General features: G+C 27.7%; 2 protein-coding genes, 3 long non-coding RNA genes and 3 other non-coding genes across 18 annotated transcripts; 3 read left to right on the top strand and 5 right to left on the bottom strand.

The window, feature by feature from the left end:
• Positions 1–25597: 25597 nt before the first annotated feature.
• Positions 25598–31553, bottom strand: LOC107438434 (uncharacterized). The gene is made up of 3 exons (XR_001583366.3): positions 31230–31553; positions 28781–28978; positions 25598–25847 (listed from the first exon to the last, which is right to left on the bottom strand). It is a non-coding gene; the product is annotated as an uncharacterized lncRNA (long non-coding RNA).
• Positions 31554–34193: 2640 nt separating this feature from the next.
• Positions 34194–36423, top strand: LOC139426749 (speckle-type POZ protein-like). The gene has a single exon (XM_071186630.1). It carries the CDS (start codon positions 34328–34330, stop codon positions 35783–35785), a length of 1458 nt encoding a protein of 485 aa, XP_071042731.1. The 5' UTR covers positions 34194–34327; the 3' UTR covers positions 35786–36423.
• A 9055-nt stretch (positions 36424–45478) lies between these two features.
• On the bottom strand, positions 45479–52710 carry LOC107438433 (uncharacterized). Its single transcript, XR_001583365.3, has 3 exons — positions 52577–52710; positions 48574–48762; positions 45479–45640 (listed from the first exon to the last, which is right to left on the bottom strand). It is a non-coding gene; the product is annotated as an uncharacterized lncRNA (long non-coding RNA).
• Positions 52711–63379: 10669 nt separating this feature from the next.
• TRNAY-GUA (transfer RNA tyrosine (anticodon GUA)) lies at positions 63380–63467 on the top strand. The gene is given in 2 exon segments: positions 63380–63416; positions 63432–63467. It is a non-coding gene; the product is annotated as a tRNA-Tyr (tRNA).
• Positions 63468–68797: 5330 nt separating this feature from the next.
• On the bottom strand, positions 68798–79193 carry LOC122269559 (uncharacterized). Its single transcript, XR_006225264.2, has 2 exons — positions 78791–79193; positions 68798–75091 (listed from the first exon to the last, which is right to left on the bottom strand). It is a non-coding gene; the product is annotated as an uncharacterized lncRNA (long non-coding RNA).
• Positions 79194–79679: 486 nt separating this feature from the next.
• Positions 79680–98850, bottom strand: LOC110282934 (uncharacterized). 2 transcript variants are annotated; one of them, XR_011637999.1, is made up of 3 exons: positions 98728–98850; positions 88646–88826; positions 79680–82649 (listed from the first exon to the last, which is right to left on the bottom strand). It is a non-coding gene; the product is annotated as an uncharacterized protein (transcript). The 2 variants fall into 2 exon arrangements; XR_011638000.1 differs by having other exon boundaries at positions 88703–88826.
• A 1223-nt stretch (positions 98851–100073) lies between these two features.
• Positions 100074–121310, bottom strand: LOC107438436 (uncharacterized). Of its 6 annotated transcripts, none has more exons than XR_011637995.1 (6): positions 121127–121310; positions 116673–117004; positions 113843–114185; positions 112438–112674; positions 109005–109357; positions 100074–104459 (listed from the first exon to the last, which is right to left on the bottom strand). It is a non-coding gene; the product is annotated as an uncharacterized protein (transcript). The 6 variants fall into 6 exon arrangements; XR_011637994.1 differs by having other exon boundaries at positions 121154–121310; XR_011637996.1 differs by having other exon boundaries at positions 121187–121310.
• Positions 121311–121544: 234 nt separating this feature from the next.
• LOC107438435 (uncharacterized) lies at positions 121545–141598 on the top strand. 5 transcript variants are annotated; one of them, XM_071186728.1, is made up of 12 exons: positions 121545–121712; positions 124514–124583; positions 128245–128398; positions 130407–130469; positions 130554–130617; positions 132382–132519; positions 132600–132635; positions 136097–136422; positions 137772–137816; positions 138127–138171; positions 139035–139322; positions 140658–141598. In XM_071186728.1, exons 1-11 carry the CDS (start codon positions 121613–121615, stop codon positions 139302–139304), a joined length of 1311 nt encoding a protein of 436 aa, XP_071042829.1. In that variant the 5' UTR covers positions 121545–121612; the 3' UTR covers positions 139305–139322; positions 140658–141598. The 5 variants fall into 5 exon arrangements, with proteins under 5 accessions (XP_071042829.1, XP_042899224.1, XP_042899225.1 ...); XM_043043290.2 differs by lacking the exon at positions 124514–124583 and adding an exon at positions 125531–125600 and having other exon boundaries at positions 139035–141598; XM_043043291.2 differs by having other exon boundaries at positions 139035–141598.
• The last annotated feature ends 2581 nt before the right edge of the window (positions 141599–144179 follow it).

Raw genomic sequence — 144179 nt, 5'->3', positions numbered from 1 at the left:
TTCTGAACATGAAAAATATATTTCCTTTCAATTTATAATGCAAATGACTGTCCGCATTTATAACACAAAGGATCTCAACCATCGATACAAAGCTGCATTTGAACTATAATAGATCTTGTGCTTTGTGAGTTTCACTTCCATAAAGCAAGTTAAAATATAAAACGTTTTAGTTCCAATTTAATCTATGTTCTCAATTGTTACAGCTTTTAACCTTCTTTCGATTTCTAATCACTAATTTTAATTGAATAATTTCGAAATTTATTCGATGTAAATAAATCACTTCAAGATCTTTTATGTAACACCTGATCAATCGTTTTAAAATTTCTACTGAACCAGTATAATCAGTTTTATGCGTTAAGGCAAAACAGAAATAAAAGCTTACAAGTTACTTTTCTTCCATCAAAAACAAATTAGACCTCATTATTTCAACAAGCAAAGAATACACTTTTACTGGAAATACACTGTATGTGGATTTCTTAAACGTAGAAGATTCAAAATTTATGTGCACGAAAAACCAAAACAATGAATGGAGTTAAATATGTGCATAAATTTGTTTTCACTTTACTTAATTTGAGCTTAATCTATCCACTCCTATTTTCCAAATATGGTACATTTAAGAAAATAATAGTTTCAATTACATATGTAATAAATTGTGTTATTTTAATCTCTGTAATTATCTCAGTAATTTCACTGTTTCTTAATACAATTAATGCCTTTGTAGTAAGCAGTTCCTTATCAGCCCTTATATTCCTTTTATTTCGTTGCTCTCTTCTAGTAAAATGTAATAGTCTTCTACGATTGGCGAACAACTTGCAAAGGAGTTGTGAACGGTGTGGAATATGTGTAAGTGTGCAATATATATTATTGATGTTAGTCTGGATTGTAGTTAGTATTATCATTCTTATCATAATTTTTATATGTACCTTAGAATTTACAAAAGAGATCACATATTACGAGGTATTGCATGTGCACGGTACCAATCTAACTTTGTTAGCAATTTTTGGAGCTATTTTTACTGTTATATGTTTGATAATGCCATTTAGCATATTTGCCTTTTACTATGTTACAATCTGTTATCAGCTTAAGAAACTTTTGCAATGTTTTAAGAATCGTATCCTCACACAAAGCCACATCGAGTTTGAAGTAACTTTACAAACATTTGCTACAGAAGTTACACGAATTAAGAGCGTTGATAACGAATTATCTTTTTTAATGTTTTTGAGCATTTCACTGAATGCGGCGTTAATATTTTGTGCTGTGTCTCCTGCATTGCATACAAATGTAGTGGCAGGCCCATACCATTCACTTTCGTTAGGTTGTCTTTTCACCGTTCAAACTACATCCTTCTTTGCCATGATGATATCTGCTTCTATGGTATCCGAAACAGCTGAAGACGTGGCTTATACTCTCTGCTGTTTGTCGAGTAAAAGTAAACAACGTTCTGTAATGAATCAACAGTCATTCTTACTTTTACTGAAGGAAAAGGCTTATTTGTCAGCCTGGAAAATAATGCCCATCAAGAGAGGTTCAATTTTCGGAATTATCGGGGCAATTTTGACCTACGTCATTTTAATTGATAACTTGAAGTTGTATTAATAAAGAATAAAAAATAAAATCATTTTCACTAATCTTAACTTCTAAGTGAAAATTAGTCTAAGAATAAAGTGTACAAACACTTTACTCATTTAGACTCAAGATCATGTTTCAAGACTATCAAAAACAGTATAAATCTATAACAGTTGAAATCATTACATTACTACATTATGTTAATTCTCATCTAACTTAGAGTAAGTAGTCAATACTCGGTGACCAGATTATATCTGGTCAATTTAGAACTCAAATTATTTTTCTGAAACATTATAATCTAAGTTGTTTAACTTATTTCTTTCAAAATAGTCATTTATTTATGGCTATTCAGAATAATCGGCATTTCAGAAGCTTCCGAAGGTACAATTAGAATGAGGCTAGCATTTTTGGCATATGTTGTATGATATGGATGTGAACTTGATCATAAATCTAGAAAATCAAGCTCTCTGCTTAAGACATTCAAATATTGGAGTGTTTTTTGGTACTGTTTAATGTAATTAACGGTTTTTACTTAACTTATGTCTTACATTTGGGGGCAAAATATCTTGATTGTATAGTGAAAATTAGATATGTCTTAGGATACGTTAGATAACGCAATTAGAAACTAGCGCAGCATTTTTTTTTAAATGCATCACTTTAAGTTATAATATTATTTCAAAATATTCTAAAAAGGAATTTAAAAATATTTGAAGCATATATAGGTGTGTGGTGTACGTCACACTTACAAGGTATGTGGTGTACGATACTGGCCTGGACCTCTATCAATGTTACTATTTCCATTTAAGTACAATGAAGCTTAAGAATGACCTCTGAGTAAAAAGTACTGTACTATCACTGGTGAACTTTTTATTTTGAACATTGCTTGAACTGCGTATTTAAAAAAATGGGAATAGCTTAAAATCTTATTTAAGGAAATGGACACTAAGGAATCTTATTAAGGACTTACTCAAAATACAGATTTAATAAAATAGACTGCGCAAAACGCGCTTTTTTAATATTAAACCCAAATTTAACCATTACGGCCAACGAGTACTCGTACACTAGCAATTTAACTTACTTTTTTAAACGATAAGCATAATTATTACGAAACCAAGTCTCAGATTTCGGGGTCGGGGTTTGGTAAGAGTATATCATTTATGTAACTTTTCAAGCAATCTCATAGTATTTAGATCTCTAAGCGATGAGGTAGTAATTAAAAAACAAAATTTCTACAACATAGACTGAACATCACTATTATAAATTTGCAAGACCCGTAATAAGTATGAAAAAGGAATTGTTACTTTTTAAAGTCCTTTTAAAAACGTTTAGGTCAAAAGAATGTACTAAATGATGTATGCAAAGGATCATCATCGAAATACAAATTTATTTCGATTCTTTAGTCAATTCATTAAGAAAGAATAATACTAATAAAATAACATTCATAAGAATAGTTTAAAAAAAGGAATCTGCCGCAATAGCCTGATTGGCAGGGTCATGAGGTCGAATCCAGCCGGCAGGAAACTCCCCGCGTTGTAAATGGTGACTGGTGCACGTTAAATCTGTCGGGTTTCAAAATCCTCTAGGTTCCCATAAAAATCACTACCTCTGGGTACCTATCTTTACGATACTTAATTGGAAAGTGATTGTTCTCTGGTTCAGGTCAAAATTACGATCTGTGGATGAATGAATGGATGTATGAATGGGTCCGACCTATAAACGGGTGTGACGTATGGGTATGGCAGAAGTCAAATTCTTCGCCTTAGATGGTGTCACTGGAAAACAAGAACAATCGCACGTTCTCTGCCTTAATGGCCAATGACAACAGCAGCAACAATAACAAAAAAACGGAATAAAAGTCTATGTCCATTTTCTTGAACAACCGTTTTGAATTATGTGCAAAATAAAAGCTCGCCGAAATTTAACCAAATATTTTTGTTATGAAAATTTTGTCTAATAATCCTCTGTTCAGAAGAAAGTGCGTAAGGAACCTGATAAAATTTCTGGATGAATTAAGTTTAATGTGACATGATATCGGGCTAAATGCTCAACCCAAACAAAGGCTCATGGGTTTTCAAAAAGTCATATAGCTTACCTGCAGCTGTAATATAGTTGGATGTTTTTTGGTGTCAAAGACAATTTTAGTACCAAACTAAGGTGCACATACTGATTGACATTACGACTATTGGTGGTACACATGTTAAAAGCACATTTAAGTGCTTTAGTTTTGTGTAGTTAAGCGTTTGTTTACGAATACCGTACACTCTCGATTATCCGTGCGCGGATTATCCGGTGTGCGGATTATCCGTGCTCATTCAGGAGTCACACAAAAAATATAAAGAGAAATATTTTCAAGTTTTATAACACTACCAAATTTTTCGAAGCAATATTCGTTATTGAATTGCAGTATATGGAATATCAGCAGCATGGTGAAAGGTAAAATGTTTATCACGATAGTGGAGAAAGATCATACCGCTTGATAAATAATCTTCTTCAAATATTCAAGAAAAATATGATATCAGTATTCTTGAACAAGCAAAATAAATCTAAGGTTTCGAAATTCTTGACGAAGAAAATTTAAAAGTTTGGTTTCAAAGTGATGCATGCGAGCCTGGGTTCTAGTATTTGACAGATGAAGGCATCATTTTGTTGTTAAATCAAATAGTGATAATAGTAACTGATGTAGAAGATGTAGTAAATGAGAGAAATACACTTTATCATTCTGCTGCTCTGTGGAAACTTTATTAGATTACATGGGAGGATTTGATTACGGGGACACTACTGAGATTCGTAAAATATGTATATCGATATATGGCGAAGACTCATTACACATTTTTTTAAAAGGAAAATTGCTTGTTTTATGTTAAACAGCATGCAAATGTCAGTAATTTTTATATTTTTTGTACTGATATTGATTTTTTCTTTAATAAAAGGGAGTTTTCGGATTATCCGTGATTTTCGATTGTCCGTGCTACCTGTCCCGGTGATTAACCCGGATAATCGGGAGTGTACTGTATTTCTCACCCTTACCTATGCATCCTGAATCTTCTCTCTAGTTTGGAATGTGAAAGCACCTCATTCTATTTATGTATTAAGCATTAATGTAACAGCTGAAAATTCTTTCAAAACTTACAGTAAAATTCCAAAAAAAGAAAGTGCGTACTTAATTTTAAAAATGATGTAAAATAAATATACTCCTACTTTTTTTTCACTTGCCAATATTCTCTTACTAGCCCTCGATTTCAAGGCTTCATGGCTCTTAAAACTTATAACCTTTAACACTTAAAACTACATCAAAGGCAAACATATTTTTTCCGCATTTCCACTAGTTTCAAAGGTCTTTTTAAAATTAATTTTCTTTACCATCTCGTTCTAAACAATGCCTTGGGCAAGACGGTATACTTGATAATGTAATTTTCTTTTTTCTTCCTTTTACTATTCTTTCTTTTTGATATTGAATAAAAAAAATATGTTAATCATTTGTTTTCTTAAAATATTTTTGTATTTATAAGAATATGAAAGTATAATTCTAAATAGCAAGCAACTTTACTCCTAATCTTGTATTTGCGGTTTCTTATGATAGACAGAATAAGGTTGATTTGTTTAATCATTATTCCAAGAAAGCAGAAACGTTACAATGCCAATCTTTTTATTTTAAAGATCGAAGAAAGGCAGGAATAAACCTTTACGAAAAAATTATTTCCTAATCTTTAGTGCGAACCTTGTTTTTGAACTTTTTTTTTTCTTTATGTGTTAAGGTTCTCAAAAGTAAAATTTTCCAATGATGATGTGTATCGTTTTTAGATTCAATCTCGGTACAAAAAAGGCTGTTTATACAAGCTTATTGCGAACCTTACTGCGCATAAACGAACATAGTTACATTTAACATTGTTTCAAGCTTGCGTATTTTATTTGCTAATCATTTATGAACCTTGTTGGGGTTTTGCGATTAAGGTTGCAGCTGCATTGAAATCACACTTACAATGCTATGTGGGAATGTGTTGATAAAAACATTTGCAAGTTTACTAATCAAGTAATTAGTATTTTATTTTATAACCGTCGTTGAACAGCCGAACCAATTTTATGGGTTTATGACTACTAATGTTCAACTCCGCAGCCTTGAAAGTTTGAACCCTATCCAGAAGACAAGGGAACTCCTGGATATAGTTTTGGGAGAATTTTGCCTTCGCTGAGAACTTTTTGATGGACCTAACCCGCGTTTGCCTTATGCGAAAAAAAGGGAAAAACAGAAAAAGAATAACAGACTACCAAGAATTACTTTTGATCTAATGATCGTATTTTCCCATTTTCCAAAAGTTACCTCACATATGCTAATTAATTAGTGCAAACGATATTTTAAATTACAAAATCAGTCACAAAACGTGCTGATTAATCATACTTTTTTTTCAACGATTTCTGACTTCTGACCCCCAAAATACAGTGGGCAGCCGAAATATTGGAAATATGATTCTCATAGTTTGATCAGGAGAGCGGTCCAAAGTTAGGTCCCCTTAATGTTAATTTTACTTTATGCGTATTTTGCGATATCTCGAAAACTTTTTAAGCGAAATGAAAAATTTTTGGCAAACAATTATAAAATTCGTTTATCCAAAAATAATTCTACACAAAATATAAAATTTTGTAAATATTTACTATTTCTTATTGTTTTATTTAATAATAGTTCAAAAAATTTTGATTTGTAAGGTTTATTATTTTTTACATCATTTTAAAGTATGTAATTTTAGATGGCAAACAGGGACGTGCTTAGGGTCTTAACGGCCCAGGGCGGAACATTAAGGAAATTTTATTAAGATTGATAAAATTAATTAATTAACCAATATATATTAAACATTGGATTTTTCTAATGAATAAGGTTTTTAAAAACGTATTTTCACGTTTAACTATCAAGACTCTGATAAAATGCTTAAATAATACAAAATATTGATTAACTGAAATTCTTAATCCACTAATAATGAAAAAATAGTGCGTGGAGTCCCTCCTCGCGGAAGAAGTTAAACTTCGCAACCTGCAACGTTAATTATAGAAGAATCAGCAGTCGTAGAAGGATCACTAGTTCTACTCAACGACTCTTTTTCCTGCTTCGCTGGCTTCCGTGCTCTGAATCACGGTAATATTGTGCATTTTTCTCTCGTGGACCTCTTGAACCAGTGAAAGTGCTTGTGGTTATCTCATCGTCTCGCCCTGGAAAATGTATTTGTCTTAATAATGTATGTGAATGCGTCATAATGTAATTTCAAAAGAGAAAACCTAACAATCAATTGATNCAAACTAATTACTGAATAAATGAAGTCAGTTATTTTTTTTTATCAGACTCAAAACCTAAATGAAAGACAAAGAATCAATTTGTTAAACGTGAAGTAAATTAATTTAGATCAGAAAACAATTTTAAAAATATTGTTCTCGGCAGAAGAAGTCTTTAAACAGATCCAAATCCGTCGGGGAAAAATATGTTTATTCAGAGAAAAAAACCATTTTTGTGTCTGATTTTATAACTTAAAACATTGCCTGCACTAATTAATTAGCATGGTTAAGGTCACCCTCTTGGACCATTCAGATTGAACCCTAGAACGTGAAGATTTGCTCATTAAATTGAAAATTTATTTTGGGTAATCCATTTTTTTGGCGCTCTATACACTGCCGCGCAATTGAAATAACAACGTAAGTGCATCACAGTAGATTTCGAGAAAAGAAGTTTGACAAATATTCTCTTTTAATTGCCATCATGCTATAAACATTGAAATAGAATATCAAAAAACAGCTAAAATAAAATTTATTTTTGAAAAAAAATAGTTTATTTTACAACAGGTAGCTTAATAAAAATTTCAAATGTATAAATATCTAAATTTTGAATTTTTTGTCGCTTACGTTGATTTTTCTACCGCAAGGCAGTACAAAGGAAGCCTGTGCTGATGAACATTTAGTGTAAATTAGAATAGATTCATATAGTGTTTTTCTCCTCAAGTTTTTTGAAAGTTTTAGTTTTTAGTGTCGTCTGATCACGCAGAGACTTATTGATAGGGAAATTACGTTGCAGATCAGTAATTTTGATTACGAAATGTCATTTTTGATATTTCTATGCACGTTATTAAAAAGAAAAACGTATGTTCTTTGTGCAGTGTTTTCATTTCCTCCATCATATGAGATACGCATCGCATCTTGCAAAATTAGCTTTTTTCTGCATAAGACAACAGCAACAACTGTTGACTTACGCTATATACACTACTGGCCATTAAAATTTCTACACCAAGAAGGAATGAAAATAACAGAATCTGATTATTGGACACCATCATTACAGTTGGAGGAACAAGTGCATAAATTTTCAGGATATTTATATGCATAGATCCCGAGGAATCAATACTCAGAGCAGCCTCCCCTAGCAGCAATAAGAGCAGTTATTCTCCTGGGTATCGAGTCGAATAGAGATTGGATAGCATGGACAGGTACAGAAAAAGTTCCATGCAGCTTCAACGTTATGCCACAATTCATCGACCGTAGTGACTGATGAGTGGTGGCGTGCCAGTCGTTCGGGAGCCATTGAACAGACTTTTAAAATTGGTGAGAGATCAGGAGAACTTGCTGGCCCGGGCAACAGGCAGACATGTTCTGAGTCAAGGAATTTCGGGACAGTGCGGCAACAAGAGGTCGTGCATTGTCCCGCTGAAAAGGTCCTGCTGAGGCCTCGAAGAAAAGGCAAAGTAACTGGCCCTATCACATCAGAAATGTTACGGCTGCTGTTCAAAGTGCCGGCAATGTGAACAAGAGGTGATCGAGACGTGTATCCATCTAGCCCATCACCTGGAGAAATTGTACCCTATACAATTTATCCAGGTCATGGGCTAGTATGACGATGTCGAATGCAAGCTGCCAATGGGCGTTCCCCATGATGTCGCCAAACACGGATGCGGCCATCATGATGTTGTATTCAGAACCTGGATTCGTCTGAAAAGACGACGTCATGCCATTCCCGTGTACAGGTTCGTCGTTGATCACGCCTTTGGAGGAGCTCCTGTCTGTGATACAGCGTCAAGGGTAGACGAAGCCATGGTCACCGTACTGACAGTTCATGCTTTTGCAAACGTCATCGAATTGTTCGTGCAGACACTTGCTGTCTTGCAAATAACCTCATTTGTTGACTCAGGGCTCGTGACGTAGCTGTATGATCCCTTAAGGCAGTGTGTTCCAAACTGTGGGGCGCGCTCCCCTAGGGGGGCGCGAGACTGTTGCAGGGGGGGCACGCAGCTGATTCCAAAATATCATTTTCGAATACAAACCAAAAAAGTCGAATAGGTGTCAAAAAAATTAATCAGAAAAACGGTTATACGTAATCCACAATCCTCGCCGCGAATGTCTCGGGTATAAATGCTAAAAAATCCATCCATACTCTTGCTGGAACGAAAACATCTTGCTTTCCCGTTTGGAGCCGAGTGCGAGGAAACACTAGACAAGCACTCGGATCATCCCGGGTATTCTCCCGCCAAACTTCAGTAAACAGAAGCAGGCCCCGACAAGGCTTAAGAGCCAAGGCCGTCGTTAATTCGACGACGTTAGCGCTCATTACATCTGGTGTGGAACTATCATCAATTGCGCGTTCAGACTCGGACGACGCGACTACACCTGGATGCGTGCGCCCAGACGAGAGCAGACACGCGGCATTTCGTTAAGAAACGTTGGTTAAACTCGACCGTTTCCACGCAGATTGTCTACAAATTCGCTTTGGTACACTTCTAAATTAATATTGAGGTAAATTTCAAAACTGTTATAAAGTATTGACTGTTGATTTAAAATAATAACCCTTTTAGATGGATAAATACGTAACTGGGTTGAAAAGAAAATTGAATGAAGCAGAAGGCAAAAGAAGAGGTAACGAAAATAGCGGAACATCTTCGCAAAATAGTAAACCTAAATGTAGAAAATATGATCCGATGTACTTATCATTTGGATTTACATGTAAAGTCATTAATGGCCAAGAACGACCAATGTGTTTGCTGTGTCTGAATACTTTGGCCTCAGACAGCATGAAACCAAATAAATTAAAACGGCATCTCGAAAACGTACATGCAGATCACGTTGGCAAGACAATAGAATTTTTCCAAAGAAAATTGGAGAATTTAAATAAACAAAAAGAAATGTTTTCAAAGACCATGTCTGTTACACAAAAAGCATTGCTTGCGTCTTATAAGGTTTCTTATAGAATTGCTAAATGCAAAAAACCCCATGTAATAGGAGAAACTTTAGTGCTACCTGCAGCTATTGACATGGTAGCTACGATGCTAGGTGAATCATATGCTGATCANTGGTGCAGCAATTTTAATGGCCAGTTGTGTAATATGCAGTTTTTGATCAGCATTCGATATCAAGTCAACAATATTTTTACTTTTGGTGGAAAAAAATTTATTTGATAATGAGAAAAAATACCCATTAAGTAAAGTTTTATATTTTAGGTTGAATAATAACGTTTTAATTGATAATCTAAAGTTGTAATAATAAACTCTCTTTGCTTCGATAAAAATAAGAAAATATTAATTCGGTCACGATCTGCGACTTTAATAATCATCAAATGTCGTATTCTTTTGTCAAAATGAGACACAATTTCTCTTAACTAGTGTATTTTCTTTTCTATTTATAATAGCAAATGGTATGGATAATAATGGGAAAGGAAGAATGGAAATGTTTTCATTTTATCTAAAATAAATAAATCAATAAATGATTTTTCTTAATTTCGTAATTTTCTTAAGATTATTCGTTTTGGCCTTTCTAAATAATAAAAAAGTATTGACTTAACATAGAAAAGAAATATATAAGCTTCACAATAGATCTTAACATTGATATAACCATACTGTAATAAGTTTTGATATTTTCTGGCAATTAAAAAGCTATTAAACTAATGCATCAATTGCAATTTAGTGTAAATTTCTAACTGCAACGATTATTGATCACGCGTATACTCATTATCGATAGCTTCAATTAAGTAATTTCTTTTTTTTTTTATCACTTCGGTCAAATGATTTCAAGGGACTGAAGCTTTAACAAAACAAAAATTATCGAAATCAATAATTTTTTTTTATTGAAATCTGTATGATCAATCTATTGTACACGGTATTGAAGAAATAAGAGGTTAACAGTGTGCATTTTTTAGTATTTAGTCATTGATACTTCTGCGAGAAAAAATTGCAGTTTTGATAGTAACATATACTATGTTGATATGTATAATGCTACAAACTGAAAATTTGTGTGCTCTGAAATGAAAACAATGAATCAATTTAAATATGTGAATAAATGTATTTTTACATTACTCAATATGAGCTGTATCTATCCACTCCTATTTTCCGAGTATAGAAAATTTAAAAAACTGATAGTCCCTATTGGAATCTCACTAAATTGTCTTATTTCAATATTCGTGATTACTTCAATGGTTTCATTGTCTCTAAAGACTTCTATAAATGCTTTTGTAATGGAGGGCACTTTGACATCTCTTACATTGCTTTTATTTCGTTGCTCCCTTTTAGTAAAATGTCATCGCCTCATTCGATTGGCTAACAAGTTACAAATAAGTTGTAAACGGCAAAATATATCTGCAAGTATACAATATATATTATTGATGCTTGTCTGGATTGTTGCTAATAATACCATGAATATTATTGTTTTTATATGTACCTCAATAACAGGAGAGTTCGCGTATTACGATGAACCGACATTGCATGTGCACGGTTCCAATCTTTATGGTTGGAGCATTTTTTTCTGTAGTATGTTTGATAATGCCATTTAGCATATTTGCCTTTTATTATGTTACAATCTGTTATCAACTTAAGAAACTGTTGCAATGTTTTAAGAATCGCATCCTTAGACAAAGTCACCTGGAGTTTGAAGTAACTTTAGAAGCATTCACTGCAGAAGTTGCACGAATTAAAAGCGTTGATAACGAATTATCATTTTTATTGTTTTTGAGCATTTCATTGAATGCCGTTTTAATATTTTGTGTTTTGTCGGCTGTATTGCATATAGATGTAGTTAGAGGTGCGTATCATGCGTTATCTTTAGGTTGTATTTTCGTTAGTCAAACTACATCCTTCTTTGCCATGATGATATCTGCTTCCATGTTATCCGAAACAGCTGAAGACGTGGCCTACATTCTTTATAGCTTGTCAAGTAGATGCAAACAAAATTCTGTAATGAATCAACAGCTATTCTTACTTTTAGCAAAAGAAAAGGCTTATTTGTCGGCCATGAAAGTAATACCCATCAAGCGAGGTTCCAGTTTCGGAATTATAGGCGCAATTTTGACCTACGTTATTTTAATTGATAACTTGAAGTTGTATTAATTAAGATTGAAAAATAAAACTTTTTCTATTAGACGAAAAAGTTGTATAAAAAATATTCTAAGAATGCATAACAGAAACACCTTTAAAAAAACTTACAATTGAGATTTTGTGAGATTCTGTTCAAGAATTGAAATCATATCTTGTAAATGTATGAAATAATTCCTATTTGCACTCTTATTTCTTAATTCGGGAACCTAACCAATTTTCTGGCCATAGAAATGTGAAAAAATAATTTTACGCTATGTTACATTGAGAACTAAAATAAATAGCTTTTAATTTCTCTCAAATTAAATAGTTTTTTTTCATCTTATAAAAATCTTCATAGTTTTTTTATGAAAAAATTATGACTTAAGTAATTATTCCCAGTAGCACAGAAACGTATTTTTTGTTTTTATCTCACGCAATTTATGATTTTATATGCGTCGTACTTTAGTAATTATTAGTATTAGTACTTAAAGTTTCATTTTTAAAAGTTCCTTCACTACTTACAGTCGTCGAATTCACAGGGGTTGGAAATTAACGGAAAAATTAAAATTAAAATTTTAATTATCTTGAAGAAACATCACAGCCTAAGTTGTCTGTTTTATTATTTTGACACTCTCTTTTATTATTTTTGTCTCTTTTATTATTTCATTCATGTTATTTTATTTAATTTCCTTGAAGATACAAATAGAATGTAGTGAATATTTTGTGCATATCATGTATAATATGATTGGAAGCTTAGTCATTAAATCTAGGTTATAAAACTTTTATATAAAATTTTTTTGCTTTTAGGAATAGCATCTTAATTATATGAGTGCCTTTACGAATTGAATATTAAAAGATTTTTGCCTTACACTTACAGAGACAACAGAGACAAATAAATCTCGATTAAATATCGAAAATTAAAAATACATCACTTCTTCTGAAAAGTCTCAGTAATGTTGGATAATATAATAAAGTAATTAAAAACTATCATGATATCTTTTTTAACTAACGTCATGTCACTTAAAATTTATATAAATAAAGATTTGTACAATGTTCATTTGCCTGTAAGTTATTCTTCATCTCCGCAGCTCAGCTGATTGAAAGTTGGACATACAAATAAACATACGCATACGAACGTATAAACAATATATACACAAAGTAACTTACGTATACAGAAAACAAATTACGATTATTGGAAAAAAATTCACATCGAGTTTTCATATGTACGTTTTCAACATGACGTATCGACAATTGTACAATTTACGAAGAATGCTTCACAATTGGATTTCTGCAAGTGACGTCATCGTAGGTAGATCGTGGCATTTTCCGATTCGGTAGCCAATCGGGATCGACTCATACGCGTGACATCGTGTGCAGATATCCAATTAAATCTGATTTAAATCATATGGTTAGGCATCATTTTCACCTCTTTTTGAGTTGCAAGTGCCCAATTTGCGATTATTACATACAAATGCACATTGCGTTTTTGAAATGCAAAATGTTGCTGGAGTCTTTTCAATTAATTTTGTAACAAACCAAATCGAAGTGATTTTGGAACTTTTAAAGTTGAAACGTTAAAAGATTTTTCTTTAAAACAGCACCAACATACACTGGTGTGCAAAATTTAAGCAACAAGTGGTTTTTCGGCCACTGCTCCCCAACAAAGTATAAGATAGCCATGAAATTGCAGTATAATATGCTTGTAATTCAGTAGAAAGATTATTTGTATGCAAATTTTAGAAATAAAACGTCGTAGGTGATGTAAGTGTACGTAAATCTTGTGGGTTGGCGCACGCAGGTCAAAGCTGTGATAAAAGGATAAAGAGCACCGTAGTTGAAGACATTCGGTGCAAGTGCAAGTGATTTGTTTTGTGAAACATGTCTTGAAGAAATCATTTAGACGACTTTACTCGAGGAAGAATGATTGGGAAGCTTGAGGAGGGGCGTAGTGTGACCAGTGTCGCCGAAGAGTTCGGGATCAACAAAAGTGTTGTTTCTCGTGCTTGGAATGCCTTTAAAACTACTGGTACAGCTGTTCGGAAGGTTGGTGGTGGCCGTCCAAGGAAAACAACACCAAGAGATGACCGTTACATTGTCCTCCAGGCGAAAAGAAACCGTTTTCAGTCAGCGAGCGCCATATCTCAGCAACTGTGCACAGCCACAGGACGACAAGTATCAAGATTTACAGTGGCCAGACGCCTCCACAAAGGTGGCTTATTTGCTAGATGTCCTGAACGCTGCATACCTTTAAAAGTTAGCCATCGGCGGCACCGTTTAGAGTGGTGCAGAAAACACGAAACCTGGACACCTCATCAATGGAGTCGCGTCCTCTTCACAGATGAGAGTCGTTTTAGTGCTACAAGCGATTCTCAACGTCAGTTGATCTGGAGAAAGGTTAGAGCTCGATTTCATCCCAATAACATCGCGGAAAGAGATCGTTACGGTGGTCCTGGAGTTGTCGTCTGGGTTGGCATTATGTTGAACGGGCGGACTGAGCTTCAGATCTTCGACCGAGGTTCTGTAACTGGAGACCGCTGCTGCAATGAGGTAATCCTACCCCATGTGCGTCTGTTCCGAGGGGCCATTAGACCAGACTTCATTTTTATAGATGACAATGCCCGGCCACAACTTACTGCTAATGTTCAAGAGCTTCTGGAAAGTGAAGATATCACACCAATGGATTGGCCAGCTTTCTCTCCAGATCTAAATCCCATGGAGCATGTGTGAGATGCATTAGGGAGATGTCTTGCGACACGACAGTAACCTTCTGGTAACACCTATCAGCTGAAAGATGCGCTAAAGGAGGAATGGAGACGTTTACCCCAAGAACTCCTGGATAATCTGGTGTTTAGCATGGAGAGACGATGCCAAGCAACAATTACAGTAAGGGGAGGGCATATCCCATACTAGGGAACATCTGCCAGTTGTACTTACGCTTCTACAGGCAATCATGTGTAACTCCATTATATGTCAAATAAAGCCTTTTTTTGTTCCATACGCTACTTTAAGCTTTATATTAATTTCTGAGCCATTATTCTTTTACCATCGTTTAAGTGCAAAATAATGTGCATCATATTCAAATTTCATGTCAATCGGATGATTTCTTGTAGAGTTATGACAAAAAACGCACTTGTTGCTTAAGTTTTGCACACCAGTGTATTTCATTTATCTATTTATTTTTAAATTTCTTTTCAATCTATAAGCAAAATTTAACCGTAGGATTATATTATTTTAAACAAAAAATTACTTAAAATATATATATATAAATGTTGTATAAAAAAAAACATTTTATCGTCATCTATGATCTTCTTATTTTGGACATAGCTAAAAATAAATGGACATTCGTATTTAAGAATAGCGCAGAATAGATAAGACTTATATCAAAAAGTAGGTTTAAGAAAATGGACGCAGCGCAAAAGACGCCTTTTTAATATTAAACCAAAGACTAAATCAACCAGGAATTTTGCCTACTTTTTTTTGTTTACTACAGATAATCAATAGTTTACAACATATATTCAATAAATCGAGGAGACATATATATTATGTCTGGGTATATAATTGTTGTAACTTTTAGAGCGATCTCTTAAGACTTAGTTAAACTAATGTATTAAATAAGTTGTGCAAATGAACGTCATTAAACTACGAATTTATTTTGATACATTAATTAATTCTTTAAAAGAAGAACAAAAGTTATAAGAGTTGTTTCCAAGAACGAAAATGCTGACACATTCCCTTAAGTGCGTATTTTGAGCTATATCCATGAAAAAACCTATTTTAGAGAAAAATAGGTTTTTAAAACTACGTCCATTTTCTTAAAGACTCATTCTGAGCTTTTTCTATTTCCTAAAATAAGCATTTTAAGCTATAATCATTTTCTTAAACACCTATTTTAAGGTATATCCAGGATAAAAAGCTATGATTTAGGAACGTTTTTTTTTCTTCAAATTACCCTCTCAAAGTTCGAAGATTTTGATAAAATTCCAGCCTCAAAATAAGTGGTTCTCTGTGTTACACTAGGTCAGGCTGAAGGCTCAAACAAAACCAAAGGTCGTTGATTTTCAAAAGGTAGGAATTTGGTACACAGCGGGGACTTGGGGCGGATTTTAAGAACGGATGTATTTCAAGCGAAAATTAGTAGGATTAACCCACAGGCTACTGCTCAATCACGGAAGTCATATTAGTCATCATTTCTTGCATAGTTTACTGGCGTCTTGCTGTTGCATAGTTTTGTTTGTGTACTGTACGTAGTTTTCGTTGCGTAATTTTTTATTCCTGTATTGTAACTTCTGTTGGTTTTGTTACCTTGGTATAGTGCACAATACTCGTTGACATTACAACTATAGCTGGTTACATGCTTGAAGTACGTCTAAGCTATTCTAATTTTGTTCAGTGAAACATTCGTTACCTTTTTAACCTAAATCTTGTTCACTAGGGTGAAACAGGTAAGTACTCTATTCTGTTTATGTTTACTTTATTTTTAGTGAAGCAGCTACGATTTTTTTAACTTAAAGAGATAAGCTAAAGTCATTGTACTGCCTTGCAGACTTGGTCTTAAGGGGTTAAATACCTTAATGCAGACCCTTTAACACCTACATAAATATAAGACAAACACATTTTTTTTTCATCATTTCCATTTGTTTTGTAGTTTTTACAAAGTTAATTTTGTGTACCACCTCTCTAAACCCCCTACCTGGGGTAGGACTTTATATTAATGATTTTCCTTTTTATTACATGAAAAAAAACTATTTATCTTTTGTTTTCTTATATTACCATCGTATTTTTTAAAGATAAAAGTAAAACGCGTTTTTAGAAGTTTTTTTCATCGAGTCTTTTTAAAATACATCATTTTAAATGATAAACGAAACTGAAATTGTAATAGTACACTCTTTTTGTTTCTATCAAAATACTAAAATATTAATTCGTCACTGTTTGAAAATTTAACAATCACCGGAAAGCCATCTTCTGATATTCAAATTATATTCATTATTTTTATAAAATGTATGCATCTTATTTTCTTTGCACTATAGCAAACGCTGTAACTGATGGATGAAATCGCAAATGTAGAAAAAACTTTTAACAGAAAGATATCAATAATTTTTTTTTAAATTTTGTAACTATTTTTTAATTAGGTATTTACTTAATTATACTTTTCTAAATGAAAAAAATATTGGCTCTTGATTCTTTTTCTTCTTTTTTTTAAAAACAAACTGTCACTTCGATTTTCTTACACAATAGATCTTAAATATCGATTTAGTCATAATAAGCTTTTACTATACTCTAAGTTAGCTACTTAAGCAAATAAAACTGAAAATCAATGGATCTATTGTATCTTAGTTTATATTCCTAATAGTTCAGCACGCACTCAATGGTGTTAATTAATTTTTTTTTAATTTCATACACTGCTGAGGAAATATCAGAGGACTAATGATGTTAACAATATAAAAGAAAACTTATCCAGATCAATCATTTTGAAATTTCTAAAGAAATTTGTAAGATCAATCTATCCCACACGATATTAACAAAATTAAAGTTTGGTAATTTTCGTTTAATAATTTTCAACAAATTGAATCAGTCATTATTACTTCAACAAGCTAAAATTATAACTGGAAATACATTGTATGTTGATATGTATAATGCAACACATCCAAAATTTATCTGCACAAAAATAAAAACGATGAATGTAGTTAAATATGTGCATAAGTTTATCTTTGCTTTACTAGATGTGAGCTTAATCTATCCGTTCTTTTTTCTCAAGCAAAGCAAATTAAGGAAAGTGCTGATTTCAATTGCATCTTTTATTAACTGTCTTGTTTTAATATTCGTAATTTTCACAACAGTTTCACTGATTGTTAATTCTTCGATAAATGCCTTTGTAGTAGCCAGCACTTTAACAGCACTTATATTTCTTTTATTTCGTTGCTCCCTTCTAATAAAATGCAATCGCCTCATACGGCTGGTGAACAACTTGCAACTGAATTTTGAAGAACGCGAAATATGTCCAAGTGTGCAATACATGTTATTGATGTTAATCTGGATCGTTTCAACGGCTATCATTCTTATTGTGACTTTTATTTGCAGTTTAAGAAGAACAACTGAATCTGCATTCTATAGTGAAGCTATGGCTAATATAGAAGGTGTAAAACTAATTCTGCTGAACGTGATTGGAACATATTTTTCTGTAGTAAATTTGATAATGCCATTTAGCATATTTGCCTTTTACTATGTTACAATCTGTTATCAGCTTAAGAAACTGTTGCAACGTTTTGAGAATCGCATAGTCAAACAAAGTCACTTTAAATATGAAGTTGCTTTACAAATGTTCACAACAGAAGTTACACAAATATGTGGCATTGATAACGAATTGTCGTTCTTAATGTTCTTGAGCATTTCATTGAATGCGGCGTTAATTTTTGCTGTCCTGTCTGCTGTATTTCATCCAAATGTAATTCAAGGCACATCTCACGCTTTATCGTTAGGTTGTCTTATCGTTAATCAAACTACATCTTTTTTTGCCATGATGATATCTGCTTCTATGGTATCCGAAACAGCTGAAGAAGTGGCCTACATTCTATGTAGCTTGTCAAGCAAATGCAACCGACATTCTGTAATGAATCAACAGTCATTCTTACTTTTAGTTAAAGAAAAAGCTTATTTGTCTGCCTGGAAAATAATGCCCATCACGCGAAGTTCTATTTTCGGAATTATTGGCGCTATTCTGACTTATGTCATTTTGATTGATAACCTGAAGTTGTATTAACAAAGCCGTAAGAAATATATATATATGTGTATATATCCTAGACATTTTGAATTAAAATAATCAATTTATCCAAAGGGAAAAAAAATTAAGCATTGCAGGAGTGAAGTTGTTGTGCCTTTCTGCTGGAAAATATATAAAGAGATAAAACAAATATATATTTACATTCACGAAACACACATCTTTTTTACAATAAAAGCACGTGGTTGCAGTCATTTTCGATCCTTTCTCTAAGTGTAAATTTAAGCCTTGAAACATCTATTGCAGTAATAGCTTTTGAAAACATTTAATGTATATCAATGTATAAATAAGAAGGAATATAGTAATATCTGCAACCACCTCATCATGTTAAAATCAAATAATTTCAACATTAAGTCAAGCGCAAGCTTATAAAATAAAATAGTGCGCGAGAGAGAGTGGGATTTCTACAACAATTGATAAAGAATTATTATTTAAAGAAATGAAATTTCAAAAAAGAACTCTTACAAAAACTTCCGAACAAATTTTAATATCGAAAAACAAAACTCTCGCTAAATAAGTGATTCTAATTGGCCAATCAGCAAGTCAAGTTCCAACTCTATAGTTGCATTTCAGTAACCATGTTAGCCGATCGGCTAACATGGTTTTATTTTTACTACAGGTTTAATTGTAATTTTTTTCTTAGGAATTCTTGTACATTTTTTACACACCTTGATAATTTCAAAATTTTAAGTCTTAAAATTTTTGGGTCGAAAAACAAATTATAACGTTAGGATGATGACCAAAAACAGCGGCATCGGCAGCCCTTACGATATTTCATTATAGACAGATTATTTGCATGGTTTCTAAGGTCGCATACTAAATATAGCCATATTTTTTGCACTTTTCTTAGCCTTCTAGTGCAATTTTATATATTTATCTACTTCTATTAGTTTGCTCTGATGGAAATGACCTGAAGTAAATAAATATTTTCCTGATTTACGGTCACTGTTCATTTCGGTGTTTTATCTAAAATCTTCACGTGAGATAAGGATTGGATGACAATTAAAAAAACTTTTTATCAGGAATGGTAGTCGATGCTCCAATTTCACTTTTTCAATCCAATTTTAAATATTTGAAATAGGAATTTGAACTCCCTCAAAATAGGGAGGGTAGACAACATGTCGAAAAAATTGGATCATGGAGCGCTATTAAGTTATGTATATTTAGCGTCGAGGTCAAGAACTTTCGAGACAGCAGGAGGATTGAAAAATAAAACTATCACTATTAAACGAAGCAGTTGAATAAAAAATATTCTAAGAATGCATAACAATAACGCTTTTTAAAAAATAAGTTAATATTAAGATTTTATGGAACGCTGTACAAGAGTTGAAATCGTATCTTGTAAATGCATGAAAACAACTCCTATTTGCACTTAGTTTTCTGATGGAAAAAAAATTAGGGCTTAAGTAATTATTCCTAGAAGCCTAGAAACGTATTCTTCGTTTTATATCACATAATTTAACATTTTATACACATCCTACTTCAAAAATTATTATTATTAGTGCTTAAAGGTTCGCTTACAGCTTACATTTGGTGGTTGGACATTAACGGGAAAATTTAAATTAAAAATTTAATTATCTTCTCGAAACATTACTGCCTAAGTTGTTTCTTTTAATATTTTCAATAGTTATTCAAGTTATTTTATTTTAGTTCTCTGTAGGTACAAATAGAATTATATATATATATATATATATATATATATATATCTATCTNTACTAAATAACGCAATTACGTGGCAACTTAATTCTGTAAAGTTATATAGAGGGTATGAATGCTGAAACAATGTAGTCCTTGTCTGTTAACAAAACGAGGAGGGGCTCACAATAAACCCGAGCAAAATCATAAAAAAATATTACCGAAGCAATAAAGAACTTGAGCAAAGTTATGAAGAACAATTTCAAATAGTTTAGAAAGATTTCATAAAAGATAAAGAAAATTAAACTATATACTTCTTTGAACAATTTCTCTTTTTATTAAAGTTCAAAGACTTAAAAAGCAATGTAATACATCATAATGTATAGTGGTAAGAATTATATATAACAGCAGAACATATCTAATATTTCTTTTAAAGAAGCTAAAAATATCTTAAAATCGTGAGCACTTTTGTTTGGAGAAATAAAAAATGGAGTCTTGGAACTTAAAGCAGAAACAAAAAACTTCGTGAGACAAATTCTCGGTCAACTTTGATCTCTTTTTTTTCTTGGAAGTAGTTGCAAAAAAGTAAAACAGAAGAAAAATAAACTCTTTCAAAACTGTCCTTTTACCGAGGAAAACTAAAAAGATGTAGACCAAATAAAACTTTTGTTAAAAATTGCCTTTATAAACATTCTAGTTTTATCAGTTTTTTTTTATGGAAGAACTTTAAAAAAAATGAAAATAAAAATGTATATATATATATATATATAATTGAAAAATTGAAAAAAATATTGGCTTTTGATTCTTTTTTGTTCTTATAAAAAAAGCAACGTCATTTTTCATTTTTCTTTGCAATAGATCTTAAATATCGATTTAGCCATAATAAGTTTTTACTAAATTCTGAGATGGCTGCTTAAAAAGCAATTAAAACTAAAAACTAATGGATCTATTGTAACAGTTTATAATCCTAATTGTTACGGCTTTTAATCCTTTTTCAACTCACACTCGATTTAATTAAATAATGTTTTTTCTGCTGATAAAATATCAGATGACTGAAGACGTAAACAACTTAAAAACCTATATATGAAAGAAAACATATCCGGATCAATTATTTTGAAATTTCTATTGAAATTTGCATGATCAATATTTGCACGTTTAATATATTCTTCTAACATATAGAATGAGTCATTATTGCTTCAAGAAGTTAAAAATACGACTGGAAATACATTCTATGTTGATATGTATAATGCAACAAATCCAAAGTTTATTTGTACAAAAATGAAAACAATGAATGGAATTAAATATGTGCATAAGTTTATCTTTGCTTTACTAAATGTGAGCTTAATTTATCCGTTATTTTTTCGCAAGCAAAGTAAATTGAGGAAAGTGGTAGTTTCAATTGCATTTTTTATTAACTGTCTTATTTTAATTTTTGTACTTTTTACAATAATTTCACTGATTGTTAATTCTTTTATAAACGCCTTTGTAGTAGGCAGCACTTTAACAGCATTTATATTCCTTTCATTTCGTTTCTCGCTTCTGATAAAATGTAATCGCATCATACGATTGGTGAACAACTTGCAACTGAATTTCGAAGAACGTGAAATTTCTACAAGTGTGCAATACATGTTATTGATGTTAATTTGGATTGTTTCAACTGCTATCATTCTTATTATGACTTTCATTCGTAGCTTAAAAAAGACAGCGGAGTCAACATATTATAGTGAAGCTATGTTCAATGTCAAGGTTGGCGGTGTCAACCTAATTTCGCTGACCGTTATTGGAACACTATTTTTTGTAGTAAATTTGATAATGCCATTTAGCGTATTTGCCTTTTACTATGTTACAATCTGTTATCAACTTAAGAAATTATTGCAATGTTTTAAGAATCGCATCACCAAACAAAGCCACATCAAATATGAAGTTGCTTTACAAATGTTCACCACAGAAGTTATACAAATAAATGGCATTGACAACGAATTGTCGTTTTTAATGTTCTTGAGCATTTCATTGAATGCGGTATTAATTTTTTCAGCTGTGTCTGCTGTATTTCATACAAATGTACTTAGAGGCACATCTCATATTTTATCGTTAGGCTGTCTTATCGTTAGTCAAACTACATCATTTTTTGCCATGATGATATCTGCTTCTAGGGTATCCGAAACAGCTGAAGAAGTGGCCTACATTCTATGTAGCTTGTCAAGCAAATGCAACCAGCATTCTGTGGTGAATCAACAGTCATTCTTACTTTTAGTTAAAGAAAAAGCTTATTTGTCGGCCTGGAAAATAATGCCCATCAAGCGAGGTTCTATCTTCGGAATTATTGGCGCTATTCTGACTTACGCCATTTTGATTGATAACCTGATATTGAATTAACACAGTTTTAAAATATATATATATATATATATATATATATATATATATANTATATATATATATATTTCTAATAAATAAAAGAATCGTATGATGTACAAAAGTCCTATGCATTTTGAAGTCAGACTATCCCACTTTATTCAAAAACATAACGTTTTTTTTAAGCTTTGCAGGAGTGAAGTTATTCTTCGTTTTTGCTATTTTTTTTTTTTTTTTTTTTTTTTTTTTTTTTTTTTTTTTTTTTTNTTTTTTTTTTTTTTTTTTTGCGTACTAATGCCGTTTTATATCTGCTACTATTACCTTGTTCTGATGGTAATACTCTGAATTAAATGTATATTTTCCTTTACAATACCTCTTATTTACGGTCACTGTTTATTACGGTTTTTTTTTTAATCTGAAATATTCATGCGAAATTTCCATGTTCTAATTTTACTTTTTGAATCCAATTTTAAATATGTGATTGAAACAATAACATTATACTTTTTTCTTGAGTAGTATGTTTGATTATGGCATTTCAGCGGATTTGTGTTTTACTATGTTGCCGTCTGCAGTTATCTCGAACCCTTTCAACGTTTCAAGAACCTCTTGATGCCAGATTGCGAGAAACACATTAATTTGGAAGTTGGTAGCGATGCGAAACTTAAGTATAGAAGTTAAACAGTTAAGTAACACTGATATGAATTAGCGGTTTTTTGTCTTTCATGTGCATTTCTTAAAAACCAGCATTAGTTTTCGTATCTGTTAAACTTCATCTTTATTCTATACGCGTTCAGATCTTTAGTATTTGTTTGTGTTTTAATAAAACTTTTTTTCCCTTCTATGTTACGGCTTCTTCAAGGCATCCGAAACAATATACAATTCATCAAGCAAATGTAATCAAAATTCTATAATGAATAAGCAATATTTTTGACTTTAGTAAAAGAGAAAGCTAAATTGATGCATAAAAGAAACACAATGATTAGGAATTTCATTTCATTGGTGCAGAAGAAACACAAATAAGTAACATATATATGAACTAGCGTTTTTGTTTTTCAATAAATGGAACATTAATTTTCGAAGCTGCGTCTGTTTAACTTCATGTATATTAAATACACATTCCAACCTCCAACATTAGGTAGTCTTTTAGCAAGTTCTTTTTTTAGGTAGTCTTTTTGCAAGAACTTTCTTTTCTACGTCATTAAGATATTCGAAATGCACCAGGTATCCGAAATATTGTTCTTTGACTTTCAGGAACAAAAAGAACTGAAATGACTCTTCTTTTCTATTATTTCAGTAATAGATAAGACGAAGTTTTATTTTTTGGAAAAATTAGGACAATTTTAACTTATATAAATTTTATTGAAAATTCGACGTTGTGATAGTATAATCTTTGTTTTTATTTTTCTGAATTGTGAAAAAAGAATTTGGGCTGTAGAAGTTGTCCAAAATTTATTTTTACTGGTAAATTTATCTTCTTTATTCTTAATTTTTATATTTTTTAGTGTTAATGATCCAATATTTTAAAAATCTATCAAGTGTCAGCAGTTTATTTTTGTATTGTTCCTTGTAAAACATTCCAAAGCGTCTAAATTGATTAGATTCTAGAAGTTAGGAGAATTATTTTCCATAAGTAAAGAGAATTTTCAGCTATCGAAACCATGCCGTAATAGCGTGCACGTTTTTATTTTGAAAGGCATCAGAAATAATATAATTTATTAAGCATTGTAAATATAAAAAAAATTATTTATAAATTATGCTTTCGATAAAAAAAATGGTGCAAATTGTAATATGGACACAATTACTAAAACCAGACGAAATTCTTCGTATATTTAACATATTAGACATAATAATATAATTTGGTCTTTATGAGCTGATCATTCGAAGATTTTGAGTCTGCTTTAGTAATTGTGTCTGCATGGCAATTTATATATAATCCCAATGGAAGATGCATCATAAGAGTTTTAGAAAAGTAATTTTTTTTAGCAAATTTTAAATAATTTTATAATTGTGAATCATGTCTATAATAAAACCATTTACATGCTTTCTTCACTTATAATATCATCAAAATCTTTTTAACCCCTTCCTTCTCGCTCCAGTCAAAATGACGGAGTGAAGTTTCACTCTCTATGTCTCGTGCCCGTGATATTTCGGAGCCGGTGTGTTCAAAAGTAACGAGTCGAAAAGATAAAAGCAGTCTATTTCTTATTCGCGGAATCATGCTTAATTCTCAATCTATACACCAGATGGTAGTGCCAGACTATTCGTCATGTGTTTAGAGATAGTTTATATTAAATTAGATGTCATCACTCAATGAGCGTGTAAGTTAAAAATTTACCCAAAAATTAAAAATGAGCACATATATTGTATATACACTTAGTGTTAGATAATTTTCTTGAATATAAAAATTATCATTTTTATAACCTTTTTCTTCAAAATTATGTGACCATTAATGGGTTTATTTGATAGATGACAAATGTGCACAGATTTTATTTCTGGTATAATATGTCTTAAAATAACGCAATTACAAAACAATGTGATAATTACGCGAAAATTTCTCTTCATATTGTATAGTGATACGATGCACATTAATGCATTGAATGACTATTTTTTAATATTTAAGAACTGAAAGTAAAAAAGCATAGAGTTAAAGCATTTGAAAGCAATGATAAATTTTTTTTAAAGAATAATGTTTAAAGGAGATAAAGATGAAAACTTTATACTGTAAAAACCGTAACTTATGATTACAATTAAGAGGAACACAATTTATTATACTTGTTTTTATAAGTCTTTTTGCATTTTAATTTTTCTTATACTAGAAATTAGTGCACTGAATAGATTTTTTCCCTGTCAAATATCATCTTATAATTATTTAACTTTCTATTTCATGTGCATTTATCTTGAAATATTGTACGGTTGTGTAATTTTAAAAATCTACGAATTTGAAGAAATATATTGATACAAAAAATTTTGGGTCACATAATGTTTTATTGAATTTACTTACTAAAATACACCATGAATATTTCAAAGGATTAATATGTGATAAAACAAACAAAATTTTAACGAAAAAGCGTAAAAACAAGCAAAATTTTTTACAAAAAAAGCGTTATTTGTATGCTTTTATTATTACTCTATTTGTTTATTCTTCAACCATATAGGCTCTTTAAAGCAAATTGTAAAATGATTTTGTTCTTCAAAATGGAATGTTCTTCATTTCTCTGAAATAGAAAAAGAAATACACATTTAGTTTTAGTACTTCGTCCCAAAAAAACATAATAATTAATAGTTATTATAACTATTATTAATTTAGTAAGGGTTTTTTAATTTTTTAAACGATTACAATTTCAATAATAATTTTTATATGCACATTAAGGTAATCATGTTTTTATAATGATTTAAAGCTAGCACATGGTGCATTGACAAACAGCACTGATAAATGACCATCATAAGATTCTAAGAATATAAAGGATTATGTTATTATGGAACACCTGGTATATTAAAGAAATCACAAATAAATAGTTTCTTGTTCATCTTTAAAATTTTTCAAAAGAATCTAAAATTAAATAATATATTTTTACTATAATGCTATGAGATGTAATTCATATATTTAATTTATTTTAATACATATTAATTCAATTTAGTCAAAATTATTTCATTTAACCAAATTGTACTTTAAAATAAATCCAAATTCCGTAAAAAATAAATTTTTTTGTAAAAATAAATAAATAAATAAATACTTCTATAATGTTGTAGATTGAGAATAAAAGAAATTGCAAAATTGATAAAAAGAAATCGTAAAATTGCTAATTAATCAATAATTTTAATTACGTTATTCTGAAAGGAAAACTCTTGCCAAAGAAATGATAATAAAAAAAATTATAATTTTCTTAAAGATATTTAAGCTGATCATCAGTTTTAAAGTCCAGACAATTCTTTTCAGCAAGATAATATAGATATTGCTTCGTGTTTAATAAATAAAAACTACCGCCTTTTTTTTTATTTTCCTTAGCAAAAAGCTTTTCATAACATTTTCAATATCTTATCATTTAGATATAATTCGAAAAACACATTATAAAATCATCTCAGCATTGATAAAAATCATTCTTTTATTATTCTTTATTTGACAAACAAACCCTTTTTCTTTTCAGATTTTAAAGTAAGAATTTTCTTTGATTTTTTTTTTTTTATATTAAAGGCACTGTTGGCACTTATCCCGCCATTTACAATCAACGAGTACATCAACTGGGAATTTTATTACTTTTTTGCACAATAGGTAATCTGGGAATTGGAGAATACCTCTGGTAAAGGACATGATCGGTTTATGTACGTTTTTCCCCCTGCACTCAAAAAGAGAATGGAAGCATATTCAGAGACATGAATTTCATATGTACTTTCTTCAGTTGCATAATAATAATAATAAACCAAATATCTTTATGGGCTTCACAATGGGAATTTCTTTCCTACCTCTTGGTAGAAAAAGAAAGATAAAAAAAAGGGAATCTTTTATGAAAACTACATAAAAATATAACTTCTGTCTGGAATATTAATTTAATCGTAAATTTTTATTGCATGCAAAAAAAAAAAAAAAAAAAAAAAAAAAAAAAAAAAAAACATTTTTTGATCACATCGATAGGCCATTGCAAAATAAATTTGTCCTCTTTAGTTAAAATTATAGTGATTTAAAAAAAAACACTTTCCTCAATAAAACCAGCTACCTAATATTAAATAAATAATCCTAAGAAACTGTGTAACGGTAAGATATTACTTGAATAAAAGCTTCAATCGCTTCAAAAATATACCAATTGAAGTAACTGTTGACGTGTTCAAAAGTACCGGCACTCAGGATGCCGGTACTTTTTATCGGAAAATGTTGCAGAACAAAAAAAGAAGAAAAACTGATAGACCATAATTACTGTAAAAATTATGGTATAATACTCTAAGGTGAAGATGGATTTTACGGATGAAAGTGTAGGAACTTTGTTGCGTAATTTGATCCAGAATGCTTTACAGTGCTTAAAAAGTACCAGCACTCAGGATGCCGGTACTTTTTACCGGAAAATGCTGCAGAAAAAAAAACTGATAGACCATAATTACTGTAAAAATTATGGTATAATTCTCTACGGTAAAGATGGATTTTACGGATGAAAGTGTCGGAGCTTTGTAGCGTAATTTGATCCGGAATGCTTTACAGTGCTTAAACTATTTGTATCGATTTTAAGATCGACGAGGTTTTTTCAAAACCTCATCTGTTTTTAAACTTTCTGGACACTTTTGGACTTATGGATTTGGTCTAATTGTAATGGACCTCTTGGGGATTAGAAAAAAACAACAACAACGAACTATTTAAAGAGGAATTAGTTTTTAAAATAGTCATTTTCGGCATAAATTACTTTACTAATGAAGTACTCTTTTCATAACTGTACTATTTGAAGTTATTTTTAATATTTTATCTGATATGAAAGGTGGTATCTGGTATATACGGTATATCCTAAATCAGAGAAAAATATTCTAGTGAAATTACCATACATTACGAAATCCGCAATAATAAAACCAAAATATATGCTATTTATACTATTCATTTGACAATTTTTCCGTTCTTGTGAATTAAGTCCCGAGAATTTCGGTTTTTAAATTATGGTTCTTATTACCGCACATTTAATAAAGAATACAAAACTGAAAAATAAATTTAATTGAATAATTAGTTTTTAAACTATGTTCTAAGTTATCATGAAAGATTACCGAATTTTCCACTTGTATCAAATTTGTTACATATTAAGCAACCATATTTTATTGTTAATTTTACCAAAATAATTAACGTGCTTCGGTAATAATTACCGAGCTTTTTGGTGTTTCCATAGAGCCAGAAACACGGTAATTTTACCTTATCTCATCGAAAAGTCAAGATGAATCATTTCTTAAAAAATGCCGTTGTCATAAACACAATATTAGTTGCTTATTTGCATAATTATACTATTTATAGAAGTTCGTTACCATTTGTAATGATAAAGGAGTCATAAAAGTTTGGCTTATATTTTGTTAAGGATTCTAGATCAAGAGTAGTCAATAGTAAACAGCCTGCATATTTTCGAAATATATCTTGCGTTTGCTTTTGCGAAAAGCATTTCTGATCTAGATACATAATTTTACTTACTTAGATCTTTGAGGTGAATTTTATACTGCCTTATCTTTTGTAGAGGAAGTAGGGAGAGGCGTATGCACCATAAGTTGTTGGGTAATTGTAGTAGCTGTAGTAGTCATATGGGTATCCTCCTCCATAATAACCCCCGTAGTAGTAGGGTAATGCTGAAACTGCTGAGAGGAGAGCAAAGAAAAGGAAAAAGATAGCGACCTAAAAGTAAAAATAAATAAATAAGTGAACTAAAAAGTAAGAAGAAAGAGAAATAAATAAATAATTTTGAAAGCATTAAAAAATTGCTCACTTGGAAGAATTATACATATTTTTAAAATTATTATATATATATATATATATATATATTGGAAATTAATTAATCATGTTCTACATAAACCTGAAAAATTTACAGTTGCTCTTGTTGTTACTTAGCCTCCTAGTGTAGGAAAGCCTACACCAGGTCCAAAAGACTCAGTCACCTGAGAACATCGAAGATCTTCTCCTGCTCAACAAACAGCTGTCTCTAGGAGGCTCCTAAACAATTAAGAAGGTGAGCAGGACTAGAGTGCCTGTATTGAACAGAAGCAAGAAGAAATTTTTTTTAACCATTCTGAAATCACATGCATTTCAAGTGACCACTTCTGAATCTTGCCAAGGCCGATTGTAAATTCCTGAGACCGCAGCAAAATTTAAAGTTAAACAAGTTTTCGATTAGAAACCTCAGGGCAATAGAAAAAGAGGAAGACCTAAAAATACTTAGAGCAGGATGATTGTAAGCGAATTGAAAACAATAGAAAAGACATGAAGAGATACAAAATATCTGACCACAAATGGAATGGAAATGAGATGGAAAGTGAGATGATGATGGAAAGCTATGATAGAAGCCCTATGCTCCAATTCGGAGTAAAGAGGAAAATGTATGTGTATGTAACGTAAAAAGTAACGTGACGTGAAAAGTATAAATAAAATATAGTCTGATGATCTAGTAGATAAGTAGTTTTGCACTGTTTTTAGAATAATGTATTCTATATCGAGAAAATTTTTCTTATTTTTTCAATTTCTTATTCCAAAGCAAATTATTATTATTATATTACTATTATATTATTATTGGTGAATATCTAAGCAGATTCTAAAATATTTTCAATATAATTTTAATTTAAATCATATAATACGTAAGTTCTTATAAAAGGAAAAAGTGAATATGAAATACACACTTTGTGAGTATGTATCGGATATTTTATCAGGTGAGAGATGAAATTTCGATAGATCGGTGTATTTTATCGGGATGAGATTTATATCAGACTCTGACAATATACTTTATATTTAAATAGTATTTTTATATGTGTAAATATTTCAAATTAATAATACATGCGTGAATTCCTTTCTTGGCATTATTTTCTTTTGCTTACATTTTTACTATCATATTCATAGACAAAATTTTAATGAAAATAAATAATACTTTTTTTTCCAAGTTGTTAAAAAAGTGTAATGTAAACTTTAAACATATAGATATTAAATTTCTAGGAGCAAAAAATTCAGTAAGTAGCTGATATCTACAATTGTTTTCTAATTTTCAATTTCAACATTTTGTTTTTAATAAGATGTGTCATCCCATTTATGAAATCAAACATTTTTAGTAACAAGTAATCTACTGTAATGATAGTCCATAATTTGAAAGATAATCTTTAAAGAAAATCTTTTAAGGAAAATATGAATCTTTTAAAGGAAATATGAATGAAAAGTGTTCCTAAACTTTGACATTAGGATAGTCAAGAACATAAATCCTGCATTTTTAACCATTTCTATTAGAGTTTTATTAACACTTTATCTCTTATAATTTTTTTTTTAAAAAAAAGGGAGGGATAATTTGCTTGTGACATGTTAGAAAGTATTCCACTGTAATAATTTGTACATGCAAAATTCGAAAGTTTATTTCAATGGGCTTCTTTTAAAAAATATGAAAGCAGAATTTTCCTAAACTTTAGCTTCAAGCATTGATGTCATTCATTGTGGCATGTTAGGATGTATTCACCTATAATAATTTGCGTGCGAAATTCGAAAGATAATTTTAACGCAATTCTTTTAAAAAACATAATCGCGGAATTTTCCTAAACTTTAGCATCAAGCATCAGGAGTATAATCGCCTATTTTTTATGTAATTTCGTTTAGTATTTTAACATATTAGCTCTTATCATTTTTCTTAATGTAATGTATTTGATTACTACAGATTAAGGAAATAGAATAATGTGAGCTATTAACATTAGCTTAAAACTTTTACATCAGAGTACAATCCTTATATAGGAATAGAATTTTTCCATTTTCAAAAATAATTTTTTGCAAGCATTTTTTCTAGACTCAAACAACTTAAATATTAGTTTCGTCCAGAATTTATAAAAATATAGATATAATTGATTTATAATATAAGTGACCATTTCTCCCAAGTACTGCAAAAGAAAGCATGTTTACTTACTAAGGTCTTCATGTTGTCAGGTAGTAACTGACTTCACAAAAAAAAATTTACTGAATATAGCAGGCGATGAACACCAAAGCACCCAAAAAGCTTATGTGACATAAGATTTCCTAAGCACCCTTTCTTTTTATACCAGCAAAAATGACCTTGCAGCGTTGCATTAGGGGTCATCATTTTGCACAAATTTTCAGCTCATTTTCTCAGCCCTGCTGTTTCATAAATTCATTTTGTAAGAGTTATTTGTGGAAGAACAATCATATTGATATATGATTGCTGTGGAAAAACCTCTAACTTCATAAGCGCTCTCTTGAATTCAAGGTATGCACAATACAGGCGTGCGAAATGAGTATATCTCTTATTCAAAGTCATCATAACGTGTCTGCGAGCTACAAGCTTCGCCTATTGTTTTCGGTCGTTTGTGTAATTCTCCTTTATTTATTATCAATTTCATTTGCTGATGTTTAACTTAACACTCGTCTGAGATCTTGCAAAATCTCTCTTTAGAAGAGAAAGTGCTAATAATTATTGCTACAATATTCTAAAGGTGTATTTTCGTGATATCGTCTGCTACTCCGTTATCGAAGCGTGAATTAGTAGAGGCGAATAAAATTTGTATTTGTTCTTAAAATGTTATTCTTTGACATTCAAATGGCAGTGTTAATTCAGAAATAATGTGAGTTTTACAAAGCACGATTTTTATTATGGCCGTCTGATTCATTTGAAAATGGCAGACAAACGATGACTAAGAGGTTATTCAACTATATAAATATTTAAAATTCGTTTAGTTCTGATGAACTAAAATGACAAAAGATTCTTCTTTAAAAGCTGATCAATCAGAAAGCTGAGTCATTTATTTATCTTTTCGTTTGTCTGGTAATTCTTCGTAGTATTTAAAATGTTTTTAAAAAAGATCGTTCACGTGGTTTATACTGGGGCCCTTTTCAAATGAGTGTTAGGTCATTTATCCTGATGGGAATGCTTTTGAGGATGGTATTTATGCCAAATTATGAAATAAAAATTATTAAATTTTACAAAGATGGAATTCAAATCCATTCAAAGCGTTTAATATGTAAATAAAGTATTAATAAATCCACTTTTTTATGCATTATTTTGCGAATAGCGTTTAATTTGCAAAAGTAACATTTTATTCAAACCTACTTTGAACCTAATTTACTTTAAATACTCTTTTATAAAGAGATTTTGAAAAAGAAATTTTTTAATCATTTAACAGGAAATACTAAATTGTAATCTGATAGTATAAAGATTTGTTGCTTAGATATAATTTTAGTAATCCGTGCTCATTTGTAATATTAAAAAGAAACGCTACTGTATAGCATTTTTAAAAAAAATTCATTTTTTACATATTTTGATAGTGGGCAACCAGGAAACATTATTCAGAAAAGTATAAGCTTAAACTTATACGAATGAGAGGGAATTTGCACATTTCATAGTAAAGCATATATGGATGAAATTAAGATTAGTTTCTGCAAACTTAAAATGGAGTTTTCTGAAAAGGCTTTCTCACTCTGTAATTTATTTAAACATTAAATAGCATTCACATAAGAAATAGTTTTCCAATCTTAATTTAATTGCAGTTTTTTTTTTGATTAATTGAAAACTTAAACATAGGCTTTAAAGAACACTTTTTATTTAATGTGCTACCATTTTATTAAAAAATGTGATGGATATCAGACATTACATAAATAATCTACAAGCTGTTTTACTTTCAAGAAAATCAGATAAAAGTTGTAAGAAATTGTATACTGCGGAAAAGAAACACGCTATTAATTTCTCATAGTTTATCATGGATTATACTAAATTTAGTTTAAAACGTGTAAAAATAAATGTTCTTTTTAAAAAAAATGATTCTTTGATTTATAAATCTTACTGTAGAAAACAACTTTAAGCCACTTTTTAAAAAGTCTTTAATACAATAAGGTATCTGAAAATTGTAAGTGTTACATGTTCAAAAGAAAATAATGCTAACATTTAGTAGTATTTTTTTTAATAAACTATACAGGTATAAGACAAAATCAGAGCATTTTACTGCTATCCTGTGGCATTGTAGCATAGACACTTTTTAATACATATCACCTCTTTTTCGAAAATTGAAAACTTTAAGCGTTAAAAAAGGTAGCTATCCTTAATAATGTCAGACATTTTCTTTTGAAAGATTTCTTAAACTGCGCTAAACTTTATAAGGTTCATTTCAAAAATGAAGAAAAAAAATTCGAAACAAAATTTAGAAACAAACTGAAATAAAGAAATTCTCAAATGCTATAAAACACTCAGAATCTCCATTTATCTGTAAAAAAATAATAAAATGCTCATGGGGTGCATTTTTTTTATACCAAAAAAGCAGCGATTGAGTGGTGCTGGCAATCAATATTTTAATCGCCATTTATTATATTTAGTTGCCCCGTGTTCGGTAGCCACCGTTAATTTTACCCTACATGTACAAGTAAAACATTTTATATCGAAATCTTAAAATTTCGAAGTTCAAATTGAGTCCTTTAAGCAGATATAATTTTTAATCGAAAGCGTGAAAATGGTTGGTTGGTTAAAAATGGATTTAGATCGCTGAATCCATAACTAAATAAAAAATAAAAAATGTAAAAAAAAGAAAGAAAAACCTTTAAATAAAAAGTTATTTGTTTAAAATTGACTGTTTTAAAATGTGTTATTTGTAACTGAAAATCAAGTAATGACGTAAGAGCTGAGAACTAAAGATTTAAAGTTAAGATAGTAAAAACAAATTAAATGCATGTACAGGCTGACAACATTGTATTTTTATCTATCTTAATTGCATTTTTCAGATAATATTTTCGAGACTTTATATCTTTTGATGTTATCGGAGTGAGTAAAACAAAACTGAGAGAGGAAAAATATCTTGCATATTATCTTTTAACATTTCCCAAAGGAATAAAGAAAACATTCGGATAATAATTGCGAAATAAGGTTATCTTTTATTTGACGCAAAACTAAACATAGATAAACTCAAAGGTTTCGCGCTATCGGTGTTATGAAAAAGCATCAAGTGTTTAATTATTTTTTTTACTGTTTTCTTAAAACTCAACATATTATTTGGACATTTCAAAATGTCGGAACGGACTGGTAAAGACGATTTTATTTTCACGTGGATTATTGAAGATTTTTTTAGCAAAAGTGATTTGCTCATAAGTCCGGAATTCACCATTGAGTCACTCCAAAAAACTGTGTGGTGTGTAGAATTGTACCCAAAAGGCTTGCATTCAGACAAATCTGTTGATTTATATCTACGGAGAAAAGATGACACAGGACCCCAAAGCATTACGGTAAATTACGCCATTTCAATAATTGCAGCCAATGGAATCAGTGTTTTGGATACAACAGCTGATTACCAGGTATTCTTGAAAAACTCAACTCTCAAAATACCCAAAATATGGGATAAATCTGATTTACTGAATAAAACGAATAAATATTTACTCGATAACGCGCTTACTATTCAGTGGCGTATGTGGACATGTTTTGCTCCAGAACCTGCTTACAACAGATGCACCGCTGTTACTCGATCAGAAGCAGAAACTGCTTCATTCAAAAAAAGCATTAAAAACTTCAGTGCATTTTACTCAGGGCATAGAGTGACTATACCTATACCTTTGAATGGGAAATATGAAATGATTTTACGGATGGAAAAGAGTGGTTTTGGCGAGTGCCTCGTTATTAGCGTGAGAAAAGGGGATGAATCCCATCAACGTTTATTTTGTAAACTATCTCTCCTAAGTTCTGCTGGCATTCCTTTGGCGACCAAAGAAGAGGAACACGTTTTCAATACTGGGAAAAAATCAGAATGGAGCTTTCCACCTTTCACGGAGTTTGAAGAACTGAAAGCGGTTAGTACTTTTTTAAGGAATGATACTTTGTGGTTGTATTGTGAAATGGCAGTTTTTACTGACAAAGAAACCTCAAAAATAACAGAAAAGAGATATGTTCCATCACATGAGGAATCGTCTGACAAAATGGCACAATTTAGAACTCTAAGTAATGATCTGAGTATTGCTTACAGAGTTAGCAAGTTTACCGATGTAGAGTTAGTTGTAGAGGGTGAATCATTTTACGCCCATCGTTTTATTTTAAGTGCAAGATCATCTGTCTTTAAAAACATGTTCCAAACTGATACGTTTAAAAGTAAAAATGGCCGTGTTGAAATAACTAACGTGGATGTAGAGAGCATGGACGACTTTTTAAAATACCTTTACACAGGATCATTAGATGAATTGGACTTTGATGATGCCATCAAGTTATTTGTTGCTGCCGATAACTATATGATTCCGGAGCTAAAAAAGGAATGTGTGACTCGTCTAAAGAAAAATGTGACGCCTTCGAACGTCTGCGATCTCATGAATCTTTCTAAAACTCATCAAGATGAAACACTAAAATCTGCTGTGGAAGACTGTTTATATTCTCATGCAGATGAGATTTTAGCTTCGGAAGAGTGGAAGAAACTTGTGATAAATGACGTTAGCTTAGCCACTGAAATGTTGCAGAAATTAACCACAAAGCAACGCAGCTATTAATTGAAAAGAAGCTTGTTCCTATACATTGGGAAAATGGGCTAATTTAGAGATTTCTGTAATGGTTAATGAATTACCCGTTCGAATATTACGTTTTCCATTATGGTGTAGAATTATTTAAGTTCAAAAGTTTATCATTTGCTCACTGAGTTCAAGATTTTCTTATTTGTGTTGCCATTGTGTCCATCACTTGCTCATTAATTTAAAAGGCAAAAATCACTTGTTTAAATAATGTGTTTCAGGGTTTAAATGTAAAGGTAAAATTGGTGTAACGCATATCAGAAACTCATACTTTTCTTAACTTTATTAATGAATGGTCATATGAAGATTTAGACTTTAAAAATGTTATTAAATTATTTGCTGCAGCTGAGGAATATGTCATCAACTCTTATTAGATATTATCAAATATTCCATTATAGCTGGCTTGATTTTTCTTAATTTTTATAAATCTATATTGTTTATTATCTATACATTGAGTACAAGGTAATCAAAAATATGACATTTAATCATATGTCTATATACTTCGAAATTATTTGAATTAAGTAAAGAAAACTTGCAACCTTTTAACATGCAATCTATATTTCCGGATTTTTCAATGTTTTCCTTATGAACATATGAAATTAAAGTTTTTTTAAAAATTCTGTCACAACTTTGGAATTTCGATTATTAATATTTTAACGATATTTCTTTATGAATTCTGCATATTTTAATAAAAAAATCATTTTAATCTTTTATTTTAATATTTCTAATTATAAATTATACTTTTACGTTTTTATGAAAAATAAATGTATAAATAAATTTTTTTTGCATAACTATAGCGATATATAAGTAGTACAATATCTTGATATTGTGGTACAGCCAAGATCAAATTCATAGACGTTTTTTGAAGATTTTTCGCCAATAAAAAAAAAACGAAGCAGTTTAAACATCTTAAACTCGAAGCAAAGTTATTATTTTAAACTCTGTATGCTTGCTGTAAGGAATTATCAGGCCTTCAGAACTGACAAATTACTTAAATATTAAAAAAATATATTATAACCGTTTTTTAAATAACTCCGTTTTGGCGAGATTTTTCCACCTACAGGAAAGTTATTAAAATCAATGATTAATTTTCAAATTTCGCGAATTTTCTGAAGCCCAAGTAATGCAACACTGGTGTAAATTTTCAAACGTTAAAAAATTAAATTATTAACACTTTTTATAATTACAAAACTGTGGCTATTCTTCATTTTTATATTTTTCACTATTTTTTGCTATGTAAAGAAAACGCTAGCTAAAAATAAGCAAACAATTAACCTGACCGACGAAAGTAACTGTTACAAATTTTCATAATCAGCATCGACAACGCTATCTAAAAATAAGCAAAAAATAAATTTGATCGTCTTGAATACCTAATATAATCTCAATCTTACATTGCTATTTTTTATTTTATTTTTTAAAAAAACATTACTTCATGTGATATGATGATAGAGCTGCGATTCAAACATTGTTATTATTATCATTGTTTGCAGGGCATTTAAAATGTTTACAGTTACAATCGACACTATTCGATCAGATTTGGTAAATTTGGAAACACTTTTAAGTAACTATTCTTTAAAATAAGATACGTAAAAAATGATTTTATGCACATTATATTTTATACAAATTAATTATATTTTTAATTAAATGTGATTAAAAATCAAGGTTGGCAAGTTTCTGCCGAAGTGGTTAAAACCACTGGTAGAAACCGGTTAAAACCGGCATGGTAGAAACCCATTTCTGCCACATTTGTGGCAGAAACTGGTAGAAATTCAGAAAATGACATAAAAGTAAGTACTGAGATTGACATACAATGGATAATCCATAGAAAAAACAATTAAATGTTAAACAAAGTACAATTTATTTACAAAATTATCACCATTCAAAATCAAATATTACATTGTTTGCACTCTGCAGTAATCTATAACAGAAGACAAGTTTTGATGCAGTTTCTAAACCTAAACAATTTCTCAATTTGCCTATGCACGAACGAGAAATTTGAGAAGATTCTCTCAAGTCCAGCAGAACTAGTGAAACTTTTATCTATTGCATATTTTTTAAAACTGGACCACCATCTAGCAGCTGGGGTAGTTGTCGAAACTTGACAGGAAAAATAAGTTTCAGGAAATTGGTCCGATTTGTTTTGTATAAATATTTGATATACTGCACTCTTTATAATTAATATAAACAAAATAATATATATTTACAGACAATGAATTAAAAAGTTTTTTCAATTATGTGGAGTTACATTTTTCAGTTTACTTAAACAAAATGTCATTAAGCAATTACTAGAACTAATATAGACGTATTTTTAGTTTCTGCCACTTTTGGCCGGTTTTTACCGATTATAACCAGTTTCTGCCACTGGCATGGCAAAAACCAGTTTCTGCCGACAAAAAGCCAACCCTGTTAAAAATGCTATTATTCAAAAAAAAATTTTAAATTTAATTTTTGTAATTAAATTATTATAAAACGAAATGAAGTAAACAAACAGAAAAAAAAAAACGATAACACTAGAATAGCTAAGTAAGTGGTTATTTAAACTGCAAGTTAAATGCGAAAAAAAAACGGAGAAGACCTTTATTGACAACTTTCTAAAATTAGGAAAAGATAAAGGAGATTAAATAAAAAAAAAAAAAGAAAAATACATATTCTTAGATTTTTTTTTTCTTATAATATTTTAATGCGCGTTGCGCGTATTGTTTTCCTTTTTATATATAACAGTCGGACTTCTATTTAACGAACTTCAATTTGGGAATTTCTCTATTTTGCGAATTTTTTCCAGAAACCTTGGAAAGTTCTTTGTAAAATAACTTCTAAATAGCGAAGTGAATTTTCTATTTAACGAACTTTTTTTTGAGATCCACTTGCCTTATTTCCCAAATTATTTCTGAGCATTTTATGGTGAAAATGACCTTGAATTGATTTTCGAAGCCACTTAACTTTTAGAGAAAGCAGTAAAATCCTTTTCCCTTTTTGTTTGCCTTTCCAACGAAAAGCTCTGACAAAATTAACGTATTTTATCAGAAGCAATTAAACTTAAGAACGCATGTGCTAACGTATGCTTAAAATTATTTTTATAATAAATGCAGCTATAATTTTATAGATAAATGTAGCTTCTTTTAGTTGAAAATGTATGTAGCATGATAGTGCAACACTGAATAATGTTTTGTTCTATTCTTGCTTTCAATGCAGATTTCTTTTATGGTTAAGATTTCTGAAATGAATAGTAGATACTAGTTTACAAGATAAAGGTGTATCAATTGCTGTTTTAATTATGTCTAGAGTTTATGAACTTAAAACCTGTTTTGTATTGTTTACATATTTCAAAATGAGATTTTCTATTTAACGAATTTTCTATATAACGAACATACTATCTGGATTTAGAGACTTCGTTAAGCAGAGGTTGACTGTATATATATATATATATATAGAATTTTGACTGTAGTTTTGAGTTAAGGTATTCGGGGGATGAAAATCAGCAATTTTGGAGTAAATTTCGACTTTTTTTTAATGTTATATTTGAATTTTTGTTTATTAGCTTTTTAAATTTTTTAAAAGTTTTGTTCTCCGATATGCAGAATCGAAGTTGTGACTGTTTTTTTCGCATGCTAACAAACAAAACAAGATAGCAATAACCTACTTTAAATGCATTTTCAAAACAACATTGATTTCGAGAATATATCTTTACACTAACCCGCCTTACAAAAAAATTTACTATAGGGTTCCTTGAAAGTTTGTATGTATATTTTATATAACATTAGCTATTTTTTGAACTGAAAGCTAAGGTCTCAATGTGAATTTATTATTGTTATCATGCTTAAAGTAAGAAATTTTAGAATTTTTATTTAAAAAATTAATACTGAACAACATATTTTTTATTGTATATTACAACTTTTTTGAAGAGTTTCGTTCAAAACACAGATAATAATGTTATTGATCAAAGGAAAAAAATATTCTGATATTTATGCATTACAATTAGTTATAGAATTGTTGGCGTGATGTAAAATATTTATAGTTCTTATGCACACATTTTTAAAAAAGAAAAAAAAACTATTTAAAAAACTTTTAAAGTTTACTTTAGATTTATAATGTCAGGACGTCCTCTTAGCTAAAATAAATTTAAATAAATAATTGAGGCTATTTTCAAAAAAAAATAATTGTGCCAACCGCTGTCGAATACTTTAATATATAATTCTTATTAATGTATAATTAAGTATATTGTTTTTAATTAACTAATTTTTTTTAGTAGTATACAAGAGATAGACATAACAGTAAACTTATATATTCCAAGTGTAACTTTTTTATGTTTAATTCAGACTTTCCTCTCTATTAATTTTTGTCACCCTTTTCAACTCGCCAAAAAAATAAAGAAGAAACAATACAAATTATTCTTTTTATGCTTCATTATTTCTGAGATCTTTATTTTGGTGTGCAAATTGGCGGCACAATAATTTTTTCAAGGGTTACAACAAAGAGTACCGCTTTATTTGTCTTCTTTCTGATTGTAATAAAAAAAAAGGAAGAGAAAAAATATCACAAATCTCACGTCCTTGGTTTATTTGTATTAAAATTTGGAGGGTAGAGAACGCATATTTCAATGAAACAAAAGATTAGTGTACAACAAACGTGATTGAGGAAAGGAAAAACCTCCCGAGTTTTTATGTAAAAAATATGAGAATGTTAATGTAATCAAAATTGGTTAAGAGAATGCACTACTGAAGCAAAACTCTATTATTATTATGATACAATAATTAGGATTTTATGAGGAAATACTTGACATTTTACATGTGGTATGAATGTACTATTTGAAACATTAGTATTATAATAACAATTTTACGTTATTTTAGTTTATCTGTTTCCATCGAAATTTTAAATATAAATAGAATATTTTTTCCTATCGAATTTTAGAGCATAAATAACCTAATACATATTTTCCAAATACTTCTTTGAAACAGTTGCAACCATATGAAAAAGTGTTAAAATGTAACGAAAATGAAGAGTCCACTTTAATTCATATTACTAAACCAATATATTTGAAGTGGATAGGACAATTAAAGCTTAGTTAAAGTTAGACTAATTAATATTATACAAAATAAGATAGTTAAATTTTAAATATAAACATTATTTTTTCCAAGTCGAATTTTTGAGCATAAATAGTCTAATTTATATTTTCGAAATACTTCTTTGAAACAGTTGTAACCATACGAAAAATTGTAAAAATGTAACGAAAACGAAGAGTCCACTTTAATTCATATTACTAAACCAATACTTTTGCATATTTGAAATGGATAAGACAATTGAAGCTTAGTTAAAGTTAGACTAATTAATATTATACAAATAAGATAGTTAAATTTTAAATTTAAACATTATTTTTTTCAAGTCGAATTTTAGAGCATAAATAACCTAATTTATATTTTCGAAATACTTCTTTGAAACAGTTTTAACCCTATGAAAAATTTTAAAAATGTAACGAAAACGAAGAATCCACTTTCATTCATAATACTAAACGAATACATTTGCATTTACGAAATATATATTTGAATATATATTTGATAAGACAATTAAAGATAATTAAATGTTAAATAAAGATAGAATTTTTTTCCTATCGAATTTTAGATCAAAAATAGTCTAATTTATATTTTCGAAATACTTCTTTGAAACAGATGTAGTCATACGAAAAATTGTAAAAATGTAACGAAAACAAATGGTCCACTTTAATTCATATTACTAAACCAATACATTTGCATATTTAAAGTGGATAAGACAATTGAAGCTTAGTTAAAGTTAGACTAATTAGTATTATACAAAATAAGACAATTAAATTTTAAATGTAAACATTATTTTTTCCAAGTCGAATTTTTGAGCATAAATAGTCTAATTTATATTTTCGAAATACTTCTTTGAAACAGTTTTAACCATATGAAAAATTGTAAAAATGTAACGAAAACGAAGAGTCCACTTTCATTCATATTACTAAACCAATACATTTGCATTTCTGTTGAATATATATTTGATAAGAGAATTAAAGCTTAATTAAAGATAATTAAATTTTAAATATAAATAGAATCTTTTTGTTATCAAATTTTAGAGCAAAAATGATCTAATTTATATTTTTGAAATACTTTTTTGAAACACATGTAGGCATATGAAAAATTGTAAAAACGTAACAAAAACGAAGAGTCCACTTTAATTCACACGAAAACATTTGCATTTCTGAAATATATATTTGAAGAGGATAAGACAAACAAAGCTCAATGAAATGTATACAATTTAGACTAAATAAGATAATTAAATTTTAAATATAAATACAATTTTTTTCCTGGCAAATTTTAGTGCCTAATTCGTATTTTCGAAATACTTTTTTGAAACAGTTGTAACCATATGAAAAATTGTAAAAACATCCCGAAGAGTCCACTTTAATTCATATTACTAAATCATTACATTTGCTTTTCTAATATATATATATGAAACGGATAAGACAATTAAAGCTATTTTTTGAAGGCTCTGCTATCACACGAAATAGCGTTCCAATTTATACCAATTGATACTATTTTTGTAACTACCGCGAGTTTGTATTAATGAATTATGTCTGTTCACTTGCCTACATTTTCTCTATATCGATTCTAAAAATGGCGCAAAACGTAAATATGAAGAAAAGATTCAGTTACGAGAAAATACGAAGTGTTTTCGAACTACTTTTTTAATGTTTAAAAAAGTACTCCTAAGCTGCATTATTTTTCACAAATAATTGCTAATATTCATTGATTTTCTTCTAGCTAGAAAAAACTCGCCACATTGATTTTTAAAAAAGTTCAATAGCTTTTAAAATACATAAGCTTTTCTTCAGTTTAAATCTCACAAGGCTACAATTATGTGCTTCGGAAACGTATCCTACAATAATGTTAAAAGTAACAATTTCAAAAAATAATAATTTCATGCCTTTTAGGATAAAATTATTTTAATCAGAATAATAAGGGGAAAAAACACTAGTAAGAAATGTTAAGCGAAAAGAATGTTATTATACGTGTGAGATGGGCGCCAATAAGAGTAACCTATGAAAGTTCATAAGTGCTAGACCCCACACTGAAGAAACAAAAAGATCTCAAAGTACACAGTAAAAAATTACGGACCAAATTACGGTAAAAAGTACCGACACACCAGTAGTTTTTACCGGAACAAGTTGGTGAGCTAAAACTTTTTTAAGTACCATAATTTTCACCGTAATAATTACCGTAAAATGACTTAATCATTCTAATTAATTAAATATTACTGTAAAAATTGCGCTATAATATTTTACATTAAAAATGGATTTTGGGGGAAAAGTGAATTTTACGGTGAAATGGATTTTATGGATGATGCACCCAATGTGATCCGAAATTTTTACAATGTAGATAATTCAAGAAATTTTTGTATCAAATAATATAATCTAATAAAAAAAATTTCAGATTATTTAAAAATTACTAATCAGACTATAGAAAAACATTTCCAATCAGATTATACAAAAAAAATACCTATCAGATTATATAAAAGATTACCACATTATAGAAAAAGAAAAGAAAAAAATACCACAGATTTTATTTCCAAGAATATACTGAAAATGTGTATCATCCTTTCCGTATTACAGACATTTAAGTCTTATATAAATCTAGATCGATATTTCATTCAACTTTATTCTTCAAAAATAAAATATACCTAGCATGTCTGCAAAACACCGTATAAAAGAAACTGTGTCAACAATAACTGTAATTTTTAAAAACTATTTTAATTTAACCATTTTTCATAGAAGATATAATTTGTCTCTTATTTTTCATATTCTCCTTTCATCTTCCTAGTTATGAAACCTGTTTTATTGCTTTCTCAATGACAAACATGTTATAACTTATTTTTTATTCATCATTTACGTTCGCATTACGCTGCAGTTCAACTTTACTCATATTTTGAAATATATCGAGGTTATAAAGCAATTTTACTGAAGTTATGCAATATAATATTTACATCTGACTCATGTGTAAAAACAATATTATGTGAACTTCCTCAATTTTTTTTTTTTTTTAAGCAATAGGTCCTGAAGCATGAAAGCTAAAAATTCTTGATATATCTTAAAAGCAATATTTTTTTTTCCGCCTGCTTCTGGAAGCGAAAAAAAAAATTCTTACTAGATCTCGCAGTTTTTTTTTAGGAGTGGCTTAAAATAAACTCATATTTTATTTCATAACCGTCGTTGAACAACCGACCCAATTTTTTGGGTTTGCGACTACTAATGTTCAACTCCGTAGCCTTGTAATTTTGAACCCAATCCAGAAGACAAGGGAACTCCTGGATCAAGTATTGGGAGAAATTTGCCTTCGAGGAGGACTTTGCTGGAGCAACCCCGCATTTGCGTTGCATGTAGAGGAAAGCCTCGAAAACCTCCAACGGTTAGCCTGACGGCAAGGGGACTCTAACCAATGATCCGTCTACCATTGGAGATATTTTACTTTAGCACAGTGGTCGGTGCAAGCCGGATGCGGAATTCGTATCGACGAGCCATCGTTGGGATTCGAGCCCGGTTCACCTCATTGGAAGGCGAACGCTCCATCCCCTGAGTCATCACGGCTCAAATAAACTCATAGGAAATATTTTGTCAACATAAAATTGGTGAAAATTATTTGTAGGCATTTATTTTTTTAAAGTTTATCTGGGCCAGCAAGAATTATGCTTTCAATTTATTGGAAAGTCTTTTTTATTTATTTATTTTTATTTGTGGCAAGCGACATTTTCATATTGTTATGAAAAAGTTATTTATTATTATTATTGTAATTTTTTTTCAGACTTGATGTTTTTTTTTTGTTGTTGTTTGCAATACCATGAAGAAAAGAGTATAGTTTGCGTAATTACATATTAATTACATAATGCACATAATATTTTAATTTTTAGTAAATATATATGATCCATTTTTATTTTTAAATCTCAAATTTTTTTAAACCTGGTAGATTTTGACGCATCTCGTTGTGTCTCTAAATTTTACAGATATTCCAACTTTTAAAAAAAAAAATCAGACAAGATTTTTAAAATAATCCTCCAAATGGTTTAACGCCATTTATTATAAATTTACGAATTTTATTTACTTAATAATAGCTATTTGAGCAATGATGGGCGTTAAAGATATACAGTGTTTTACGCAATAGCACATATTTCTAACAGTTTTTTCAGGTAGTATGTCTATTACAAATCAATATTTAAGAAAAGGGAAAAAAAAGTCATAGAAATCGAATGAATCGCTAGTAATGAAAGTGGTACTAAAAACATTTCAGCCTATTTCTTTGCCTATTTAAACTTGTTTTTGTTTTTTATTCACGTAAATATTTATTTGTGATAAAAAATGTTTTTTTTTATTTATTTCATTTTTGAGAAAAATTCTAAAATTAAATATTACGGAACATCCTGCATAGAAATATAAATGAGAAAATGCTAATAACATTACTTCATTTGATTAGTGTGGTTTTTTTTTTCAATTTTTATTTTATTTGTATAATTTGCATTTTTAAAGTCAATGCAGTGCGTATATTTTTCATTTCTTTTTATGACCTTTTTATTAAGTAAACGTTTTGCTGAGTATTATTTTTAAAATATCGTTCCATCCTATAAAAATAATGAATACCAAACTGAATAATTGAAGATTTTTTCACAGTTAAGTGAGTTACTTACAAAACAATTTTATTTAAACTGTATCAAAATGATTAGTTACAAATGAGCAGAGTAGAAGACAATTTTCTAATTGTTTTTGGTCGAATTTATTTTGAAGTTTTCTCGAAGGTCGGTCGAATTCAAAACTTGATTCCAGTATCACATAATCTTCTGAAAAAAAGGAAGAAAAAAATTAGTGTCAGTTTTAAGAGAAATAAAGGAAAAGCAGTCAACTTTTTTCTCAAGCGATAAAACATTTCCGTGACAGCTGGCGTCAGAGTTTCACTCGCGAAAATCTCTTTGAAAATCGTATCTATGTCATTTTTCTTCATTTTATCATTGGAATTTCCCATAGCATGGTCAATTTAAATAGCTAGTAAGATAATTTGTCAAAATACACTCTATAACAAAAAAATCGACGCACCAAGAAGGAGTTATCCGATTGAAACGAAAATTGGTGGATATGAAGACAATGTACAGAATAGTAAATGATTAAAAATTTTCAGAACAATTGAATAATTTATTGCAGAGTTACAGTAACAAGTTCAATAAGGTGTTGACTCGCCTCTAGCCTGGATACAAGTTGCCACACGGCGTGGCATAGACCGATAAAGCTCCCGGATGGTCTATTGCGGTATTTCCTGCCAAATTCGATCCAATTGTCGAACGAAGTCATCAACATTCCGTGCCAGATGCACTCGCCTTCCTATCATATCCCAGACATGCTCGATGGGAGAGAAATCTGGTGATCTGGCTGTCCAAGGAAGAGTTTGACAAGCTTGCAGACAGTTCATAGCAACACGTGCCGTATGTGGTCTGGAATTGTCCTGCTGCAAGAGGAACGGTAGCAAAACAGGTCTTAGGATTTCGTCGACGTACCCCTGTGCAGTAAGTGTACCTCTAATGACGACCAAAGGGATCCGGCTGTCAAAGGAAATGGCACCCCAGACCATAATGCCTTGTTGAGGGCCGGTGTGGCGTGCAATAGTGAAGGCAGGATCCCCCCTCTACCCTGTGCGCCTCCAAACACGTCTTCGATGATCGTCAGGACACGGAAGAGGGATTCGTCGCTAAAGACTATACGTCCCCAGTCGGCATCATTCCAGCCTGATCGAGCGTCGATTTTGCGCGTCTTAGTGCGTTCTTGGTGCGTCGATTTTTTTTGTTATAGAGTGTAATTAACAAATTTAAAGTTAAGCAATGCAGGATAAAATAACTGATAGCAAAAAAAATAAGTAAAACATAACTACTGTCACTAAAATTAATAAAAAAATTCACTCAGTTATCTAAAAATTTATATTATGATACTGAATAACACTTGCTATTTTAATTTTATTTGAAGAATTTTATTCTTTCTGATATGCAATTCTCAAAACTTTTTGTGCACTTTTAGGGAAATCTTTAAATAATTAAATCATATGTTACTATACAAATTTCCTACTAATTATATTATGCGTAGTTCACATTTCCTAAAAATGGTTAAATTTTAAGCTATAAGTAGAGCCAGGCATATTTTCTTCTTTTTGGAATTCATGGAGCAGAAAAAAAGTCTGGTAAAATTACCGTACTGCATAGTAATTACATTTCTGATTTAAAAATGAATAAATAATAAAAAGAAAAAAATATTATTTGTTACGAAAATATACGGTATTTCAGCCATTCTTCCTTTCATATAGTAACAGTTTAGTGGAATTTCTGGTTTTAAAAATTATTGTTCTTATTACCACATATTCAGTGAAAACAACTTAAAATTGAATTGTAAATTTAACCGAATAAATGGATTATCATAAAACTATCACGTTTGCCAATTTTTATCACATAGTATGAAGCCATATTTTATTGTTTATTTTACCAAAATGATTATCAAAGCTCTTCTGTAAAAATTATCGAGTTTTTTGGTTTTCTCATACAATCAGAAACGCGTTTAATTTCACCACAGCTTTAATCATACTTTTTCTCAGTATATAATGGCTTCGAATAATGATTATGATAATGATTTTTCGATTAATGGTTCTAAATTCTCGTTTTCAGGGTATATTTTAAAGCATCAGATTTAAAAAAAGAAGGATAGTTGAATTTAAACAGTTAATTTATTTCAATAAAACTTCCGCCTAATCAATTATAACAGCCCCTACCACTTAACAGCCTTTGTAGGCTGCTTTGGAAAGAGATTTTATATCAAAGCACCACAGTGAGTTAATATTATATGTGTGAATAAATTTTTAGAGAAAAATTTAAAACAAAATTTTTAGTACCATTAATTTTCAAATATTGAGCGAAGAGAATTATTCAGAAAATTTTGCAATGCATAATACTTAATAAATATTTATAAATTTTTGTAGCTGCTTAAATTACGATTTAATCTATGACTGATAATAATTTACCTTTTATTAATGTGGGATAATTCATTGCACTGGAGAAAAAAAATTTTGCGGGAATTTTTTTCATTAGATCTTCGCTACTTTCGTATCGCTGATTTCAAATCTGAAATTGATTTCTCTCTCAAAGCTACATTTTTTAAAATTTTTTTAAATGACAATTTTAGTCTGCTTTTCGTCGAAATGTACAAGTTTAAAAACGTTATTTATAACATAAATGTTGCAACAAACTTCTAGGGGAGTTGGGGCACATCATCAGGATTAAAATTGCATAGGAAGCTCGGAAATGTCGTCATACGTTACTAGGGGGGCTGCTTTATTATAATATGTTTCCCAGTGTTCTTCTGCGCAGGTCATAATAGAAAAATCGACCCTAGCCACGTACGACGGCCTTTTTTTTTATCCATTTTTAATTCTGATAATTTGTCTTAACTCCCCTCGAAGTTTGTCACTTGATTTATATGACCCTCTTTTATATATAATATTTTTAAACATATACATTTCGACAAAAAAAAATAGACTGAAAATGCTGTTTAAAAAATAAAATCTGTAGCTTTTGGAACAAAACTAATTTAAAATTTAAAATCATCACACCCGAATAAGTCAAGATGACACTATTACTCATTCAAATAATGTAAAAAGCGTGCAAAATACCTGTTTCTAATTTACTGTTATGATTATAAGCAATAAATAATAATTTGCGGTTTTATTAAAAAAAATATTTACCAGTTAATATTCTTCCTTTCTTCACCACCAATACTTTCCATAATAATAAGGCCAACTATAGTAGTAAGGATATTTTCCATAATAAGGCCAATAGTAAGGGTAATATGGGTAATGGGAATGATATGGATAGTGCCAAGACTTTGCACCTGCTAGAACAGCAGCAATAAGAGCCAACAATACAATGAGAAACTGAAAAAAAAGACAATATATATATTAAAATCAGTCGATTTAAAAGTAAAGCTTTGTTGCCTTTCGAAATATGTAAGAAATTATAATATTATTTCTTATATGAGCTGTATGATAAGCATATAATAAGCTACATAATAAGCATTATTTCTTAATAATGTAAGAAATTATAATAAGTATTTTTGGTATTTATCTTTTTGGGGGGTAGAAGGAAATGCACACACTACCACAGTACCTATGTTAGTATTTAGGTACCTATTATCAAAATTACTTAAACATCTCGGGTGTCAATGATATAATGGTGATTTTACGACTCCCCCCCCCTCGAAACAGATAAGTACTGTTTTTATTTATTGTTTGGTAAATAACACCAAAATATTACATATGAGCCTTTGTGGCTCAGGGGATAGAGCGTTCGCCTCCCAATCAGGTCAGCTAGGTTCGAATACCAGCTGTGACTGGTAGATACGAATTCTACTCTCAACTCGCATCGATCATAATGTTGATTTAAAATATCCTCTGTGGTTGACGGATTATGGATTAGAATCCCCTTGCTGCAGGGCTAATCGGGGAGGTTTTCGTGGTTTTTCTCACCATGTAACGCCAAATTGTAACATGATTTTGATTCTAATTCAGTTATACGTTTTTGATAGAATGTTGATGCATAAGCTTGAACCTGAGGGTACTTCTACTTCTATTTATTAGAATTCTTTTCCCAGCGGTGGCTCGTTGATATGAATTCTGCTCTCAGCTAGCACTGACCACAGTGTTGACGTAAAATATCCTCATTGGTTAACGGATCATTAGCTAGAATTCCCTTGCCATCGGGCTAACAGTGGGAAATTTTCGTGTTTTCTCTCTCCATGTAACACAAATGCGAGTTAGTTCCATCAAAAAGTCCTCCATCACGAAGACTAGTTTGTCTCAATGCTTGATCCAGGAGTTCTATTGTCTTCTGTATTGAGTTTTACACGAATTTTACACGATTTTGATGTAAGTAAATGTTGTATGTTTGCGAACAAATGTTTTCGATTAAGAAGAAAATAAAATCAAAATATCGTTCTGGATATGCACCTAGATCATCCAATTTTATTAGTTTTTTCATGAACTAATCCTAGAAAACAGAAGCAACAAACTCAGGTTTTTATTTGTGTTGTTATATTTTGTTTCACTACTCAGGCATCTGAATAAAATGTGTTATTACTGAATAATCCTTAAAAGCAGCCTAAAAATAGCATTTTTGTTTTAACTTATAATATTTTTCAGGATTTTTGAAAAGTTTTAAGTAGCACGCATTTTTTTCTTCTTCCAAAAGTGACAAAAAAAAACTACTGACATTTTTTAAGCTAAAAGAGAAATTAATCCTTTTTCTTGAAATAAAATTCCAGACACGCTCAAAAGCATAATAAGTATAATGATCAAATTATTTTATGCCAACTTGCTTAATTTAAAAATTCCCTTTTTTAGAGCGAAAAAAATTGTTCTATCGTAAATGAAAGGCGACAACACAAGATTCCTTACTATCTTCCTGATGTACTTTTTTTATGGTATAAAAAAGTATCTCAGTTGTGCTAGATTTCATAAAAATGGTAGTTGTTTGATGATACCGAAAAGAATAAAATTATCCTGTTGTAAAAAAGAAAACGACAGCAGTCGGTATGTTTTTGTAGCTCACATGCAAGAATTAAGATTGTTATAAAAACTTGTGGTCATTTCGTCTAATTCACCAAGCGTAAATAATTTCTGAAGTTAATGTAGAAATGCATAAATATGTATTTTATTTCAGCACTCATAGCTTAAGATCCATTTCTTTTGTGCTTTGTATTCTTTTCGAATAAACAAATGATCTGAAATTTTCTTGTTTTGTGTTAAAGTGCATTAACTAGTTTCATCTTAATATTTGAACATTTCCCACATATTTGTGAATCAGATAGGATTGTTTCGATTTCTTGAAAAAAATAATTGAAGTTCGAGAAAAAAAATATATGATAGGTTGTTTACTTTTTGCAAGGATTGATGCATGACTAAAAATTCCAAAAAATGCACATTGCAGCATATCACCCCTTCTCGAAGTAAAATCATTCCGGAGTGACCGTTTTTTGCTTTCGAAAACAAAAATGTGTTTAGGTCCTACATTATTTGCAAATTAAAAGGAGGAAAAACTAATTTTTTATAATTTTTTTTTATTTTGATATGCTTCCTCTTCCTACACATTCAATATCTTCATTTGAACTCCTCTTAACGTATTCAATGCGTAATTTAATTTTGATCTCGTTTAATAATTTTTCTATGTCTTTAAATAAATTTGATATATTTTTGTAACATAGTTCAAGTTGGGCAATATTCATTTTTAAGACATATCAAAACAGATAAGATTCGCAGAAAAAAAACTATTCTGGGAGAAATATAAAAATGTTTGAAAAGTGCAAATTACTTGTATATTAAAATATCATAAGGAAAAAGAACAGAAAAAGCAAAAGCAGACGAAGTCGTAAGGTTAAATGTGTCAATGAGATATCCAATTCAAATGCAATGATACTCGAATAATAAAATTCAAAATACTTTAAAGAAACTAAATAATGTACCAGTATTAGTATTATGCAAAATGAGACGCCCTAAAAATTTATTCATATCAATACCATATCGTTTAAAATTAATAAAAGCAACGATATTTGCTTTAAGAGAAAGCGAACATTGTTAGGCCTAATATTAAGAATAGATGAAATTTTTTAGATTTAGTTAAAAATCGTTCTCAAATTTCGCACCGTTTATGAACCGCAGCAGTAGAATATTTTACCATTCTTAAAGTAAACTAAGTATAAAACATAGATAAAAATAATTTATTAAGTTATTTATGAGATATTTATTAAGTGAAAAATTTATAAAAATTTTTTTACTTCTAAACAGCGGTTTTTGTACTACTAATTAAATGTTATCCTTTGCTTTGTTCACCAACAAATTGTAAAATTGAAAACTAATTAAATTTTCCTAAAATCTGCCATTTATAAAAACAAGCTGCAGAAAAACTTGTGTTCCAAAAAAAGCTGCTAACAAATAGGAATGATATAAATCTGTCTTATGCTAAATTATTACTCCATATTTGCTCATTTATTTTTATTATTTTTAATAAAAATAATACATGTCAAGCCATTTGTTATGTAACCTATTATTTTCTAGTAATAGAAAAAATATAAAAAGATTGGCATAGTAAATTTTCTCATAACACTAAATTTTAAATTTTTGAATAAAGTAAAGGAAGGCAGAAGTTGATCATGTTTTAAAACTAAATCATGATCAACAATTTTCAATTTTCACTGTATTTCAATTTTCCCTGTAAGGTTTCCTTAGATTTCTAACACAAACTTTTAAATTTGAGAATATTATACATAGATAATTTTAGAATATATTCTAAATTATATATTCTCTATATGTATAATCTGTAGAATATATAGCTTAGAATATATTTAATATATAATATAAGGACTCCTAGTTTTCTTTTATTTTTACCCCACTTTTTACACTTCTGAATAAAAGATGAAGAAAAAAATGCAATGTTTCCTTATGTATTTTAATACATAATGTATTCTAATATTATTAGAGGAAAACTGTTCTAAAGTTAAAAATACGTTTTTAAAATATTAAGATACACTAAGAAAGTATTTTTTTTTTGTTTGAGGTAAATATAAGAAAAAGTCCTGATTTCTACAATAATATGAGAAATTATGTCGAAAAAGAATTCTAAAGTCAAATATCTTGGCAACAAAATAAAGCATAAATTTAAGACAAAAACCAGGAGAAAAATTATTTAAGAACATACCACGATTATCTTCATTTTCTTCGGGGATAAAGAGAGGAGGTGGGAAAAAATATCCAGGAAAAAATGCTCCTTACACTACAAAAACTCACGATCTCTGCAAAAGCGATATTGACAACCACCAGTAAAAAAACTCCCTTTTTATACAAACATACCACTCAATGCATTTCTAATAATTTTTATTTCTAAAACGTACACAAATGTGACAAAAAAGAACTTTTAATTTACAAAAGGCTGAGAGAAACAAGTTAAATGAATGGAAACTCAAATTAAAGAGTTTCTGCAATCAGGGACAAGTTGGAATCCAAGGTCGTGGGGTGTAGTTTTGCATTTTGATACCTTTAACACAACTACTTCTTCATTGTAATGCTTTTTAAATAAACGGCCATTATTTTGATCGTTTCGTTGTTTTCCGGTGTTCCTTTTTTCAATGGCTGCTTCTGTTTCTGTTTTGTAGAACAAAAGATTCCAAATGGGTGAAGAACGTTCAAAAGGATATGCTTGATAACGGTTTCGGTTAAATATTCAGAATGAATGTCACGTAAAATATTTTTTATACATATATTAATGGTCTAACTATCGTTTGGAAAACTTTCACTGGGAATAATTATGACGAGTTGGAATATTAACCAATATTGATTGTTATTCCCAATGGATTGCGCCTTTTGTTTAATGTTCATAATAGTAAGGGTTTTAGGTATAATAATAGCAAATGTAAATAGTTAATTAATTTTTGAATAATTATAATTAAGGCCCTTTTAATTTTTCATTAACTTTTTATTTGCAGAATTTGATTAGGTGTAGAACTTTTCTCTTTATATATCTTTTAATTTTTATTTATTTATTTACTAATACAAAATATTTTTCTTTTTCTTCATAATTTTGTTCTGAATCGTATTTGATAAACGATTGAACCAAAAAATTCTACTTGAATATCTTGAAAATTTAAAAATTTTCTAGCTGTTTTCTAAGAAGTTTTTATGAATTTGGAAGGAAAAACTGTGAATAGTAAGGGATTTTCCACAAATTTTATTTTGTACTATTAAACAAGATTTATTAAAGATGACATCGGCATCCCTTTCCTTTTAGAATGTGTGTTTTCGTTCCTAATACCACTGCATTTTAGGGTATTATCATTAATATTAAATTTTGTTATATGGTACAAAAAGTAATTGGTGGAAAACCTCTTATCATTTTAGCTTTCATTAAAAAAGTCCAAAAGCTAGCATTGCTAAAATCTTACTCTCATTTTTAATACATTCGAATTGGTCTTTTTTTCATAAGTTACCAAATACAATTCAAAACAAATTTATATATATACAGTCAAACCCCGCTATAGTGAAGTCCCGGATATAGTGAACGAAAAGTTTGCTCCCGTGCCTTGCTATACAAGTATAATATTATTTTTTTGTAGATATAGTGAACCAAAGGAAGAGAGGAAATCGGTTATTAATGAACTTTTTTCTGTCTTCGACTAAATTTTTCTTTTCATTTTTTTATAATAATTCTGAAATTTCTACTTCAAAATAAATACATAAACCGATTTAAAAAAACCATATATAACATGGAATATAGCAATAAGCATTTTTTCTTGTTTGCTTCTTTTATCTCACTTTCCCATCCCTAAATAAAGGCCAACACCAGCAGATATTGCAACTGTAAGGGACCAGTGGGGTCAATATTTATTTCCTATCAGAGAGAGTGCATTTGACTGCGTAGTTATTCATTAATGGTCAAAGGGGTGGACACTAATCTGTGAAGATAAGACACTAATTTCAACTCGTTTTTACTGTCAGTTCAGTTAAAGAATCCTGCAAATATGTGTCACAAATTAAACTACGGCGACCAGAAAACGTAAAACGTGCTTCATTTAAGATAAGATGGACATAAACAAAATAATTGAAAATGGATGTAATCAAGCCAATATTTGCAATAAAAATGAAAGTTTAACACATTTTTTGTTACAACATATTATTTTTCAGTCCCTTATTTAAATAATGTGTAATAAAAGGAGTTTGGGAACCATTAGTTAAATTGTTTGAGGAACGGATATAGTGAACTCCCGGTTATAGTAAACCGAAATTTCGCTCCCTTGAAGGTTCACTATAGCGGGGTTTGACTGTATAAAATAAAATAAAAAGTAAATAAAAAAAAACTTTTGCCGCACATGCGCAGTATTAATTTAAATTATCAAACCTTGCGCAACCTTTAACTATTTTTTTTTTCAAATTTTAAAATGATATTTTTATTATTAATTAAAAATTACTCTAAAAAGTTAGTAAAATTTTATTGAATATGTCAGTAATTACTGGACGAAAACGAAAGGCAAAAAAATTAGTTTCTATAAGGTCGATATTTTCATGAATGTTTAAGCTAGGCCTACGAAACTTTGTGCAATTATTGCATATGATAACCAATGTAAATGATATTAGTTATAACCTTATTGCTATATTTTTTGGAAAAGGGTATCCAAAACCATTCTTTTTCATTCCTAATTTATTATTGATCCCTCAAACCTCTCAGATCTTTAAATTTTATTGATATGTATGAAAAATCGCATGACCTAGACCAGGGATGGGGAAACTACGGCCCGCGGGCCAACTGTGGCCCGCCGGAAGGTTTTATCCGGCCCGCGGACAGAATTTTAACTTGCCGATCCGTGGCGAATATAAACAATATACATTATACGTCCATTTTTTTATCTACTTTGTTTAAAGCTATTTTTGTTCTTTCTTTTTTAACAAAGTACTGATGACCTTTTTACTTTCTCTATTTTTGTTCGACAAGCCATAAATTGATGGAAATAGTTAGCACAGACAGCTTCAATTAGTAAAATGTTGAAAGCAGAAGTTCCTTATAGAATAGCCGTAGATTAGCTCCAACTAGTGTTTGTCTTTCTCGAGAAGCTGACATATGGAATCTAATATAGGTGAATTGTACTTCACATGAGGCAGACTACACATTTTTAAGTTCCAACGAGCGGATTTTTCTGCCGGGGCGAGTTCTAACATTATTTACTGCGTATGGAAAGATTGCTCACATACAACGTCATTGTGAATAATGGTGAAATTATTAAATGCATAAAATGGCTACTGCTTTTTTGAGTTATTTGTAAAATTTCTTAACCCAAAAATGGCAAATAAAAAACGCTAAGTGCCATGCGTTCAATGATGAATTGACTTTCCTTTATTTCGGAAATTAGAATTTTTATTTTAGAAATTTTTACTAGGCCCACCAAATTTTTTTTTTATAGAGTTTTGGTCCACAACCAAAAAAGTTTGCCCATCCCTGACCTAGACACTTGAAAAGTCATAAAATATTTCTGTAAGTATTTTTTGAGAAATATAAGAAAATGTGTTAGTATAGAAGTGTTTACTTAATTTTGTCCAACCTTTGTAATCTCTATAGCATTTCAATCATCTTTTTTTTAATATTTTTTTTTAACCATTCTCTTTTATCTCACTGATGAAGAGATGCCATTGTGAGATCAAAACGAGTACTGTTTTTAAACTTTTACAATTCGCCATTTGAAAATATTGCTTTTAATGAAATTTTAAGTTTTTTATACTTTTCACTTTACAAGAAAATTCCAACAAGAATTTTTTTTTCCTTACGTTACTTCAAATTACACAAACTTGATACTTGAAAATTAATAATTCGAATACTTAACACTATAAATTAAATATTTGGCACTCTCACTTTTGTGCTTTAAACTGCAAGTTTAGTAAAGTAAAAGTTACGTACACTCTTGATACTTGAGACTATGATTTGAATACTTTGCCCTTTAAGTATAAAAGAAAAATACTTAGCACATTAACCTCAACTCATAGCACTTGGCAAGAAAAGTTTTAATAATAAAATTCTTTCAATCCATTTTTATAATTATTAACTAACTATTATCAAAAATCATTCACTTTGTTTCGCAATAGTACTTTTTGCTTCCTTAATATTAATTACTAATAAAAGTTTTAAGGACAAGTTTGTATCTAGGTTTACGAAACTCAGGACAAAATTTACTGGTCCGTTTTTTGAAACACACATAAGAAAATCATTTTTATTTTAATACACTGTAAAAAATTTTAAACAGCAGTTATTCAAAATTATATTTTATATATAAAATTCTTTTCAGCTTAACTTTAAAAAAAAAATAATTTTAAAAACTCTGTATTTTTTGTAAAGAATTTTGATCTGGTCCTCAGCATTTCTTGACCCTGGGACAGTTGTACCTGTCTTCCTCACCCCCTTGATTACAGATAGTGAAATAAGTACTAGAATTACTATTTCAATGTAAATGGTGCTTCCTGGGGAGTTAATTAATTCACAAAAATTAAATTTTTGAAACATTCAGTTCTTACCATCCTAATTATAGTTTGTGAGCTACACACTATTTGTTTCCATGCTTTCACCTTATTGACCTATTAATTATAAATATAGAGCAAGAAAATAAACGTGATATTTTACTATTGATAATATTTTAAGAAAGTTTTATAAGAATAAGCTCTTTATTTATTTAACTCTTTCAAAAGCGTTTTGTTATCCTAATAATAAAGCCTTTTGTCAGAAATTAATGAATTATCTGAATGGTCTCATGATTATACAATGTCCAATTAGTTCAAGAATTCGCGTCTCATTTTGCAACCAGCTTATTAAGAGAAAATTCTTTTTTCAAAACCGAATTAGTTTTTAAGAGTACCCAAAGTAAACGAACACGGACTTTACTATTGAGTGTTAATAAAATTGGACTTTGTCTTATTACTAGGGGGCTCCTCCTGTTCGCTTCGCTCAATAAACCCATGAATAGGTTGCAGTCATTTCTGTTTCTTGATGATAAACAGATTATCGAACCAGAATTAAAAATTATACATATAAATAGTCCCATAAATGTTTTATTGTATTCGCAGATTTTTTTCCACAGATTTAGCTTCCGATTCGATTAGGATATAATCTAAACCTATATAAACATTTTGCAACTTCATCTAAAAACTTTTTTTTAAATTTTCATTAATTTAAAAACTCGTGAACCAAAGTGATTAATTTAGCAATGATGTGAAAAACGAAGCTCTAATATTGCTTTAGAATTTTAAACAGTTATTTTCCGTTTAGTTCTTTAATTGTATGCATTAAATTAACACAGCTTTAAATTAAAATTATTACAAAAGTAAATATAACTTATTAAAAAATAAAGTAACTTATTGATGGTGTAAAAGTTCCCTAAATATATTTACCATAAAATGTTGCACTAGTGAAGCAATATCGAAAAAATTGCATTATAATATGAAAGTAAGAACAACTCTCTTAGTTTTAAGTTTTTAATTGTAAATAATAATCAAAATCATACATAAAATAATAACAGAGAATAACATTAAGAAGAGATAAGAAATAAGTGTCACTGGTAAATACGGTTTATTAAGTTATAAATGAATAATTTACAACATTATAACTTCGATTAATTTTATTTGCTGATGAGTTTTGGAAGACAATAGACGGTTTAATGGACGACGGGGAGTTGCTCGCGATCGTCCATTAAAATGAAATCAGAATCAACTGAATCTATAAAAAGCGAACACAGAGCTCCAAGAGTGCCTCTACTAAAGACATGGAGATCATGCGGCTATCCAATATGATTTCTTCCCAGACCATCACACTTATGCCTATGTACAGAATTTGCCATATGCAGACAGAATAGAGAGCTTAGAGTAAAAAAGAGATATGTTAAGAGAGAAACTACTTTTGATTGGTTGAAAGGCAAAATTTATCGTCAGGGGGGGGGGGAGGGTGGAAAATCTTCCTTTCAAATAACGCGGAGTGAAAATCGTTTTCTGTAAGAAATTAATATTCTGACAAAACGAAGGTGCTTACGAACTTGATTACTTACTTTTTGGCAATAAGAAACTTCATAGTAATAGTAAATGTAAAAATTGTTGCAAAAAAATAGATGACTTATTCGTCATTTGGAGTTTATTTTAATTGTTACATACTCTCATACACTTAATATCATATTTAACTCATTACAGAATGAACAAGATGGTGAAATAATCATTGAATTTCTTAATAATAATGTTTCAATCTACCATTAACAATATTTCTATTGGAATTATTAAGTATTATTTAAGATAAAACCTTTTCAAACGGAGAGTTTGACTATTGGATAGTTTGGCTATTTTGTCTTTTTGGCGCATATAGTGTTTGCAGTTTAATGTTTGGTTATGTTCTCTTAATATTATGTTTTTAATTTAAATTAAGTATTAATAATATTGATTATAGTTTCGTGTAATGCAGAACTGTAATCAATAAGACAGAATATTTCTCAGAGACAGAAGGGAGTAACTGAAGGAACCCTGATATAAATATGATACCCTGAGATGGTATCATATTGGATAAGCACGGCCCTTATATCTGTACTGTTACTGATTTGAGTACCAGTAATAGTATAACATCCCTAAAGTAAATGGAATAATCTCATTATTTTTAGTTTTATTTGTCTTGATTACATTGTTGAATTTTTATCACATTTAATAAAACTTTAAAAGGACGATTTTCCCCAATTTAATTTTGAGAGCTTGTAAGGGACATGCGATTACTGTTTACCAATTATGAAGCAATATTTGTCACGTATATTTCGTGCGAATTTTACATACGATTACATAAGGAAGAAAGAATTACAGGAATGCACTATTGTTTATTGGAAAATGAATTTTTTAAACTATTTACTTATAATTATTTTAAATAGTACTGGTCACTTTTTTGAATAGCAACTTCAAAATATTCTTTAATAAAAAATAATGTGCAGACGTTAAAATAACCATAGAGATTACCGTTTGTTTAGAGATAAAGCAGTAAGAAATCAGATAAAAATATCTTAAGTGAATAAAAGAGACATGTCTAATTTTTGTAAATAAAAATTGTTTTCTTGGTCAGAAACACTCACGAAAGTTAGGAGATTCAAAAAAAAAACACCCCTACAAAAACGGTAAAATTTCCATATTTTTAGTTTTATATTGGCGAGGAAAAGTATTATTTAGTTTTATTTTTCACGATCATGATTGTTTCATTTTAGCTATATTCAATAGGAGTTTTATAGGGTTGTCGGATTTAAGTGATACAAAAACAGAAGCCAACATATCATTTTTATAAGTTTGAGTATTATGAGGCATTGTCCTACATCCTAAATGCATTTTCTTTCAATATTTTATTGTAGAAAATTTATTTTTACTACTTATATAAAATAATAAATCATTGCTGTTTTTACTTTTCATACATATGACACTTCTATGTAGAAAATGACATCGTTTGAATTACATTTACATTTTTACAGATTCCTGAACCAAGATTTTTAAACAGATTATACACATTTTCAGAAATATCTATCCTCTCTTTATCAAGTAGACTTAAAAAGTGAAATTTTATCTTCCATATTTACTTCTCAACGCTTTGTTAAATAATAATTCTTTACATTTTGCTTTTATAAATTGAATAAAATCTTAAAAAATTACTTATTTAAAATAATCTATCTCAGAAAGTATTTAACAGATACTACTCGAATTCACAAATAGTTAACCTCTTTGTAAATAAAAAAATATATGTAAAACGAGAAAGAAAGAATTTTTACATTCACTATTACTATAGAAAGAATAGAACTTTTACATTCACTATTGCTATAGAAAGAATAGAATTTTTACATTCACTATTACTATATAAAGAATAGAATTTTTACATTCACTATCACTATAGAAAGAATAGAATTTTTACATTCACTATTACTATAGAAAGAATAGAATTTTTACATTCCCTATTACTATAGAAAGAATAGAATTTTTACACTCACTATTACTATAGAAAGAATAGAACTTTTACATTCACTATTACTATAGAAAGAATAGGATTTTTACATTCACTATTACTATAGATAGAATAGAACTTTTACATTCACTATTACTATAGAAAGAATAGAATTTTTACATTCACTATTACAATCGAAAGAATAAAATTTTTACATTCACTATTACTATCGAAAGAATAGAATTTTTACATTCACTATTACTATCGAAAGAATAGAACTTTTACATTCACTATTACTATAGAAAGAATAGAATTTTTACATTCACTATTGCTATAGAAAGAATAGAATTTTCTTTTTTAATATTTTAAAATTTTATTTACAGTATTTGAAACCTCATGGCTTACTCTAGGTGTGTCTGAACTCACTTTTTCTCAGAGTTGGGCGAGGATTACAGCAGTCGATTACAACTGTAATTGATTACAGATAGTTACTGCTATATAATCAATTACTTGTAATCGTAAATACATGTAATTACGATTACAAGTAATCAAGATGTCTTATAACATGGGAGTCGGGCAAAAATGTAATCCATTAAATTTTTTAATTACAGTAATCAATTATTTGTAATCGGATTAGAATTGCAATCGTGATTACAATAATCAATTACAGTAATTATTTACTTGTAATCGTGATAACAAACATTCATAATTTTGATTACAACTATAAGCGTGATTACAAGCAATAAAAGTGAAATGATTAGATGTAATTATGATAATATATAATCTAAATATACGATTACAAGATGATTGTATACCAATATATGATTATAACTTACAGTCAGATAGTATAGTGTATAGTATAATGATACATTTTTTACGTACTAACACGCAACGTACGTACGAATGAATTGCAACTAAAATATGTGTACATATGTACTTAACTAATGCATATGTAGGTAAATACACATGTTCATCTGTTTTAGTTACATGCATATTACACACACTTATATTGTATAGGTATGTATAAAATATATGCACGTTAGTATATATCTAATAATGGATATAATGGATTATCCTGAAAATAAATGGATAAAAAATGGATATAAAAAATGGAATAATAAAAAAATGGATTATCCTGAGTAACTTTTGATCTAATGATCGGATCTTCACGTTCTAGGACTCAATCTTATTGACTCGAGGGGGTGACCTCAAATATGCTAATTAATAAGCAGACGATATTTTAAGTTATGAAATCAGTCCCAAAGAATTGGCTGCTTTCCAAGTTTTTTAGAATGTTTCTCTTGAATCATGCAGTTCAAAAGATTCTTTTTATTGTTAGGACTACTCTTCAGAAATTTAATTTCAAAATATTTTGTAAGGGGCCCGGAAAATCTTGTGGGCCTTGGATTTGTCTTGATCGGTCTTTGAATGAAGAGAGAAAATTGCAAAAATTTAGATGCTATTAAAAGTATAAACACAGAAACTTGTTTTCCATACGGTGTTATCCTTTTTGATACAGAGATAGATTTAAAGTTGGCGAAAACTTTTTGAAACACCGAGGTTTTCTGAAGTATGACATCTCCACCCGTTTCTATTCTAACCTCTATGGTGCAGCCTTGATCAATATACGAACATCGGAATATCCGATGAGACTGGGCTTTGGTTTTTCCGCAATAGTATCGAGAAGAATATTTCTTGTTCTTCAATCCGTGACACTTCGCATTTAGCAGGTTTTGATCGATAATGACATTGTTATTAAAAGAGAAAGTGATGAAAGTGTAAATTTAGCGCTTCGGTGATTATCTAAGATCCACACTTTTGTTCCTCAAGGCTTGAGGTGAATGAGAACTTTAAAAGAACTCTTTTCTTCTGAGCTTCAGCCATGAGTGAAAGAAGGTTGTTTGAAAAAGGTATCTTATATCATCTTCTTCCGTGTCTCTTTTAAAATGATTCATGATTCCTTAATGAGACATGTTATTCTCTACAGCTTGTTTATAGCCTTCTGATAAATGGTTTGACATCGCGTTTTAAATTAGGTGGAGATTTAACAGCTTTGAAGCTTGCTAAACGTCTCCAATTGTATTCTTAATGAGAAGTAACAGGATGCAAACTGCGAAGTCTATTATTTAATAAGAAGGATGCATTAATTGTCGCTCTCCGAAAACTTTTTGATTTAAATAAATATTTTCTATGACGAAATAATTCATGGTTACATTATTCGACTGTCTCACATATTTTTCCATGGAGCTTTTGTAAATGTCATATTTTTAATTTAAAAAAATTAAGTGAGAAATTTTTGTTTTTAATCATTGAAAAAAAAAAATTAATTAATTTTTTTTTCTTTTTCGTAATGCAAATTGCCTATTTCTCAATATAAAAAAAAATAAATTCAAAAGGTTATTTTTTAGTTTCTGTACATTTAAAAAGCAACAAAAAAGTTTTTAGCCAAAAACAAAGCAAAGTTTCTTGACCTCAATTGATTTCACAGTATTTAAACGTGCAAAATAAGAAAGTAGAGTAAAAAAATAAAAAGTGATATCTAGCGGAAATACCAAGACTTTTTTTATACACATATCACAAAAAAAAACAATTCCTTAAACTAAATTTCCCCCCCTCTTAATATCGATCTTTCCTTTAATTCCTGCTTTTCAATGTAAAATAAATAAATAAATAAATAAATCAAGACGGCGTTTTTATTTTGTGTCATAAAAAAATAAAAAGTTGTTTATAGCCCAAACAAATCAAAATTTTTTACCATCACGAAAAAAAAAATTTAACCTCAATTTTTTTTCCTCCACATTAAACTGTTAAATTTTTGAAGAATAAAAAATAAAAAGTAGCTACAGCCAAAATATTTACTTTTGTACAGGTGCAATAAAAAAATTCCACGATTAAATCAAAACAAAATAATTAAGTAACTTTAAAGCTTGTAATAATTAATTTAGTAACCTTAATTCTAGTGGTCAAACTTTAAAGTAAATGTTAATGGTATTTGCTTATATAAATTATTTTGCATCCAAAGGATAACCGTCGATAGCTCAGTTGGCAGAGCGGTGGACTGTAGATGAATACGATAGACATCCATAGGTCGCTGGTTCGACTCCGGCTCGACGGAAAACACTTTTGCAATATTAGTAATATACCTTTTTAAAATTTCTTGATTTTTTTAAATTGTCTTAAGCCACAAAAGATTAATAACAGACAAAAAAAAGAAAAAAAAAAGGAACGGAGCAAAACGTGAAAGTATTTTTTTTCTAGAACAAACGCAGGAACTTATTGTGATAAAACCAAATTTCGACAAAATGACAATTCAGTAAGTAAGCTTACGTAAAAAAAATTAATCCTTCTAAAATAAGTTTATTTTTATATATAAAACGAATGTATAAAAGTTTTTATTTTTTTCTCTCAGTACTTAGACAAAATAAGTTAAAGAGGTTTTTAGTAAACATTTTTGTATTTTGTATCACTTACAACATAAAAATTTTATTATATTATTTTAATAAAAATTTTATTTTATTAAAGTACTTAGAACCAATATAATTCATTATAATGCTATTAAAGCTTATACACCCTTACCTTAGATTCTGTTTATTACGTTCTATTGAAAATTTCGAATAAGTGTTGGTCATTATAAATTCTTTAGATTCCTACCCCACCCCTTCTTATTTTATTTAAACAATACTTCGTATTTGAAACCAAACTCTAAATTTTGAATTGCTTCAAGGAAATTAAAAGATGACAGCATCACATAACTTTAACTAGGAGATTTAAGCTTATGATGCTGCCATCTATCGGCGATATAATTATTTCAATTGGTTATCTTCATTTAAAATTAATAAAAAAAATTAATAAACAACAATAAGGTAAAAACAAATATACCTGAATCAATTATTTAACGTGAATGCTTTGATCATATGAATAATAAATTTGTAAATCCATTATAATATTCACGACCTTAAATTATCAGATAACATCAGAATTAAAAAGATTTCAGAGTAAAAAATAATATTACCTTATTAGTTCGCTTAAATAAGCAGTTAATTAGTGCGAATTAATGTCAAGCAAAATGGGAATCTATGAAATAAATTCATTAATATTTTTTTCTCCATAATATATGTATATAGAAAGCTATGGTGAGAAAGGAGATTGGTCACCTGTAATTAATAGCAATTACCATTTATCAATCATGAAGCGATATTTATTAGGCACATTTCGTACGATGTTTATTAAATAAGGAATTACAGGAATGCACAATTGCTTATTTGGAAAAAGCACATTTTGACTATTTACTTATAATTATTTTAAATAGTATATACAGGTCACTTTTTCGAATACTTTAGCAACTTCAAAATATTCTTCAATAAAAAGCAATGTGCAGTCGACAAAATAACCACAGAGTAAGCGTTTACCTAGAGATAAAGCTATAAGAAATCAGATAAAAAATAAATTAAATTTTTATTAAATTGGAGAATACTTTTTTAAGTTCTTAAAAATATGAAAGAATTAGATTATACTGCCATGCTAGTTAAACATATTTTTGCCAGTTAAAAATCACACTATTTTGAATGAAGAAATTTTCATTTATTTTTGAATATAATAACAATTTTGAAATAACAACTCTAAAGAAAACGTACTTTTAATTTAGCCAGTACTTTTTTTTCACGTTTCTGAGAAAAACCGTGATGATTATTAAAATTGATTTTTCTGTTTTTACTACTTATAGTAGCATTGGAAATACATAATCCATTAATGAATGCCTTCTCATTAGTTTTGACGGGACGTTTTTCTTTAAAAAAATTTTCTTTTATTGCAGCTTGGTAAAAGTCTGAAATAGAATCATATTAAGGCATACTTAGGACATTTAATAAGTCATTTTGGTAAACCTCACGTTATATTTATATATATAACCACCACCATTATTGAATGCCTTATCTCATTAGTTTTGACGGGACGTTTTTCTTTAAAAAAATTTTCTTTTATTGCAGCTTGGTAAAAGTCTGAAATAGAATCATATTAAGGCATACTTAGGACATTTAATAAGTGACTTTGGTAAACCTCACGTTATATTTATATATATAACCACCACCATTATTGAATGCCTTATCTCATTAGTTTTGACGGGACGTTTTTCTTTAAAAAAATTTTCTTTTATTGCAGCTTGGTAAAAGTCTGAAATAGAATCATATTAAGGCATACTTAGGACATTTAATAAGTGACTTTGGTAAACCTCACGTTATATTTATATATATAACCACCACCATTATTGAATGCCTTATCTCATTAGTTTTGACGGGACGTTTTTCTTTAAAAAAATTTTCTTTTATTGCAGCTTGGTAAAAGTCTGAAATAGAATCATATTAAGGCATACTTAGGACATTTAATAAGTGACTTTGGTAAACCTCACGTTATATTTATATATATAACCACCACCATTATTGAATGCCTTATCTCATTAGTTTTGACGGGACGTTTTTCTTTANTATATATATATGTAATGTATTTTCTAACAGACTAGATATTTCAGTCTCACGTTTTTCATATTTTCAGTCTTTTTTTGAATTAAAAAAACCCTATTTACTTTAATTTTGTCAAAATAAATTTCAAAAATGAAACATTTTTTTAAAAATATTATACTCTTTTCCGTTTTTAACCATTTAGTTGTCCAAATTTTCCATTTAATTCACAAAATCTTTTTATGACTCTTTCACCCTCTATGATTGGCTAACCAGCCAAGGGTAGACCAGTGTTTTACTCCTATGTGTTCTATTTTTGACAGTTGTGTTTTAACAGTCTATCTATCCTAGAATGAGCTGCAGGGTTTTCAGCTCAAAAGAATAAAAAGATTCAAAAGAAAAATTTCAATTTTGAAGCACTATAAGAACCAGCTAAGTCTAACCAGGCTTGTTTACTGAAAAAAGGTTCCAGTCTCGGGTGGACTCATATTCATGATAAAACTTTCATCAGCTATTTTACTATGCTTGGTTCAGTTATTCAGTAAAAAATGTTTTTTATTTATTTAAAAGGTATAAAAATTTACACTAATCTGTTACTTCTGTTCGGTGCTTTTGTCTTGCACGATTATCGCTATTTGTATATTGATCGTTATTTGTCGAATAACTTTTATTTAACTTAAGATTTTGATTTTTTTTCTTAAATTTTTGTTTTAGTCATTTTAGTTGGTTCCGTTTTTCTATTCGCTTTTCTTTACAGGTTTGCAATAGAAAAGGTTTTAATTTATTAATTACCTAGTGGAGACATCAAAGGCCAAGTGACGAGATCGCAAAATTTGGCCTCTATCCAACACACACGAGTCAAATAACATGGCAAAAAGAAGTGGCAATTATGTATCAAACTCAAATGACATTACTCAATGTAATGGAATTAAAGGGTGTTATGAATAAAACCTGATGCAAAAACAAAATAAAGAAGTTGAAAAGATCGTCAGATGCTTAATTATGTGCCATTTTAGGAAAATTATCAAAAATTGAAATTTGCAGTCTCAAAGAATTTAACATACACACATACAACAGTAGAATATAATTTCTTTATGCTTGTATTTGTGTAATCTATTGTGTTACATAAAGTCAATAAAAACTCCTAAAGTTATAGTTACAAACACATATTATGCAAGCTGTAATTAATGTAACTTAAATTAAAAAATATTTCAGTTTTTTAGAAGTTGCTTTCGCTAGAGTTAAAAGGAGCTGTAATAAATGCATTAGTATGAACTCAAACACAATGAAGATAACAGGAAAACACACAATTACTTAATAAATATTAAATTATGTATTTTTACATACTTATACATCTGACATAAATATATTCTTCATGTTTACTTAATTTAATCATAAACAGTTATATGACATTTTTCTTTATTTGGTACTTAGCAAACAAAAATACAATAAATAATTGAATAATAAACAGTGAATATTTAATATGAATTTGAGGTATTATTAAGATTACATGGAAGGAAATGAAAAGCTAAACAAAAGAACAAACTAAGTTCCAATTTAAAAAATCTCGTTCATATTAAATGTTTAAGAGCACTGAACAATTAATTTATCCTTCTTAAATTCAGATGGTTTTCAATAGAAAAAAAATGCTTTGCAAGTTAATTACTACATCTAATTTTCTCGAATTCCTCAATACGTCACTCAACATATTCTTTCACCGAGCTCAGTTGCATTCCTGCATGTTTCACATCCAAATTTTTACATAGAATGTGTAATACGTTAGCTGCTAGACTTGTTTACTTTTGATGGTTGACAGCTAAATGATATTTTAGTTCACTAGGGGCCATAAATCCCTTGCCGCATTCCTTACAAAATATTGAAAATGCTTTGGTATGAACTCTTGCAATGTGTTTTTTAAGATTTGAAGACTGCATTGAAGCATAGTTGCAGTACTGACATTTAAAGGACTTAACACTAAGGTGTACACTTTCATGAATCTTGAGTTTAAGGCTGTTTGGAAATGTTTTTCCACAAATCGAACATCTGTAATCATCAAAAGAGCGAGATTCTGCAAAAAAAGAAGTCTGATTTAATAAATAAAGCTAATATATCATATTATTTTTGATAAACACAAATAATAATAAATAGGAATGTTAATAAATTGGAATGTTTATCATATATAAATATTAATAAATTATCATAACTTCTCATAGTACAGTAAACAGAATTTTAACCGTATTTTACAGAGTTATCTCTTTTTAGTAAGTGGTAAAAAGTGGCACGGCTTTACATTGAGTTGAATAATAATCAAACACAAGTTAAAATTATAAATAGTTCCAAAGTTAATTTTAAAAAAATTATTACAATTTTTGACTTATTTTCACTTTGATATCTAGACAAGTGAAATATTACTTGCTGAGTATGTTTTTACATTGAATTGAATAGAATAAATAATTTAGAAGTTATAAATGTTTTATAAGGAAATTAGAAGTTATGCTTCACATTTTCTTCATTCAAAAAGAAGTTAAGATATTTAAAGTTCTTCGTGTAGTAACATCAGAAATAATTGTTCCATTAATTTCTTCGAGCCTTTATATAAAATGAATCCTTTTCAATAAAAGTATTTTGATTTTTCAGTTTCAAAGCACAAAAATATTTAACAGTTATCATTGAAATTCTAATTCCTTCAAAAATAAAAATAATGCAATTTTCTTTATTTTTTGTAATGAATGATAAATTTGAACATAATGAGCATAAAAATAGCATATTATTTATGAAATAACAAATGGGATATTATTTATTGGTCATCGTAGTAATTTTTGGGAAATAATAAAGAACAAAAACTGTATTTATTTGTAAGAACTATCGAAAAGTATAAAAGTTGTTAAATTTTATTTCAATCTGACATATTTATAACTTTATATCTCTTGTCATCAGTATGCCATCTTGTCAACAGTATTTCAATAAATATGGAAATAAAGATAATCAAAAATTATAATTTTTGTTTATTTCACATAAAGATGAGAATAAAACAGAAAGCAAAGCATAAGTAACGTAATAATAGTACTATACAAATTAAAAAAACAAGATGAAAATGTTAATTAATATCTAAAAATAACCTTTGTTTGTTAACTATCATGATTTATAAAAGCATTTTCTAACATACCTCATAACATTCTAAAAATATTTCAGCACTATTTGTTATATTAAATTTTTTACATATCAATGTCAAAAGTATAGTAATTTTCCAACAGTAGATACTCATAGCACTGAACAAGTGAGTAGGTAAAAATTGTTGTATAATAGGGAGCTACTCTTTATTTTAAAAAATTCAAAAATAAAACAATTAGCTTCATTGTGGATATGTGTACAAAAGCCATAATTAGTTTGGCTTTCTTCGACTAAATTTTTAGTTTGAAATCTTTTGCCCTGCATAGAGTTAATTAGGTACATTTTTCCAAATGTAAATATAGTAATACTAATATCAAAAAGTTAATATCATAAAATAAAAGATTACATTATGCATGTTAAAGGCTTTATATAACAAAGATAATAATAAAAATGATAATTTGAAGTGCTTGCTAGCTTTGCAGCAAAATTTTTGAGGCTTGTTTTTTAACAAAATTTACAAGTGACAAAAGAACAGTGAGGAATAAACAATGTAAAGACATAACTGCGCAACATTTTTAAAAAAGTTTAAAACTTTATACAATTAATCATAATAAAAAATTAATAAATTTTCTTAGGAGATTCACAGATTAAAAAAAAATCATAAACAAATGTCTCAGTTATGCATAAGGTAGGGTTCGTTGGGCTTGCAAGTATGTTGCGGGTAGAAAAAAAAAGAGTTGAGTGCTTGGAAAACAAATTGAGAGAGCCACTGAAAATCTTATAATGTTTATATACATAATTATTTCTATATTTTTAACTTGATTATTGTAACATTTTAATTAGAATAAATAAAAAAAAATATATATATAAATGTAATTTTATAGTTATATTGTTTGCTAATTCTTAAATCCTAAATTTATAAAATATATTAAAGCCTTTTTAGGCATATATGTTTTTGGAAAAAATTTTTTTTTTATTAATGCTGTGATGTAAGTTTTTCACTAATTATATTTTTCTGTTTATATCAGTGGTACTAAAGACATCTATGCAATATTTGTAATTCAATTGGATTAAGCACTTTTTGTTGAGAAATTTTTAAATTATTCTATTTTTTAACTTTAAATGCTTATTGACAAATTCGATTTTTTAAAAATGTATAATTATTTCATTTTAGATTAATCATATGTTTTTATGATGGATTAAAGTTGCGAATTCTGTAAATAAAATAAAAATTTCATAAATAACTAATGTTCAACTAATTGTTTAGACCAATGGTGCATATAAGCACCATATTATTTCTTAAATAAACTATTATTTTTCATGCATCATGTCTTAATGAATGTAATTTTGGCATATTTCAACGAAAATAATACACCATTTCATAAAAGTTTTATGCTTTTCCTAAAATAGGTAAAAAAATCTAGTTTTGCAGAGATCTGATGAAACTGTGGGCCAACTTAGGAATTATAGTAGAATATGTATAAAAGTTTAAGAAAAGCAATTTTCTATCTATAACAAAATTTTTAATTTATATGTTTTAAAGAATCTAAAATATTCTCTTTATAATGCAATGGTTGTCTTGCAAATACAAATTTTTCAGACGTTCATCTTTTTTATTTTCCTTTGATTTCAAGCAAACACATTCACTTTCATAGGTACTTGCTTGTGGCATTATTTATTTAAGTTGAAAAGGAATTGACAATTTCATAAATTTATGATGAGCATTACTTTATTTTTAATTTAAAGTCATAATTATACACTTTCAAACTCATAACCACAACTAAAAACTTAAGTAACTAAAACTTAAGTAACTGCAAAAATCTCTAACTCTCTATTTAAAGTCATAATCAAATAATTGCAAACTTATAACAACAACTAAAAACTGAAGTAATTGCAAAACTAAAGTAACTAAAACTTAAGTAACTGCAAAAATCTCTAACTCTCTATTTAAAGTCATAATTAAATGCTTGCCAACTTATAACAACTACTAAAAACTTAAGTAACTGTAAAACTAAAGTAACTAAAACTTAAATAATTGCTCTTTAGAGAATTTTCAATAACTACCAATTGACTTTGTTATAGAGAGATTTCACTGAACAGTATTTTGATAGAGGTAAGGTTAGCAAATGAGTTTATGTGCTACACTTGCTGGCAAGTGCCAATTCATCAGTACTGAAGTGACATAATACACAAAAATTAATTAGTACTTCAGACTGAAATAACTGCCTGGATGTAAATATTTGAACACAATAAAAGCAAATTGATAAAAGGAATATTTTTGGAGCGATTTTTAAATAACATGCACGTCAAAATCAAATATTACATGACACATAATTCTGCAAATTTTACTTTGGTGTGACACGTATATTACAAATGAAGCATATAAATAAAATTCCTGGTATACTTATTAAAATATAAATGCTAAAATCAAACACTGTGGATAGCATTATCAGTGTTTTCATTACTACGCGAGAATCTCGCATATTTTTTTTTCTCGCAATAAAAAATTACACATTCTTTAAACCAATTTCAAAATTTGCAAATTTCTCGCATTTTGAAAAAAAGTTTCGAATTACGCCATTTAGAATAAAATCCGTTTCACTTTTCTTCCTGGATCTTTCATTATTTTCAACATCTGCCCCATTATCTAGCTTCCCTATTTACCAGTATTGTTCAGAACCTTTTCGAACAACAGAACACAACCACGGAACCCTTTTCAGAACACATTTCTCTGTAACCACGTGTTTACCGTAGGTAAGGTTTCTTCATGTAAGACGTTCAAATTTTTTATGCACTTATGTAAAATGGACAAATACCTTGTAAGGGCAAAATCTTCTATGATGATGCACCAAAAATATTCAATGCTTTAAAAAATAGAAGATGTTAAAAATATATTATAATTAAAGAAATGATTTTTTTTTTCAAGAGTTTTTGTGTTTTTTTAGTTTTTAGAAATCTCACTAAACTTTTTAAAATCTCACCCTGTTTTTGAGGAAGGGTGAGAAATTCTCACCCATTTTTTTTCTATGATGAAAACACTGATTATACTTTATTAGGTAATGTATAATTCTGTAACCATTGCTTTTATGTGAATTCCTTCTTATAAATGAAACAAATGAATGGAAAATTCCTGTTATATTTTTAAAAAAAGTGTTAGAATTAAACAATGTTGACAGCATTATGATTCATTAATGTATAATTATGCAAACACTGCTTTCATGTGAATTTATTTTTATAAATGAAACACATAAATGGAAATTTAAATATAATAATGAAAATTTAATAAATGGAAATTTAAAAATACTGTTAGAATCAAACACCGTTGACAGCATTATGATTCATTAATGTATAATTATGCATGCCTTCATGTGAATTTCTTTTTATAAATGAACAACACAAATGGAAAATTTCTGGTGTATATTTAAAATAATGTTAAAATCAAACGCTGTAGACAGCATCGTGATACAGATGTATGATTCTGCAAACATTGTTTTTATGTGAATCCCATCTTACAAATTAAACGTAACTAAAACAATTCTTGGTATACTTAAAAATACAAACATTCAGATTGAACTCTGAATAGAGCATTACACTTCATCAAGATAAGATTATGCAATCTTTTAGATATGAATTCATTCTTACATATGAAATATATAATCATATGAAATATGAATCATATACATAAGAAATATATAATCATATGAAATATTAATCATATACATATGAAATATATATCATTCTTACATATGAAATATATAATAGGAAAATTTCTAATATATCAGAATTAAACACTGTAAACAGTATTATGCTTCATGAATGTATGATTCTGCAGACGTTGCTTTGACGTGAATCCTTTCTTACAAACGGAACACATGTAAGGAAAATTTCTCGTATGTTTATAAATAATATGTTCCTTAAGGTTACATAACTGACTTGACTGGTGACTGCAATGTGGGCATCGAAATGGCTTTTGCTCAATGTGGGTTCTTTTATGAAGGAGTAATGCAGATTCATGCATGAATTTCTTTCCACATTCACATGTGAAGCACTTCTGAAATCCGACTGCATCACTATTATTGAGTTCAATATTGTCATCATGCAAAATTAAACTTCTCTTAGAAATATCTGCAAAATTGCAAGATTTATTAGAAATGTTCTTAAATATTTACAAAATAATAAATAAAGGTATAAAAAGTGATTATCCTTGACAGTAGGGTAAATTTGATATTAATTAATGAAATTGTGCATAATTCAATTTTATTTGATTTGACAGTCCCTTAATAGTAATGATTCTATACACTTAACATTATTTTATGAATATAGGAACAATAGCAAAAACAAAAAATGCTAATATAACATATTAATAAACATAATAGGTGAGTGAAGTTTAAAATTTATATTCAAATAAAATTTTAAAAGTCGAAGGCCACTTGGTGAAAGCTTTTTTTACACTTAAAAAAACAGTATACATATTCATTCTAATTAAAAGTATCAGCAAGAAAAGAAAGTATTTAATACAATATGAATTCTAAAAATATTATATGAGTATCATATAGTTCAAAACAAATGCCAAAAACAAGGATAAGTTAACAAATAAAAAAATAAAATAGCATTACTCCATGCGTTACTTTCAAGAATTTTTCCCCAAATGAATCTTTTATTAACTATGATTAAATTGGACAAAATGAGAGTAGATACTGAATTAATTTATTTAAAAAGTTAATTCACACATATTATACAACATGAATGCAGAATATAATAAATGGATATCATTACATAAGCTAAAAATAAATAAACATAAATAGGTTTATTTCTAATATTATTTCAAAGATACAAATGAATTTCTTATTAACGGTTATACAAAAGAGTCAATTTAGAGTAGATATTCAAATATTCTATTTGATATGCGGTTTGGAAAAAACCTGTGTGCATGTGTATGCATACAATGTTTCAAATTTTTTTCCAGAACTAGCTTGAATCAAAATATGGCAATCTATCACTGTTAAAATTAATGTGAAATTCAATTTTACACAATTAATTTAGTTTTAAAAACTGAAAAATATCATTTTGAACTTTTGATTAGTCTTAGTTCGAATTATAAGATTATTTATTTTTATACAAAAGATTATTATGATTAATAAATTCATTTCATGAACTCAAACCATTTTAACACACATAGCCGTGGTTTTTAAGCCTGAAAAGCTTAGAAAATCAAATGATTCCATTACTATTGAAATATATATATTTCTTTAAATTTACTTAAGTCAGTATGAATTGTATGTAAGTGCAATCACTTGAAATTATTTTTATATAAAAGCTCCTTATAGACAGTCAATTTATTTCTATAACTTAAATCATTTTAATACACAAAACTATGGCAATTGATTCTCCAAGCCGTACATGCTTAGAAAAAACAAATATTACCATGAATCAAAAAAATAAAAAAAATAAATAAATACATTCTTTTAGATTTATTTATTTCAACACAAAATTAGATAATTATTTATTATTTTTTGCAAAAAATTTATTTTTAGAACCTTTAATATTAAATATAATGGCAATTGTTTTTCTAAGTTTTAAAAGACAAATATATGACCAACTCATAGCAATATATTTAAATTTGCGCAATTAATCACCAAAAAAAAAAAAAATATTACAGTCAATATTAATTGCTTTTTCGTCAGTAGCAGAAGATTTTTATGGAGTCAGTTTACATCTAGAACTCACCTTATTTCAATACAAATATCTTTATAAAATTTATTTAATGATTATAAATTGAGTAACACCTCTACAAGAAAAACTGTTATAAGTATAATCACAGAACTAGCATGTCATCTTAATAGAAATCATTTTCGATGCACCTGGTTTTTATGATTAAACAATTCATTCCTGGAATCAAAACCATTCCCACACATGGAGCAAAAATTGGAGAAATTTCTTTCATGCTTATTGGCTATGTGCATTTTTAAATTTGAGAGATGATTGCAGGTATAGTCGCAGAATTGGCAAGAGTAGAACTTTTTTTCTGAATGAATCCGCTCATGAACCTGCAGTACATACTTGCGACTAAAGCACTTTCCACATACTGAACAAGCAAATGCTCCTTTTTTTCGATTCTTAGAAGAATTAGTAGTATATGGCAGAAATGAGTCCATGTAAGAGGATTCAAATGATTCTGAAAAAAAAGTTAAAGTATAAGGTTGAAGTTAATATTTATAAAAAAGTTTGTGACTTAAAATAAAAATTTAACATATTTTAGTTAAATTTAAAGTTATTAATAAGTGTGGAAAAAAATGTCACACGATAATATAATGCTAAACAGAGGAGATGAATTTCATTCGATTCTGCAATAAAAATCAAAAAGTTAATATAGAAAAAGTAAATTTAAAGTTATTAATAAGAGTAGATATATTTGTAAATTGAAATATCTCAATTTATCTTTACACTTAAAAGCAAAGAAAAATGAATTTCTATGAATTGTTCAATTATTGTAAGGCAAGCTAGCTAAATGTAAATTAAACTATACTGGAAAAAAAAAGTCACATGATAATATGATACTAAATCTAGGAGATGAATTCAATTTGATTCTGCAATAAAAAGTTAAGGTTAATATATAAAAGAAAACAATCTTTTGAAATTTATACAAATATTTTTCTTATAGATTAAAATTAATTAATTGAACAATAAAAACCACTTTAATTTCATCGATGCATATTATATGCAGTTTGATCCAAAATTCGTCCCACAAAGTCAGAGAGGTAAGAAAAGACATCAAGAGGGTGTAAACTTACAGTGCAATATGGGTTTGCAAAAGGTAAAAATCTTTTAAAAAAAATTAAAAAAACGTATGCAGTCTGTGAATATAGAAAAGTCAAGGTGAAGATCAGTTAAAGTTTATTGTAACAAAATTAAGCATTTGTGGGCTATTTGCTGCTTAATTGTTTTTCAAAATCTTCTTAATGTGATTTAATACATCTATGGAAATTTTCCCTTCTTGTGTTGCCTTTTATCACCCCTCTGAATTTATTGTTCAAAGTTTGGAATGCCCTGTAGAAAAAAAGTGAACAATATAATGACTATAGTCTATCCATATAAAGAGCTCCTCTCACCACAAAGTCTAAAGTCGTCTGCTATAGAAATAAGAAATCGTGCATTTCAAAGAGGGGAGCTTTGCAATAGATGGAACAAAGTTTATTCCCTTTCTCCCAGCTGACCTGGGCCAAAATATGTCTTAAATATTGACCCAATACCCCTACTTCAAATAGCTGTGTCTCGTAACTATAGTCTCTGCCCCTGTTCTAGACAATTGGTGAGGGGAGTTCGTTACATAGCAGGGTTGGCAAAAATCAGGATTTTTTAAAAGATATCTAAAAAATTCTATTTAATTGATTTAAATCAGATATTTTATATTTACTAGCCAAATCATCTGATAAATTTTATTAACAATCCTTTTATAATAACATAACTAAAATAGTTGATATTTTTAACTGAAATGTTTCAAAAATTATTTAATTATTACACACTAATCAATGCATAAATAAAACCATAGTTACTTTTGTTCAAGATAAACATCCTAAAATTTTAAAGACAGGGAAGCAATTTGTCAGTTAGATATCCAATGAAAAATAAATTAGTTTAGATCAGAACACATTAAAGAAAAAATATTATTGTTAAGTTTCTCTGTGCAGAACAAGTAATTTTCAATATTGATATTCAGTAGCATAGGCGTGGCACATTTTTATAAAGGGTGGGCCACTATAGTTATGAACATTTTTACAATTAAATGTGATTTCAATGTTTAAAGTCAAACAGTTATCTTTCTCTCTTTATAAGAGGCCTTTGATGTTTAATAAATAAAAAAAACCAAATTAAGAAAAAAATACTAAAAATTGAGAAAAAATTCAAATAAAAAATTCGGTAAAAGCAAGTAAAACAATGTTTTGCTTTATAATTATTATTTTTTGTTCCTAATTAAATAAAATTTATTTTAAAATAAAAAATATATGGCCCACTTGGCCTGCTTTGTAGGCACACTTATGCACAAAAGCTACATATTTAATAAGTAAATATGTTTATTACCAGCAAATTATTTTACATTCAGCTAATGGAAATTTATAATTTAAAAGTTTAACTCCACTCTTATCAACTTTTAGTCTCTAATTTTATTTATTTATTAGTCGATCTTGAAACGTAATAATTTTCATGCCCCCTCTTTCATTTTTTTTTTTTTTTTTGGATAAAACATTCATTGTCAATGAAATCAGACTTTAAAAAGAATTATACCCTAAAGAATATATTTATAAAATTGTTTTCAACTTAATGAAATGAATAATTTAATAAAAATTAATTAATTAAAAAAAAATGTTTCCTTAAAATCTCAGTTGATTCAAATCTAGGATTTTTTTAAAGAAAATCAAGTGATTTAAATCACTATTTAAATAATGTAAACCGTGTTGCATAGACAGACATTAATATAAATATACTCTGATATATTATTGGGGAAAAAAACGTAATTAAAAATTGAACTACAGAATTTAATAGCTTCTGCAATAAAAGTTAAAGTGTAAAGTCAATGATAAACAAAATTTTTAAAATTTAAATATGATGTGAATGCGAAAACAAATTTTAAATTATAAAAATATAAAAGAATAAATTAAATAAAAGGTTGAATAATAAAACTGATTAAGTTTATTTATAGATTCTAAAGCAAGGAATAACAAAGTAACATGAATTACTTTATAACTGTAAGCATCATCATTAAACAACAATAACACTTTGAAATTGAAAAATAAAATATCTGACTCAAAAACTGTGGGATAAAATTCCCAGAAATCTAAGACAAATTTTAATCTTACAACTCAGAAATAATGCTGATTCAATGCAAATCAAATTTATAAAGGAATGATCATAAATTAAATGAAAGTTGAGTTAAAGTTTAACAAACAGACAATGCAAAGAATGGCTCGCCCAAACAACAGCTCAATTTTTTCTATTGTGATTCACAATTAAAAACATACACTGAAGAAAAGAATTGTTTACACAATTATGCTGCATTGCAGATGATAAAAAATTAATGTCTGATACCATTCTTGCTGATTCTTATGCACTATGGCTCTGCAAAACAGAATATTATCCCCATTTTCACTATCAACTGCTGTTGCTTAGGAATGTCTCTCTTAACGTTTATCATGTTTTGATAATAATTTTGGCCAAGAATTTGGGAGAAGGGAAAATGATTATTTTAACAATTAAATTTCTTCTGAAGGACTAGAGAGTCGAAAATTTTTAAACCATGAACATATGAAAGAAAGAGAGACTCTGAGATTTGTCCCTTTAAATCGGAAAAAAAATCTGGTATTTTACTTTTTTTTCTACAGCTTCCAGCTTGTCTTGTCCTTCAACCATTTGCATAATTTATGACAAAAAATATATTAGTTCAATCATTTTAATTCTTTATTATGCATAGGATTCTTATGAATAGCTAATTCATTTCTAAAACTCAAGTAAATTCAACACACAAAATATAAAGAAATTTCTTTGACATTTAGGTGGTGTGTACTGTACTTAAAAAAGAAAAATGACTAAATAAATAGTCACACGAATAAAATCCAAAACTTATGCTCTCTGAAAAAGACATAAGCATAGTCAGTTTAGTAAAAATCATTTCTTATGCACCAATTTTTTATGATCAACCACTTCGTTCCATGAATAAAAACCATTCCCACAGGTAGAACAAAAATTGGAGAAAATTCTTTGATGCTTATTTGCTATGTGAATTCTTAAGTTTGAGAGATTATTGCAGGCATAATCGCAGAACTGGCAAGAGTAAAACTTTTTGTCTGAATGAATCCGTTCATGTACCTGCAGTACATACTTGCGACTAAAGCACTTTCCACAAACTGAACATGTAAAAGCTTCGCTTCTTCGATTCTTAGAAGGATGAGTAGTGCTTGGCAGCAATAAGGTGTTGTATGAGGATTCGATTAATTCTGAAATAAAAGTTAAGGTGTAAAGATGAAGCTAATATTTATAAAAAAATTATGTCTTAAAAATTCAATATGTATTTTTCTTTTAATATGATTTGAATTCAAATTAAAAATTATAAAATATAAATGGGTTTGCTAGTTTAAAAGTAAGAAAATGTTGTTTTTCTTTATCTACACATTTAAAAATAAGCAATATGAAATAAGTTGAATTTTTTACTGTTGTAAACATGATTTTATGTGAATTGTAAATAAAATTATACTGGAGAAAAAAAACATGTGAAACTAAAGCAATGAAATAGGTTCAATTTGATTTTGCAACAAAAATGAAGATGGAAAGTTAACACATAAAATAACTATTCTTTAAAGTATAAATAAATATTTTTGTCATATTTACAATATAAAAGAATAAATTTAACAATAAGAAATCGATTCGTATGCATTGATTCAAAGGAATGCATTGATGAATTTTTAATAGAATTTACTGCATTTATTTGTTTTTAGAGAAGAAAAAACTCCAATGAATTTAAAATGAGTAATACAATGACTAACAAAATTACACATTACATTGAACAATAGGATAAGATTCAACCATATCTTCAAAAAAAGTTAAGGTGTAAATTTATAAGATTATATTTAGCAGACAATTATTTTAAAAACTTTAATATGTGTTATTCTTAAAAACATAACTTGAGCAAAAAAAATTCAAGTATAAAATAAAAAGTTAAATAGAAAATTGCTTACATATATTTATGGATTCTAAAGCAAAGAAAAACAAAGTAATATGAACTATTTTATTATTGAAAACATGATTATTAAATGTATACAATAACACTTCGAAAAAACCAAAAAATCTATAAAACTGTGTGATGAAATCCATGGAAATCAATGACAAATTTCGATCCTACAACTTAATAATGCTGATTCAATACAAACAACAATTATCATAATTAGTACGAAAAAATGAGCAATAATCAAACAACAAACAGATAATAAACAGTATGGCTCACTCAAAAGCTTGAGGATATGCTCGTATTTTCCTACAGTTATTTACAAAAACATTCATTAAGAAAAAAAAAATTGTACAATTTTATACTAATATTCTTTTGATTAGGGAATTTTTTATATAGTTTAACAAACAATCCAGCATAATGACTTGAAATTGAAATAGATAAAAAATATAAGGAAACAATTATGGTTAAACATATAAGGAGCAGTGTAAAATATTTGAAAAAATAATCAGGGATGTAAATTATAAATTTTAGAAAGACAGTGCTGTTTTTTAGATACCAACAAATTTGTACTAAATTAAAAATACTGAAAAAACTACAAATTTTGATACAAAAACAAATTTCTAGGGACAATAAATTACGATAATATCGAGGTGTGAATATTAATTCTGTAATATCAGTTCAATCCATATTAGATGAGTTCACCATCGTTTTAAGTGACTTGCTTTAGTTATTGCAAACACAATCTATAACAGAAAATATTATTAACAAGAAAAAATCAAAAATATATTAATAAAAAAAAGTTTTATCCATTATGGCTATCCTTTTTTCTTGTGTAAGCAGAAAAGCTTTCTTGTGCATAAGTGGAATAAAAGGATTTGGGAAAATAATAACTATATAAACAAAATGCTATGATTGTTCAGTATCATTTGCAGGAATGGCAATAAATCTCTTTTTTTACACATTTAATATTATTTTAATTTTAACTCAAAGCTTTCTTTTTATTAATGTCCGCAGAAATATTACATTTACAGGGCCCATGCTCAAGATTTCAAATTATCATCCAGTAAATTAGTCATATATCAAAAGTATTCGCAAATTTTTGAAAGTCTTTGCCAAGTGCAAATCTTAACAATTTTTTATGATTAATTTTTTTTCCAATAGAAAATTATTTTTTGGTACCTAGTTTGCTTCAGGCTTAAATTAGTCATATATCAAAAGTATTCGCAAATTTTCGAAAGTCTTCACCAAGTGCAAATCTTAAAAATTTTTTTTTTCCAATAGAAAATTATTTTTTGGTAGTTTGTTTCAGGCTTTCATTATTTGGACTCGATTCTTATTGGTTATGCAGCGCACGTACCAAAAATTACTGTAATCAAATAAAAAATACTGAGTTGTTTAGAAAAATTCATTTTAATTTAATTTTGAGGATCAAGATAAATAAATATATTTTACTTTTTAGTGAAAAAAATCATTAGCCCCATTACTTTCACCAAAACACAATTTTATTCACCAAATTAATGATTTTATCGCATTTGGCGAGGTGGCAAATGCTTAGCTTAAAGAAAAATAGCTAGAAAAAATTTAAGTAGTAAATATAATCTCTAGCTTTATTTATTTGGTATTTGAAGAATCTTTTAGGATATTGCTTTGACATATGAACAATAGTTGACTTTTTTTAATAAGATTCATATAGCAAAAGAAAATATTTAATAAAATATTACATATAGGCATTTGTTTTTAAAATTACATTTAATTATTACATATTATTGCTTCCTAACTATTTGTAATCAATGTTATTTGTTTACTCATCACACAAGTTATGGTAATGTTTTTAAACAGCCTAAAATAAGATCACGTCTGATCATGTTTCAGATAGTTAAAAAATGCCCTAAATAAACAATTTTTTAAAAAAAACTAATATACAACAATCATAAACTTTATACTAAACAAAAAACTATTTCAGCTGCTTCAAATAATAGCTGATGACTAAAACAACAAAATTAAACAAGCACAAATAAGATGAAAACTTAGAATAATACTACATATTCAATCCTTATAGTAAAGCCTTTTATTTTAAAAAAAATACAAACATCTGTTTATTTCCTTCAATATTAAAAGCTAAACATTTGTTGAATTTCCGATATAATTGTCCATTTTTGGTTGATCCATCTTTGTAGAAGCTGTGTGTTTTTGTATACCCATATCACACTAACTCTTGACCATGTCATGAGAAAGCATTGAACATCATCATTCACTTTTTCATTAGTTAAAATGCTGCATTCTTGTAGCATTTTAAATGACATATAACACCAGCACACACCTCTATAAACTAGACTTGTGACTATATCTAGATTATATCACTCAGTGACTACCATTAATTTCTTAAGTTAAAAAAGAATATTTGGTCAGAAGGTAACTCATCTTAACCATCGAATGAAAAATGAGGTTCAATGCAAGAACATGCTGAGAAGATGCAAAAACTGTCTATAAAAATGCAATAAACTAATGTTGTAGAAATATAAAGAAATGTTTAACCTTTATTGCGGAAAATAAACAGATTATTTTGTTTCTAAAACAGTAGAAGACCTTACTTTTGGGATTTTCTTCATTCAAACACAATCAATTAAATTTATTTTAAATTTTTACTTCTTGATACTTCGTTGACATAAAAGTTGTTTCAGTAGAGAAATAAATCTGTTTACAAGCAATGTAAAATACAACACATGTACTGTCAATCATGTTTTCTTAACTTTATGAGTAGCAGCTAGATGATTTTTGAGTTCACTTGGGGCCATGAATCCCTTGCCACATTCTGAGCAATATATAGGAAATGCTTTGGTGTGGCGTCGAGCAACATGTTTTTTAAGATTGGAAGACTGCAGGCAGGCATAGTCGCAATACTGACAGTGATAAGTTTTACTATTACGATGCATAGTTTCATGAATCTTGAGTTTGGTGTTATTCGGAAATGTCCTTGCACAAACTGCGCACTTATATAAATCGATGCCATAATGCTCTATAAGAAAAAAGGTTTTATTTACAAATTAAAATACAATATTTAAAATATGTAGACAACAATTCAAAACTATTTTACAAAATAATATGTTAAGGTTAAGATATAAAATCAAATTAACCCGTCTTGTTGGACAGTTCTGGCAATTCTGAAGTATTTGAATAATTTTGTTCATATTGTGCATCAAATATGATACAAAGTGTCTTCAAACTTAGTTATTGCTTTAGATTTTAAATATTGAAGTATTTGAATAATTTTGTTCACATTGTGCATCAAATATGATACAAAGGGTCTTCAAACTTAGTTATTGCTTTAGATTTTAAATATTGAAGTATTTGAATCATTTTGTTCATATTGTGCATCAAATATGATACAAAGTGTCTTCAAACTTAGTTATTGCTTTAGATTTTAAATATTAAATATTTATTACTTTCTTTACAGGTCACACGTTTCAAATTTTAACAACTCTCAATATTGAAATAAACAACAGCAATAATAGTGCATTTATATTTAAGTATTTAGCATTTGAACAATTTAAATTTTAGAAATATTTAAAGAATTTATAAGACAATAAACATTTAATTTCAGTTATCTTTCTAAACCATTTTAAATTTCTAAGATAAAAAAGTCAAATTAGAAACTAAAATTTCATTAGAAAAGACATTTATTTAAAAAAATAAATGGCAAAGAGAAAAAATTATAATTATCATTCTAGTTATTATTTGCAGCCAAAATCTAGAATTGAAAATTATTTTCAAAAATAATAAGAAATGGGGAAAAAAAAACTAAAGTGCATGCATAATTTAAAATCAAATGAAATATGACACATTTTATAAAAATAGTCTTTTTTCATCCATACTGCAATTTTTATCGAACTAAGAACTACAGAAGGACCAAATTTTTGATGTAGAGGTAGACATTCAACATGCAGGCATACAATTCATTTGGTGAAATATAAATAGCCAGATGCCTAAATATTGCATGTGCTAACATAGTTATTTTTATGTTTTATTAAGCAATTAAAAAATAAAAAGTCAAATATCACTGATTCAAATTTATTTAATTCAAAATTTTGGATAATTTGAATTTTTTGGTTCCTAGAATTCTGTATAAAAATAAAGCTAAAAATTGAGGGGAACTCAACTTTCAGTTTGTCCAAGTTTGACTGAATAATTTTTATAGCAATTTTTACACACAATCAGACATGCCAATCTCAGAAATTCAAAAATCTGAATTTTTGTGTGGATAGAGAGACTATGACATAGCGTTACAAGTAAAACAATAATAAAGATTAAAAATTGAATAAAAAAATAATAATAAAGATTAAATTCATACATTTTTAAAATTAAATTTATTTAAGTAACTTTATTATGCCAAAATGTTTTAAAATAAAAAATTAATAAATTGTTTTAAAACTGAGCAATTAATTTAGCATTTTTTAAAAATGTAATACAAATTTTTTTCTGAAACTCATTCAGGATTGCGAACAAATTCTCCAGAGTTTGTTTTGAGAGAAAAAGAATTGAATTAATAAATTTTGAATTATCACATGGTTGAACATTCTCTAACAGATTGCATCATGGTGAGGAATAATTATGTCTCCGGCTTTAACTGGCTAACACATTGTAGGCAAATTTTTTTTGAGATAGGACAAAAAAGCCTGAGATTTAGGTCAAAAGTCTGAGAGCTGGCCAGATTGCACAGTAATTTTCAAATTTATTTATAACTGTAATTATATTTGTATTTCATATTATATGTATATTATATTTGTATAACCATTATTTAAATTTGCAGTTAAAATAGTATGATATCAAATTTCATGTTACAACATTTGCTAAGTTGAAAAGAAGAAAAATATAGAATTGTCCACATTTTAATTTTTAAGAGTATTTATATAAATAAATATGGTATATAATTATAACCAGTTCAATAAAATTAATATTTTTATTTATAAACAATAATGAAATTAAGTTTCATACAAAGAGAAAACCTCTCAGCCCTTTTGAACTAGTATAATTTTATCTCATAGATATAATTTTTTACTCAGATACATAAAATATAAACTAACATTTCTTTAGAAAATTCTCAAGTTGGTTCAATACAAATTTAATTAAAATAAAGTTATATGTGTTTTAGAAATGCAATATAAATTCTAAAAATGCCACACACAAAAAATGAATGAAAATAATAAAGACAGAAATTTAATAACAGCATATAAATTTTGTAACAATATTTCAAATAATCTTATAATAATAAAAAAAATTAAAATATCTAAGTTTAGGAAAACCCAATGAAATATTATGCATAAGTTATTTTATAGAGCACAAAGAAAAGAAAAGCTAAAAATAAAACAAATAAATATGTGCAAAATAAAATAGCATTAATCCTAAATTTCAGATGTTTTTCTAACTATTTAACTATGTTTAAAAATTCAAAAGTTTAAAACTATGTATACATACCTATCGCGCTTAAATACAAAAGTTCAAAAAAGAAAGAACTTAATAATACAACAAGTTTAAAAGTAATTATTAAAACAAGCTAATAAAAATGATACATGTATATAAAAAAGGAGAAAATGTTTTTTTTTTTTCAAAATGCTTCAAAAGAAAAATTTTATCATCCTGTAATAACTAACCCAGAAAAAATTATAATAATAATTTTATTTGAACTATATTGGAGCAACATAAAAATTATTCTCTCAGAATATTTCTAAGGCTAAATGTTTGAACATTGTTTACCTTCATTCAGAGCCTTAATATAAGTATTCAGCTAAAATGCTGAGTGTCAGGGCTTGAAGTGTCCGGAAGTAATGGCGTACTATTAGAGAACTACTTAGTAGAAAATAGTACTCCATGGATGTTACTCCATAGATTTTAATGATACAAGATGATAATGGAAGAATTCATGGATGGTATAGTTGCATTCTAATTATTCATTATAAATAATTTCTTAAAATAGTAATAGATAAAAACCTATGCAGTCATAAAACTTTATATTCCTTTCAATATTTTATGATATTCAACAAGCAAAAATCGGTGATTTCACCAAAATTTCATGTTTTTTTTTTATTATTGTCCATATTTGAACTTATGCTCATTAACTTTCCACATTTTTGTTCTTTAATCGTTAGAAATAAAGTTATAGTTGGTTATTCACACATGCTGAGAGACGTTTTTTGGAAATTATGTATGCATTTTCAGAAAATCATTGATTTTGAGAAAATCCTTTGAATCTAACACACATTGGAAAAATAAAAATGTTTAATAAAAATTTATTTTAAACCTTGTATGTAAATTTTGTACACTATTAGCTATGCTTTGAAGTAGAAACTAAGCTTTAAGTGTGAAATTATTATTTTTATCATGCTTTAATCTTTAAAAACTTAATATTAAACAATATATATTTAGTTCTATTTCATTACATACATGAAATGTTTTAAAGATTTTAGTTTAAAATATAGGTTATATGTTATATTACGCTTTACAATTTGTTGCAGAACTGATATTAACTAGATACAAAAACACATAAAACTTAAGTTTTTTACAAAAATAAAAAAAAACATTAAAAATTGTATATATAAAAAAATAAGACACCATGAAGCAAAATAGAATATGCTAAAAAAGAATGACATTATTAATGGCATATAAAAACATGGGAACATAAATGAAGTACAATATAAAAAAAATATAAATAAATAAAATCTTATATTTTGTTGCAAGCATTGCAAATGGAGCTACAGTAGAGTCTAGATAATTCGAGATGGATGGGATCGAGCCTACCTCGAACTTTTGAAAACTTAAAGAAATGGAAATAAAGAAATTTTGAATGTCAGTATTTAATTGAGATTATATATTATATTTAAAGAAAGTTTAGTTACATTAGAGCAGTGTTTCCCAAACTCATGACTTTTGTGTACCCTTTCTAAATTTTTTGTAACGCAGTGTACCACTAATAAATAAATGGCCACCACTAATTATTAACTGTTAACTTTGCAAAAAATAGCCAATAGGAAATACCTAATCGTAAATTTTCATGACTAGCTTTGCTTTTAAATAAAATTTTTTGAAATTTTCGCTTGTTGCAAGATATTTCGCATTAGAAAGCGTACCCCCGCTAAACTGTTCTCATACTCCTGGGGGTACGTGTACCACACCTTGGGAAACACTGCATTAGAGGATCAGGGTACATTTACAGCATTAAACTAATTAACAATATTCATATTATTGCATCAGATAAAATTTTACTTTAATTGTCTGATGTTTTTTTGCTTAAACACACAGTTCACATGCAAATTAACTCACAAATTTGTTTTTCAACAGTCAGTTACAGTAATTGTAGTAAAAACAATCGCAGAATTATTCCACGTGTTGTGAGTACATTGGTCATCGCTCGGGCGCCAGACTGATTTTTTTCGCACGGATTTAAAGAAAACTCGAACCACCGAGACTCTGCTGTATATAAACTTATTTTTGGTATTGTTGCAGGTTAAATAATTTCTAAAACATCAATATACTGAATATTTTTATTGTTCTTTTTAAATATATATTTATACTCATATATGGCGACAATTTATATGTATTTCTTAAAAAAACTCAAATTTATGGACAACATAAAAATTTATATTATTAAAAGGAACAATTATTGCAATAACAACAGTGCATAAAGTTTCTTCTTATCCCATCAAGCGATTCAGTTCTTACGTTAAGAATTTTCTCTAGGATCAAAATAACAAAGGAAGAATTATTGCATTTTAATTAAATATTGTAAACTGCCACTGAATATAAATACAGAAATGAAATTAGTTTTGACTTTTAAGAACTTCTTTCAAGAGAACTTTTTAAGAACTTCTATCATTTATTATAAATTCCCAAATACCTAGATTTAAAAAATTTATCGAAAAAAACCCCTTTTTTTTCATTGAATGAATTTAGTAATTAATGTTATTTTGAATGTGAAATTTCAAAATAAAACTCACATAAGGTAAATGCAATTTGTAATAAAATGTTTTTAATAAAATTCAGAAGATTAAAAGAAGCATTGTTGCCTTCAAATGTTGAAGTAACTTGCCGTTCATCATAGGATAAGTAAAACAGAATTAAGAGAGAACAATTGAATTAATTACTATGGTCAGTATATAGTAAAAAAAAAAATTTAAATATTAGAAAAATTAACTTTAAAAAATTATAATATAAAAACATGTTTCTCAAAATAATAAATAAAAATTAAAGCTAAGCATAACAAATTAGTCATTTATTAAAATATACTTAAGATATTTTTGTTTTATGCATTGCATTAGATAGCATATTTTAAAGTACTTTAAGACAATTAAAGCTATAGCTTTGTGCATGTTAAAAATGAGTAATAGCTTCATACTCATTTATACTTTTTAAGTTAATATATTAAGAGTTAATTTTGAGAAAATTATATATTGTTGGCTAACTTTGAGAAATGAGTTTATTAATGTTTAAATGACATGTTTATAGATGGTTAATTTGTCAGATGTCTCAAAATATATTTTAGCAATTTAAACACACAAGAAATTATAATGCACCACAAAATTAGCCTCGGTTAAGTGTTTAAAATGGAAACACACTGGCTATTTCGCATCTTTGTAATGTTAGTATTATATAAAACAAGCCTTAGTATAATCTGCAAAACTGCTAAATTTATTAGAATATTTCAATATGGTTGCAAAAGCAAAGAATATGGTTTGGAAAAACATTAAACACCAACAGAGATAAATTATTATAAGTAAATTTGATTCAACTATATATGTAAAATATATTAATTAAGTTCACAAATTAAAAATTAATTAAGTCAAATTTTAAAAAAAAAAATCTTTTTTTCAGTTATGTTCATGTCTTTTGTGACTAGCCAACTCTTGTTTAGAGCTAAAACCTTTTCCACATATGGAACAGAAAACAGAGAAATGTTTCTTATGTTTATACACTATGTGTGCTCTTAAACTACAAAGCTGATTGCAGGTATAATCACAGAACCTGCAAGAGTAGAACTTCTTTTCTGAATGAGTTCGTTCATGAACCTGCAGTACATACTTTCGATTAAAGCACTTTCCACAAACTGAACAAGAAAAAACTCTACTTTCTTGCAATTTAGAATTGAGAGACACAAAAGGCAGGAATGATGTAGCACCAATATAGAATGAAGACTCACCTGATCCTGCAAGAAAAAAATTTAGTTGACAGTTAGAAGAAAATCAAGTTTTGGAGAAATATGCATTGAAAGAAGATATACAAAAGAAGTGGAAAAAGAAAGAAATGAAATAGAGTTTTACAAAACTAATTGCAACACTAAAATTTTTAATATAACTAGTGAAAACAAACAATTTTTACTATATAATGTGGGGACTGAAATCAAAGGTTGAGTGGCAAGAAGAACAAGATTGGTGAAAATTGAGAATGCAATAAACGTGAATAACAAAGAATATTTATTATTGAAAACTGCAGCACAAAAGAGTAGCCAGCCTATGCAGTACAGACAACCCAGTGAAAGATTTTTTTCCCCTAATGCCTGCAACTGAGACCCCAAATCAATCAGTCAGCACCCTGTTTGGAAATAACTTCTGGTAAAGTCTACTTAATTAACACTTGCAGTTCAATCTATAGATGTACTGTTCGTCAAAAAAACGGACTACCCTGAGTAACTTTTGATCTAATGATCAGTTCTAGAACTCAATCTTAGTGGTTCCAGGAAGTAACCTCAATTATGCTAATTAATTAGAACAGAAATTATTTTAAGTTACGAAATTAGATACAAATTAGCACTTTCTCTGAATAAACATCCCATTTTTTCAACATATTCGGATTTTTGACCCTCAAAATATAGGGGGTAGTCGCAATCTGGGAAATATGGTTCGTGTTTTATTTTGCGCACTGTGCATTAGCTAGCTTTACATTCAAATATTGATGCATATCTGGCAGCAAAAAAGAGCTAAATAATAAAATTTATCATTCAGGTATCAGAAACCCATGAAAAGCCATGGTCAACTCTTTGTTTTCTGACCCCACATTCTGTGGTGAAAGTTGCATCACAATTGTGGCCATTAGTTTTGTAACACGCTATATTTATGAAAAATATTGAGTACAATTAAATTCATGAATGCTATAGAAATACAACATTATTATTAAATTAAAAACAGTTAACATTTGACCAGAACTTTTAGTTCAATGTTTTACAAGAGAATAAATAAACAATAATTTTATTAGCTTAGAATTTTAATTAAATGAGTGATGAAATTACATTCGTAAATTGTTACTAAATTATACCTTAAATTAGAAAATATTAGGAATAAATTAGTGAAATGTATTAGAGATTATATTTTAATTGATATACTATTAAAACAATACAGAACAAATTCTGTGATATACTACCAGCACACAACTATTTTCAGTTCATATAGAAGGAAAATATACATAACATGAGATAAATATGAATCATCAAATAAAGTACTCTATCCCTACCAACAATTAAAATGCTTTATTTTTTTGTTTTATAAGTGTGCTCCCCATAGACAAACTATTAAAAACAATAAGAAATAACATACCCTTTATTAGTAAACTTTTGTAAAAAAAATGAAAAATTATTGTAAAGAAATAAACTATCTGTCTTAATAAATGCCATGAATAGTATGGAAAAATACAATTGTAAAATGTATTGGCAAATTTGTAATGTAGCAAATTTGGGATAATGCTACATAGATTATAATGATTATCACTCTATAGTTTTTTTTTAATATATGAATAAAAAATAATTTAATATTTACCAACACTCAACATGGTTATGAAAAAATAACAATTTTTATTAGATTGACTAACAAAACTAAATATAAAATTTTCAAATAAAACAAGAAAACTATTGACAATTTTAATAAATTTGAAAAAAAAAATTGCAAATAAAAGTTTTAATCATTCATCAGTTTTGAGTGATTCATTAAGAAATATTTTAAAATCAAGATTTTATAATTTTTAATCGCAAAAAATTTTTAATGGTATTTTAAAACATAAAGCTGAAAATTATCTACCTAAAATAAAATATATTTTATTTTTGTCAGTTTGAAAAGTTTAATTAAAGCCAAAATTGAAGAATATTTTATTTAATTAATCAAACAATTACAAAATTAAACATGTCACAAGTGCACAATGTTAAACAAACCTACAGTTAAATATAATTTTTTTTATGAGGAAAATATCTATCGGGTTGTTCGGAAAGTAGTTTCGTTTTTCCAACAGAGGATTTAATTGTATTTTTTCGAAACCAACTTCACACTTGAGCCGCATTATCATGATATGTTTTGTAAGCTGATATAGCAAGGTTTATGTGTGAAAAAATTCAATTAATTCCACACAGTAGTTTTTGGTTGGTGCCCTTTTAAATACGGAGAGCAATGAACAGCATTTTCGTCATATTTTACTTTCTCACTATAGAAAAGGTAAAAATGCTGTTCCTGCCAGAAAGAAATTTACCGATGTGTATGAATAAGATGTGTTGACAGTACGCCAGTGACAGAATTGGTTTGCAAAATTTTGATCTGGCAATTTTGATGTCGAAGATGCACCACGTTCTGGAAAGCTCGCTGAACCTTATAAAGACACTATAAAGGCATTAGTTGATGCAAATCGGCGAATAACAACACGTGATATCGAAGAGAGGATTTTATGATCACTATGAAATTTATGATCACTTGAAAGGCCTATGTTTAACCTTGAAGCTCGATATATAGGTTCCCCATGTTCTCACGAAGAGAAATTTGTGTCGCTGCGTTGACGTCTGTGATTCGCTTCTCAAACATCACGAAAATTATCCATTTTTGAAGTGCATCATTACTGGAGACGAAAAATGAGTTGTCTATAACAATGTCAAACGCAAGAGATCGTGAAGCAAAAAAGATTAAACGGCTCAAAGCATTTCGAAAGCCAATATCCATCAAATAAGGAGATGCTGCCTGTTTGGTGGGATGTTAAGGGAATAGTTTATTTCCTTTTCTTTTTTTTAGCATTTACCAGATAACACAACACTTAGTTCGGAAGTCTACTGTCATCAGCTGGAGAAACTGAATGATGCTCTTCAACAAAAAAGGCCTGAGTTAATCAACAGAAAAGGTACAGTGTTCTACAAAGATAATGCGAGACTTCATACAAGTTTGGTCACTCGCCAAAAGCTTTCACAGCTTGAATGGGATACACTGTCACACCCACCATATCCCCCAGATCTGGTGTCTTCGGATTATTATTTGTTCTGGTCACTACAAAATGTTTTGGACTGCAAAACCTTTACTTAAAATGAAGAGGTCAAAAATCACCTGGATCAGTTTTTTGGCAGCAGAGACCAAAAATTTCATGAGCGTGGAATCAAGCTATTACCAGAAAGATGGCAAAAGGTGTTGGACCAGAATGACTAATAAATAATTTAATAAAATATTTATTCATTATACGAAAATTGTCTTTCATTTCCCCCCAAAAAAACGAAATTACTTTCCGAACAACCCAATATAACAAAGTGAAACACATTTAAAATAATAAATAAGAGGGGGTGATAATAAAATACACAATAGGTATTATGCAAATATCTATATTTGATAATAATAATGAAAACCAGATTTTACTCAGTATTTATTAAACCTATTTAGCTTTTGATTCCATGGGACGAACGGGAGTTGGGAGCACAATGCTGACTATGCCACCATTTACAAAATTGAGAATCCTTCATGATTTAATAATGACTTACTTTTGTAAACGGATATTTGGTATAGTAGAATTTTTGAATTTTGTTCAAACATTTAAGTCACAATCTATGCAAAATGTGAAATAAAAACTTCTTATTAATTTATCTCATTCTACCATAAGTAAAATATGTCAAAATTCACTTGCAAATTTCATTTATGCAAACTTGTAATAATTATTCGAAAATATTTAATTATTTTTTATTTATTTATTTTCTTTTTCTGTGTGTTTGTTACAGGTTTAACTATCTAAAACTCGTGAAAAACGGAAATTTTTTAAAAAAATAGATTTTTATTTCTAATTAAAATCCTCCTTCAGTTTGCATGATGTTATCTATTCCAATCTTTGGTCGACCATGTTTTTCTTCAGAGTCAATTTCCATGTTTTACAGTAATTAACGATTCAGATTCAATAATTAGAGGCTGTTTTGTAATGAACTGACATCAAGTGAGTTTTTAAATGGCTTCTAGCGGCATACCCTCGTCCACACTGTGAACAAGTATAAGCAAAATCTTTAGTATGTTTGTATGCAATGTGAGTTTTTATATTGCTCATGCGATTACACTGGTAGGAGCAATATGGGCAATTTAAGATTTTTCTTCCAAACTCAGATTTAGCAGCAAGTTCATTAGAAGCACGAAAATTGTTTGAGGAAGTATAAAGATGATATTCCTTAGATGAGGCATCACCGGGAAAATCCTCTGCAAAAAAAGTAAAAGTAATTAAGGAACAGGTAATTAAAATGAGAAATTTATTCAATTATATAATGGAAAATTACACCAAAGAGGAGATAAAATTCTAATTTTAAAAATATTGAATTTGATGGAATATAAATTTATATCACTATTACAGTCAGCGTCTCATTCATTGAATCTGAGTCAGCCAAAATCATGTATCAAAATCTATTAAGAATGTAGTACTGGAATGAATTAGCCATAACACAGAAGAATCAAATAGAAAATAGCTTCTTTTTTTTTTTTTTTTTAATTTCCACTAATTTTGTTAAAATTGATACTATACCCATTACTAAACAGCACAAACAGTTTTTGAACACATAAATTAAGAAAACTGTTTACCTGCTAGGTTTTCTTCATATAGAATAAGAAAACCTTAGTTTAACTAAAGATGAATCCAAAAAGATTCTACTATCATACTTTAAGTGAACAAAAAATTAATTTTATCAGTTTTAAGTAAAAGGATTCTGATAAATGAAATTGGAGAACTATATGCAATAACAAAACAAATTGTATAATTGAGAAATAAATAATAATAAAAATAACTGATGAAGTTTTTCCCTATATTTAAAACTAAATAATAGTACACAAATGAGAAAAGAATTAATATCTTTAAACAAGAAAACCTTTAACAAGAAAACCAATCTCATACATAGATACGTAAAAAAAATTTTGCCTAATAGATTGCACATATTTTGAAAAACAGTTGCAAAGTGGTACATTAAAAGGAATTATTAATGTGCCACATTTTATTTTTAGATATTAAGGAAAGTCATTCATATTTTTATTTCAAATATGTCATTTAATTTAAAAACCAAATACAGTTTAAATAAGCAAAACATAAGAAATCATTAAAAAAAATTTTAAACAAATGTATATATCATGGATGGTCAACCCACAACTTGTATCCAGAGTGAGGCATGGTAAAATTTCAACTGTGGCACACAGACTAATTGAAAAATAAACGAATTATAAAATTTAACAAAAAAAAAAAAAAAAAAAAAAAAACAGAAATTAGGATCTCCGTAAACTAAAAATAAGTAAAGAATTACTACAAAATTAATCACAAAAAAGATGATAATAAAAAAATATGAATACACAAATGATGTGCATTAAATCTATTTTTAATATATTGGCATAATTAATTAAGATAAAATAAATGCATTTATTTAAAAAAAAGAAAATTGAAAATTCCAAAACGGTATCAAAGTTTGGGTGGTTAACATCAAGTTTTGAAGCCAGACATCAAGTTATGAATTTAGAAAAATTATTTGCTGAATTTTAGTTTAATTACACAAATAAAATGAAGATTTTCATACCATGAAATTTCTATACAATATTCTACAAGATGAAGTAATAAGAAAATAAATAAATAAAAAATTTAAAAAAAAAAAACGTTAAATTGATGGACCATTAAAATTTTTAGATAACATTTTTATGCATGATACAAATAGTAAAATGGTAAACAGCAGGAAATGAGAGGGCAGTTAATTCAGAAACTGAAGTTCTTTATTCAGTCATAGCAAGCATTTAGCAGTGACTAAATACAACCAAGCACTTCATCAGAGCTTGAGTATGGAACTAACATCATATAACCACCATCATATAGCTGCTAAAGTAATAAATATTACCAAACTTGTAAATTTTTCGCTCACAGTGTAAATTGTCTTAAGTGCCAACTAATCCAAGATAATTAAACATTAGTAAAATATACTTCTGATTTTTGCATCTTCAGAGATAGCAAACATTAAATTTTATCATTTTTCTATATTTTAATAAAAATTTAAGAGTATTTCCTTTTATTTATTTATTTTTTTTAATTTGTTGGGTAAAAATGACAGAAATATGAAAAATAAGCACATTTTTACAGAATTCTTAGTTTAAGAGTCAAATAATTAACAATAGAGTAACAGTGATTCAAGTTTAGTTATCAAGGATTAAAGACAGTGGCAGTTCACTGTAAAGGCAAGGTTTCATTGCATCACTTTTAAATATTTCACAAAAATAAAAGAGAGAATAAAAACTAAGGTTAAATCAAAATCTTGAAGTAAAAAAGAGATTAATTTCAAGCAAAAGAATGTTATAAATTTTCTTAATATAAAGACAAAGCTTTTACTACGCATAAGATTGATAATTGAAAAGCTTAGTGGAAGAAGGTTCGACGTAACGTTTTTTAAAAACTTGACATTTTCTGGTCCAACGATGTCATTTTACACTCATTTAACTATATGAAATTCTTTTATTTTATTAAATTCACATTTTGCAGATCTAGCTGAGTTTTGGTACTCAGTGACAATCTTTAAATAGTTTTAGAATGGAAGAAAACATAGCATGCATTTGGCAACAAAGTAAACCAGAGTAACGAACCTTAAAAACCTGTCTTAGCAGAAAAACAAAACCCAGAGTGAGAATGCTATGATGCAAATAGTTTAAATGAGGGTCAGGAATTTATAGATTTTACCAATTGGAAGCTCTTTTGTAAGAAATAATGGTATTCTATAATCTTTATTTCCTATTGCCAATATATAACTTTTAACGCAAGTTTAGAAAAAATCACTAAATTGTTACTTAGAACCTTCCTCTACTCTCTTCAGCTTTTCAATTGTGCATAATTTAAAGACATGACTTCGTTCATCTCACAAAAGCTTTTCAGTATGCTTAAAAACTTTTAAAGCTGTTTTATTCCCTGAATGTTTATTCTCAATCTCATAAGAAATATAATAAAATTAACGTTACCATTTTGTTCAACGTTTAAACACTTACTACACTAAAAAAGTGTTAAAAAAATGTAAATTATATTAAAATAGTAATTTTAAATGAGTTAAAAGAACACTGCATCACAAATAGAAATAATATAAAAAAATCTTACCAATTATCCATATGAGCTTCACAGACCTAAGTTTATAAGGTATTCAAACTTCTAACTCACAATCACATTAAAAATTATTTTCATGCTGATAAGCCATTATTACACTGAAAAACTTCATTCTGACCAACATTACAACTAACATAACCATTATTGGCACAACAGCCCACAGTAGGGCCCTGGCCTTCTCAAGGATTCTCTTCCATCCTGACCTGTTCTCAGGAACTAACAGTCCTGATAATTTACAGAACATTCAAATGGCTATTTCAGTAGCTGCTGTTTGCCATCCAGGCTTTTTCAATGGGTAAAATAAATCCAGATGTTGAAAAATCTAAGCAAATGGTATCAGAGTAGCGTTTTTGGTACTGTTATTAGAATGAAAAAATTAAACAGCCTCAAAAAGATTTATTTTATAAGGATTCACAATGAGTTTCAGTTCAAAAGCATCAGAAATTTTTTTTTTGAATTTAATTGCCCAACAATGAATGAAAAGGGTGATACGTTACAAGAAAAAGTAAAGTGTTCTACTCCAAATTGGAAAAAAAAGTACTTGAAAAATAAGTGGTCGTTTATTAACTGAAACAAAAGGTTGAAAAGTAAATGTCAGTACTACCTCTAGAAAATGTATAACTGTCAGTGTTTAAATTATGTTACATAAAGTAGCATATTAACTGCTATTTTTTGCAGTTTTTAGAGGCCAGTCCCAGGAAAAAGTGAATGATATATTTTTTTTAAAAAAAAAGGAGAAAGTGCGTCATAGCATAAACATTCTTTTAATTAATTTTACTGCAAAATATAGGATAAGAAAGAGAATCATAGTTTTATACATGCATAGTTAAAAGAAAAGTTTTCACAATCAAGGTAAAAGTGATAATTTACTATGATCTCAATAATAATAATAATGATTATTAGCACACAGATAAAAGTGATATAAAAGAGAAAAATGTTAAGTATAATATTTATTAATGTTATTTATTACAGGTAAAAGTGATAATTTACTGACAATACAGTTTATTGATTTGAACTGAGATCATAAAAGGATTTTAATTTCTATTTGAAAAGTCAGTCAGTTGAATTCCTTTCACATGTTTCTATATTCACAAATGTGAATATCTACATCAGATATCTTTTAATTTTATATCCCCTTAATTACATACATTTTCAACATAATGGTAACATTTATGTTTAATTTTAACAACAAAATAACATAAATCTGAGACATAAAACTATCATAGGATAGCATTTCAATATAAAACAACATTATACTTAATCATGATAAACTGTTGATGCAGAAATCTAACTGAAGTATTTTGTGAAAAAAGTAACAGATTCATTTTTTTTCCTTTGTTATTTTTCTTTCTCACACAAAACTTATGCCACAATTATGGATGCATACTCGTAAGTACTATGCTTCCACCATACCCTTCATCATAGCAAATTAATAGATATTTGAACTATCTAAATAGCTGCACATTAAACCTCATTTAACACCAAAGATCTAATGATTTTATTTTCACTTAAATAGCTGTAGTAAGTATTAGTTATTGAATCATAAGAGCTGAAGGGACCTAATTGAAATATGCTAATTAAACAACAGATCATTTTATTAACAACAAATAGACAATTATAATATAAAGGTCTCACATCACTTTTACCCACTTTTCTTAATTATTATTCTTTATAAATCTAATTTAAATTTGCATACATTCCCCCTTCATTATTTCTCAATATAAAATCTTCAATATCAATGAAATAAGACTTAAAAATCACACCCTTAAGAGTCCATTTATAAACTTTTTCTTTTAAAAAAAATTAATGTAAATCAATGATTTCTTAAAATAAGTGATTAAAAAATCTTTTTTCAAAAAGATTATTGAATTTTTAGAGCTAAAAAAAGCAAAATTAATCACAACCAAAGAGGAAACTATATTGCGATCAATATATCAATATATGCACAATAAAAGGAAAACACATGCGGGTATTGAGTAAACCTACTATCTTTTGTCTGTATTATTTGCTTCATCAGAATCAATACAGCACTGCTTTGCATTGGAATTTGGAAATGAAAGGATTGAATTTAAAAATATGCATTCAAATTTGTGTTTTAGTACTAAATTTGTCAAAAAGAAAGTTCAAAACTCATAACTTGGAAGATGAAATTAATCTTATTAATGATGGGTATAGAAATCTAACAATGAAGAAGGGAAAATATAGCATTAAAGTGGGAAGTTCCTTCGATTACTGTTTCTATAATATTTAAAAGAAAGTACTAAATACAGTAAGATAAAAATCCAATAGATTTAAGTTTTTCGTTTATCGTGTCAGATATGAATAATTGCGAATAAACTGTATTTACTAAGCTGTTCAAAATTTTGATGTCAATTGTCTCAAGATATATGTTTACAACATGTTTGTAATCACAAAACAATAATTGTTTGCATATGAAATAAACATCATATAATAAGAATAGTAATAGTTTAAAGTTCATAATTATATCAACTTTGAAAACAATTAAATGACACAGATTTAAAATTGTCATGCCTGAAAAGCATTTCCAATTCTTGCAAGATAGTGAACATTGACGTCGTGTTGTTGTAGCAATGTCTCAGATATAAATCCCTTGTTACAAATAGAACAAGAGAATGGAAATTTCCCATTGTGTCTGTTATTTATATGCACTTTTAAATTAGAAATGTGATTAGTGGAATGACTACAATGTGGACATTTATATGTCTTTTTACCAGAATGGATTCTTTCGTGAACTTTCAGGTTACCATTATGATTGAATCCCTTTCCACAAGTTGAACAATGAAAAGGTTTGTTTAGTTCATTTTCCCAATCAGCAAAAGATTCTTGAATATTCTCTAGAAAGAAAAAAAAAGATAAATATAAAAAACATAAATAGAATAAACTAATAAAATTACATAAAAATATATTGTATATATACATGTGTATATATAATAAATCCTTTGGAGTTCTCACACTATTGTATTGATATATTTTGCTTTGGCTACATTAATACAATATAAGAAAGCACTATTTTTGTGGATATAACTATATGAGCTAATTGATGATTTATTTTGTCCACAAATGGAAAAACGAAGTCAGTCAGTCAAAATAGAAATTCTGAAAGACATTATTAATAATTTCAAAGGATTTTTATACTTTTCATAGCAACTTTTTTATTTAATTTAAGCAATTTCTACCACACTAAGAAATGCAGCTAATACAATAAATGCTGCAATGCAACATCAAATTTAATTTTAAAGCGTCATACAAATTAAAATATATAAAATAATAATAAAAATATAAATTGTATAACAATTATAGCTGGGCTAAATTAATATACTGAGGATAAGGTAGGCAAAAACATTTCATGAAATAAAAGTGTATAATAAAAATATTCTAACTGTTATGTTTAAAAACATTTTTGTAGAAATAAGCAAAAAATATTTTGACAGTGAGAGTAATACAACTCATTACCTTTTAGTCTTCCATTCTCATTAAAAAATTTCTATAAAACTTGCATTTTGAAGATTAATTTGAGATAGTAGCCATAAAAACTTAAAATACAGGAAAATATTAATTAAATACTTTTTAACTCCTAGTTAATAAATGAAATATGTTTAGATTTATATGAAACAGGACCTATAAAAGTAAAAGCATAAAAAATGGAAAAATGATTTTTAATGCATTAACAAGAAATAAAACATGTTAAGTAGTATTTTGTTTTAAAAACATTTGTTAATTCCCAAAAGAAATAGTTTTCTTTGGTACAGTGTATTCTTATATTCTACCACTTCAACAGTAAAATTTTGATAACTTAAGACAAAGTTTATTAAAATATCATAGATACTTTATTTTTACAAAACAAACAAAAAGTTTTCATTAAAATATTTTAAATCCCCATCATATGAAATGAAATCTAGCTTCTAAATTAATAAAACTTATGAAGTGAAACAAAAACTTCAACAAAATGGCTGAAACTTTAATAACTATTGCAAATAAAGAAGTCTTTATAAATTATTTTAACAAACTTTGAAATTGTATATAAATTTATAGTAATTATGAAGTTGGAAACAGTAAATATGTGAGACTTGCATGATTTTATTTTTCTTCAAATTTTTTGACAATGTTGAAAAGTTTTGATACTCAACAATTTATCAATAGTTTCATGACACATAAATAGAAAAAAACAATGAGATATAACTTTGGCATTTTTAATTTAAATTCTAAAAAAACAATTCTTATGTTTATGCACGTAAGATAAAGATATAAAGGTTTATATTGCAATTACTTAAGGATTATCATTTATCAAATTACATTAAAGACCAGATTAATTTTTATGATGTATTGTAATTATTTAAGTCAAATGAGTGAAAATAAAAACATGCTTTTTGTTGCATTACTTTATTAAATTTCCTTAACATTATACAAAGATAAAATAGAATGCTATACATCTATATGCTAACAAAATTTAAAACTGAAATGAATATGAGTGACTTGGAGATTTTAGTGAAAATGCTAACATGATATTTTGCCTCAAGTATCAGGCAAGAAAAAAAATTTTAATTCAAAAATTTTAATTAAAACTTTGACTTAAAGGTGGAAAATAAAAAGGTTTTCCAGTAAAGCTCAACCAATTAAGATTTTTTTTTCTTCCAAGTTTCAGTTGATATCACATAGGTCACTTGGTAAATTTTGTTTGAAAATATAGTGTTTATTTTCAATTCTTTTCCTTGTTGCATAGACTTATACAACAATAAAAATTCTACCCTTTTAAAATTAGGGAACTATGATAAGTAAAAGATTTTGTATAATTTTCTTTCTTAAGAAACAATATTAGAAGTGAATAATACAGAAAGAAAATGAACAAATTTTTACGTATAAAATTTTCTTAAGTTATAAATACTGAACAGCTATAAAAATGTCCATTCAGATCACTATTGCTAGAAAATTAACAGATCGAAACTACACCAAATATTATAAAAATTATTTCAGACCCTGGAAAATAAAAGTTTAAAAAAAAAAGTTTTTCCTTTTCAAAAAACAAATATATATTTTTTAAATTAAAGTTGTTTGCAGACTTTAAAGAAATTTTATAAAATAATGTTTGAAATAATTTAAATTAAAAATCTTTTGTATTTAAGGCACTTTTTATTTAATTAAAGAGTTTTTTATTTTCTCTCAAAAGTTCTTCATTTTAGTAAGATATTATAATTACAATTAAACTTTTACTGTAATTTCAGTCTAGATTTCTTGATTACATTATTAAATAAAATACTACTATCAACAAATATTAATCATCATTTAAATAAAAAACAGATCTATGTGAAAAGAATTGATGCATATAAATTTACTTATAAATTTCATATAAATTTACACTATACATAATTTTTTTTATTCTAAAGCATAACTAATCCAGATTTCTGCTGCAATAAAACAACTGTTGAAAGTTCATAAAAAGAGGAAACAAATGCTCAAAAAAAAAAAAAAAGAAAAAAAAAAGGTGATTTGGAGTTACTCAGAATTCACTATAACAAGGATGTAGAAAAATTTTAGGATAGTGGGCCAATAAAACTAGAAAAAGTCATGTTGTGTGCAATTGACAGTTTAATCTGTCAAAAATCTTCAATGACATATTTTTTGACAATTATCAAGAACCCAAAATTTTCATATAGAAAATTATATTTTGAAATAAAAATACAAAAACGATAATATACAGATAAAAAACACTTAATAATGTGCATCAAGTGTGAAATCAATTTTCATTTTATTCCCATTATAACTCCTTGTTTCCAAGAGAATACAATAACAAAACACTAATTTCAGAGCGTCCTTTATATTTTAAATTTATTTTTCAGTTTTGAATTAATAACATTATAAAGAGGGTAATTTCACAAGGAAAAATTTAAATAGTTTCCAAGCTATCAAATTTTTAAAGAATCATACAGTTAAAATAAGTACACAAAAAGTAAAATTATCATTAAGGGATCCTAATTTTTGACTGCTCTCCTGATTAAACTATTGGAACCGTATTTCTCAGATTATGGCTACGCCGATAAATTGTAGGTCAAGAGTCCTACTCCGTCGAAAAAGGGTATGTTTATCCAAAGAATGTGCTTATTTGTGTCTGATTTCGTAACTAAATATCGCCTGCACTAATTAAGGCTTCTGAATCATTAAGATTAAGACATATAGAAAAACCAAATCATTAGATCAAAAATTATTTAAAGTATTAGTTTTTTTGTTCACTGTATCTATATAAGCATTAACAACAAATGTTGAAAGAATTTCACAATTTGAGATTAGACAATTATTGAAGACCGCCTCAGTTTTACTTAAACTAAAAAATCTACCTAAATCGTGGCATAAAAAAATTTAATATCAATATTTAGATTTATAACAATTAATTATCTGCAATATAAGCTGAATAGTTATAATACTTCAAATAATAACGATCATAAATTATAAATATATCATATTCCTTGACCAAGTATTTAACAGTTCAATAATAATATTTTACATCAATTATTTATATCTATATTTTTCACAGTTAATATAAAATTAATAATAATTATAGCAATAATAGTGTAAGTGATTTAAACAGTTATGTAGCTTGACTTAAAACAAATTAACCTCAATGACATTAAAAGAAGACATTCACATTCCCCAGGTTTTTGACAGATTTCAACAGTTTAACACTCTTTGACATGTCACGTAACATGACATGTAAAAAATTAGTTTTTGATGTCAAAAACTCAACCCTGGTGCTAACATTAACAAGAAGCTGCAATTATAAAGAGATTGTCTGAATTTAGATTCTATTAGAAAGTAATATGAATGATATGACAAATATAAAGGGTCATACAAATTATACAAAGATCTAGAACAGTGTTTCCCAAACTTATAACTTTTGTGTACCCTTTCTAAATTTTTCGTAAAGCTGTGTACCACTAATAAAAAATGAATGTATTTTTTACTATAAAAAATTGCACAAAAGTTAAAAATCACAACTGGCTGTTGACACCACTAATTATTAATTTTTAACTTTGCAAAAAATAGCTAATAGAAAAATACGTAATCGTAAATTTTCATGGCTAACTTTATTTTTAAATAAAAGTTTTTGAAATTTCCGTTTGTTGCAAAATATTTCGCATAAGAACGCGTACCCCCGCTAAACTGCTCCCGTACCCCTAGGGGTACGCGTACCACACTTTGGGAAACACTGATCTAGAAGATGCAGACAACTTTATAACTGCCAAATATTCACACAGTCCCCCCCCCTAAAATGTCTTCATTAACTAGATAAATTTATCATTTCAATTTTTTTTCTCTTGCAACTTCATCTTCTTTTTCATTTCTAAGAATCCTTTTAGTAACTTAGTTAAACTCTTACTTTAATATTTGAAAATTTTTAATTAAAACAAGTCAGAAAATGAAACCTGTATTATTTTCAATTTAAATGATTTTATTCTGTTTTAATTTTTTTAAGTCACCTGCATAATTTTTTTTCTTTTTAAATTGCTGCAACTTAGTCACATAATTTTTAAAATATTTCTGAATGATTTATTTTTTATAAAATGCACAGCTAATTCTTTGCACATTCACTGGAAAAATAAATAGAAATATTCAAGGTAAATAAAACCACACAGGCATAGCAATATGACTAGAAAGCAAATTGTTATATACTAAAAATAATTTATTAGTAAACAGAAGAGCAACAAGAAACAAACATAAGTTAATTTTTACTATTATTGAGAAAACGAAATTTGTTACTAATACTTATCAAATTAATGAGATGGTTGTGATTGGAATTGGGTTGGTATCCTATACTTTAAAGAGGCTGAACTAGATCAAAGATTTTAAATACTAAAATATCGGAAAAAATTTCTTTCCATTAGCTTTTTTAAGACAGTTCAGAATGGAGACTGATCGTTTGTTGGTTCTGGTCAAAATTATAATCTGTGCATGAATAAATGCATGTGTGAATGGGTCTGCCATATAAAACAGGTGTGACGTATGGGTGTGGCAGAAGTCGAATTCTTGGCCATAGATGGCGCCACTAGAAAATAAGGACAATTGCACCCCTTCTGCCTGAATTGCCTACAATAACAACAAGACAGTTCAGAAACTATGTCAAAAGACTTCATGGATCACTTTTGATTCACAAGCCATAGGTTGTGCATCCCTGTACCATAATTTTACATCACATTTTCAAAGTGCTTTGTTATAGTATGCAGCTGTAGTTGTCTCTGTCCAATGAATCCTTTTCCACATTGTGAGCAAGTATGGGTAAATTTTCTAGTATGTCTGTACACAATATGCTGTTTGAGATTGGATGACTGAAAAGCACTGTAGTCACAATGATGGCACTTATATCGTTTAATTCCAGAGTGAACTCGCTCATGAAATAAAAGGCTTGTCTTATGAACAAAAGTCTTTCCACAAGTGGAGCAAGAAAACACTGGTCCTAAAACGACAACATAATTTAATTTATTTTTGATTTTCCTTTTAGATAGAAATTAAAAATAGATAGACAATATTAAAATAAAGAATATATAAATAGTTTAAAGTAAAAAGTTATTTTTAAAAATGTAAGATTTCTCACACAAACTATATTTTTGACTCACAATGTTTAAACAAAGAAAGAATATTTTTAACACAATTTTGCAAATAAATTATTTTCATTAAACTAATTATGGATATTGAAAAAGATTTAAATTTATTGGGTGAGTAGAATTATTGACTATGTTTTGGTTATAGTCGAATGATTTACATCCTTTTTAACTATGCCATTTTTTTCTACAATAATTTTCATAAATTTACAACAAACAATTATTTTCACTAAACAAACAAGGAAAAAAAGTTTAAGATCCAAGTTTATTAAATGAGAAGTATAATTCACAATATTTAAAATTAGTTAAATAGAATGATTTATTGCCTTTTTATGAAAGCATTTTTGAAAAAAAAATTTTACACAAATTTACAGCAAAAAAAAATTTTTTTTTAATAAGTTAATCGGAATTAATGATCAGAGTTCATAGAGGGTGCAGTTTAAAAAAATCTTTAGAGTGAATAGTTTAACTGTAGTGCGTAGAGTGAGTAGTTTAATCTAACTTTGGTATTAAAAGAATGAATCATTACCTTCATATATAAACATTATAATGCCTCAGTAATTAGAAACAAAACATTTTATGCATACAAATAGAAATTAACATTATACTGAGGGGAAAAAGTAGAAGATATATAATATTATTAATAAGTAATTAAATTGTCTATACTAATGCTAAAGTTCCCCAACGCAAAAAGTAATTACACATTTTATTAATAACAGATCAAGAGGAATAATAAAACCAACGATTTAATGATTTAACATTGTTTGGAAATGGGTGAAAATATCAACTGCAGATTGACAAAAAAGAATATTTTTTTCTCATTCGAAATGAATGAAATAGTGATACTAATTTTCACAAACATATACGATGTAAATAAATATTATAGCGAAACACATATATTATAGCAAAATAAAAAGTGTAAAAAAAATTTGTTCAGGAAATTCTACTTTTTTAGTATTTATATATTTTTTTATTAAGTTTTAAAATAAGGTAATAAAAATATAAAATTGGTAAAAAGGTAATTGGTATAAAATTGGTATTTATTAAGCAAAAAAGTGGAAAGTAGCAGTTTTTAATCATAATAACTTAAAACTATCAAACAACAGGTGTGGAACTTTTTGAAAAAAGAATATTAACACTTATAATCTATTATCTCTTACGAAAATAAATTTTTTTTTATCCAATCTCCTAAATAAGACTCATCTTTGAAAAGCTAAATGTGCTGTGTATAGGTTGTTTTGTTGTTTATGAGTTGTTTATTGTCTTTTAAGTTGTTTTCATGAAAACTTTATCACCCTAAAAAATTTAAATTTCTATTAATATGTATGCTATTAATATTCATATGCTTATTACCAATATGATAGGAAGATGGTTATGGTTACAATAACTACACTTTTAGCATTTTTGAACAGAATGGATTCTTTTATGATCCTTAAGGTAGCTGAGTTGTCTGAAACATTTGAAACAAGTAGAATAATGGAATAAATTGACATTAGATTTTTCTGACTCAATCTGCAAAACTCCTGCATTGTTCCCATTCAATTTCAGAAAGAAACAAATTTCTGGCTTTTCCAGGTATATCGGATAAATTTCAATGGAAATCCATACCTTATTTTATATATACCATGCAATTTTTCCTCAGAAAACTTTAATTTTCCTTTTTTGTAATATCAAATATTAGATTTTGTGAGTAAAAACTAACAATAGAATGACAGTGGAAACATCTTTTTAGGAAAAGTTTCTCTAAAAAGAGGAATTTTATAAAATAATTGTAATAGATGTTAGAATTATTTAACTTGAATCTCAATAACTAACTACTGTTGCTTAAAATTCTAAGACTTGTAATTTTCCAGGCTTTTTGTAAAAAATTGCAACTTTCCCTGACTATTCCCTGTTTTTTAGAGTTAAAATAAAATTCCAAGATACAATTTTTACAGCTTAATGTTTTGTTCATTTACAATAATTTTGGTTTTATTACGGAAGAATAAAAAATTTGAGAAAATTAATTATTCATAGAAACATAAGGATAGTGTTTATGAATTTTTTTTCAATAAATAAATGCCTTATCTAAAAACAGAAAAAGTAAAATATTTAATAACAGAAAAGTAAGATATTAGATAAAATACTACATCCATAACATAATGTTAAAACTGAAAGATATATTTTCAAAATGCCACTTGAAATGTTATTTCTCTACATTCTTTGTATATCACCCAGAGCAGAAACAAAATTAGCAAATTCGAGGTGTTATTTTATTTTATTACATTTAAAATTATTTCAGAATGTTATTTTATTTTTTTCACTAGTAAAATAGTTTAGAAGATAGCTTTTTAATTTTATTTTTTTAAACTTATTTATTTTGTTACTTAACAATGGACCCCAGATTTTACTTGATTACAAAAGAAATTTTTTGTTTAAAGTTATTTCAAATTGATCAAATAATTATAATGCTTTATTGGATATCTGTTGCTTAATAAATCAGAACTTGATGAATTTTTCAATTTGGATTATTCAGATCAATTAGATGTGTAACAGTCAATCAGTGGCAAAATTCTTAAGCTTTGTTATCAATGCATCAGTAATTCATCATAATTTAAAAAAAAAAAAAATTTCTTAAGAAATTAACTCTTGAAAGTTTATTACAAACAATTTCAATATAATCAACTAAGTTTAGTAGCAGCATTTTACAAATATTTTAAAAATTTAATGATTATGTTGAAGCAGGGATTTTCAACTGGAACTTAGCTAACTGATAAGTACACATTCAATTAACAATTTTGTATGTAGCAATATTTTTCCAAAACATGGAGTTAATTGTTTGGCTTAATCAAGATAATATTTATACCACTCTCTTTAGGTGCATTATAGAATGTGAATAGAAAATTTCATTTATTAAAAAAAAATTTTTTTTTCTTTTATACTTAATTTCAAAATTAACAAATAGAGTTTATAAAAGTACTAATTATCTTGATTAAATTTAATTATTGGACAAATATCTAAGCCAAAAAAGGGTTTGCTTCTAAATTTCAAAATAAATAAATAATAACTAGAAAGATCAATGCATAAATTAAAAAAAGTGTAACAGAAAATAAGATGTCTAAAAAAATAGAAACATGGTACTACAGATCCATAATTTTATTGACTTCATAAAATTCCTTTGTTGAAATAAAAATTCATAAAAATTAAGAAAAACCCTTGAAAGTTTTTATTACAGATTGATTATTAAATGAGATTGTAGGATAGAATCTTTACTTAATGAGGAACTGAGAAAACGGAAAAACTGTCATTAAATCTGAACACAAAATGCTTAAGCATTAAAAAACACACACACAAAAAGTGATGAAAGTATATTTATGTAATATTGGGTGAATAGCTGAAATTCATTTTATTTCATTTTCAACCATAAAATACTTAATACATTTAATGTTTCATCATCAGTGTACCTGCTATAGCTTCGAAAAGCTGTTTTAAGATTTTGTAGTGACTCTCCAGCACTAGCATATGTAAGTACAGTACAGAACCCGTTATCCGGAAATCAGAAAACCAAAAAACCGGAACGAAATTCGATAAATTTTCCAGCCATTTAAAAAAAAAAAATTTTTTTTTCCTCATAAGATTTTAGGATTTTTCTTTCTTTTTGGAAAGATGTTTACCTTACTATCATTTTGGAAATAATCATTAGTGTATTACTTCGTTTTTTCTTCTTTTTAAGATTATTTCCAAATATTATTTTTTCTTAGTTGGGTTTAACAATTAAAAAAACGGCTTTTTGTAGCGATTCAGAAAACCGGAAAAATCAGTTATCCGGAATAGCGATGGTCCCGATCGTTCCGGATAATCGGTTCCCTACTGTATAAGTAAAGTTTCTTTTTCAGAATCAGTGCATTTTGTTTAGTGAGCTTCTAAAACTCTCGCAATGATATTCTCACTAGTACTGTATGTAAACACCTTAAAATACTATTACTAAAGTGAAATGAATCAATGAGATCGAAATAAATCTATAACATTTTAATGTTTAAATTAAACACTTAAAACTGCTAAGACTAGAACATTTTTAATGATTGCTCATCTTAGCAATTAAATTTGAAATTTTATACTCTAAAATAAATAAAAAATTTAGAGTATGTTTAAAGAGCAGAGTAAAATTTGTGAAGATATTATAAGAGAAAATGTAATGAGTGACACAAAATTAAAATATATTAATAAAAATATATCATGATAAACAAAAAATTTAACAACAACCAAAAACTCAAATAAAATGTTTAGGTAAAAACATATAAAACACATAAAGATGAATCAAATGTCAAATTAACGCGATTAGCAATTTTCATTATACAATCTTCAAATGGGAAAACTAATATTTTTTAAAACTACAGATGTTGTACATAAAAGCTACTAACTATATATCATCTCTTGGAAAAAAGGAATGCCTTTCAATGGAACGAGTGAGCTTTAGACATATGGTTTTTCAACAAACTTTGAGCAGAATAACTTTTGCCGCAAATATGACAAATTTCAGAACATGTTTTAGTATGTTTCAAAAATATATGTTTTTTCAAGTTGGAGAGTTGATTTGATTGATGATTACAATAGTCACACTTGTAAAATTTTTGTCCAGCATGAATTCGTTCATGGACTTTAAGATTATCACGTCGATTAAAGCTTTTACCGCAAGTTGAGCAATGGAAAAATGTAATACCATTGTCCTGATATTCTAAGTGTGCTTTTAGAATGGAATCAATTTGTATGAGCCCTAAAACAATAAAAAGTAATAGATTAATAACAAAAATAATAACCTTTTTATCAACAAAAAAGCTAAGCAACTAATATAATGTCTTTAATATAAATTCCATTTAATATAAATTTCATCTAAAATTAAATAAGTTTAAAAATAAATTTAAATTGATCTTCTGAGCATTAAAGATACAAACAAGTGCATATGAAGTTTTTCCCTTTATATATTATTTCCCTATGTATAATTTAATGAAAAATATGTTTGTTATGCAAGATGACAGTCAAGTTGAGATTTGGTATAGGCCGGAACTAACTCTCAAAGAATTAACCCTTTCATAAAAATGACTTAACAAAGCTCCATATTGGATCAGGAACTTCATCACTAATTTAAAAAAAAATTAACCATACACTATTCTACTGATATCTAGTTATTATGTAGTAGCAAAAAGTCTATGTGGTTCCAAACTTTTTCGCATCACAAATAATATTACAAATAAAATAAATTAAAGATATAAATTTTGCAATAGATAAAACAAGAAACAGTTTGATGACATAGAAACATTTATTTCTAAGGACAAAAAAACCTAAAAACTATAAAACAAAGATAGTGTTAAAGTAATTTACATACTGTACAAAATTAAACAATAAATTAAAACACTTACAATAAGTAAAAGCTTATCCAATACTTCAAAAAATCAAAAGTAACTGTTCAATAGACTAGATACATTTCACAACACTTAATTCACAATAAATAAACATATTAAAAATCCTGAGTAAATATATTATTTTAAGCTAGTTTTCAGTAAAGTGTTATCATGCAATACATATTTATAACATTCATTTCCCCTTAGAATATAAATAGATTAAATATAATTTAAAAAATTTAAGATAAATAAATGTAGTATGATTCAGGTTCAAAGCGGAAATTAAAACAGTTCAATTCATTCAGATTTTGAATTATGAAAAATATAAACTGATAAGGCAATTACAACATTGTTGAATTGTTCTACACAGAAATGTTTAAGGTGTAAAGTTACATGAAAATCTGTTTAACTAGAAACGATCTAGAGCTATGCATGATATTATAATTTTAAATTCATGAATACAATGTATATAGTATTCCATTTGTATACATATTAAAATACCCAAATAAAAACTTAAAAAATAAAATGTGGATAAAAATTAATAATCTTATCTTTATGTCTTTTAATCTTATAAAAAGGACTGATTTTGTTTATCACATTTTCAGGCTAACTAAATATCAGATTATTCATAAATTAAAAATAGTTATAACACTTTTTAGACTCAATTACTTTATAATTTTTTTCAGGAATATAAATAATTCAGATATTTTAAACAATAACTAAACTGACTCGTTTAATATACAAATACGTTTATAACAATAAAAAAATTCTCTGTATTCTCTAAAATATTTTACTTATAAATGGAAACATCTTTTGTTTTTCCTCAATAAAACTGAAACCCCAAACATGTTTGCATTTAACACTATATTCCAACCACATAAAAATAAAAGTTAACACCTTTAGTACCCTCTCCTTTACATCTAGCATACTAAAAGAATCTACTTTACTATATGAATATAATAGGTACTAAACCAACAACTGAAATAGTACCAGAATAGAGCAGAATACATAAAAATATCTTTATAGGAATAATAATCGTAGACAGTTTATAAACAGGTAGTCTTTAAAAGTATGTAACTAACGATTAAGGAAGGTAGGGTACATCAAAAGGATGGAGAATCACATAGCTACCCATGATCAGAAAAGTCAGGATAAAATGATAACAATGATAGATCTGAACAGAGACAAGAAAGTGATCAAAAGAAAACATTTATCGGATACCATGAGAGCAAGAACCATACTAGATGAATACAATTTATAATGCAACAACAGATGCTTGAAGTTTTCCACCAACAGAACTATATCTTATATTTTGTAATAAGATTTTTGATAATTACTAATTATTTGCAGGTATTGCGAAAAATAAAGAGCTTTCCCTTGTTAAATTATTAGCACTTTTTTAAATGATGAATCATTTTAATTTTCAAACTAAAAATGGCAAAAAAAAGTAGCCTTAGTTAAAAATCAAATTAAGTTTAAAAGTTATTTAAGGTTAAAATATTTAAGTTTAAGTTCAAAATTATTTACAGAATATTATATTTTATAAGGCATAAATTTGTTTTTCAAGGATGTGAATGTAAATAACTCTACTTCTTACATAAACTGCTCAGCAACGTATGTTACAGATTTGAGTACTTTCTGCATCAGAGGTTTGCACCGTACAATAGTAAGCATGTCAAATACCATCAAAGCATTGATTACCAGGCAGGATATCAAAGCAACAACATAAACAAATTTAGCCTGAAGATTCATAATAAACTTCACATGCTCAAGAGATATGAGAGCTCTCCACAAGGAGAAATCGAGACTCAATAAATCAGGTAATAGCGAGGGCAACTGGCAGCCATAGTGTTTATAGGTTAACAAAAGCATTACATTGGCATGCTTACAACTCTTTTGGAAGATTTAATTCTTACATTTTAACATATAAAAAAATTTTTCATTCATACTCCATTCGTATTTGAACAAATTTTATTAAAAATGACTTTGAGTGCCATTACATTTAAACATACACATATAGAAGGCCTGCTATTTATCTTTATAGTTTTAAAGGTTGGTTAACTGTGACTATTTAACATGCACTACCATTAGGAAATAAGTTCTTTAAAGTGAGTAAAACTTCACAGGTAAGAATTAGCAAGACGTAAAGGGCTGTCTAGAGATTTACAGCAACATTCAGTAATGGATTGCTACACAATTTTTAATCATTACGATGCACCCAAACTTCCCTAAAAGTTTGCTACGACTTTTTTGCGACAACCTTTATATAGTTCAAAATTTAATGCATAGGAAAAAGAGAACCATTATATAATATTAATCTATATCTATTACATGAAGAAAAAATTAGTAAATATTCATTTAATAAAAATCTATTATTACTACAAATCATTTGAGTAATTATGAGCAACAAACATGTGTTTTTTAAGGTAACTTTTTGTTGAATATCCTTTCTTACATATAAAACACACTTTCATAGTTCCTTTGGTATGTTTAAGCTTAATATGAACTTTCAAATTAGAGAGGTGATTGGCACTATGGTCACAAAATGTACATTTATATAACTTTTGTCCTGTGTGTATTCTTTCATGGACTTTCAGATTATCCCGACGAGCAAATTGCTTTCCGCAATAGGAACAATGGTAAAAACTAGACCATTTTTCAGCCTCTACTTCAGATGAAAATTCATAAGAACCTAAAAAAAAAGGTATATATATTAGATTTAGGGATAAGATTTTCTTAAATATAATGTACCAAAGAAAATATAATATTTTAAATATTAATAACAAATATCTATAACTTTCATGAAAAAGAATAACAATATTTTCTCAATGAATTAAAAATGAAATTAAGTATACTTAGTCTTTTAAGTATACTTAAAAATGAAGACCTATTTTTAAATAAAATTATGGGTGTTTAAATAAAAGAATTCTTCAAAATATATATAGCACTGTGAAATAGTAAAGAATTGCAATATATTTTTCAGCAAGGTAAAAATTTGTTTAGTAGATTATAATTATTTTATTTATATTTTTCACTGAAATATATTTACATTAGAAAAACTTCACAAATGTAAAAACAAAATATTTTTATGCTTAGCAATTAAAAAAAATATGTTCAAATTAATAAATTGACAAAAATTTTATTACTGATAAACAATATTTAAGAATAATAATGTTCCAAAAATAATTTTTATTTAATTTGACTTTTTGTTTTTTAACAAATATAAAACAAGCAAATTTACAAAAAAAATTTAAGAGTTTTTGGGAAAGAATTCTTTCATTTCACTTTCAATAATTAAATTAAATTCCTGAATTTTATAATCAAATTCAAGTGATAATCCCCCCCCTCTAAAAATTCAATTTTCAGTTTGAAAAAAAAATCTAAAGTTTATTAGCTGTTATAAATACAATTTACAGCAATAGGTAAATAATAACAATGACAATAAAGCAAAAACAGCAATTAGAACTAATGACCTTGGGCATAATAAAAAAATCTGAAATTTTTTTTTTATAAACTCAAACTTTGTCATGTGAAATAATCTTACTTGATTAGGATTTTTACTACACACAGTGCAAAAAAAAACTATTATGCTACAGTCAACTCATCCATACCTTAAGATGAACTCAGTAGCTAAGAATTATAATTCTTAAAATACTTTTAATACAAAATCTTCTAACACATATTTAAAATTAAAATAATCAAAAGAAAAACAAAACATTACAAGTATCTTAAAAAACATATAATAAAAAATAAATATCATTAGATATAATAAATAAATAAAAAAAATGCAGCTAAGCACAAAATATTTTTGATATGATTTTTAATTTTTGAAAATCCCATACATAGTTCTACATACTTACAATAGTCATTTGAATTGTTACTACTTTTATTAATTTTACTTCTTTTGATATAAGCATTGTTGAAGATGAAATTCCCATCGTATTTTAGACGTAAATCCTCTAGAGCAAATGTTGCAAACAAATGGATACTTCTTTGTGTGTTTGTTAACGATGTGGTTTTTTAAATGAACAAGTTGAGTTGCACTATAGCTACAATGATGACATTTATAAGCTTTTTTTTCATCGTGAATTCGTTCATGTACCTTGAGTGAGTCTTTTCGGTTGAATGTTTTACTACAAATGGAGCAAGAAAATTGTCTAACATTTAGCAATTGACCTAGCCTGAAGTATGATCCGACTACCCCTAAAATGGAAAAATAAAGAAAAAAAATTAAATCATTTCATACTGTAATGGTATTACATTTTTGTTTTGCAATCTTATTTCAAAATGTGCAGTATGGCATATTATGCATAGCATGAAAAATTCAAATAAACAGAAACATTATATAATATTTATTTAAAAACTGCAGAATTTCAATAGACATATAAACATTCAACACTCTACTTTCAAGCTTAAATATATACATAAATAAAATGTGTATTTTGCAAAAAACCATTTTTATTTCAAAAGAAGTAGTAAATAAGCAAAAATTAAATCAGAAAATAAATTCTAAAACTTCAGGATAAAATATATAACATATACATCGGAAGAACATACAGTTTACAACTTTTTTCTCTCAAACACCTCACTAGTTTTAAAAACATTTTCTTAGGCTATTAAACCAAAAGCACTTGCCATAGATATATTGAATAAATAAAGTATTTTGATTCTAGGTATTGATAAAATTACCCATGTAAAAGAAAAAAAAAGAGATACAATTGTAAAGTTTGTTACATTTCGACAAAAAAAATTTATAATAATAATTTTATAACATTCTCATTAAATTTCAAAATTAGTGACAATACATGGTCATATGTCAATGTTGCTATCAGACCACACCAAAATGATAATGCGAAAGATGGTTATTTTGAAAACATTGTTTGATAGCTTTTCTCAGTTAGCAGTGTCATTCATCTGTTGATAACTTTTGCACTTGAAAACGTGTTAGGATAAAGAACTGGTTTTCTAAGCAGAGCGCAAGAAACTATAAATTTTTACCTTCTTTCAATTATTATTATTTTCTTAAATTTATTTTATAAAATTATGGTGAATCTTGGAACACCCAATAGGAAGGCAATTGAAATTCTTTGTAATTTTGGCATTACACAAAGCTGCCAAATTATAACATTATTCTCCAGTAGTTATAATTATATAGCAGTGAAGATTTTTTCTTGCGAGTAATATTGAAAANTTTTTTTTTTTTTTTTTTTTTGGTAAAACAGTCTCTGTTTCTGCAGAATTTTTTTGAGAACTTTTGTTTATGGCAAACCAAAAATTTTTATTTCCCAAATAAAAAAAATCTTTCTGCAAGAACTCAGTCGCTTACTGCGACAATGTCGCTGTGTCGCCGTGTTTCTGCCATGGGGATCAAGAATTTAATTGAGATTTCACAAGTTGCATTATTTTTAATATATAAATATTAAGTACCTGAGATAATAAAATTATACATGGGAGACATACATTGAATTTAATTCCTGAATAAATAAAGTAGTCCCTAAATTTTAAAAAAAAAATTTGAAAAAAGTACCAGAAAATGAGGGATAAATTAAAAAATTTATTTATTTGATTTGTTGCCTTCAAAAGCTTTTTATAACTGAATTGGTAGTCGAAACTAAAATTCAGAGAAAAAATAGAAAATCTGGATCTCTGCTAATTATTTCTAAAAATAGGTTTAAAAAAAACTTTTTTCTTTTAATGTTATAAATTTAATAAAATTCCAACCCCTGCTTACAAGCCATTACAATAAACAGACAAATTTATTTAAAAGAGATCAAGGAAACCAGCTGATTAAATCAGGATGTCTGTTTATAACAAGTAAACAAAAATTATAGTAATAAAAAAAATCTATGCACAATATAAAATTACAAAATTAACTTTTATTGCTTTTATTTTAACTGTAGAGGAAAGCATGTGAGTTTTGTTTGTGATTTAATTCTCTGCCATTCTTCAACACTCATAATCTGAAATTTAAGAAATGAAACATTTGATTAAAAATATAATATGCATACAGAAACATGAGCAACATGATGTTCCATAAACAACAATCTATTACAACAAAAACCTTTTGTTTTTGTTGGAAATAAACAGTTAGATACTTTTTTTTCTGATAACTTCACAAAAATAATTTTCAAGAAATTTATGAAAAATTCTTCATTAAATCTAAGTTATGATTGTAATAACAGTTTTGTACAGGGTTTTAACCATTTCTAATGATTATCGCATAACACCTTTTAGTAGTCTTATTTATAGAAGCATTCATTCAAAGAAAATTTTAAAATTTATGAAGAAAAACTCATTTTGAAAATAAGTTAAGAAAATTTTGAAAAAAAAAAAAAAACTAATTTTGAAAATAAGTGAAGAAAAACCACCTAAAACAGTTTCTAATCATCACTTAACAAGCAATCTATCAAGAAACAAGTAAATTACTATGAAAAGGGTTTTAAATTTTAACTTATTCAGAGATAGATATATTCTGATAAAAACCTTAGAATACTTATGTAAATATATTGGCAGATAGAGAGCGACATTCTATTTATTGAATTTAATTCCTATTCAAATAAGACTATTAAACAAAATTAAAATTTTTATAATGCATACAATGGTATGACACACTGAATCTTGTTAAATTAGCTGCACAATAAACAAGTTCGACTATATTTGTCCAAATACACAATTCAAACTTAAAATTACTTATGAAGTAGAGTGGACACTAATTTTATGATAATAAAGACGGTTTTTCGCAGTAAACCCTTTACCACACAAGGAGCATACATAAGGGAAGTTTCGAGTGTGTTTATACACGACATGTTCCTTCAAGTTGCAATATTTTGCTGTTGAATGATCACAAAATGGGCATTTATAACGCTTATGAACAATGTGTATTTTTTCATGCTTTCTAAGAAGCATTTCATTTTGAAAAATCATCCCACATAAAGTACAGTCAAAAACAGCACTGAACAGGTCTGATGAATTTCTTGTATAACACAGTTTTGCATCATAGTACTGAGAACTCTCATCCAAATCTAAAAAGAAATATGTTACTGTCAATTGTATTGCAAAAATTTAAACAATATGAATGTGTTTCCATAAATTTCAAACAATAAACATGAATACTTATTAAGTATTTAAGGAAAAACATAAGAAAATTTTGATATACCATTTGTTTATACATGAAAATATTTCATTTTTTGATGGAAACTTCACACAGATACCAATTTAGTAATTGAAATCCGAACACCTTACAACTGGGGGTAGCCATTAACAAAAGTTGCCATTTTTTAAAAATAAGTTTTACCTATAATATGTTATGTGTGCAAAGAATGAGAGTTAAAATAAATACATATTATAAGTTCTGCATTTATTGCATAGAAATAATGTTGAATCCAAAGAAATTCTTCATAAATTTCCCATTTTAAATTTGAGTTAAAATGCCTGATATGAATTACAAGCAACAAAGTTCCATGATTACAATAGCAAAACCAAAAATTAGGAAGATCAATAGAGTTTAATAAAGTTTATAAAACATACGTTAGTAGTCACAAAATTTAAAAATTCACTTAAAATATTACGAAGTATAGTCTTTTTAATGTTCTTAAAGAATTTTCATTTTAAAGAAATAAAAATTCTGCACAAATACACATAAAATTAGGAGCAGATAAATCTTCAGAAATATCAGCTTTATTAATAGCGAACAGAATCAATCTTCTTAACTTACCAAATTTTAAATGATATGTGTAGGTTTTAGTTACAGATTCAAAATAAGTGTTAAGATATAAAAACAATTGACTTCCTAATTTTGATATAAATAAATGTTTTAAATCTATACTAACCAAATAGAAAATGAAATTAAATATTAATCTTACTTAACAGTTTTAAATGCTTACTGTGCATTATACTATTTTGTTCACAACTAGGCAATTATTATAAATTTTAGTATTACAGTAATAAGATAGTAATATAATCATCTAAGATAATTATATTACTATCATCAAGTTTGATAAAAAAAAATTTAAAAAAAACAATATAGGAGCATGTATAAAATTTATAATAAATTTTGTTTTCTACCACTTTTCTTTGCTTACATCTGTTAATAAATGGAATATATTAAACAGAGATAATCTCCAACATTTTAAATTTCTACACTCATAAAGCCTACCTATCAATTATAACCAAATGAACTCAAAAGTTGAAGTCAGGGTTGGCAAGGTTTAGGACAGAATGGATTAATCCACGGTTTAAACCGTTCTGTCCAAAACCCCTTTGTCCAAAACCCTTTTACTCAAATTATGACAAAATTTTATCTGAACAATATTAAAGAAGTAAAATAAACATAGAACTAATAACATATTAATAATTAAATCTACTACAGAATAATTGTTTTTAAAAGTATAATGTTTTATTAATATTGTTTGACTCTTCAATTTAAACATTAAACAAAGGAAGATTAATAAGTAATCAAGTTCAATTGGTCCTCTCATTCAATAGTACATAACTTAAGTTGGACCTTGCCATACAGGTTCAGCTATTAGGGACTAAGTGCTTGATTAGTCATAAACAGGTTTATTTACCTATAGTACTATTCAAGAATACTGTTATTGCATTCATGTTCAATTCTTTTAGCATAGTGGTGATACATCACTAGTGTCAGTAACTGAAACTGATGCCTTTCAAAACTGTTAATACATTTTTCAGTTATTTTATATTTTCAATTTAAACTAATATATTCATATTTAAAAACAATTTTTTTAAAAAATAGATGTCTTTTTAATCATCCTGTGATGCAGAAATTATAACTTTTTAAAAAAATATTGTGAAAAATAAAAGGTTAATTTTTAAACAAATTTAGTATTTTTTTTAAAAAAAATATTTTTTAGTATTGCATTATTTATCCTTATGCAAAAATATTATTTATCAGTAAGGCCCGGATTTTGATGACATTTGCATTTTTGGACATTTTTTGTCCTTTAGAGCATTTTTTGAGATTTATAGGGCATTTTCCTTAATTTTTGGGGCGTATTTTGCATTTTAAAGCATTTTTTAAATTTCTTTGTTAATTTTTTGTAATTTTTATTATTTTTTATTATTGCACTGACTTCCAAACAATGAAGAAAATCTCTAGGATATTAACAGGTGAAGCAACATCTTTTCAAATTGAAGAAGATAGTCAGTAAGTGTGACCGTCCTTTTCAAGTACGCACCAATAACATCAGTAGACGTTGAAAGAAGTTTCTCCTGGTATAAAAATTTGCTTTCAGACANGGACAGTTTAACCCAGTTTAAGACAGTAAAACCCACGTGTCCTGTCCAAAACCAGTTAAGGACGTCCAAAACCCCAAACCTGGTTGAAGTGATTTGAGGATTTTCACCAGAAAACAATTACTATTTTTCAATGTAGCTGAGAAATGTTAGAATGTTGTAACAAGTTGTAAAGTGACACTACATCATTAGAAAGTTAGGATTTTTTTATTTTTAATTCAATGTAGGGCTTCTGGAAAATTTTGAGTATCAGTACCTGCATCAAAATAATTAAGTTTTAAAAACACTCAAAGAAATACAGTAGGGTAGGCGAGAATTTCAGATTTTAATTAGTACAATTTCGGAATTTGGTGGTAGGTAAATATTAGAATATAACATCAGAGAATATTATAAATTTGATCGATAAATATACCCTCTTTTAAAACTTATTCCAAAGGGATGATTTCCCTATATATTTTGTTAATTTCAGTTTGTACAAATAGATAGAATTATGGAAATACAGTAGGGAACCGATTATCCGGAACGATCGGGATCATCGCTATTCCGGATAACTGATTTTTCCGGTTTTCTGAATCGCTAGAAAAAGCCGTTTTTTTTATTGTTAAACCCAACTAAAAAAATTTTTTTTTGTGGAAATAATCTTAAAAAGAAAAAAAAACGATGGAGTAATACACTAATGATTATTTCCAAAATGATGGTATGGTAAACATCTTTCAAAAAAGAAAGAAAAATCCTAAAAACTTTAGAGGAAAAAAAAAATTTTTTTTTCAAAAATGGCGGTAAAATTTATCGAATTTCATTCCGGTTTTTTGGTTTTCCGGTTTTCTGATTTCCGGATAACGGGTTCTGTACTGTACATCTAAGTTTTTGCTGACAAAATTTGTATGATACAATAACATCTAAGAAAATTGGAACCAAGGTACATAGCTCCAAAATTAATTTTGTAAATTTAAAGACACTGAAAAAAAATATTGTTAGCAGTGCACCATATTCTTTAGAATAAAACCAATTTTTTTCATATTTATAATTGACTACTTTTTAATGCAATTCTGCTCTACTGTGGCTTTATATATTAGTTGTACCAGTTTAAACTAAAAACATGTGATAACATAGTAAACAAATAAATATTAATCTATTCTGCTGGCCCATGCAATATAATCACAGATAAAAAAAAACATAAACTCAATTGTTTTTTTGTTTTTTTTTCAGTTGAATAAATTTTTAAAAATTTAATATACAAAACAGCTTAATTTATTTGCAAAGGCAAAATAGATATGCACCAAACAATAATATTTGTAATGTTGTAGAACCAAATGAACTTGTAATAACTACATGCTCAATTAAAATGTGTTATCAGTTGCATTATTTTAATAGATACGCTGAACAGCTTTATTGGTTTTACAAAAACACCTAATAATCTAGATGCTTGCACAGAAATTCTGGCTCTAGTGTATTATGATACATTTTATGTAGCGAATTTAGAATTAAACTTTTAGCTAAATCAAATAAATGTAATGCAAGGAAATGCATTATTTATGTCAATTAAACTCCACATATTATGATGTTTGTGGCAAAGAATTCTACTTAAGAAATAAAATTTTCCAGCTGTAGGATATATTAAAAAGATATGGCTTACGTTTATAAAGAAAGTTGCATGAGAGATAATCAATCCCATACAATAGAATTAATCTTTTTTTTCTAAAACAATATTCAAAAATTATTCAGTATTCAAATTAAGATTCTAAAATATAAAATCTCTCGGAATTAGCAGGACATTCAAAGAATTTAGAAGGAAAAAAAATAGAAGAACCGATTATAGAATGAGCATAGTAAATAATTGAATTGGAAGCTATTATTGAAAACATCAAGCAATGTTAATGAAAATAGACCCATAGAAACAGTAAAGATGAAACAACAATTTTGGAAAATAGTCAACGGCTTTTGAATACATGAGCTCAGTTCTGAACATCAAGATAAAATCGTCACAGAAGATAATATTGTAGAACTACATCAAATTGAAATACAAATTATTATTTCAAGCACTCCATAACTTGGTGAAGAAAGAAAAAGAAAATGGAATGAGCGTTAATTTCATTTGTTTGTTTATTTATTTATAAGTTGGAACATATCCGATTTTCCATTTCTACTCGGTTTAAAGGCCATAAAATAATATTTATTAATTGTACGTTTCCATCTACTTATATCTGCTTCTTATAACAAATTAATTTAATAGTAATTTAAAGGTTACAAGCGGTAAAGCTTTTAATATTAGAAACTTTTTATATAAAAACTAACTTCAACTTTGTCCTGAGAAAGCTCTTTGTTCAATTGATAAATTTGGGTACTTATTTGTATCATGATTCTTAATTATTTTAATGATAATGGAAATAAATAAGAAAACTAATCGTTTTAATCTTGCATTATTATTTTTAGTGTTAACTATAAATACCTCATGCTCAATAAATGAAGAGGATGGTAATTAAACTTTTTGAAGACATTATTCCTTATTGTTTTGACCGAAGTATTTTTGACTATATCTAAGTTTCACTAATGAAAATACGCTTTTAGTGTTAATACGTGATTGAAGATGCTGAAAATTGTGAATATTTAAATTCGAACGTAAAAAATTTTCATAAACTTTTTTCTAAAAGTTTATGAAAGTCTTTTTTTTTTTTTGCTCTCCCCTATTTTCTTTTAAATCCTTCGAAATTTTGGGGAATTTCTATATTGCAGTTTTTGCCTCTACTTATGGCAATATCTTTTTATTTTACAATATTCTAAAATTATGCAATATTTGAATTAATATTGTAAAATATAAAGTAACCATGCAACGTTTATTCTGGGAATTTGACTTGTATCAGTTTTAGACCTGAATAAAACTGCGAGGTTGCCCTAAAAATAAAAAAAGAATGAGGTGCTTCTTTTCAAAAACAAAGGCATCTTCAGGTTTAAAGGGCATTAATCTTGTAAATGATATAAATTACATTTAACTAGGCTTTAGTGCTCTTCAAAATGCACCAATAAATATGAGAAATAATATTTTATGCATATTAACTTAGCCTAAAAATAATTTGCAGTTTTTGTTTTAATCTGAAGTTCATTGTTTCTCTCCTGCAATCTTATTTGTTTAAGTAAAAAAAAGGATCATTTCTATTATGAAAAAAGTGAGGACAACATTTGTACCAAAACGGTAAGAATCGTGTGCATTTAATGGGAAAATTTCCATCTGCTATGCCAACTACAATCGCCAAGGTACCAAACTAATTTTAAATGAAAATTTTTTTTGTAAAAAAACGTGTAGATGTTTACATGGGATGGCTATTAGTTACACTCTTTGAGTTAGTCTGTTTCTGTTATGTTTTTTTATTGGGGGGGGGGNTTGGGGGGGGGGGGGCATCTCACAGGCAGCTGCCTGGAAGTTGCCAAGACTTGACGATTATTCTGCTACTGATTAAGATACAGAAATTTTCCCCATTTGTCAATAACTCCTGCAAAAGGGTAGGTAGAGTGGGTCACCCTTTTAAAAAAACTTAGAACTCTGTGAAACAGAAACAATCATAACAACAAACCTAATAAATGGCATTTATATATTTATATTTATTTATGAATAGGGCACAAAATTGATATTGGGCTGAGATTATTGAAATACTGACCACTTTGAAATAATAGTCAGTGTTCCCTCTTACCAGTAATCTTCAGTTGAATAAATATTTGTTGATGTAGTTAATTGGTTTGTACTTCTGTCAAAAAATTTCATCTGTATTTCTGTTAAGATATATTGGTTTATTTTTCTTAATCAACTTGAATATTGGTTTATTTTCTTAATCATTTTAAATGTGTCACATTTTTTGTAATTTTTCATTTAATTTTCTTTTAACTTTTTTTTTTAAAGTTTCAATGGTAAATATGTAACAATAAACTAAAACTATTAAAACTTAATCTTAAATTTTATTATTAACAATTTCTAATTTTTATTAGTGTTTTTTTTATGTATATATTTATAATTTTTCTTTTTCTTAAGTTTACAAAAAATTTCAATATTGTGCTTGTTAATTTTATTTTAATGTCATAGAAACTAGTGAAAATCTATTAGTTGCTGATCCTTAATCCGTGGGACAAGAAACTAAATTTTCATAGTATTTCTACTAATTTTTGTATGGAATTTAAGTTTAATATTAAATTCCATTTAAAAAAAAAATTTAAAATTTTCTTATGTTAAATGGAAATCATTTTGAAAATAAAGCCGTTTTGTTACAAAAATGTATTTAAAATAATTGACCAGTATTTGTTACTAAAAAAAGTACTGGAAGCTCAGTTTTATAGAAAATATTCTAAATTTTTATAATGGAAAAAGAACTTGCAACATTCTAATAATTATCTAAGCCATCACTCTTTTGCTTGAAGAATCAAGGTATAATAAAACTTAAAAGTTTCGTGTGTGTGTGTATGTATATATATATATATATATATATATAATAATGGCAGGCACTGAACTTTCGTTCCTCGCCTAAGAAGATGCCGGAAGTGTTGCTCATTTATCGTTACCCAGTGGGCACCTGTGAACCAAAGTCACAAAGGCAAGCAGCATTACCCACGCTACACTGCCACAAAGACCCGTTCATAGAGTGGGCCACATTCATACGTTCACGCATCAGAAGGCAACACGGAGAGAGAGAAACATTCATGCCCAGAGCAGGGTTCGAACACGCGGCTATTGGCTTCACAGTCAGGCACGCTAACCACTCGGCCACCTGGTCGACATATATATAAGAAATGCTGATTGTGTGCTATTTATAATAATTTTTTCTTTCGGCAATTCTGACAAACAAATTATTTGAATTTAATGCAGTTAAGAGACTTTAAATGTTCATTGAAAGAAAAGTTGAAACAGTAGAAATAAAAAAATTTAACACGAAAATAATAATAATCTTTATCCTGTTTAAAGTTTTTAATGAGTATTTTAAAATTCCTTTTCTTGAGTTCTCAAATAACAGAAAATACTAAGATGAGGTAAGAACTTGTTTCTTCTACTCAAAACTCTTAACTTCTACTGAAATATATAATTTTAATTATATATTAATATGCTAACATGTGTTTATAGGTATATTAGTGTGTATCTCTTTTTTAAATTGCTTTTCTTAATTTTTTCTTTGTGTTTCTATAAATAATGTAAAGCAGATAATGTTCCTTTCTTTTGAAAATTTTCTTGTGTTTCCTATCATATTCTTTCTGGTGTAAAATTGTCGTTTTTCATTTTTTTTTTATTTTTTATCCAGGTGACCTCAATTATACACTCCAATGCTTTAATTGGAATGCTACTATTCAGACTAAAGGCAACTCAATTGCGTGAGTATTATTTTATTCTTCTGCAAATCATGATTATTCTTCTAAGTAGCAGTATGATATTATATAAAAAAAATAATAGTTTTTGGTTTCTTTATATTTTTAGATGTAGTATTAGATAATATAGATTAAAGGTGTAGAACTGGCTTACTGTGCCCTGCAGAAGCTTGTGGAAAAAAAAAATTTGAAAAATAAAAAAAATTACAATTTTGAATCACACATTTGAGTCGTCACTTTTTGACATGCTCAATTTGAATTGATTAGTTTCTAAATCTATGTTCTTTCCCGATCGATTTTTCTGCAGTTATTGCGTGGGAATCCTCCCTGGTTTTTAAAAAACCTAATATTTTTGATACGATATTATGATACACTTATTTCAAATTTGAGAAATCACTTTTTTATCATTCTTTTGGCAGTTACAACTACCCATTTCTATATGGTTTTTAAAACCCTAATTTTTTTAACACAATTGGTTAGTTATAAATCGCTCACTTAATTTATCACTTTTTTACATGTTTTATTTGTCCTGATTTAATCTTAAATTTAAATGAATTTTTTTTATTATTTTTGTTTTTTTAAAGGTTTAAAGGCACGATTTTGAAAATTCCATTTTTATTAAGAAATTATTTTGGCACGGGGGTTATAAATCAGACATGTTTTGTTTGTGCAGATTTCATCGTAGCAGATCTCATGGTTTTAATAACTCCGATTCCGATTTTTATTATGACATGCGAAGTTAAAACAAATAATTTAATCAATAAATTATATATGGCTTTTTCTTATAATAAAACAAGATTAAATTAGGAGCGATTTGTAGATATAAATAAAANTTCTATAAATAATGTAAAGCAGATAATGTTCCTTTCTTTTGAAAATTTTCTTGTGTTTCCTATCATATTCTTTCTGGTGTAAAATTGTCGTTTTTCATTTTTTTTTTATTTTTTATCCAGGTGACCTCAATTATACACTCCAATGCTTTAATTGGAATGCTACTATTCAGACTAAAGGCAACTCAATTGCGTGAGTATTATTTTATTCTTCTGCAAATCATGATTATTCTTCTAAGTAGCAGTATGATATTATATAAAAAAAATAATAGTTTTTGGTTTCTTTATATTTTTAGATGTAGTATTAGATAATATAGATTAAAGGTGTAGAACTGGCTTACTGTGCCCTGCAGAAGCTTGTGGAAAAAAAAAATTTGAAAAATAAAAAAAATTACAATTTTGAATCACACATTTGAGTCGTCACTTTTTGACATGCTCAATTTGAATTGATTAGTTTCTAAATCTATGTTCTTTCCCGATCGATTTTTCTGCAGTTATTGCGTGGGAATCCTCCCTGGTTTTTAAAAAACCTAATATTTTTAATACGATATTATGATACACTTATTTCAAATTTGAGAAATCACTTTTTTATCATTCTTTTGGCAGTTACAACTACCCATTTCTATATGGATTTTAAAACCCTAATTTTTTTTAACACAATTGGTTAGTTATAAATCGTTCACTTAATTTATCACTTTTTAACATACTTTATTTGCCCTGATTTTATCGTAAATTTAAATGAATTTTTTTATTATTTTTGTTTTTTTAAAGGCATGATTTTGAAAATCCCATTTTTTATTAAGAAAATATTTTGGCACGGGAATGGGTTGTAAATCAGACATGTTTTGTTTGTGCAGATTTCATCGTAGCAGATCTCATGGTTTTATTAACTCTGATTTTTATTATGACATGTGAAGTTTAAACAAATAATTTAATCAATAAATTATGTATGGCTTTTTCTTATAATAAAACAAGATTAAATTAGGAGCGATTTGTAGATATAAAAATCCTTATTACGTATTCTTTACCTAACTTGTAGATTAAAAATCTTAAATATGAAAATTAAGTGACAAGAATTAAATTAAAGTGACAAAACTTGTACCAGGTGTAACTAATACATGATTCCTATTTAACAACAATGAAAAAACTAAATTGCCAGCACTTGATATTAATCTTTATCAATCGATACGTTTGCATTGTTGACGAGTCTTTATACATTTTGGCCTTGTGGCAGAATTTTTTTGAGCTATCTGCGACAAAACTCTCTAGCATTAATATCTTTCTGCAAGATACTTTTAATAATAATAAACATATTTGTTACTAATTCAAAATAACAAAAGTGCTGTGTTTGCCAAAAAAACTATATATAATTTTTTTTAATTGAACATGTAATTTTTATTCTAATATAGGTAACATTTTCTCATTTTGTTGGGAAGGAGAATGCAGAAATTATTTCCTTCGCCTTTTGTGAGTAATCATCACAAAAAAATAAATAAATAAATTTAAAAATCATTAATTCTGTAGTAGTACTTGGCAGAAAAAAAGATTGACGACAAAATCATTCAAATCGGACACCTCAAATTCTTGTTTTGTTTCTTGATTAGACTGTTGTATAAAAATAATATTGTATAAAAAATATCGGATTTTGAAACTATGGAGAAATCAATAGCTATAACTGATAAAATTCGACAGAATTATTGCCTTAAAAAGTAAATACTCAAATACACGATTCGAATTTTCCATGTTGTTTATTGGGATATTTAAAATCCACATAAAAATCACTATCAATAACGGACGAAAATACAATTGAAACAATACATCGATTTACAATACTATTGGTGTATATTGAGCGCGTCAAAAAGTGGTTTTTTAAATTCATGATTCGAATATAACAAGTAAATTTCTGTCAAAAAATAAGTAAAGATAATTTTTTTTTTACTTTTCAAAAAAAAAAAATTATTTCTGCAAGAACTCTGTAAGTAACGTTCAGTGGCAATGTCACCGGGTCACAGTAAAAAAAATTTATGCTGTGAGGGTAATTTTTTGACAGGTTTAATTAAACATACACAAAGAAACATTTTTAAATTACAAAAATACACATTTTGTATTGAAAAAATAGCACAACTCATTTCTAAATTTTGCACAATGTGTTTTGCAAGTAACTTGGAACTTATAATATCTATTTTAATTACTACTCAACAAATGGGCCTTAATGACCGATTTACGCCTATTTTCCGAGTTTGCTATAATTTTGTGTCAATGGTCACTGTTGTATGGTGTTTGGATGAGGCCTTAATGTCCTATTTATGCCTATTTTCCAACTGCACCAAGAAAAAGTGATGTAATTCTTCCTTTACTGATGATACAAGGAAAGGGGGGGGGAGGAATTCTATTTTTGTTTTCAATAGTTTGATTTAATTTAGCTTTACAAAGGCAAAATTAACCAACATTACTTTTTATTTATTTATTTTTTCATAACCTCTATATAAAAAGAAAAGGAAGATTTTTTTTTTTTAAATAATTTTTTTACTAATCAACAATGTAGTCTGGAAAAAGGTTTTGCAGGTGTATAATAGTTGATTTTTTTAAAAAACATACTCTTGTTCGGGTCGCTGTACCTCAAAATTGATTTTAAAGGGTAAGTAAATAAATTCTTCAATTTTGTTGTTAAAAAAATTTTTTTTTTTTAGATATGTAAAATTACAAACTCCTAAAACTTTTATTTTGAAAATTGTTAAAAATTTATTTAAATAGCCAGATTATTATGTTAAATTATTAGTAGTTAAATTATTATTTATTTTATATGTTAATTTTCTTATTCTTTTTATAATTAAAAGAAACCTTTTTCAAGCATCATTGGTGTTACTTCCTGAGTATAAAAGATGTTTCACATATTACAATGTTTATCTTCACCTGCTGAAACCCAATCGTTTCAAGTGTAATTTTTCCAATGGAATTATGTTACCACACTCAACAGTTCTATATTATCAGGTTAATATTTTAACTATTATTCTATTAAATTGTAAAATTTATGATATTCCCCGCAACCATGAAAATTGTGTGCATATTTATCTAAATTATTTTAATCTAAAGTTGTTGTTAAATTGTTTTTAATCTATCCTTTACATCCCAAAAGGTTATGACTTTTCTCTCCCATTTTATAATTATATCTAGATTCAATCATTAATTTATTGTTTTGCTTTTAAGATATTAAAGTTAAATGCTAATTCAAGAAGTAATAAAAATTTTAATAAAAATTTTTCTAATCATATGTAGAATTTATTATGAAAAATTGCATTAGTATTTCCCATTGCTCTTTTGAATTTAAAATAAATAAATGCATCAATTAAGAAAAATATTTCACTAACTGTCTTCAAATCTAATTTTTTTTAAATGTTTTTTATTTATATTTCAACTGAAACACTAATTTGACATATTATATTCATTATTAACTTATGCATTCACAAAAATAAAATTCACTAAGATGCAACTGGATGATTTGGATACAACTCCGAGCTTGTGAGTTCAGCTACTGAACATAAGACCCAATGTGAGATTTTTAAATACAAAAGGAAAAAATGCTATTCTATTCATTAAATTTTTTTCCTATAATTAGTTCTGAATTTGTTCACAACTATTTTTTTATACTTTATTTCTAAAGTTGGGGTTGCTTCCAAAGATCATTCATTTGTTTACCGTATCAGCCAAAAAAAATTCGGAATTATTGTTCTAAATAGGGAAATAAGGATGTATGTTTCAAAAAAAAAATATTTTTTTTTAAAAAAAAATTCAATTTTAAGCTTTTGAGTGATAATATTTTAGTTTTAGATATTTCAATAAAAACAAATCATCGGGAGCTTAAAAGGCCAGATGACTATGTATAATGTTGATGGTGCAAGGCTTTATTTTGATATTCCTTATAAAGGGACACTTAGAAAAATAGTAAAATACATGAAATTCTAAAATAGCATGCAAGCAAAAACAAAATTTTAAAGTTAGAGTAATATTTTAATATATATGAAATTCCTACCTTTAAATATAAATTTAAAAAATGACATGTGGCAGTTGTGATGTACCATTGAATGAGGCCGGCCATCTGAACTATAAGTCTTAAACAAGTAAACATTTAGGAAAGAAAGTTAGCTCGTTTTTTATTGCAAAGAAAAAAATGGTTAACAGGAACAGTTGTAGATTAATTAAAGCATAATTAGGCTAAGATATGGGTGATTACACATTAGCATCACAAAGAAATAGGTTGATAGACAAGGACTAACCGGGTGCATTAGTCCTTAAACCTGTGAACTGGTCTATTTGTAGGTAGCTTTTATATGCTTAGCCTCTTTGCCTATTATGTTAGTACCTTACTTAAAGCAATCTTTTTTATTCTAAAGATTAAAAGGTGAATTGCTAATTAATGTGATAAAAAACTAATTGATGTGAGGTCTTTCATAGCTGAAAAATTTAATCTTAGAATAATTTTGTGATGGTATTTAAGTAATCTTCAGCCCATTTAGTGAATGGCATTATTGTTCATGATTTAGCACTAAATATCTTGCCTCGTTTGATAGTTTAGTGTTTTTTAAATCACTTAATACCATAATAAAAGATTATGCCAATATAAGAAATTTTTAACTTTGATAATTTAAAATGAATAACTAATTATTCATCATCACTTTTTCAACTGTAACTCATCTTAAAGATAAAAGTTTTAAAGTTTTTTTTTTTTGTGAGGCGTTTTAATTTTAATGTATAAATTTATTTTGTTCATACCATGAGAAAATGCATATATTTTGGTTTTATAATCATTAAATTAATATGATATGGCTGAATTTTTTCATTTGTCTGTATATTGTAGGACTTGGCTTTGGTTCCATAAAATTTTATAATAGAAGTTATACTATATTTTGTAAAATTTCGCATAAAACTACCACTATAATTTTGTTCTAAAACACTAACATCATATCGTTGTATTTTCATGAATATTTTTGTAATTTTTCAGCCGGAGCAAGAAAGTTATGAAGTGAATTTCACTGATCTTAAGGATGGATATTATTGCATTTTGGTAAGAGTATATATATTTTTTTCTCATTGTTTAGAATGTTATATGTTCATTCCAATTAAAATAAAATAATGTGTATTTTCCTAGATCGAACCTTGTGCTGGAAAATGTTATAAAACATGGTTAGCTTCAGATACAGTCAAAATAGAAGGTGGGGTAATGTAAAAATAAAATTTATTTTCATTTAGTTGTATAACAGACATTGATAGTAATTTTAGACTTACTGTAAACCTAGTTATATTAAGGAATTTAAATAACATAATACAGTTTTTTATGTTGAGACTCAACTTTTCACATCTTTCTTTTTATGTAGTAACTAATTGCTATATTTGAAGTCAACTTTTTTAAAATTTCTAAAATATAAATAATAAAGTCAAAACTTGTACACTAAAATTAATGACTTTCCTATATCCTAACTGAGCTAGGCATAAGTATTTCCTCTGTTTCTTTATATAAAACTTCTTTAACTGATTTTAGTATAAAGCAACCTTATAGGTTAAATTTCCCTTGGTCTGAAAACTTAAAACAGAAACACTCTAAATATAAATTTAATAAGTGGCATACTAAATTTAAATTCGAAAAAATATACCAAAAATCGTAAGGAAAAATTTGATAAAAGCAAAATGTCCCTTTTAAAAATTGCAAATTTTGAATGCATTATTCACAATATACATAAAAAGGTAACTTGTAACTTTTTTTTTTCTTTCATGACAAACCAGTGTTAATGACCTCTATTTCCTAGCCATTTGATTGATTCTCTTTTCTGGGATTAAAAAAAATTAAAGCTTTTGACAAAGCCGAGAAGAAATACTCTAGTAATTTTTAAACATTAATTATGAAATTCATAACTGAAGCAGATCTTTGATTATCTTTAAGGAAGGTGTTTTTATATCAAGCCTCCCCCTTACAATATGGAAGACGTATTAAACCTTTTAATTTTGTTTAAGCAACAGATGAAAAGCAATAAAACATTTGCTTATTTCTGTCTTTTGTGAGTCGTTTATTTTTTATTATCTGCTGGTGATTTAGTAATTCAAAAATTAATATTTTTGTATATGAAGTCTATGTGTTACTTGTTTTTAGAAAATATTAAATGTATTATAGTATCTGAAGTATTTGAATGTTTTTGAAGTTTTCATTCATACTGTTTTCTGAAGAAATATTTTTTATTGCGGGAAGCACATTTTCTTGTTTATTTATTAACATTAATTGAACTATAGTTCATATTACCAGATAGTTAATTTCATAGCATAATATTTAAATTATTTTATTATATACATATTTGGAATAAATATTATTTCTAAGGATTTTAGGTTATAATTTAAAATTTAATTGAAAACTGATTACATTTAAAAGTACATTTTAACATTTATTCTTTTATATTTTTAACTTACTAGACAGTGGATTAAAATTTTTAAATAAAGTAGATTTAAATAAAATAAAAATCTGACTCTTCATTTTTTAAAAATTGTAATTTTTTCAAACCCTGTAGTGATGCTATTATTTTGTTAGTTTGACTAAACTAAAGGTTTTTACTATGGTTTGGTATTCATTCTTAATGATGAATCAAAAACAGTACTAGTAAATGTGTGTACTTGGTTATCACAATTTACGTCAAAGGGCGAATAGTAATTGTCCGGCCTCTGTGCCATGTTGGTAAATCGTTCAACCATGTGTGGACTTAGCAGGCTCTTGAGTCCGTCGTGAATATTACATAAGTGTGGATTCTGGACTACTGAGACACGCTCCACGAAAATTTGGTCTATTTAGATACATATCATTTAGTACAAAATATTGAAACTCGTCACAGTGCTAAGGCGAAACCTACCACACTAACTTTTTGATTCACTATAATTAATGAATTTAAAATTATGCTCAAACCCTAACTAAATTGATTTTGCTATTATTTTCGCAGGAACACAAACTGTGACATCAAAAGAGAATGTAATAAAAGAAAGAACATCAAGTGAAACATCAGATATTCCTTATATCTCTGTTGTTTTAATCCTTACCTTAATTTTTGGTGTAATATTGTATTGGAATTACAAACATCGTAAGTAACAAATTATAAGAAAAAGAAATTATTAAAATTTTTTTTTATAGTAGTGTTACAATATATTTAATTTATTGCAGGAAAAGAAAGAAAAATACCAGAAAGTATCGTTGAAAGTAAGAATTTTGTATTTGTTTTGAACTCTTTGACCGATTTACAGTTATTTAATTGTTTACATTCATTATATCTAAAAGATTCATATAATATATTCGGAGTGCCCTAGGAATAAAAAAGGGCACTTTGAGTTTTTAAAGGGCACACGTTTAACAGTCTAAAAATCTATCAAAATGTGTAATATTATGTAATAACTGAAATTTTTCCTCAACAATTTTTAAATTATCCTCTAATACTATTTTGTGTGTATGTTTAAAAATAATTCTCCCTCATTATCAAAATAAGGTAAAAATTTGTAGTTTATAAAAATAATTAATGACTTGCTAAACATTTTATACTTAATTGCATACATTTTTTTTATAAATTACTTGAAAGCTTCTTTCTATAATTCAAACATTTGAAAGTGGTTTTTTGTTTTAGAGTTTAGTTTTTTTAAAAAAAATCATTTTGAAATCTAAAATCACTTAAAATTTATTAATATCCTCCCCCGAAAAAGAGAGATTTGGAACTTAATATTAATGTAACTAGTTAAAAATAATCCTAGCAAAGTAAATATTTGTAATAGTAATCAGAATTATAAACAAAGATATTTTTATCTGGGTGTAGTTATTTGAAAAGTGAATTAATCTTTTTTAAAATAGAATATGAATAAAAAGAGACGGCAGTTTTTTTTTTAATAAGAAGGGCCAAGAGGACACTTTTATTGTGATTAAAGGGCAAGCATGTATATTTATTTTTTCATTGCTTATATATATATTTCATATTTTTGTTAAAATATATTTATCTGTTAAAAAAAGGCCATTAAAAACCAATTAACAACTTGTTTTTATTAGGTACTTATTACCACAATGAAGTATCACTAGCATCAATAAATGTTTGACTACTTTACTTTTTTACGGTTTTTATTGGATGAGTGCCTCTTAAAACAATCTAGTTATTTTTGTTTAAACATCTAAATTTTAGTGTTAGACTGTGCATTATTTATTAATGCAATAAAAAACTTTTTAAATTAGAATGATGGGACCACAGCCTTGTCTTGCTTAAACAATAACTCGTTGAATTTACTCTGTTCTTCAGAATAATTGATGTTGTAGGTTTATGTTTGGTGAAAATATAAGATCTGATAATACAAAAAAAAGAGCATGTTTTTAATTTCTGGTCTAATTGAGCTGATAATGTTGTAATACCACATTATATTCCAACAACTATACTGCTGATTCTTCAGATAAAAATTGAAAACTCATGAAATTTAACATTTTAAATAATTTTGCCTGTAATGTTATATTGACTCTTTAGGATTTTAAAAGATAGGGGTTGAATCTGAGCTCTGTTAGGAGAATTGTGTGAGCTTTATTATTTAATTAACTTCACACTTAAGGTTTTAATTATATTATCACTAATGCCTTGATGGCAATAAAACATTAGGGCAGTGAACTATTCCATTAAAGCCATGTTCAGATTGTAACTTCATAACCATTAAGATTTGTTCTTTTATTCCATGGACTTGGGTGAAATTACAGGCTCTTTAAAAGTTTGCTATTCCCATAATCTTCAATAGCTATGCATTGCTAACTGTATGAATTTGCAGTAGGGGTTGCAGCATGAAGAAGAAATTTATTTAGGCAATGTATTCCTCCCTGTATGTACCAGCTATTACATTGTTTTATTTTATTATTAAAATTGTCATCAGAAAGTTTGTTTCTAAGATATTGCGCATTACCTAAACTGTATAGTTTCCAAAGTTTTTATTGCATATAATACATATACAAGTTTGCCAAAACTTTTCAAACAGGTTGTTTGGTTGAAACTGTCATCTTAGTTGTATTGAAAATCGTATAGTTCAATTGTGATCACTTAAACATGCTTTTGCGTAAGTCAGTGTTTATAAATTAAATTGAAATGAAGCAATTGGTTTATGCTCTCCAATTTCAAAATAATATTGAATTTCAGGAACAAATAGAAATTTCATATTAGAAATATTTTCTTTTTAGCTTTAACTGGCATTTTATAAATAATCTATTTTCTTTTGTACTAAAGTTAATACAATCCTAAGAATTAATGCGTTGAAATGGTTCTCAATTTTTACGTATTGAGCAGAGATTTTCCTCAGAATTTTAAAACTCTGCCTAATCTGCTGTGTTAGCTATATTTCTTAAAAGTATTTTTAACATTTTACATGAAAGAAAATTAAAGAATAGTTTTTATTAAGAAAGAAAAGAGCTGATTGAAAACAAAAAAAGTATCAAAATTTAATAACCATTCTTGTCATTTTTCTTAAAATTACATAAAATAATATGGTCGCCTGCTACATTTCATGATGTTTAAACCTTAAAAATCTCTATATAAAAAATCCATACTGGCAAGAAGAAATATATTTTTTCATATGTATCTTTAATAAAATGTGAATTAAAACTTCTAAGTATTTTTTGTTAATTGCTGAACATAAGATAAAAAATATTATCTAATGTTTAAAATATCAATAACCCTGGTTTTCTGACCATAATTTTTTTTTTTTAAATTTGAGGTGGGGTAATTTGTGATTTTCTTTGTAAAAAAAAATAATTCTTTACATTTTCAAAAATATTTTACCTAAAAATTGTTTTGATAATTTTTTTTTAATAATTATGTATAAATAATTTTAAATAATTATATATTATATATTAAGTATTTTAATAATATTATTTCATGTTTCTGACTTCTTTCTTTCTAGTGGGACCAAAATTAAGAAACTTAGTTCATAGTTAAACAATATATTAACATATGAACCATCATTTGTAGTAATACCAAAAAACTAAACTAAACTCAGTGGCGCGACAGCCCTTAGAGGGTTAAGGCCTACTGTGCCCATCTTGGTTTTCTTGACCTTGGATTCTGGGTTACAGGAGCAGATTTTCCAGTTAGGTGGTCAGCCGAATACGGAACCCCCAGTGTTTAGTTCCCAAGCATGCTTGGTACTCGTCTATCGACCCACTGAAGGAATGAAAAGTATTGTAATAATACCATTTCGTTTAATTGTGTCAAGTTTAAATGGGCTACCTAATTGTAGTTCTGATCCAAAAAATTATTTTAGTTCTTTCACAAGTACGTTTTGGTAAATAAATTTATTAAAAATATATGACTTAATGGTTCTTTTTTTTTTCTTCTTTTTTTTTCTTTCTATTTTACATGGACTGATAATGCTTTATTTTAAAGATTTTGAGTATTAAATTTATAGTTTCCTTATGTTGGTTTCCTTATCAGATCAGACTTTATGTGCACATTAAAGTCTGATCTGATTAATTCCTTGCTTAATATATAATTTGGAGCATTACACTGCATATAATATATTTAATATGGTTTTGATACACAGAGCGAGGCTCATTTCAAAAGATTCATAAGTAGGGAACATTTGAGAAAAACTGCTTTTGGTGGCAGAAAAAAAAGTATACTTTATATGTTGATAATTCATCATTACCAATTATAGATGAAGAAGAATTGCCTTTTCTTAAACCAAGTGATACTGAAGTGTTCATTCTCTATCATTCTGACAAGAGTACCAGGATTCTTGTGGACCACCTTGCAAAGTTCTTGCAAAAATATGCTGAATTCAATGTCACAGTAATTGATGATAGGCATGCTCCAATTCATATTGACCCTAACACCTGGTTAGACGAACACTTGCAGTGCTGCTCTTCAATCAACGGGAAATGCAGTTGCAATAGAAGAATCATCATTGTTATGACAGATCATGTCATAAGTTATATGCACCATAAAAGAAAAACTGTTAAAGCTCTCAATGAATTAGCAAAAGTAAGTAACTCTTGCTGTGCATCAATGATTATTTTACTTTTTGAAAAAATAAATGTTTATTTTTATTTCATTTAATTAATATATCTTAAAAGGAATTTTTAAGGAAAAGTTCTATTTCTTTGTTTCTTCCCCTCTCTTCAGTTTTGAAATCTTTCCATACTTCTTTCATTGCCAAAATAAATTATTTATTTAAAAATAAAAGCTTTGAGTAAAAAAGAAAAAAAATGCTTTTCTTTTTCTCCTTCATTAATAACAAATAATAATGCACCTTTTTTTTGTCACTTACACTTAACCATATGCATAAATTTTTTCCAACTATACTTTATGTATTTTATTTTTGAAAATTGATTGGTTGTTTGACTTTTTATACAGTCAGCTGTTATTTCTGACTTTCTACTAAAAAAAAAAAAAAAAAAAAAAAAAAAAATTATCTGCACTCCCATATAAAATTTATGATGGAACTATAAAGCAGGGAGTGAAATTTCAGTTCTAAAAGTAGGTACTAGAAGGCTGAATCTTCTGCCTGCCACTATTATTTTTATGAAAAACATGAACATTTTTTGAAATAAAAGCACATAGTACAAAAAGACTTTTTGGTGACCAAAACTTAAGAAAATGTAAAAACAAAAAAATAATAGTCTAGGTATTATCTTAAAGTATTAAAATATTATCTTCTTACAATTAGGTTACAATGATTCCAATATCATCCAAATATCTACCTCTTAAACTAATTTCCTTTCTTTCATTCTACATTTCTTTCATTACGACAATGCCGCAATTAAAGAAAATACATTTTTATTGACTGTGCCACGGATTGTGATGTCATTGCCTCTATAAAAAAGAATGTCCTTATTGTAAATAAAAAATATTTACCCACCAAAACTTGGTCAATCCAGTTTTCATTTCATGCAGTGACAACAAACTATTACTAGGGGAACAGAATGTGCTGTTAGTTCTTGTCTCAACCAGTTAAACATAGAAGGTCCTCTTGAATAAGAGTCGTTGCAGTTGCATTCTGGTCTATAACACATAAACGCACTTTCAACTTGGGAGAAAATAAGATAGTTAGATTAAAGCATAAATTTACTTACTGGACAAAACTTACTGGTTAGCCCTAAATATATGATCACTAAAGTCAGGCTGGTTAGTAGAAATTTCGCACCCTGCCATGAAGATTGCTTTTACTATGTAATTTATGTATTTTACATTACAGAAATAATAAAAGACTGGTATTTCATATGTTACTTGGTTGATAGTAAAATTCTTATTTATTGTTAAAAGCTTTCATTACTTGCAGTGTGTTAGATAATTCTATTTTTTTACTCTCTCTTATCCATTTTTTTTTCCAGAATGAAGAAAAAAGCTGCACTTTTTCATCTTGTTCTTCTGATTATGTAAGTTTTTTTTTTAAAATATAAATCTATGTAATGTTTATTTTTTATACATATAGTATTATAACTTGTTAACCCTAGATATGCAGTCGCCAAAGTCAAGCTGGTTAGTAGAAATTTCGCACCCTGTCTTAAAGAGTGCTTTTTCTATGTAATTTATGTATTTTACATTAGAGAAATGATGAAAGGCTAGTATTTCATATGTTCCTTGGTTGATAATAAAATTCTTCTTTATTGTTAAAATCTTTCCTAACTTGCAGTATGTTAAATAATTTTATTTTTTGTACACACTCTTTACCATTTTTTTTTCCAGAATGAAGAAAAGAAATTCCCTCTTCCATCTTGTTCTTCAGATTATGTAAGTTTTTTTCTCTCTATATATAATATTTATTGTATTTAGATTTTAATTAAAATCATAATAATATAATTAACTTTGCATTGTTGTACCTGTTTTAATTATTAAAATTATTACTCATTAACACAAACAAGAATTATTTTTCTGCCTTAAATTTTTAAGAGAAAGATTGTAAAAAAAAAACAGATTTTTAAGTTTATTGATGTACAAGTTTACAAAAAAAAACTATCTCATGCCACTAGTTATTATTTTGTTATTAAATATGGAAGTAAATTAAAACATTCTAAATAAACTAAAGTAATTTTATTAGTGCTGTATGAAATAAAATTAAATTTGGACTCTTCTATATTGTCCAGGGTTTCATAATTTACAATAGATTAAACAAGTGCAAAGACAAAGTAACTTGTCCCTGGGCAGCAATGTGTTCATTATAGTATTAAAAAATTAGTTTTTATAAAAAACAACACAGTTTGTCAGTAAATTTTTAGTTTGAAAAAAAAAAAAATTTTTATGCATTTTAAAAAAAAGTTCTATTATTTCAAAATGTAGCGACGCTTTTTATGCATCAAGTGTTAAAAAATTACCCAACCTCTTTATATCTCTTTATTTCCCTTTGCCCAGTATTTATACATATATTTTACTAGTTAATTAAAGGAGAAATAAAAGATATAGAATCTGTGTGTACTAAATTATATGATTATAGAAGTTAAAAGACAGGGTTATTATATAAATAAGCACTTATCATTATTATTTATATTAATATATTCATAATTATTTTTTCTTAGTGAGTGAAAAATAATTTATGCATAATTTAAATTTTGTATTTTTTTGTTAATTGTATTGTTTTGAATTATTTGTATCTTTAGGGTGGCATAGAAGTGGAATGGTTTCGTTATGGATTAGACAAGATCCTTGTTGATTGGTCTAAATGTTTAAAAGACTACACCCATTTCCTTGTAGTTTATTTTGATGACACTCTCTATGATGAAAATGATGAAGCGCTCATGATTGCACCTGATGTTCGATTTTCCATTCAACGCCACTTAGTGAGATTATGCCTAGAATTGAACAATTCAATTAATGATGTTTCACGCAAAGATAAATTGATGAAATATCTTGATAAACATCCCATATAAAATATTACTCTAGACAAGGTTTGTAAACAATGAGATTTGCTCTTCCTGAGGTTTCATTCCCAACTTATGCGAGGTGTCACAAGCTCACTGGAGACTTGGTGCTAGTTCGAGCTATCGTATCGTTTCATATTTGTATTATAAACAACTTTTTTCAAGTCTCGTATTTTGTTTTATATTGTTATTTATTTTAAATATGAATTTACTATTCTAAAGCAGTTTCATTTAAAACTCTTATTAAAGATTTTAGTAGAGATATAAGCAAGTAATCCTAAATCAATTATAAAGGAAAATCAAAATTTACCATCTTACTTTCAATGTAAAAGTTATATCTTATTCTAAAACTAATTAATCCTTTTTTTAAATTATATTGATAAGTTTTTAAAAAAATGTTCTAGTCAGATAGTGTCTATATTTAACATAAAAAGAATAATATTGCTGACAACTATAATGTGAAATGTTGAAGCATACTTCTTAAGAATTTGTTTGTTATATTACTACTTATTTGAGCTTTAGAAGAATATTAAATTGTAAATTAAATGCTTTATTACAATTCAAAAAAGTGACCACACTTGGCACAATAGTAAATATGTCACATAATTTTTTTGCTATGGACATTAACTGGTTTACTAATATTTTGTTCTGTTCTTTGCTGTTTTTATTTTTTAAATGTGTGTAAGTCTTTTAAGCACAAAACCTTGTCTCCAAGATAGACCACCCCAAACAATGCATTAGATTCAAATCAATAAATAGGCATCAAATATGGTTAATGCAAATCAAAATATGGCAGTAACTTATTTAATTTCTGAGGAATCTAGTGACAATGGAAGCAAATTATTTTTAAAAATTGATTTGTAATACTATATATTGATTAAATTAGGTTTTCAACATTGCCCAAGATAATTTTTGTCATCTTGTTTATGTTTTGTCTTTGTGTGAAACATGAATTTTTAATTTATTTTATATAAATACTTTTCCAATTCCTTTTTTAAAAAAATATTTTGATTAATTATAATGATCAGTTTTACATTTGCTTAATCTTTCAAGATGTACTGAATATACTATTTTCTCTTTATACATATTTTTTTTATGCATTTACTTTAACATGAAAGTATTTGAACGAGTTGTAATCCTTGTTATTATAAATTTTATTTGCCTTTGAAATTGATCAAAATATTTTTATATACATTTTCTGAAACATCAATATTTTAGAAATACAATACTTTTAAAAATCTTTTAATGATTTTTTTTTTGCTTACGATGAACAATGAACATTGTTTCATTGAACAATGTTTGAAAATAAATATCAGGTATTAAATTTTTTCTTCATATTATCACACATTTTAGATTTTGTAGAATAGGTGAATTTGGTTACAAAGAGCAAGTGGGAGCTAGCTTGGAATTTGGAGAAAAAAAATTTAAAAAAAGGGTTTCATCTTAAACAGATAGTGGATATATTTCCTCCTTTTTCCTATGGTAAATTCTTAATTTTTCTAGTGATAAGTACCCATTTTATATTTTTGTCATTGATATAAAATATCAGTAGCAGTTTCTGATTGATACTATTTAAGCAAAGCAGTTAAACCAGATCCTGTAAGAATGTTCATTAAGTTTCTGAAATCATTATTCAAATATTATGTTTTATAATTTGTTTGTCATAGGGAATTGTTTGAAATGTTGTTTGAAAAAAGAGATTCGGGTTAAAATGCTGAATTGTGATCGACTAGGGTTCAATAACCACTGGCAGCTTGAAGCCCTCTCAGTTTCAGATTGATAAGTATCTTATTGTCTAAAAAATAAAGCCGTCCTGTGCATATTGCTGACCAAGTTGCCACAATCATATTGGTCTTGAAATTGTGAAGCCTTAACCTATATAATCCCCTGGCTCACAATGGGTTATTGCAAGAGTGCTGTTATTGATAAAAAGAAATATTAAATAAAAAAATATGCTATGTGGCAACCATAAAATGTCATGTTTAAAAAATCTGCTTTTTAAGCCAAGTATTCTTTAAAAGTCAAAGCGATTCAGAGCAGGCTCACAATCATTTAACTAGTCCACTTTATAACATTAAATTATTGACAACCTATGAACGATCAAGTGTAAAGATCTAGTCATTTTTTAAAGAAAGAAAAATGTATTTTTTGGATAACTTGTAAAAATATTTATCTCCTGTTACTTAATTATCAAAGTTTATACTGTTAGTCAAGCAATATTTTATACTGTACTTACAATGTTTGCTACTTTTGATAAAAATGTATTTATTGGTCTCTTTTAAAAATAAAAAAGACAAGAAAATAAGTGATTATTTATTTTTAAAAAAATCAAGAACTCATATTTTTTTACTATCTGACTGCCATATGTTTTAGAAACTTTTGATTTTTTTTTCCTTTTTAGTTATCCAATTATGTTTATATGTATTCACATGTAATGCATTAAACTTTCAATAATGTTGCCCTCTCATAAGCACTTTTACATACACAAAACAACATACTACCACCATACCTATATTAGTATATTTTGTTCCTATTGCCACAATAAAATAAAAAATATTTTAAATAAGAACCTTTTTCTTGTTAATATTATGTAAATGTAGTTTTTAAAATCATTTACTAANTTATCAGGTTATGACTGCTTGCTCAAACATAATAATTAAATTGTTCGGAAATTTGTTTTCATAATTTCACTGCCACTTAATAAAAATGCGTTCGATAAAATAAGGGTAATTGACAATTGGAATATGGTAAATAATCAACTTTTAATAAGATTAAGATCCTTTATCCATGAGTTATACAGATTTTGAAATTTTTCTAGTCTGTATAAAGTGATAACCGAATAATATTTATTTATAATTTCACCAAATTCATCCTCATTTCATTTATTTTTTATGGTTGTTGTTTCTAAGTCTTCACAATATAGTCTCAGCTATATCAAATCTATGTGTCAAAACGCTCTGACAAAGTCTCACATCAAAATTGGTCGCAAGAGAACGTCCTCTTAGGAAATGTCCAGACAATCAAGAAGTCCTGCATGATGTCTCATTGTGGCGGAAGGATGTCTGTAGATTATTTTCCTGGTAGAGCCGCTTAAGGTGTGAAAGCCACCCATGACATGATTATACCCAGCTAAATCATGCAAGCGAAAGAGCAAATTCAGACTTCCTTCAACAGCTCCGGATCTACTGGATTTTTTTTTTATAATTAATGCAGGAACCACACCCTTGTGGTACTAAAGTGATCTTTCGAGGTAAAAAATGTTCATTAGATAAATGCCACTTTATATAAATGCTGTCATTGAAAATGTAACAAGTTGACAAATGTGTTTACAGCAAATGAGCTACTTTTAATATGTTTTAATTTGCTTTACACCATGCACTACTTTACAAATTACAAAATTTATCAAAACATGAATAAAAGTGATAGCTGAACAATATCAGTCTATAATTTCCTCAAGGGGTTTACTTTCTTTAAGTAAACACGGGAATCACGATCCCGAGGTGCCCTAGTGATCTTTTGATGTTATGTGAATCTGAAATTTGATTGTTGAGGATTTTTTTCTTCTAATTTTAATGGTCACATTACCTTTAGACTTAAATAAAAATTAATAACATAAATAAAAATTAATTCAAATATCATTTTTAACAAAAAAGAAAGAAAAATCATGACCTGCTTTACATTGCAAAAGCATTGAGTTTGACATAAGGGTCTCATTGTCTAACTACATGAATTAAACATATCTCTTGAATGCATTATTTTCATCAACTCTTACCTTATGGAAGAAAAAAAAAATTTTTTCATTATACTAAACAATATTTTCAAGCTATAGAAAAATTCTAGATAGCGTTCCACAAGACAGCATTTTTCGAACTAAAATCAAAACTGTTGGATATCTTGACGTACATATTTCAGAAATCAAAGAAGCTAAAGGTGAATATCATGCCTTGAGACCTATGCTAAAAAAAAAAATTCATGCAATTAAATCCATCACGACGATAAGCAATAGTTAGTCTGGATGATAATTTAGCTAAAACTGAAGGGCAAATTCTTCGATGAATGGTTAGAGCCTCTTAAGAAATCAGTAACAGACTTGATATAGATAACACAAATTAAAGTATCTTAAAACTCAATACATAGTTTTATAATGATGCTCAAAATTGTGCGCCTGGTAACTTCAATCATATTTTCGATTATAAAATCTTGAGTAATAATTCAAAATATAATTCAGTAACTATTTTTTTTTTTGCATGGGATTATCTGTTGCCCAAATATATTTAAAACGCATAGCACACATATTCACATAGTTTAAACATTTCTTGCGGCCATAATTCAATACAAAATCTGAAATATCTGAGCAGCAGCAGGCAAAACTGGTTATACATCGACTGCACACTTCGCAAGCTCATTCCTCTGAAACATCTGAGCAACGATAAACAAGACAGGTTACCGAATTAAAATACATTGCTCAAGCCCGTTTATCTGAACCATCAAAACAGTGGGAAGTAAGAATAGAAAACTCGCTAATCTATTCAAACGCCACCAATATGCTGTTTTAAATCTTAGAGTGTATTTCACTAATAGTCTCTATCCAAGTTATAGGGAAAATGAGTCATTTATGTGTTATGTAATGTCTTCAAATTTAAGAATCAAACAGCTGGAATTTGCTGTTCTGGTGGAAAAGTGAACAGATTTAACGTCGCCAACCGAGCCATTATCAACTTTGTTATCGGGTCAAATAAAACAATTGAAACTTTTCTTGCCGAATATATGTCGGTGCATATATAGGCAGCCAGATTTATTTATTACATTCACATGCAATCCTGCATGGGCTGAAATTAAAGAACTTTTGTAACCTAGGCAAACATCATCGAATCTTGGTAATAT

This window comes from Parasteatoda tepidariorum, chromosome 10, assembly GCF_043381705.1.
Source record: "Parasteatoda tepidariorum isolate YZ-2023 chromosome 10, CAS_Ptep_4.0, whole genome shotgun sequence".
Taxonomy (NCBI): Eukaryota; Metazoa; Arthropoda; class Arachnida; order Araneae; family Theridiidae; genus Parasteatoda; species Parasteatoda tepidariorum.
This window is presented reverse-complemented; position numbering and strand designations above follow the sequence as displayed.

Excerpts from the sequence above, each read along its gene's own strand:
- LOC139426749 (XM_071186630.1), top strand. The coding sequence starts at position 34,328 with ATGTCGGAACGGACTGGTAAAGACGATTTTATTTTCACGTGGATTATT.
- LOC107438435 (XM_043043290.2), top strand. The coding sequence starts at position 121,613 with ATGATAATGGAAATAAATAAGAAAACTAATCGTTTTAATCTTGCATTA. Across the intron at positions 130,470-130,553 it reads ATGGATATTATTGCATTTTG|ATCGAACCTTGTGCTGGAAA; the intron begins GTAAGAGTATAT and ends GTATTTTCCTAG. Across the intron at positions 137,817-138,126 it reads CATCTTGTTCTTCTGATTAT|AATGAAGAAAAGAAATTCCC; the intron begins GTAAGTTTTTTT and ends TTTTTTTTCCAG.